General features: G+C 47.5%; 3 protein-coding genes across 19 annotated transcripts; 1 reads left to right on the top strand and 2 right to left on the bottom strand.

Annotated features, from left to right (window-relative positions):
• Positions 1 to 6,118: 6,118 nt before the first annotated feature.
• On the top strand, positions 6,119 to 67,489 carry hivep2a (HIVEP zinc finger 2a). 5 transcript variants are annotated; one of them, XM_040160974.2, is made up of 16 exons: positions 6,119 to 6,383; positions 13,022 to 13,067; positions 31,661 to 31,707; positions 50,992 to 51,066; positions 51,157 to 52,474; positions 52,697 to 54,558; positions 54,792 to 55,052; positions 55,212 to 55,380; positions 55,592 to 57,447; positions 57,565 to 57,722; positions 59,848 to 60,023; positions 60,243 to 60,344; positions 62,166 to 63,021; positions 63,193 to 63,292; positions 64,331 to 64,450; positions 64,635 to 67,489. In XM_040160974.2, exons 5-16 carry the CDS (start codon positions 51,490 to 51,492, stop codon positions 65,346 to 65,348), a joined length of 7,359 nt encoding a protein of 2,452 aa, XP_040016908.2. In that variant the 5' UTR covers positions 6,119 to 6,383; positions 13,022 to 13,067; positions 31,661 to 31,707; positions 50,992 to 51,066; positions 51,157 to 51,489; the 3' UTR covers positions 65,349 to 67,489. The 5 variants fall into 5 exon arrangements, with proteins under 5 accessions (XP_040016908.2, XP_077949520.1, XP_077949518.1 ...); XM_078093394.1 differs by lacking the exon at positions 31,661 to 31,707 and having other exon boundaries at positions 6,243 to 6,383; XM_078093392.1 differs by lacking the exons at positions 6,119 to 6,383; positions 13,022 to 13,067 and adding an exon at positions 19,937 to 20,057.
• Positions 67,490 to 74,533: 7,044 nt separating this feature from the next.
• Positions 74,534 to 78,661, bottom strand: e2f6 (E2F transcription factor 6). The gene is made up of 9 exons (XM_040161027.2): positions 78,268 to 78,661; positions 77,113 to 77,418; positions 76,677 to 76,765; positions 76,510 to 76,550; positions 76,212 to 76,398; positions 75,940 to 76,095; positions 75,397 to 75,511; positions 75,076 to 75,214; positions 74,534 to 74,989 (listed from the first exon to the last, which is right to left on the bottom strand). The coding sequence occupies exons 1-9, from the start codon at positions 78,382 to 78,384 to the stop codon at positions 74,952 to 74,954; spliced, it is 1,188 nt and encodes a 395-aa protein (XP_040016961.2). The 5' UTR covers positions 78,385 to 78,661; the 3' UTR covers positions 74,534 to 74,951.
• Positions 78,662 to 78,834: 173 nt separating this feature from the next.
• On the bottom strand, positions 78,835 to 118,991 carry myt1la (myelin transcription factor 1-like, a). Of its 13 annotated transcripts, none has more exons than XM_078093407.1 (25): positions 118,777 to 118,991; positions 109,358 to 109,445; positions 109,228 to 109,282; positions 108,953 to 108,986; positions 105,954 to 106,016; positions 100,111 to 100,583; positions 98,113 to 98,746; positions 97,074 to 97,498; positions 95,647 to 95,781; positions 94,388 to 94,478; positions 92,638 to 92,748; positions 91,595 to 91,818; positions 89,208 to 89,491; positions 88,897 to 88,914; positions 88,253 to 88,477; positions 87,279 to 87,430; positions 86,815 to 86,883; positions 85,964 to 86,026; positions 85,799 to 85,882; positions 83,881 to 84,108; positions 83,618 to 83,709; positions 83,437 to 83,540; positions 83,083 to 83,229; positions 81,955 to 82,017; positions 78,835 to 81,358 (listed from the first exon to the last, which is right to left on the bottom strand). In XM_078093407.1, exons 3-25 carry the CDS (start codon positions 109,280 to 109,282, stop codon positions 81,218 to 81,220), a joined length of 3,915 nt encoding a protein of 1,304 aa, XP_077949533.1. In that variant the 5' UTR covers positions 109,358 to 109,445; positions 118,777 to 118,991; the 3' UTR covers positions 78,835 to 81,217. The 13 variants fall into 13 exon arrangements, with proteins under 13 accessions (XP_077949533.1, XP_077949534.1, XP_077949535.1 ...); XM_078093408.1 differs by having other exon boundaries at positions 83,083 to 83,226; XM_078093409.1 differs by having other exon boundaries at positions 83,887 to 84,108.
• Between the last annotated feature and the right edge of the window lie 6,009 nt (positions 118,992 to 125,000).

The following is a 125,000-nucleotide window of genomic DNA, read 5'->3' as shown; positions in this document are numbered from 1 at the left end:
ATAAGTACTGTTCAGTTCATGTATGATCAACATTTTTTCTATTTTGTATTATTATTATTATTTCTCATATGTTGTGTGTTTGCTCAGTGCTTATAAGGTTTTAACTATTTAAAATATTGTTTTAATAATTGTTTATCTTGTAAAGCAGTGCACTGCAGGGTCTCTCAGTCCTGGTTCCGGGTCTCCCGGGCCTCCCTTTCCTCCAGCAGGTGCAGCATCGCGTCCTGCGTGTCCAGCAGCGCGGCACCAAGGATCCTTAAAGTTAACTCTCCACATCGTACTCCAGACTGACTGAGGGTCGCAGTAGATTCATAGTAACAAACTGATTTAACCTGAAAGTGACAAAGAGGGAGGACGCCAATAGACATTTTTGAAAAAGATATCCGTCAGGCGAGGAAGGAGGTGATGCTGTTGCCACGGTGGCGCTGCACCGCTTCTCGGGTCACTGTGTTGTTATGGCACTTGCGGGTTTTCACAGATGGATGGCCTCGTGCAGAGGTTGAACATTCAATTAAATGTATCCTTTTTTTTAATTCTACCCCTGACAATGTTTGGTCTGCAACACAGCAAGTGGCAAATGATTAAAAACAGTGTAGATTTTTGTCAATATTTGTAACATCTAAAAGAGACTTAATAGCTATAGTTTCACATTTCAACAATTTCTCTTCCACATTCTTCCACTTTTGAGGTTCCAACAACTAAACTGATGGATAGATAGTCAAAACGTACTCTTTAATATATGTGTGTGTTCTCCTTCTTTCTACCTGCTCTCACGGCCTTTCAACTTTAGATCTTGAGTGAAGCTTTAAAGCTGCATTCCACTCCACCGACCAGCAGGGGGCGACTCCTCTGATCCCTTAGAAGTCTATGAGAAGATCTCTATTCCCTCAGTAAACATCGCAAACATGAGTTTATGGTCTCAATCTCTAGTTCCAAGTGAATTATGGTCCATTTAAAGTCAAATAGACCACAAAGCAGGGGATGCTTTGGGGCGGGGCTTACCGTTATTGACAGGTTGCTACGTTGTTCTGTCTTTGAGGTGTCTGTGTTTTCATTGTTTATGAAAGTTAGTTATAACATTTTGGTTGTTCTCTTGTACTCAATGTAGCTCCACCCTCTCGTGGTTGCAGAAAAAACTAAATGTTGAAAAACCAAAAAGCCAAAGCTAAAAACTCGAGGCTTCCAAACCGCAGACACTCCAAAGTCTGCTTTCACTTATGTCTGAGGTCAAATGGGTGTTGTGAGCGCCAAGTCATTTATTTACCTCTGCCATCGCTTTTGACGTTCTGCCAGCCAGCAGGGCTCCGCCCAAATAACCACTGATTAGGTTTTATTGGCGAACTGATGTGGGAATTCCAGAGCGACTGGCTTTTCGTTGTTTTAATCCAGATCAATGAAGCCGGCGGAAGCTTCAAATCCATCAAATCTTCACAGAGTCAACAAGACAATTGGATGTCACAGAGATTATAGCTGGGCTTTGGAAGAGTTTTTGTGGAAAATGCTGGAATGATTGGACGGAATGTTTTGACCCTTTAGTGTGTGTGTGTGTGTGTGTGTGTGTGAAAGCTCCCCTCTGTGGAAATAAGCCTCTCGACACACACACACACACACACACACACACACACGCACACACACACAGACGCACAATTGTACACTATCCAGCTCTGTGGGTCCATGAAGAGTTGGCAGCAACTGAATCAATTTTTAAAATGTAGTTTATTTGGTATTTATTTGTTGTTTTTTAACAAACTAATTAAAAAATAATATTTCGAAAAGAAAATGAAAAGGAAAGGAAAAACATTTTTTGAAAAATAGATTTAAAAAGGAGAATCCCAGGAAATAAAAATAAAGAAAAAATATTCAAAAGATGTATGTAAAATAGAAAGTCTATATACAAATAAAGAATAATTGAAATCAAATAAATGATCAAATACAGAAAGATAATGAAATTAAATAAGGGAAGGCATGTCACATATCTTATTTTCTTCAAAATCCAAGGAAATATTTTAAAAGGTGTGTTTTGAGGGAACTAGTGGGATAATATATATATAATAATATATATTTAAAAAAAGAAAATAATTAGAAAGATAATGAAAGAAGAATGCTGTAAGAGAAAAAATGTGTCCTTTTTTGTGACGTTCTGTTATCTCATTGGTTCCCTCAGAACACAACTTTCTTTATTTTTGGCAAAATAATAAAGCTCATATTAAATATCATCAACGTGAACAGGCTGAAATTAACACACCGACTATTACCTCCGATGCCGACCAGTAGGGGGCGCTGGTCAGCCAAACAGCTGGTTGTGACATGTGTGCGCGTGCATGCACGCTGGTGTGTGTTTGGGTGTCACTCTCTCATCTATCAATCCGAACACACACCCTCTCTCTTTAAAGAATCCGTTAAAACTGTCGTCTGCCAGGTACTTTGACCTTTACCCTCCAGCTCTTATGTAACACTCGGGCTACACCTCACTGCACTGATGACAGCAGTTTGTGTGTGTGTGTGTGTGTGTGTGTGTGTGTGTGTGTGTGTGTGTGTGTGTGTGTGTGTGTGTGTGGGAGGGAGGAGGAAAGCCATGGTGACAAAGATTAATGTGTCAGTATAAAAGAACAGAATCAAAGCCCAGAAGACAGAAAGGTATCCAGTGTTAATGTGTGTGTGTTCATGTAAAAGAGTCACACTAGGACTAGGCGTGGTGGTGAGGGGAGCGGCCTCGCTGTGTGTGTGTGTGTGTGTGAGTGTGAGAGTGTGAGTAAGCATTAGTAATCAGTCAGTTGTCACAGAAGTGCTTTGTCTTGCAGAGTGTTACAGTTTGTCTCCAGGACAAGAGCCTGAGGCGACTGCCTGCGTGTGTGTGTGTGTGTGTGTGCGTGTGTTTTTATGTGCGTGTGTGTCTACCTCTCTTATTCAACTTCAAAAAGCTACTCAGCAGGTTTCTTGTCCGCGTCGTGTTTCTTTCTGTACGGTAAATGCAAACAATGGAGAGAGGATTTAGAGTTCCAGCGAAGGGCTTAAAAGTAAAGCGTGACACATGACTCACTTCCTCTGACTCGTGGCCTCAGTCGATACTCCAAACGTCATGCTAATGCGCGATAATGCTAAGCAGCTACAGGCAATTAGCATTATCTTTGCGCTTGCATTTCCTGTGACTGCAGGACCCAAGGTCAGCTTCCAATTCAGGTCGAGTCCCAAGAAGAGAATGAACTTGAATCCGTCTCAGACCCTTTTTTTGGTCTCCATTGTGACTCGGCCTCTGTGGTCTCGACAACACTGCATAACACTTTATTAAAGTCTCATTGTTTTCATGTGAACCATCCAAAGAGACATATTCACATCAATAACATGCTGGATCCTGGAGGAGAGGAGGAGGCCGAAGCAAAAGAGGGAAAATAATCGCACTTCATCAAAATGACAGCCGCTGGGCAGATTATCACAGCAATGAGTCATGTGTGCACATTTGCTGTTGAAGATGAAATCATGATTTCAGGATTGGAACAGTGACATTCGGAGGTTTTCTGCTGGTCGACGCTCACGTGCGTGCATCTGTTCGGGTTGGCGCGTTTCGGGCTCGGGGACGGCCGTCCTGCTGTACGCTGGGGGATGAAAAGCAGATGCAAATCGGCGGCATGGGAAGCCGCGTTTCGCGGGCTCTCTCCGTCGCCATGGCGCCGCGTTGCCACGGCGAGTCGCCATGGGGACTTCGCGGGGTCAGCGGTGATGAGGTCACATCCCGGTGAGCCGCTTACGCGGGAGACGGCCGACGGTAATCCACTTACCGCTGGCACAAACACACGTGCACGCAGACACGCACACACTCACACACACAACAACAGAGGAGGCACGGAGGTCAGAGCCACGGCCGCCTTCATTGGGATCTGACTGTCGTCAAAGAGCAGGAAGCTGGCAGATTAAAAGGTGGCTTCATACATGAGCAACTGACTGTTTATTTCCAGTCCACACTCATTAAATGCTGCGCTTAAATGGTGAAAATGTCCCCATCATCTCCATCATCCTAAAAGCAGCCCCCCCCCCCCCCCCCTCCGAGGACAACGGTGGCCCGGATGCCCATCGGGTACAATGGTTCCTGAAGGAGGCCGACTGCTGCACGCTTACAGACGGGCCGGCGCTCGGGTGCAGTTCATCGGCACAAAGCCAACGGAACCCGTCCAAAGGGAGAGGGGGGGGGGGGGTGGGGGAGGGGGCTTTATCAGTCCGGATTGAATGTATGAGCTGTAAATGAGCCCCTCTGTATTCCTGCGTGCGTTTCCCAGATGAAAGAACCCTGAGCGCTGCTGTCTGAATGCTGAGGACTCACCTTACATCGTATTCCTGCGCTCACTGGCAGATGCAGCCGCCGGGATGGATAAAGAAATATAAATCACCCCACGTGAACAGCTCTCCCATATCTGGCTTTAACAATTTAATACAGTAGACGTTTCGTGGTCTTTTGAGGAAGTTTACATGAATATATTAAACATACCGATAAATTAGGCATTTCAAATATTTGTACGTTTAAAAAAAAACGATTAAAATATTCCACATGAACTTCTCTTTCCAAAAGTTAGCATTCCAAACAGGCCAAGAAGGCCAATGTTGGTCTGCATAACAACATTAACGTCACACACATTGATAAGGACAGACATCCATATACTCTGTGTGATGTTTTATCTCTCCATTGAGCCCACATCTGAATGAGCAGACGTCGAGAACAATAAATGATTGTCTACGAAGTCCAGCAGGTTGTAAATGAAGAGGAATGTGTCATTGAGGCGATTAGTCAATAAAACTATGATTAGCTTTAGTAAAGAAAACTCGACGCGGCTGACTAATCTCGTTTGCTTAATATGTACAAAAACATGGACATATTCATAAACGCATGAGGGCCCGTCAGCTCATGTTTTGAATCAAACAAATAATCAGTGTAACGGCCGACGTACGGACGCGGAACAACAGACAGCAGCACCAGTACTTCCAATCACATTCTTCTCTTTTCCTCAACGCAGACCAACAGTTTAAAGGGGACATTGGGACGAGACGTGCTGAGGACAGAAGGCTGGGGGAATTACCGGGGCCGGGGGGGAGACGGGGGAGACGAGGTAGTGCAGGGTGGGCAGCAGGGAATCAGTCCAAAGGAAACGCTGGCCGGTGTGGCATGAAGGCGAGTGAGCGAGTGAGTGAGGTTTAAATACCGAAGCAGACAGGTGAGTGTGATTGATGAGTGAATGTGACCAGCAGGTGTACAGAGTGAGCCGGTGAGGTGGAGTGAGACGTACAAATGACGTGACTGAGCTGTGACATGTGAAAATATGCTTTTTGTAAAGCTTGTTATTGTAATTAGGAGTCAATTTAATAATGAATTAATTAATTGAATACAATAACAAATGGTACCAATAATGATGCGGATGTGATGATTTTTCATTTATAATACTTATTCCCACAAAAGTACATATATTTGTATGTACTTTCACTCATAACTCATAACACAACTCATTATACATATTTCTTTCACTCTTCCGACATATTGAGAGACAGAGGAACTGCATATTTATTATTGTCATGATCGTTTTGTACTGCAAACTGTCGCTGGATGCACAGACAGTCAGACAGACAGACAGACAGTCAGTCAGACAGACAGACAGACAGTCAGTCAGACAGACAGACAGACAGACAGTCAGACAGACAGTCAGACAGACAGTCAGACAGACGGGTCTCTCCAGAGGTGACCGGGGAATCCTGCTCTCTCCCTCCCGGCAGACAGAGCCTCCTCTTCGGCCACTGATCCTCCTTCCCGCCCCTCCCTCTGCCCTGGTTGCGCGCTGGGGGATCCGACGACGTCACACGAACACACGCGCACGTATACACGCACACGCACACAGACACACGCCCTCTCTCTCTCTCTCTCTCACTCTCTCTGCTGCTATTCTGGGAAGTGGCGTTTGGAATAACCCCCCGTGTGCGTACAACTGTGTGTGCGCGCGCGTGTGTCTCCTGATTTCACCCTCACAACACACGCACACACACACACACACGCACACGCACACACACGCGCACACGCTGACAACACGAGTCGGACGCGCACATTCGGTGTCTGTCTGACTGCAGCGGCGGAGCTCCCGGCAGCACAGATCCGGTCGGAAAGGATTTCTTCCATTTTTACGCGCAACTTTTTCTCCCCGTTCACCGCCGCGACTCTTCTGGATTTCCTAAACAACCCGTCCGCCGGCTGCCCCCCCCCCCCACCCCCCAAATCCCCCCCACCCTCTCCGAACGGACAACCCCGCGAGGTGTCAAGCCGGCCCGGACTCGGGTCCCCCTGTCACCGGGGGGGGGCTGCTTGTTGTCATCTTCGCACGGAGACGCGCGGACCGGAGCGCGGACGGAAGGTAGGCGAGCGGCGGCGAGAAAACGAAAGCTGGTTCGCGTGTGTCACGCCGACGTGTCCCGGTGACCGCGGCGGACATTACGGTCCGTCTCCGCGGCACTAGATCCTTTTTGTTTAGCTTATAAGGGCAAGGCCGTGCAGGGGGAATACCCCGCGCGCGCATCGCATTGCATGCAGATTACCCGGGTTGCGTAATATCCTGAGGAATTTGCAGTAGCCTGCGCGGCCGTGGCTGCAGGGGCCGGCGGGAGAGACACACGGGAGGGGGGGGGGGGGGGGGGGGGGGGGGTCCGCGGAATTTCAAAGCCGTGAAAGTGGAAGCTCGGAGGTGTGATTTAGCCCGCGGAAGGTGAATTTTTTTGTATTATTCTGCAAGCCAGCTGTGGCCCGCATCTGGAGGGGAGTGTGGGGGGGGGGGGGGGGGGGGCTCATAAAAGTTCAGGTGCAAACCTCTATAACCTCACTCTAAAAGTGAGTTGCAGCTGTGACCTCTGGTTGGTGTTTCCCAGTGTGACAAGACATCAAAACGCTCAAGCAGAAGGCTGCGGTGTGTGTGTGTGCGTGTGTCTGTGTGCGTGCGTGTGTCTGTGTGCGCGCGTGTGTCTGTGTTGTCGCAAAGGACGTCTCCTAATGTGACAAAAGAGTTTAACACGCAGAAGGGCGATACTTTATCATGTATGTTCACTGTTCGCTTCCTCTGTGTGTGTGCGTGTGTGTGTGTGTGTGTGTGAGACAGAGAGAGAGAGAGAGAGAGAGAGAGAGAGATGGTGGGTGGTGCGCTGGCTGGTTCCGGGAATGTTCCATGACGTGTTGCCGTCTAGAGAGGGGCCCCGGCCGGGGAGACTGCGACGCACGGCCCCGGCCCTGCCGCTCGTCTCTCTAACGAGCCTGTTGATAAAAACAACAACAACAACAATAACAACAACAACATTTCTCTTCAGTGCATTTCCAGCCTCTTAAGCACGTCGCATGTTTTTTTGATGCCGTGTCATAATCTTGTGCTCACAGAGATTCTCGTTCATGCGGGAAAGCCACAGTGAGGTCAAAGGTCGCTGTGGCTTGAGGAGGCTCCAGTGTGTGTGTGTGTGTGTGTGTGTGTGTGTGTGTGTGTGGGGGGGGGGGGGGTCGCTGAGGACCTCTGTGTGCTGCCCAGCTGCTGCCGACATGTCTGTTTGGGTTCTTTCATGTTTGATAAGCGGAAGGAAGCAGATATAAAGCAAACATTAACGATGAGGACTTGTGGCGATGCGCATCATAAAACTCATGGTTTGGGTCAGCACAAAAGAAAATATAACTTTATTATTATTGATGATAGCTTTTTTTGTTTGATTAGTCTTCAATGATCCTTTATGCCCTAAAAAATCTGTAAACAGAAATTAAAAACGTTATCCTTGATTCTTTTATAGTAATTTATAGCTTATTTTCCCGAAAACACAGAATTCAAAAGAAAAGGAAATTAAAGATTGTATTCTTTAATTTATTTAAAAAAATATTTGCATCATCTCCTTCAAACTGCTGGATTTATTAAAACTTTTTTACCGATTACCTGTAAACACATCATGGTAGTTATAATGACCTGAACGCTCCACTGACTTAACGCCTGTTCACTTCATATTAGCCACGAAATCCTGTTTTACAATGTTCCTGAAGTGAGCCTTCAACGGTTAGCCGTTAGCGGTGCTGCTAACATTACCAGCTCTGGCACACTGGCAATAAACATTTGTTTTTGATATGCTGTCACAAACGTAATGTTGATATGGCCCATTTATTAAAAAGATACTTCATGGCAAATGTTGCCAGGGCTGTAAATAATTAAATAAATCTCAAATACCTGGAAGTCTTCCCTAAACAGTGGGTTTAGTGATTTGTCACATCTGTGTGCGTTTATGGTCCGTTGTTGGCCGGGAAAGCGACTTTAAACACTGAAGGTCTTATTTTTAGAAACAACGTGAAGCCGTGGAAGGAAAATGTGGAGCCGAAGTAAAGAGGCTGTTTGAGGAAAAGCCACGTGCGGAAACTTTGTCCCGAATGTGCGTCGGTCACATGTCAGGACACATTCTGTGCACGGCCGCGTGCACGTAGGGGACCGGCCTACGGACCATCTGTCCCACCGCCGCTTCAGATGGCCGTCAGGGTGTGCTGCGTAGGAGCGAGAGTCCACACACTTACACACACACACACACACACACACACACACACACACACACACACACACACTTGGACAGGCGTTCTGAGAACATGCGAGAGGTGTGAGTTGATTTTCTGCACTAAATATTTAATTAATTAGCCTTTTTGTGTTTGTGATTTTGTGCGTGTGTGTGAGTAACATTAATTTAAATGTTACTGCGGTCGGGCAACAGTAGCGTGGAGGCTTGAAACGAGGACCGACAACCCTTTGATTTTTCCCATCGGGGACAGTAATCGCTGTGGCACCGCGGACGTGTGTTGAGATGAGACATCGATGGCTGAAGACGGAGCAGACGTAGAGTGTGTATCAGGAGTGGACGTAGTTAGTGTGACGTAGGCCGTCGGTTTGAATATGTGGACTGGGGAAGGACGCAGAGACGCCGAATACGTCTCTGGCGGAGACCTGTCAATCAGCGTGTAGCCCCGGTTTTGTTCACATGGCAGATCCCAGAATGCAACACACCACGTCACCCATCGGTTTGTGGACGAATGCGTTCATGTTCGGAATTTGGCGACTTTGCCGTCGACATTTACATCTACAGTTTCCATATTTAAAACAGTTAGAAACCTGTCAATCAGTGTGTAGCCCCGCCCTGAAGCATCCCCTGTTTATGGCCTACATGACTCTGAATGGACCATCATTCACTAAATGAACATCGTGCTGTGTTGAAGAAGACTTGAACTAGAGATTGAGACCATAAACTTGTGTTTACAATGTTTACTGAGGGATCCTTTGATTTCAGAAACATCCTGAAATCAAAGTATCTTGATCTTGTCCACTGACTCTTTTGTCCTTGTGATGTCCGTCCCGATGTAAAAACTGTGTCTTGCACACACACGGTGCGTCTCTCATCAAAGCTTTGAGTCGGCGGTACATCCCTCCAGTCTGGTTGGACAGAAGATGATGAACTACTGCTGCTGTGGAGTTTTAAAGTGACAGTTAATGGTTTTAAACGAAAGTGAAAGTGACGATGGTGGCCATCTTTTTATAGACACACCTGCAACGCAATCTAACGCAACACAACCTAACGCAACACAACCTAACGCAACGCAACGTAGCTGCTGCTCATTGGGGAACGGGCAATGAAATCAGAACATAAACTGATCAGATGAGCTCCTGTTTAACTCACTGAATGTAATAGTTTCCTCCGTGTGTGTGTGTGTGTGCGTGTGCATGTGTGTGATCACCTGAGAGCTGCACAGGAACCTGAGAGCGCTCTGGTGAGCGAGGTCCTGACAGCGTCGGCTGAATTATTGAGACGCACTCGCACACAAAGCTAACGCATCGCTTGGCTCCTCCCGGTCAATGGCTCCCCCGGGTCGGGTTGAACACCTGGAGGCGGGAGGGGAGGGAGGTGAAGGAGAGAGGAGATGATGAGGAGGAGAGGATGCATGAGAGGACTCAGGAGAAACGAGAGCCCAGGAGATAAGAGGGGAGGGAACAAAAAGAAATATGGACACAAAAGAGGAGGACAGAAGAGTTTAGCAAAGAAAGGAAACTATTGTAGAAGGGAGGAGACGATGACATGAGAGAAAAGAAGGAACAGAAAAAGAAAACAAGGAGCGGTGACAAAAGAAGTGGGGGAAACACAGAAGAGGATGAAGAGGAGGAGAAGATGAAGAGTGAGAGGTGCAAATGAGGGAGCGAGGAAGAGGGGAGGAAGAGAAGCGGAAGAGGGGAAGAGGACTAGAAGAAATGGAGAAGAGGAGGGAAAGGAGGAGGAAGAGGAGATGGGGTGAGCTGTGTGTGTGTGTGTGTGTGTGTGTGTGTGTGTGTGTGTGATCTCAGCTGCACTAAGAGGAATCTCCCCCTCTCAGCATCTACAACCTCTGAGACGAGGGGCTTCTTTTTTTCTGTTAAATCCTCGGCCAATCAGCGACCCCCTTGCTCCTCACCGGCCAATCGAGCGGCCTCCTTTTTGTGATGGGAGGTGTCGGGTGGCTCACATGCTGGCTCCAGAGAGTGTGCGTGTTTACTTGTTTATTTATGTGTCACACGGAACGAGGCCGCCATGGAAACCCAACCTCCCTTTGCTCCGGGGGGGGGGCTGTCAGGTGACCAGTGTGTGTGTGCGTGTGTGTGTGTGTGTGTGTGTGTGTGTGTGTCGTTGAGAGACCTCTACCCGAACCGGCCTACTTCCTCAGCGGCGTGTGATTAGTCTCCTTCATGCATTTATGCATCAGACAGTAAGAGCTACACAGTGTTTTGTCATCAGAAAAACCCGAGTGACACAACCCGCTGCAGAACACACACACACACACACACACACACAGAGGAACACGCACACAGCAGCGTACGGGCTACCCTACGGGGGGGCAGGAAATTATTTTTTACCCTCTGAATGAAGTGGCTTAGTGGGTTTATTGTTGCCGTGGTGACCGACACAAATGATAAAAACTCTATTTACATGTCGGGCAATTAAACAAAGGAGGACTGTTTGTTTTAGGTGCTTCAGGGAGATCTGAGGAGATTGAGTCATATCTTTTATAGCACATTTAATACCTGACTTGTTATCTAAATAAAGGCATTGCGTTAATTAATTACAATCCATGTCACTGCGGAGGCGGATTTATGGCGTTTTGCCGCTTGTTAGCGATGCATACATACACACGTTTAATAAAGCGCCTCAAACACAATCATTTAGTAGTTTGCTGTCATGTTTTAATAATCCGATCAATAGCCGCTGCTTACTGCTCAACTGTAGACGACATGACGTCACCTTCTACCTCTCAGTGTCAGTCGCTCGCAATCCGCCACACTGAGACAAATGGACCCTTATGAAATATACACTTATCAAATATTCACTCGTGAAATATTCACACGGAAATGAAACAGCAAGTGAAAAACATTTACTGCGACAAAAAATTGTTGGTTGAGTTTTATTCTTAGTTTCTGTCAGCGGGAAACTCTCACTTTCACTCGCAGTGACTCACGTGAAGTCGGCTGAACTCTGAAGTCGGGCCTTTTAAACGGGGGGGGGGGTATTTTGGGAAATGGATGACAGCGTACTGCCACACGTGAAAAAGGTTTTAGGCAAAGTAGTTGAAGCTGAAATCACTTTATGACTACTTACTTATTTTATTATTTATTTGTATAAATATCTAGTTTGAATCGTTTCAACAACTGATACCTAAATCTAAGGAAATCAGATGAAAGTACTTTTAACAAAAACACGCTAAAAGCACTAAAGTTCATTATTTTATGTTTTGATTACTACGACTTTATAATCACCAGCTTTGGCCATGTTCTTTTTTTCCTGACTTTTCATTAGAAAACAATTGAAAATAAGATAATGATAATTACCATTATGACACCAACAATAACTGCTAACAGTACTAATAGTGCTCAGGTTGACCCGTCTGACGGCAGCTGTCCCGCTCCCGGTCTCTTATCAGCTCAATTAAGACGCTGCTGTAGGTTTAGGAGCTATTTGCATATCCACACAAAGATGAGAGCGCTTCAAATAATATCAGGGGATGAAAAGAATCCCAATCTCAGCGGGTGAGACGGAACAGAAACTCCAACGGGCTTTGAAACAACAAAAAAACAACAAAGAAAAGACAATAGTGACAAAAGAAAACTGAAAATCAAGATGACAAACTGACGACACGCGTGATGTGGAAGTCTAAGACGGAGTGTCATCTGTTTTTATTGGTTTATTGTTGGAATCCTCAAAGAGGTTTGAAATGTCACAGTCAGACACTCAGGATCCGCCAAGAAAACAACACCGACTTCAGGGCCTTTTATATTAAAGTCCACAGGATCATCATGTCACTGCTGCAGAAATCAGTGGCTGTTTCTGTAATTTATTTTCCTGACATCAATTTTAACTGCTACAGTGGTAAATATTTCCATGCTGACCTTTTGACCTTTAAAACCCTTTCACCAACCAGTGGTGTGATGTGACGGGTCTTTGTTGCCACAAAGTTCCCACCAGGCGGCAACCTCCACTCGGCCACATGAGTTAAAGCTGCATTCTGTGTAGTGACCAGCAGGGGGCGACTCCTCTGGTCCCATAGACGTCTATGAGAAAATGACTCCACTTCTCTCGTGATTTATTCCCTCAGTAAACATTGTAAACATGAGTTTATGTTCTCAATCTCTAGTTTCAAGTCTTCTTCAACACAGCATGATGTTCATTTAGTAAATTTTGGTCCATTTAGAGTCAAACAGACCATAAAGTAGAGGATGCTTTAGGGCGGGGCTTACTGTGATTGACAGGTCTTTAACAGACTATTTTAAATATTGAAACTGTAGATGTAAATGTCGACGGCAAAGCTTCCAAACTCAAAACATGAAAGCATCCGTCCACGAACCGATGGGTGACGTGGTGTGTTGCATTCTGGGATCTGCCAGGTTATTAAAAGCACATTACTGTGCGTCCAAAAGGGGGATTTGCATCAAAAAGTATGCAGCTTCATCACCCTTCTTTCTCTTTTCTCCTCCCCCAGGGACTGTGAGCAGCTCCGTAATCTGGACCAGAGGATCTTACACCAGGTAGGATCAGTGTGTGCGTGTGTGTGTGTGAGTGTGGGTGGGGGTCATAGCTCAAAGTCAAACAGGTATAACACAGGTAGACGTTAGCATGTGTGAAATGGGGCCATGAGGCGTTGACAGTAAGTAAAAGATGATGTGAGTTTATGCAGCAAACGAATAAAGTACGTATTGCAGGTGGTATTTATGTCAGCTGTTCAAAATGATGGGAAACATGAATTTAAATAGAACTGTGTACCGATGGAAACCACCTCTGGACCGTAATGGAGGAAATGGTGGGGAAAAAGAGGGCGGTCGTGGGAATAATAACCTTCATTATGATTTAAAATGGCCGATCCTTTTGTCATGAGAGAGGGGGAAGCGAGGGGGGGTGGGGGGGGGCTCTCACAGAGAAACTGACGGTAAGACAAGGAGAGAGTTGAGCTGAATTAATTTAGCCAAAATTACTCTCGCTGTTTCCACCGGTTGCCGGGGCAACCGGCGAGCTTGGTTACTGGATGTGTGACCTCGGCTGGGAGTGTAAATGGAAAACGTAAAAAGCGAGAAAAAGAAAGCTTCACTCTCACGTTCCTGACGCCATGTAGAGTTTATATTTGAGCTCCTCCCCAAACAATGATGGAAATCTTTGTAGTTTGGAGGCTTGAGCTAACAATGAGGAGGATGTCATGAAGAATTCAAATTCAAACATGTCAAAAGTAAAACATTTAGATTTTTTTAGAATAAAGTGTTCCAATTCATTGAACCGCAGAGGTTGTGAATACCGATAGGATGTGTTATAATAGTTCCATATTTACAGCATGTGGAGCCTCCGTCATCCCACACTGGGAACTCGTGGACACAAGTAGCATAAAAGGATCCAATGTTCTGATAATATCTGTGAAATTGAAATTGAGAGTGAGCTAAGGTTGAGCGGGTTGAGCAACCACAGGGAGGTCAAAGGTCACATAGTCTCCACCAACATTTGGGATCACAGGACGAGGGGAGATTAGAGTGGGTGAAGCTGCCGATGACGCGTGTCATGGCCGCCGTGCTAACGAACAAGTCTTCTTCTTCTAAGAAGAAGAGCGCAGGATGGAGAATCTCTTTTTTTACACGTGTGCAGGCGTAAGAGTAGAAGAAGAGACGCCGTGTACGTGAACGGTGTCACTTCCTTTTCCTGTGTAACAGGCGGTATCGTATCCACGACGATAAACTATGTCATTCTGTCCTTACATCTTCCTCAGTCAATGTGTGTGTGACGTAGAAGAAGAGACCACTATCTGCAACGCCAAAGCTTTAAACTTCATATAGTGTCGTCTCTTTGCAAACAAACACACAACAGAAAACCTGCACAGGATGTGCGTCAGTGCTTGCAGACCGTGCACATGCTGTAAAATGCATGAACGGTGTGTGTTGCGTTGGGGGGCGAGGTGGGTGGAGGGGGTACGAGGATGCGGAACATTACAATCGTCAACGGCTGTTTCAATTTGAGGCAAGCTGTTCAGAGAGACGGAAAGCGCGTCGCAATGCCAACAAGTCCACGAAATAAAAAAAAAAGCGTTGTATTGATGTGTTATCACAAAGCAAAGTACTAACAACTATTATAGCGCAACAAATACACAATAACACAACGGTCCAGTGTAATTGTATTGAAACAACCAAGAAGAAGTGATGGTAATCTAGGGAGAGAAATAACCACTTCCGAAAACTGACAAATGGCTGAATTACCAATGAATGAAGTGCGAGAGAGAGAGATGGGGGACCAAATGGATGCGGGCGCCATGGTAACCACGGAGTTGGTACACGGAGAAGCACAATGAAAGACCAGTAGTGGACAGTCAGCCAATGAGAGCTTCATATGAGTTTCCTCTCACTGATTGGCTTAAGAAGACCAGGAAGTGGACTGAAACGCACTCAGTCAAACAAACACACACAAACAAACACACACACACACACTCTCTCTCATTCACGCCACTCCCACACAATAACAATAACATCAAATGGAGAAATAAAAAAAAGGCAGGTGAAGAGGAAGAATTGTGTGTTCTGTTTCCATGGCGACAACGGCTCGGTACAACGGATGCAAGCTGTGCCCTTGACAGCATCGCACAGAGTGTGAGTTTCACACACACACAGACAGACACACGCACACGCACACACACACACGCACACACACACACACACACACACACACACACACACACACACACACACACACACACACACACACAGAAGGGCAGACTGATGATCACGTGTATTGACTAACAGCTGTGTCCAAATGAAGGGCCTTTGGATGAGCATCTTCTCCCCCTTTGTGCACGCTGTTCATATGTGTGTGTGTGTCTGTTCATACATGTGTGTTTGTGTGCGCAAGCCACACATGAGATAACAGAGCGCCAGAATTTGAATAGCATTATGGGATATGAATGTTGTCAAGACAACAGCAGTTAGTTTGCTTCCCATTTCTTCCAGGTAGCCACAAGTCCAAAGGTCCCTTTGTTTGTGCATTCAAATGGCATGGAAAGCAGTGAGAGTGTGTGTGTGTTTGTCTGTGTGTGTTGGTGACTGTGGTTGTGTGTCTGAGGACGGTGCGGAGCAATAAGGAGTTTGGTTTCACTTCCGCATCGTTCCTCTTGCAAATGACAGCTCTGCTGCTTCTGCAGCCTGCACGCTTCCTGTGTGTGTGTGTGTGTGTGTGTGTGTGTGTGTGTGTGTGTGTGTGTGTGCGCGTGAGTATATGCTGCAAAAAATTGTAGCGGTGTGTGTATTTCTGCACTCATAAGTGCGTGGGTGCCTGCGGTTGCCTCCGTTTGCTAGTTAGTGCTAATCCCAAATTACAGCCGAGGCTCATGGGAATTCTGCCGTTATTAACGACACGTTGGTTTGGACACAAGTACTGGAAGCACTTATTGATTAGTACAAATAGTGACCTCTGTAGTATAATAATGGTTATAAGCCCACAGTAATACACATGAGTAACCGGAGTCGTGCTAGCAGTGAGCGGTAGCAGTGCTCTGGCTCACGGGCACCTCGGCAGTGCGGCTCCCTTCACACACACACAGGACTGACTGTCGTTGTTCTCCGTCTCCTCTTCCCTCCCTTTCAGCATCCTTTTGCTCCGCAATCGTCCCTTTCCTCTCCTCCCTCATCCTTCTCCTCCTCTGTGGTCCCATTTATTTCATTTCTCCTGTTTTACTCCCTTACTTGTTTACCTCCTCTTTGGCTTTTCCTCCTTTTGACCTTCAATCTATCCTGGCCATCTTTTTACATTTCCTTTCCTTCCCTTCCTCCGTGATTTCCAGTTTGGGCCTCATCCCTTCAGTTAACTTTTCCTCTCTCCTTTCCTTTCTCCTTCTCCTCCTTTCCTCTTAACTCTTCTCTTTCTCTCTTTACTCGATGTCTCTCATCCCTCCATCCTTTCCTCTCCCGTCTCTTATGTCCTCCTTCACCTCACCGCTTCCTCCATCACTCCTTTTCCTACATTGTCGACTTTTGTCCTTTCCGCACTTTCACCTCCCTTTGGCTCACCTCCCCTTCTATCCCACCTTTTCGCCCTTCCTTGACCTTTTTACTCACCCTTAAATCCCCCCTATTCGCTTCCTCCTTATTACCTCCTTTTTAATCATCCCTCGGTCAATCTTTGTCATCTTTCCTTCTCTTCCTCCCTATTACCTCTCCTCATTATCTCTCCTTTCTTCCTTCCTTCCTTCCTTCCTATGCTTATCTTTCTCCTCCTCCCTTTGTATTGTAGTCTCCCATTGCCTGCTTTCTCCCTACCTCCTTCTCCTCCTCCTCCCTCCCGCCCTCCTCCCCACTCCCTTCCCTTCCCTCATCACGCCCTTTCCTCTCCACCTCTCTCCCCTGCGTGCCCCCCCACCCCTCCCCCCCACGCCTTCATCTATTCATCCCTCCCTCCATCCCTCCATGATCTCCTCTGCCAGGGAGGAACAGGTGGCTCTCTTCTGCTGTGCAAGTCGGTGGCTTCCTGCCCAAAACAAAGAGAGAGAGAGGGAGGGGGGGGGGGGATCATGGCCCGTGTCAGCGCCCTGGCGCTTGGGCTCGTACCATGTGACGGGCGGAAGGGGGAGGAGCGGGAGGAAGTGGGAGAGGAGGGTGGGAGGAGGCGTCCGACTGAAGGCTGTGATTTCCTCGACTCGGCGGAGAAAGAGAGCAGCAGGTGCTCCGGGTTGAAGACCGGCACTTAGAGATAAGAGCCACCGAGGTATTTCTGTGCCCGCGGCGGCGTGACGTCACTTCCTGTCTGTGCACAGGAAGTCAACAGTCTGTGTTTTCTCACTCTGGCTCTTCAGCTCCTTTTTTTATCATCTCTGGAAGATTATGCAAATGCTCTTTTCTTTCTCTCTCCTTTTTAACGTATTTACGCTATTTGTTTCAGCTCTTCCGTGTTTATTCCTCTTTTATATGAAATACATTTGGCAGAATTCCTTCAACCTCAACGGGGACAAAAGCCGTCTTCCAAGTCATCCCTCCCAAACAACCTGCTCACGGCTCTTTTTTTATTCCCTTCCTCTAATCTTAATCTCATGCTGTACTTTCTAAGATTTACATATTATATAAAAACAGGGGATTGGGCTCGCTGCTGGATTAGCCGCGGCTACAGCGGCTAGCCGTCTCCGGAGCTAACTCCATATGCATGGCATTAAGACTGATTAGCTCCACGCTAGCTCACTCATACTCAGGGTATTAAGGCTTAAAAGCTAGCGCAGCTGGCTAGCACCTTGCGCCTCCCGTCCGTCATATGATGGAGGGGGGGGGGGGGGGGGGGGATTACGGCTGAGTGGGGGGGGGGCAGATGTGTCCGACCTGAAAACCCGCTGTATCGTTCCTCTTGACGGGTCTCTTCTCTGCAGCCACAAGTGTCTGAGTGTGGAGGAAGGTGTGCTACACGTGTAATACCTGCAGGACCATCCTTGATGTTCTTCCTGTGAAATTCTTCCTCTTTCACAGGAGTGAAGAACGTTTTCATTTCACACATTCTGCCATCTGAGAAGTTTTCTTTGGTGACAAATGTTTGCTCGTGCTTTATCCTGATAAGATAAATGTCACTTTTCTAAAATCCAGCAATCTTCTCCTCTCTTTTATTCTATATTTCACTCTCTCATCGTCCGTTTTCCTCTTCATCTTCATCTCTCCCAATGTGTCCTTTCCTCTCGTCTTTCCTCTCCTCCCCCGTATTCCTCCTCTCTCCTCCCCACTTTTCCTCCTCAAACACGTCTCTTTTCCTGCGTCTCTTTCACTCATTTTAACTCACCTCCTCCCTCCTCTGCTTGACTCCTCCTCTACTTCCCTTCCTCCTCCTTTCATCAAGCCTTCCTCCCTCCTCTCCCTTACCGCCTCTCCTGCTCCCATGAACTCCTCCCTTTTCCCTCTCTTCCCAGCATCTGTCCTCCTTTCCTTTTCTCCTTTTTTAAACTGCTCTTCCAGGTTTTCCTTTCCCCTTTTAATCTTGTCTCCTCTTTCCTCGGCTTGTTTTCCTCCTTCATCCTTTCATCTTCCTCCTTCTCCTCGTCGCCGCTTTGATCCCAATGTGCCAAAAAAAATCCCCAGCAGATCCTCCTTTTTAACTCTGTTCACTTTCAGTCCTTCAGCTGGCGAATTAGAAGACACTTTATTTAAATAAAATACACTCGCTGTTTGTTTTCAAAGTGTCTGTACCTGACGTGTGTTACCATGCTGTCACACACACACACACACGCACGCACACACACACACGGTGTCAGTGACAGGATTTGGCTGATATTAGACCTCCCTGTTAACTTAAACTACATACAGAGGATCAGACGCAGCTGTCAGCCGTGCGTGTGTGTGTGTGTGTGTGTGTGTGTGTGTGTGTGTGTGATCTCTCATCTGACTGCCTCGTGTCATCGGTACATTTCTCCTCTCCATCCTAATTCCCCCCGGAGACGTTCGACTGAGGGACAGAAATATCTATGCAAATATATTCAGATAAGTCTCGTTAAAAAAAATAAGAATGTAAATAGGAAATGGTCCTTCTCATAAACCTGGAATTTACATGAAAGTGAAGCACACGATGAAGGAAGCGTGAAGGTAATGAGGCATCTTAAGGCGTTTCATTTGAGATATTTAGGACCTTCAGGGATTTTAAACTTCTTCAAGTGGCGTGTAAACGACCTCTGGATCATTACTTCCCTTCTGGTTTGACCTTTATGAACTTTAACCTCAATGTCGACGTAAGATCCCGTTCCGGTATTTATTATTCTATTTCTTTTTTTAATAGCCCGTTGTGTCTCTCTCTTTAACCCGTGTTGCCAAAAACGTTCCTAACTTTCATTTATGAAACACACGTGAAGATGACATGCACATGCAAAGACACGTTACACGTGTGCAGTGTTCATTCATTTAACAGCACGTCACAAGTATTTTACAGATTTAGTTTGATGTTTTAACGGAGAATATTTTCCCACAGTGGCTTCACACCTTAAACAATCTGCTAAAAGTCTCATCTGGGTCCATTTAAGAGGCTTCAATTATGAATGGTACAAACAAGGTGACAAAGATGGAACAAAATAGGCATTTTGACTTGAACCAAAGACAAACGAGGCAGATGTTATGATTTTAATATGGTTCAGATGTTGTGTGTGTGTGTGTGTGTGTGTGTGTGTGTGAGTGTGTGTGTGTGTGTAATTTGTTCCCCTCATGAGTAACTGAGGAATGTGCAGGTATGTAGAACGACTAATTAATAAATAAACAGATGGATGGATTAATACCTCTGTTAATGGTGATAATAATGTTAAAAGTCATTTTAATGTATCAAATGGGGGAAAAATGGGACCTCGTTATTATTTGATCACCAGCTGATTTTCAACCGGTTTCCCGAAACCAGTAAGACGCAGAAGAAGTGACATCATGTCCAGATGTTTCCAGCAGCCACACTGGAGCTCTGAGAGCAGGAGGCCAGACATTCGTACGGAGGGATTTTATCCGCCTGCAAGGACAGAAAAAAAAGACCAGAATGCATTGCGTGCTGTGCATGTAAGTGACAGGAGCCACGCAGCTTAGCCTGAGACCGCTGAGGGGGGGCGTGGCCTCTTTTTTCCTAAAAGTCTCCTCTCCTCGACTCACCTCCTTTCTTCTCTTCACATGTCTCCTTTCCATTTACTCCTTTCTCCTCATCTTCTCTCCTCACCTCCTCTCCTCTCCTATTCGCTCCTCTCCTTATTTCCTGTTTTCCCAGATGTTTCTCAGGCCCAGTAGAAACATCCTCCTCTTCCTCTCCCTCTGTGTTTTGCCCCGTCACAGATTGGCTTCATTAGTTAACATGAAAACACACACACGCACACACACACACACACACATGCACACACACACACTGGGGCATAGAAAGGGATAGAGTCTATTACATAAGAGTCTCTATTATATAATTTGATGCATATTTGATGCTAAGTGGTGCAGTTGCAATGCAGAAAGATGTGTGTAGTTGTGTATGTGTGTGTGTGTGCAGATGAGGAAAGCCAGATTTGTGTAGTTTGGCCCCTCCTTGCCCTCGCTGTGCTGTTGCATCACAGGGGAAGCTAAAGGTGAAGGCGCAGACGGATCTAGAACAGCTTTTGTGTGTGTGTGTGTGTGTGTGTGTGTTCATAGAAGCATAGAAGAAGCCTCCAGTTGGGTTTATCTCCCAGCATGCACTGGTGCACAGCTGCCGGCCTCCCGCGGCCTCGAGCTGCGGCCGTTCTGGGCGGTTTCTCCTCGTGGGGAATGTGTGGAACCAAAAGCCTGGACGAGGCCCCCGACGGCTCATTCAGGGTTCTGAGCTCTGGGTCCCCAAAACCGAGACGATGACTCGGCGTTATTTGTTCTTCAAAGGAGACGGAGCTCGTATCGTCACAAACGGGAGCGACTGAAATAAAAAACTAATTATGATAGTTAGTTTAAAAAATAAAATTACTTACTGTTTTGGCGCCAACCAAACAAACAAAAATGTTTTTGTATGATAAATAAATTGAAATAATCCTAAATAATCGTTGCGTAACAGTTAAACTCTTCCCCGTGTTGTTGGTATCGATTAGCTCGCTCCATCCGACGTGTAACAGACACACACGGCGCGCTGCCGTCCATCAGCTGGCAGATCAATCAGAGCCTAACGAGATAAACGAGCCCACTGATTATCTAACCAACCGCTGGCTGACTGACACACACACACACACACACACACACACACACACGCGCGCACACAAGCGGCCTGGCAGCCTCTCCACTTGAGAGCTCAGTGCATCCAGCTGGAGCTTAAAACACATCTGAAACAGATGATATTAATAGTATTACTTCATGATTATTGTCATACTTATGCTGTCACACTAGGTTAATTGTTAATTGCTCAGGATAATTGTCATTATTATTAAATGCTTTGTTATTACTAACCACACTGTATGAGGTGAAATCACACCGTAAAAAGCAGAGTACCACAATAAAACCCATTGGGTCGCTTCTCCTCGGGCGGCTGTGATTGACAGCTCCGTCCTCAGACTTTGTGTGTTTTGTGTGTACTTGCACGGTGCGCCGGTGTAACCCCAAACCCTCCGTGGGGACTGCCCCCGAGTAACTTTAGACTGGTAGGGGGGCGAGCCTGAGAGGGACAAGCGGTCCTCGAGGGACGAACAGTCCCCGAGGCAGAGAGAAACCAGACGAGTGGTCGCCACCGTTAAACGCCTCCGACACACGCCGTCCCCACGTAGACCTTCCTCCCTCCTGTCCGTGAGGACCATGTCAGCCTGTGTGTGTGTGTGTGTGTGTGTGTGCACATTGTACCGACCCCCCGGGGGCGACAGGTGGTGCGAGCAACATGAAGCCCCGCAGAGTGACAAGGCCGAGGTCGTGACAGGGTGAGAAGCGAGGGGGACTCCCGAGCGTTACACGTGAGATGTTGTTCCTGGAGCATCAATCTGCTGCCATGACAACCAGCGCCCCCCACCCCCCCCCCCCCTCACTGGGGGCCCCGCATGCGAGGTCCAGGGGAGGTTCACTCGATAAGGTGTCATTCCAAAGCCACCTGCCGCCCCCCCAGAAGAGAAGAACTTTCAGTGATATTTTATCTGGTTTTATTCATTCAACGTTGATTTGATTAAAAGAAGAATATACGGAAGGAAGTGAGAAGCTGCTCCGATACGCCGCAATCAGCGACGTAACACACGGACACACGCAGTAACACAACCTTTAAACAGACACAACATACACTGAAGCACAGGTTCTGACTGTTGGAGCCTCCTCCATCCGCACGCAGATCAAAGCCCAGGAAATAAATCCCAAAGACAGAAGAACAACAAAGAAAAGGCCAAGAAGTCAAGTGTTGACAACGTGACAGATGGAGAGGGAGGGAGGGAGGGAGGGAGGGAGGGAGAGACAAATAGAAGAGATAGTTTTCACTGCTGGAATTAGGGACAGCTGGCCTGTGTGTGTGTGCGTGTGTGCGTGTGTGTGTGCGTTGGAATAGTTTGGTTGCATAACACTCAACCGGGTCCCCCTGTGGCTCAGAGGCTAATGTGGTCTCTCTTTCTCCCCCCCCGCCCCCTCCCCTTTCTCTCCCTCAATTAATTCCGTCGAAGCTTTATCGACAAGACACTTTGATAACCAGTGCATTAAAAAAAAAATAAAACATAGTGACGCACCCTGGAGAGATGATTGGAAGACGATCTATATATTTTTTATGGATTCACAGTCCATGTTGTGATGCTCATCAGAAATCGGCCACATGCACCGTGAATGTTCTAATATCCGTTTATCTGTATATTTGTTCGCAAAGTCGATGATGTTTAAAGGAGGCGGAGCCTCCGAGGCCCTGCTGTGTGGAGGGCCACGCCGGGTTTCCCATAATGCTTTGCTGCTGGGAGAGTCTGCTGTGGAAAGAACAGCCCTCGCAGCATCTCCGCTCCTCTTCCGAAGCCACTAGTTGTCTACAGCATTGTGTGCGTGTGTGTGTATTACAGCTATCTGTGTGCGGCCGTGCATTTGAATTGTTGGTCTGCTCGTGTGTGTGTGTGTGTGTGCGTGTGTGTGTGTATGTGTGTATATGTGGCCACTTGCATGCAGCCATTCTCAGTGTGGATTAACGTGTGCGAGTGCTTGTGTACCAATGAAATGCTGCCTCACACGCAGGAAGACTTGTCAGATTTGTCAATTGAGGGGTTTGGATGAAGGAGGACGGAGGACGGGGAGGAGGACACAAGACAGATGGAGAAGTGGAGAGAAAGAAGGGAGAGAAATAGGGGAGAGAAATAAGGGAGAGAAATAAGGGAGTGCTCAGGAGTTGGAAGACATTTCCAGGATGACAAATCGACTTCATAAAATACACAAAAAAGGTCCCGAAAGCGAAAGCAGAGACAAAGGGATCCAGAAATAAAACGCCTTTTGGGAGACAGAGAGCAAAGTGGCCGAGTAGACGGAGCCGCCTGAGGCGCCGCCGCCATTTTTAATCATCAAATATTAACGCAGCAAAGATGGAATACAGGAAATTAATATTTCCCATTAACAAAGAAGGAGAGCGAGTAAAGGCTTGTAAGACAAACAGCCTCCGTCCAGCCGCTCCACCTCCTCCGTCTCCTCCATCTTACCCGAACACACCACAGCTCCTCCTGCTCCTCCTCCTCCGTCTTACCCCGAACACACCACAGCTCCTCCTGCTCCACCTCCTCCGTCTTACCCTGAACACACCACAGCTCCTCCTGCTCCACCTCCTCCGTCTTACCCTGAACACACCACAGCTCCTCCTGCTCCACCTCCTCCGTCTTACCCTGAACACACCACAGCTCCTCCTGCTCCTCCTCCTCCGTCTTACCCCGAACACACCACAGCTCCTCCTGCTCCACCTCCTCCGTCTCCTCCATCTTACCCCGAACACATCCCTGCTCCACCTCCATCTTACCCCAAACACACCACAGCTCCTCCTGCTCCTCCTCCTCCGTCTTACCCCGAACACACCACAGCTCCTCCTGCTCCACCTCCTCCGTCTTACCCCGAACACACCACAGCTCCTCCTGCTCCTCCTCCTACGTCTTACCCCGAACACACCACAGCTCCTCCTGCTCCTCCTGCTCCTCCTCCTCCGTCTTACCCCGAACACACCACAGCTCCTCCTGCTCCACCTCCTCCATCTTACCCCGAACACACCACAGCTCCTCCTGCTCCACCTCCTCCGTCTCCTCCATCTTACCCCGAACACATCCCTGCTCCTCCTGCTCCACCTCCTCCGCCTCCTCCATCTTACCCGAACACACCACAGCTCATTCCAAAATGAGTTATTATGTTTTTCCAAAGCGTGTTGACGCTGAGTCTTCTGGGAGCTGTAGTTGTTGAACCGGAGCACCACTCACGGGGCCTGGGCGGGGGAGCGGGAGGGAGAGGGGGGAGGGGGGGGGGGCGGGGAGTGAGGGGGGGGGGGCAGTTGACGTCTCCCCCCCCTCCCTCCCTCCAACTGAAACAAGGCGGATTATATCTTTTCACACTGAGAGCATCCAGATACGATCAAGTATTTATGTAAGACCCTCGATTCAACATAGTTTCATAACCCGCCGCTCTGCATGTGCGTGTGTGTGCGTGCGTGTGTGTGTGTGTTTTAGTGTGTGTGCGCATGTTTGCAAGCTCAAAGTCAACTAAGAAGTGCTGAACTATAAGCGTCCTGGTGTGAGGACGTGTGCGTCCATCTGTTCATTGATGTCCAGTGGACAGAATTGCAGGTGATGTTGTGAAATGAAACACTGGAATGCACGTGTACATAATTCATAACTGTGTGGGTCTATACATAATACATAGTATATACAATGTTAAAGCAGGCGAAGTGCTGAGCTTTGCAAATATACCGCATGGCAGGACACACAAACACACACACACACACACACACACACACACACACACACTGTGACTACATATCCCCCCTGACCACTGCATCCATGAATCTGACATTCATATGAAACAATGTTTAGTATTCTCAGTGCACAACAGGTCCCTGTGTAACACACACACACACGCACACACACATGACAGGGCTAACATACACAGTACAGATTAGAGTACACATGTACAATACACACGCGGCGCTGTGTGTTACCTCTACACACGTGAAGTGCTTTAACTTTAAAAAGTTAGTGGACAAGTTGCTTGTAGTCATGACGACTGATGTCTCCTCCTTCCAGAGTCCTTGTCCCACCACATCGTCAACACACCAAACCGCAGCCCGTTGTTTTTTCATTAAGTAGAAATGTTTTGTACCTTCAAGTTATTTGGCAATTAGTAAAAAGTACACAAAGATACATGCAACAGTACAAACATGTGCGTTTCATATGCAGGTTGTGCATACACAGTGTGTTTACATACAGTGGAAGTGTGTGTGTGTGCGCGTGTGTGTTTGTTTGTGAGCACGTCCTTGAAAAAGAGCCATACATGTTGGCCTGGCGCCGTCCCCCCCGCCGCGGCCCCTCCATCTATTTCTGGCCCTGCGTCACGCCTGGGCTTCACTCCTGTGGCAAGAAGAGTGTTTCTCTAGGGCTCCCACTCTGCTACACACACACACACACACACACACACACACGCGCGGCTGTCTGGGGAATGAGCACGCTCAGATGTAAACACACAAGTGATGGACGGACTGGAGAACGGATGGATGGACGGATGGATGCTGACCAGATGGACATAATGGGAGTTCAAACTGGGAGTGCATGTGTGTGTGTCTGCGTGTGCAAGCACATGTGTGTGTGCCACTGAAAGCAAAAGGAAGGGAGAGAGAGAGAGAGAGAGAGAGAGAGGGAGAGAGAGAGAGAGAGAGAGAGAGGTGTTTCTGTTACCGTGGCGATGGAAGGAGTGTGTGAACACAGAGGAATGCTTTCGGTGGAAGAGAGGGAGAGCCGGCCAGGTTGGTTTACTGTCTGTCTGACTCTCTGACTGTCTGTCTCTCTGTCCTGTCTCTCTGTTCTGTCTTTCTACTTTTCTCTCCTGTTTATGGAGTCTTTCTTTTATTTTTACTATATGTGACTTTTGTTTTTTACTCTGTTACGGGGTTCTTCTTGTGTGCGCGTTTGTGTGCGTCTGTCTATGTGTGTGTGTGTGTGTGTGTGTGTGCGTGCGTGCGTTTGTGTTTGATACGTCCAAGCAGGGGGGATGTCCTCGTCTACCGTTGTCGTAGCGACGCAGCAGCTGTGAATGACAACGTGTTGAGTCGTGTGTGTGACAAGATGTGACATCAGGTCCTCCTGCCTGTCTGTCCTTCTGTCCACCTGTGTGCCTGTCTGTCCTTCTGTCTACCTGTCTGTCTGTCTCTCCTTCTGTCTACCTGTCCGTCTGTCTGTCTGTCTATCTTTTAAAACCTTCATCACCCTCTGTTCTCTCCCAGGGCTCTGATGCTAATGGACACACACACACACACTGTCTCACACAGTGGTGTCAGTTCCGTCCATTAACCAAGGGTTGCCACCTACACACACACACACACACACACACACACACACACACACACACAAACACACGCACACAAACAAACGCACACACACTCACTCGTAGCCTTGAGAACGGAGGATTGTGAGAAAATTGGATGAACTGTGTGTGTGTTTGTGTGTGTGTTTGTGTTTCATGTCTCCCTCTCAGCTGGGACCTTCTTTGTATTACGTGCTACACACAGCAGTACATACACACACACACACCCACACACACAGGGGGAAGACGTGTGATATCAGCGACCTTGAGAGCGAGTCCTCGTCATCTTCTCGGCCTTCTGTTTATTTTATTGGACCTTTCTACTTCTTCTGTTTCCTCGTATCCTTTCTTCCTCTCCTCTTCCTTTCATCTTGTCCCCTCATCTAATCTCTGCCTGTCCCTGTGACCTTTGGGGGTGTTTTTATTTAAAATGTTGCTTGATTACTTGATTTTTTAAATTTAATTTAATTGATTTATATTTCATGCCATCAAAACATGTTTATAGTTTAATACAACTACATATTTAATAGTTTACCAAGAGACAGCGAAAGAGATGAACGTCTGATAAAAAACTAGCAGACCAGCAGAAGGACAACGAAGGTACACACACAGGTACAAAGGTACACAGCAACATGACATGAGGGACAGATAGAGACAGGGACAGTAAAACAGACAGACAGGCAGACAGAGACAGACAGATAGACGCTCCTGTCCTCCGGGGAGACGCGTAGGAAGTCCATGCTGCTCGGCCAAGTGTGTTAAACCAATTTTCCATTCACAAATTCTCAGACAGTGAAGTGTGCTTCTTCTGCCCTGGTATGTGCACGTGTGTGTTTGCTGTGCACGTGTGTGTGTGTGCATGAGGCGGAGTAGGTCTGTGTGTGTGTCAAACACGTCCCGATAACACTGGTGTTTGTTTTTGTTGTTTTAGGGGGCGGGACCTCGAAGGTGAGGACTTTGCTCCCCTGGAGAAGCGCTAGATTAGCAGCTAACGGCTAATCCCAAACCCATCCACTGACTCATGGCGCTAACCGCCCCCCCCCGTACACTCTGCGGTTTTATTTTAGCAGCGTGTATTTGCGTGCGGTATGAAAATGATCCTGCAGAGACATTCGATCCCTCACAGGAAACACTTTTATTTTTTCTGAATGCCATGTTCTTGATGCTCGTCTGGCAGCAGTTTCTCAGCAAAATGTCTCTCATGCTGCTGCAGGAGGAAGCACGTTTAAATACCGGAGACGTGGTGATTGGTTGATAATATCATGATATGTATGTGGATAGATGGATAGTTAGTTCGGTGGGTAGGTATATAGATGGATGGATGGAAGGATGGATAGATAGATGGATGGATAGATAGATGGATGGATGGATGGATGGATGGATGAATGGATAGATGGATGGATGGATGGATAGATACTCATGAACAGATCTTGGTATTCCTTCATCTATTTGGGTCTGACCTATATTTTTGTGTCGTAGCTCAACCTCAAAACTTGTGTTACCAAACACAAGCTGGCATCGTCTTAGTATCACACACACACACACACACACACACACACACTCAGGACAGGTGGCTGCATCACCTTGGCGTCCAGTGTTACGACTCCACATTCATCTCTCTCTCTGCAGGTATAAGACCCTCAAACCTTCTGTGCTGCAAACACTGCCAGGACCCCACACACACACACACACACACACACATACACAGCAGGTAGTGGCAGTATATCATAGCCTCTGGTTGGACTGGCGAGGAGAGCTTCACGATGGGAGGGTGTAGGGGGGGGGGGGGGGGGCAGATGGTTAGGAGGTGGATGCAGGAACGGAGGGATGTGATGGGATGAGGGGGGGATGTGATGTGTAGAAGGGGCGATGGCGCTTCAGGAGGGTGGGGGAGTGATGAAGGGGGGTGTAGGAGGAGTCATAGTGGCATGAAAGGTCAAAATAACTCACTTAAAACTCGTCTCCAGGTTTGAATAACGTTGCAGTATTCCACCAGCTCGGTGGGATGATGCTGAGGGAATAAAGGAGCGATAGAACAGATTTTCCTCCTCCTGCTGTTCAGATCCTTCCCTGCCTGTCCTCTCCATGCCCCGTCATCCAGCTTCCCTTAATACACCGTCCTCCTCCAACACTCCCCCCCCACAGGTTTCTCTCCGCCAACTTTTCTCTGCCTGGTGTAAAATGTAGTGTTTTTGAGTGTGTGTGTGTGTGAGTGAGTATGTGTGGGTGAGTGTGTGTGTGTGTGTGTGTGGGTGAGTGTGTGTGTGTGTGTGTGTGTGGGTGTGTGTGTGTGTGTGTGTGGGTGAGGTTGGAATGTGGAGGCTCGTAAGTCACCTCTGATTTTTCCACTCCCGCTGGGTCACATCCCATTATCAGTTTTATACGAAAGTAGGAAATTCCTCTGTGGTCTGTGTGTGTGTGTGTGTGTGTGTGTGTGTGCATGTGTGTGTAAGTGCGTGTGTGTCTTGGGGGCCGGGGTGGTGAGGAGGGGGGGGTTCTGGTTCCATAACGAGTTGAGCATTTTCCTTCCCTTTTCCCTCTCTGCAGTGCAGCACATCTTGACATACATGACACACGCATGTTGAAGGTTCCCTGCTCCTATTAGGGATTCATCTGTAGCTTGTTTCATGCTGTGTTGGTTGACGGCTGGTTGGCGGCTGGTTGACGGTTGGTTTGGTCTTGGCGTCTTCGTATTTGTTGGTGAGGTCATTTTCTTTGTCCTCTTTAGGAAAAGTGTGCAGTTAATAAGCGTCACGCGTTCTCAGGAGCAGAGAACATGCTCAAATAATACAAAACAAAATGATTGTATTTGTAGTTCACTAAAAGAACCCTCTCACTAACAATAATAACCTGCTTGAAATGCATGCCATCCTTTACGCACACGCTCGCTGTAGCGTACTATTGTTGTTCTGCAGCGAATGTCTGATGTTTAGAGACGCAGGAAACAAACCACAGCCGTCTGTGGTCGCAGGAGACGCGTCCACAGGAGGACAGAAGAGGGGAAAACAAAAGACAGAAAAGGGAAGAGATGAGAATAGAATCCAGAACGACGCTTCACTTCAGTCGGGGATGTTCAACTCGTCTCTGTCCGTCCTCTGTCCTCAGGCTCAAGACTCAGAACATCTGGATCTACAGGTTGTTGTTTTTTATTTCCATTGATTTCAGTTGTTGTCTGCGAGCCTTTATCGGCTAACAGACTCCAACATTCTGCTCCTGGATCAGAACTCAGATCCAGACCGGGTCCGGTGGGTCCTGCTGGCGGCCTCCCAGCTGCAGACGTCTCCTCCAGATGTTGTGCACTTGTGACCTTGTTGCATATCGGCCCGTCTCTCCCTCTGCTAAACTGACATTGTTGTCTTTCCACACTTCATTTAAGAGTCGATGTAGATGTGATCCTGTATATGTAATCCTGTAGATGTGATCCATGTAGATGTGATCCATGTAGATGTAATCCTGTAGATGTGATCCATGTAGATGTGATCCATGTAGATGTGATCCTGTAGATGTGATCCATGTAGATGTGATCCTGTAGTGTGATCCTGTAGATGTGATCCTGTAGATGTGATCCATGTAGATGTGAGCATGTAGTGTGATACTGTAGATGTGATCCATGTAGATGTGATCCTGTAGTGTGATCCTGTAGATGTGATCCATGTAGATGTGATCCTGTAGTGTGATCCTGTAGATGTGATACTGTAGATGTGATCCATGTAGATGTGATCCTGTAGTGTGATCCTGTAGATGTGATCCATGTAGATGTGATCCTGTAGTGTGATCCTGTAGATGTGATCCATGTAGGTGTGATCCTGTAGTGTGATCCTGTAGATGTGATCCTGTAGATGTGATCCAGTTTGTGGGAAAGCAATAGTTAATTTCCCTTTAGAGCCTGTGGCGTCACATGACTTACATCATAGGTCTGTTCACCTTCACACTAATGAGCTCTGATTAAATGCATGAAATCTCGTCCTTCCATCCAATCATCACGTTTGTGCTCACCTGATAGTGATGCTTGGTTGAACCAACATGACACACTTACAGTCACCTTCATATGTGTGTATAAGGGGATTATGGGTAAAAGTGTAGAATAAAAGAGATCATGTTGTTAAGATATAAAAGAGAAGAATGAACACAGAGAAAAGCTCCATTCAGACGGATGGAAACACTGGACTCGCCGACTGTATGTGTGTGTGTGTGTGTGCGCGTGTTTGTGTGCGTGTGTGAGTGTGTGTGTGACAGACATGAAACAGAAAAACAGTGTCACAGTTTTCCCTGCCTTCCTCCTGGCAGACTGCAGCGAGAGGACGACTCGGAAAAATCTGATCTCAAAACAGCCGTCCCTGTGTGTGTGTGTGTGTGTGTTTGTGTGTGTGCGTGCGTGTGTGTGTGTGTGCGTGCGTGTGTGTGTGTGCGTGTGTCCACTTCTGTCATTGTGCGTTCTGTTGTTTTCCATCCATTACATTGACGGCATGTTTGTGTGTCTTTTATCCTTTTCCGTCTGTGTGTGTAGTTGTGTGTGTGGTTGTGTGATTGTGTTTCCGTTTTTGCCACAAATCAGATCAACTGAAGGAACTTTTCCTGCTTCTCTCTGTTTCTCCCCCTTTTTCTCCCCTGCTTAACCTTCCTCCCTTTTCCACACTTTTTACTTACTCACGCTTGTTTTTTCTCTCTTAGTCCCCCCCCCCTCTCCCACTCTCCCCCTCTCCCCCTCATCTTTTTGGTGTGTCTGTGTGTGATAGTAAAAAGGGAGGGAGGGGGTTTTCTGCTTCACAACCTCGGTGACCACTTCCTCGTCCACATCCTGTTTATTTCCTGTTTGCGATAGAGACCGGACTCCCTCAGAAATAAACACAAAAAAGAACCCACACGACAACACAAGAAACTCCTAATTACATCTTCAAACACACGCACACACACACACACACACACACACACACACACACACACACACACACACACACAATAGAACCACTAGAATATTCTCAAATACAAAGGAAAACAAAAATAAAAAAGGTTATGATCATTCGTTGGTGAGAAAAACGGTATATCCGGAATCAGGAACATTTATTGCCAACATGTGTCAGACATACGAGGAATTTGACGTGGTGCAAAACATCGGACAGTAATGAGACAAATGACACACTGATCTGAGGTGTGAGTGACAGTTTATCTTCTTGTTCCAGGATGTCCACGTGAGGACGCTCTCTGAGGGGATCCCCGCCGGCAACAGGTGAGCTCACACCCGACACAAGGGCTCCTCAGGGGGCCTTTGGGGGCCCAGAAGGTTAGCTCTGATTGTAGTCTGATTGTACTCTGGTTGTACTCTTGATTGTACTCTGGTTGTATTCTGGTTGTACTCTGATTGTACTCTGGTTGTAGTCTGGTTGTAGTCTGATTGTACTCTAGTTGTACTCTGATTGTACTCTGGTTGTATTCTGGTTGTGGTCTGATTGTACTCTGGTTGTAGTCTGGTTGTACTCTGGTTGTATTCTGGTTATACTCTGATTGTACTCTGGTTATAGTCTGGTTGTACTCTGGTTGTAGTCTGGTTGTAATCTGGTTCTACTCTGGTTGTAGTCTAGTTGTACTGGTTCTGATGGTATTTGGGAGATTTTATGGAATTCCCCCTGATGGTTTCTGTGCTGCTTGCTGAGCGGTCCAGTTAGAATAGGACCGAGCAGCAGAGGACACAATGTCAATGTGACCACCACCAGAATGTAACTAGAAGTCGGCCGCAGACCAAACACACACACACACATTCCGGCAGGCTTAATTACCATAAGTCGAAGTGGCCGGCATGATTTTGGTTTCACACAGACACGGTGGCTGGTGGACCAAAAGCATGTTGCAAAGCCACGGAAGTATATGTTACCCTATCACACACACACACACACACACACACACACACACACACACACACACACACACACACACACACACACACACACACACACACTTTAATACATGTATCACTCCTGCACTACAGAGGCAGAACGAGGTACTACTGGTATCACGAAAGGAAGAATGACACAAAATATTTCAATGTGAAAGATGTGTTCTTCAGGAAAAGTCAGATTGAGGCTTCGATGATGGCCATCTCACACACACACACACACACACACGGACACACACACACACACGGACACACATTCAGGCTCCTCAGCAGCCTGCTGTGTGCCAAGGTTATGAAATAGTTTGCGTTTGCGCGCCTTTCAACACAATTCTTTGTGCTTCCATTCAAGCCGGGACACGACTCAGGGAGAGTTAAAAATAGACCCTCGCTGACCTCTTCCTCACTGTTCCTCACTCTTCCCCTCTCTCTATCTCTCTCACCCCCCTTCCTTTCTCTCTTTCAATCCGATATTGTTGCAGCTGTCTTGCTCCACTTGGGTGATGCTCGTGCTCTCACCCAGGCAAAGAGGGGTCGGGGGGTCGAGGACTTCTACACTCACTTGCTCCACACAATACATCCTCACAATTCACCAAACAGGCAGAACAAACATAATCTCAAAGCATAATCCAGGGGTGTAAACGGGCTTTATTGACAGCGAGGATACGGTTGCCCCTGACTACCTCTGGAGGACTTTTGGATGCCTCGACGTGCGCCGAGCGGGCAGGTGGCAGACAGCTGGAAGAAAACCATCTGGAAAATACTGGAAAATATGAAACTCTTAATAACAGCGGTTGTTGTGGGCGAAGGAAGAGGCGAGCGAAGCCGAGACGGCCCCACAAAGTTCCGTATAAACGCTATTTGGCTGAGCGTCGGTTGCAGCGCTTCTTAAACTGCTCTTTCTAACGTTTCGTAATGACGCAGAGGAGCCGGTCTGACTCGTTTCTGCTCTTTAATGAAACTATTTCCCCACAAGTCGAATCAGCAGCACCCTTCAAACGTTTTGCTGAGCGCGCAGGAAGCCCGGAGTGAATTATGAACGAGGGTCGGCCTCGTTCGTACACGATTAACCTCTGTCGAGAGGACACGGCGGCGCGCTGGAGCGCACGTCTGGACCCGGCCGACGGCCAATCAGACGTTCCGTACCCGGCCGACTTCCTGGCCCTGAGGCGAGGACCCAGAGGTCCGGCTGGTTGGTGGCGCGTTGTGATGAACTGCTGCTGCTCTTTTCTTCCGTTATTCCATTTCGTACGTCAGCGACCACGTGGCGCCGGAGCGGAACAGACTCGAACACGTCTTAGCTGTGGTTTCTTTGTCTGGTTTCTCTTTGTGTTTGTAGAAAGGAATGAATAAACAAACAAACGTTTCGACGTCTCCTGACGTTGATTTTGAGAATCTTTCATGAACATGAATATGTTCATCTCTCTGCCACGTTCTGAATGTACTTACTAATACTTTTAAACTGTAGCTGTTGTTGTTGTGTTTGCTCCAATGCCAATACGTTGTTCAATCAATTTCATTTAGCCAGAAGCCACGAGTGCATTATTTACGAGGGTCAGCGGTACTCGATTGACCTCAATAACTCACTGCGGTAAAAGGGAAACCGTGTAAGAGGTCTGACTGGTTAAAGGCAGCGCCGACACCATCGGTGACCCAACTGGCCAATCAGACGTCCGGCAACGGGCCGACTATCCGAGCGAGTTTCTTTTCTCGTTTCAGAGTTCTCCAGGAGGAGGCATCAGACATTTCAGGTCAGAACTTCCCCAGATCAAACGTATTTACGGCGATGAACCGCAGACACCCCAATAAATGAGCACTGATTCGCTGATTCATTACTTCAAAGAACCACCTGTTAAACCACGAGATCTCACGCAGATCATCGGGTAACCTCCTACTGCACACGGGCCGGTTCTCACTGCCTACCTGGAAGAGGAGCATCGGCACGGGACGCTCGCCAGGACGCTTTCTCACACACAATTTTAGTTGATGACATTGCTCACCAGCCCCCCATCACCTTATCCCAAATGTCGTGTAACGTCACTCCATAATAAATCCACAACAAAGGCGCCATGCATTCGCCCTTTTGTTGGGAGACCTTCTTGGCTTCATTGATGAAGAAGATGAACCGCTGACCCAGAATCAGGTGAACGGGTCCCACAAAGAGGTCCACCTGAATGTCAGCGTGGGTTCTGCATCACTGGTTAATAACAGTCGTAGATGTCGACCACCAGTGTCCCCTCAGCTACCTGTTCCCTCAGGTAACAAACCAATTCAAACATCCTTCATGGAACCACAGTCAATACAATCCTAAACAATCTGAAACCTATGTGCGTGTGTTTGTGTGTGTGTGTGTGTGTGTGTGTTCATGTATTTCCCATCAGTCCTGGTCATCCTTACCAAGCCCTTTCCCAGAATGCACCACTTGACTCACTTAAAGAAACAAACACGAGTCAGCAGCAGACAAAAGAAGCCGGTTGGTTGTTGACAGGTGAACGCTCAGTTCTCTGCTCGGTCACGCCTGTCCAGGTATTCAGTACCTGCGGAACTGGGCGGACCGGTTGATGATGTACAAACGCTATATGTTTACCGGAGAAACCACATCGGGGAAATCCTCTGTGCCGTTACCGTGCCGTTACCGTGACGACCGCTCCTCCGCTGACGTCACGTCCGATTTTACAAGAAACAATGGCGACGATACGACAGTGTTCATAGTTTGATGGTTATTGTACTAAAACGATGATCTAATTTCTGATATATATGTGTATAAGTATTTATTATAAAGATAGTCTAAAACCATGGAAATTATAATAATTTGTGATGTAAAATAAGCAAAGCTACAAAAAAAGAATACAAACAACATACAGTTCATTTTTATTCCAGGACGTTGATCAAAGCGTAAATGTTCGCTTTGGTTTCACTGCAGAGTTCACTCGTCTGCTTTTTCTTCATTGTGCAATCTTTTTACACAAAGTGTGTGTGTGTGTGTATTGCTTAATGGACCCACACACACACACACACACCCACGTTGGCGCTGTCCCCGGGGCATGACGATAGGTGTCTACATCGCCATGGAGACCGCCGTTCACGCTTCAGCTTCACTGAAAGCGGAGGAGCGAAAGGCACCATGCTGTGTGTCACCTAACCCCCCCCCTCCACAACACACACAGACACACACGCGCTGCACAAACACACGTTGACGAGCAGCACAAACCAACACCGCTCACGGGTCTGCAGCTTCTCCTGAAGGTGTTTCTTCTTTCCTGTGTTCCCGTTGTTTGATGACGCCGTGATGAAGAGATGATCACGTTGCCGCGTTGATCAGCACGAGACTTCTCTGAGCCAACCGAGAGAAAAAGGGTTAATTCCTCTGGAGTCATTCTTGTCTTCAGACTCTTATCACAACAGTCTGAGGACAGCGATTCTTCTCCAGCGGCCGTCTGCAGAGTTCTCCCTCGATACTCGTCCCAGACACAAAAACACGTTGAGGTAGAATACATTTATTATTTGAAATGTATTATTTATGAGGTGTATTGTACAAAATAAAATGCTTATATTTCTTTGTATTATTGATGATGTAAGATTGAGGTTGCATGTAAGGTATGCACGGGAAGATGGGGAGATGAGCTCGGCCGTGTTTTCTGCATCGTTTACAGACTTAAAGTCCTATCGAGGCGTAGAGCGAAACACCCAGAATGCCGCTGAGGCGACAGAGACGAGGCCAAGTGAATTATCTGTGAGGTTACATCAGCTGGAGGAGAGAGGAAGAGTGTGGTCAAGAGGTCATCATCAGACTCCAACACTCATCCCTCTGTGTGTGTCTGTGTGTCACAGCATGTGTTTCCCATCTGGTTCCACCCAGTCCCTCAGCACTGACTTCATACCGACCTATTTCCCTCATCCGTCTTTCTTTTATTCGTTTCTTTATGGCTTCTTTCTTTCTTTGGTCTCACTCTTCCAACTCCTCGTTTACTTCTTCCTTCCTTCCTACCTTCCTTTGCTTTCATCAGTGTAATACTTTGACCTCTGATGTCGTCGCCACAAACATCTCGCCCCCCCGTCTCTCTCATGTCACTCGCTGAAGATAACCATTCATGTGTAATAAGGAGAAAATCCATGAGATCATTTCATCTGTTTCGTCCCTCGAGATTCCTTGAATCCCGGAGTCAATTTACATCTACAGCGATCCGCCTCCATCTTCCTTCCTCTTTCTTTCCTTGTTTTCTTGCTGTAGAGTTCTTGAGACTGGTGAGCAGGGTTGGAAACCAGATGAATGACCTCAGTCTGTTGGCAGCGACCATCCAGACCCGAAGAAAGCTCTGCTCCAAGTTATTGAGTTTTATAAAACTTCCCGATGAGAAAATGCACCAACCAGCGTTGCATCAAGGAAAATGTTAGTTAAATAGTTCTGGCAGTCGTGTTGTTTGGATTTTACTCCCTGAGATCTGCAGGAAGCGTCCCAAAAGAAACAAAAAACAAGCCCAGTGGTGAGATGAGTCAGACGGATTAGAACAAACATCGTTTTTATTTGTCAGAAAGGTCCTAGGAGACTAATGTGTGTGTGTGTGTGTGTTTGTGTGTGTATGACCCCATTGATCACTATGTGATCACATTGGATCAATATTGTGGACTCGCTTTGATTAATGGAGATTAAAGACGCTCAGCATTTGTTTACTGGACTCGGTCCATGTGGCTCTAAAGGCTTCAACGGGTTTGTGATACTTCAGCTAGTACTCTTGCATGTACTACTCTGTGTACTGTGTGTAGAATGTGGTCCGCGTCGTTTCACTTTCACTTAAAACAACAACCGTCGCTGTTATCGTTTGTCAATACAGACCGATTGAATTAGCCAGTAAACAACTAAATACAAGCTGATAAAAACGCATGAAAAACGTTAGCGAGGGACGGTCGCCACGGCAACCGCACCAGCTTCCACTCCGCAGCCCGGACGGCGGATGAGGTTTGAAACTGAAATGTGTGGCACGCTGAGTCGCATCATCCGTTACTCTGTCAGTGAAAACACACGTAAACTGTCTGGAGTCACATGTTCTCGCGTCTACGTGTTCTCGCGTCTGCGTGTTCTCACGGCTACATGTTCACATGTTGCGCCTGCTGGAGGCTTTAACGTTCTTCTTTCTTAGTCTCCCTTTTACTCTTTTGTAAATATTGGCTTCTCATAATAGAAAACTATCGCTGGCCAACCAGCACACAAGATGCACCAGACTTCCTTGAAGGAATGAAGTTCACAGCTACAGAACATTAGCAGCCAGGGGACACCTCCGAGATGCAAACAGACACACGAGGATTTCTTTCTGTTTGCAGGAGGCGAAGGCCCTCCCACGCATGCTTTAGCACGTATTAGAAGCAAAGTATGACGCCCTTTTATTACGATACGATTGTCCCTGTGCAGAAGTTGTTCATACTCCCGACGTGCCTTGTTTGAATCGCCCGTTCTCAACGTCGTACTTATATATGTTACGTTAAACTGGAACTAGTTACGTCTACTTAGTCCTAATGTGTACTTACGTATGTTGGTAAGTTTATTTTGAAAAGACATTGTGTGCATGTTACAAGAGGTGACTGCACATTTCCTGTGCACACTGAAGTTTACTTTGAAATGAGTTTTGTTGGTGTTCATGCGTGAAGAAGCGTCTTCCTTCCTTTAGAGACACGGCGCCCCGCCGACGGGCGACGTCCGCTCCTCCGCAGCGAGGGAGGAGACGGGCGTGTTTTGACCCTTCGGGCTTTCCGTATCCTCGTAACTTGCGAAGTCGGAAGTGGGCGCGTACGAGGAGCACTTGAAGGCAGCATCGGTCTTCTCCTGCACTCCCTCACTGTCTGCTGTCTCCCTCAGCGCCGCCGTTCCATCTCTCAGCTTCCTGCCCTATAAATATTTGAGCAGCCCCATTAGGGAGTGAGGTCATCTCAACACGCGCTCACCGAGGTGACGTTAAGGCGTAGTAGGGCCTAATAGTCCTGTCGGATCGCTGGGCCCCGGAGCTAACGGGCTAATTAAGAGCGAAACAGGTTTAACGAGTTTAGACTGTTCATTAACGCAGAAAGCTGATTAATTAGCAGTCGAGGACGGAGGGTTCGTTAACCAGTGGCGTGATTAATTAAGACCACAGAAAGTGTAACTTTAAATGGGGAAAAAGGTGAGGATTGATTGCTAAAAAAAAGGGGAAGGAAGGAAGGAGCAGAAAGGAGGGAGCGAGTGTAAAGGAAAGGAGGAACAAAGATGGACACACACGGCCCACAAACACACAAAAACGAAAGAAAAATGAGAATCAGTGACCTCCAAAGCTGCTTTTCCTGCTTCTATTTAACGCAGCTGTGAAAGCTGCTTTCTAAGTTCTAGAATGAGAATTACATTCATCAAACATCAAGTAAGACTTTGTCTGTTACGTTTCCAGGAAAAAGTATTTTCTTTATTCATCTGTTCTTGTGGTATCACGGACAGATGTTTCCCATCACCGTCCAATGTCAGTTATTCTGATTTAAATCTGTAGCAAACTTACTTTGTACAAAGCGAAACCTTCATGTTTTCACTCAATAAAACCAAAGTGCTTTGGTTGCACTTTAAGTCTACGACTTGTTTAAAACGAGGAACAATGGGGAAACCAGGCGAGTGTAAACCAGGTGTGCACGAATCAAACGCACCTTTTTACTAAAGAAAAGTGGCCGTTGGGTCGCGTTGGTGGTGAGGAAAAGATGAAAGAGGAGAGGAGACAAGGGAGCATGTGAGGGGAGGAAGGTGAGAGCGGGGAGAGGAGTGACGGCTGTGGAGGAGGAGCAGGTGCACCAGACAGCGTCTTCATCTGTCGCCAAGTTCCCTCACTGTGTGTGTCGGTGTGTGTGTCGGTGTGTGTTGTGTACTAGACAAAGCTACTTGCTTAAGTTTAGGAAGTTGTGTAGCATCCATCAGAGTCTCCTGGGTAGAAGTCTGCTGTTTTCTGTGACCCACCGGTTGAGCTAAACGAGAACTTTATTCTGAAAGGAGATTAGGACAGGAAGCCTCTGACGGCATTTAAAGAGACAGGCGCCCTTTTCTTCTGTCTGGCTGATGTCAGGCAACATGTCAGCTCTTTAAACATGTACTTCCTTTACTTTATACATTTCTTTACATATTGCTGTCATGCTGCTGCAACCACAGGGTTTCTCTGTTGGTGCATTCCAAAGCCATCAATGTGACCACAAACAGACAGAAACCTCTGTTAAGGTCCGGTTATGGAAATGATGATAACCACGGTGATGAGCCGTGTTTACTGTGTAAACACACCGGGGCTCCATGTAACTGTGCTTGAACCGGTCTGCAGAACCTGCGACGAGCTGTGGGGAAACACATGTTTGTTTCCTGTTTCCTGAAGGCTGGCGTGCACACGACCTCTGCAGACGACCTCTCCCCACCCCCCCCCCCCCGTAACTTTCCTTTCATCTCGTTCACCCTCCGCCTGCTCTCTTCATTTCATTTATTGATTGAGAAACAATCAGTGCGATGTGGATGAGATAACCACTTACAACAATAATCAGAGCAGACCTCGTGGTGTTGACAGTAAACATCCATCTGGTTTCCACGGCGACGGGTTGTCAAAGGGGGGGTTAGCTGTCATGTACCGCTGGCGTGTTGTATCCTGTCAGAAACACACACACACGAACACAATGTTGTCACCCACGCGTGATGCGCTTGCTGGATGAGACTTGTTCTGCTGTCCTTGTGAGGACGGGTCCTCGCGGACACCAAACACGACACGGCGTCCAGAAATCATGAGCCAAGACCTTTGAATCAACCATTATGATACAGAAAGACAAACGTCTTGGTTGATTTGAGGTGTGGATTGTTTTTATGTGGAAGATTCAAGGCAGCGGCAGCAGCGGAGTAATGGATTCATAAGTGGACATTCTGAGGGTGAAGGACAAGAAGCGATGGTTTCTGTGAACAAACACTGCTTGTGAGGTTCACGAGCTTAAACCTCCACGGATTAAAATGATCTAATGATCAGTGATGCACAGCTCAGGTGTCTGCGTGCTTTTGACTTTATTCTACACGTCTGTTTAAAAGAACATTTGCAGCACTGAGAAAGGAAAAGAGATGCAAATCAGTTGCAAAAACTGCAGCAGGAAATGGAACAGGAAGCTTTTTTTACACATGCAGGTGTACAGTATGAGTTACAGTAACACACACAATAACACACACACACACACACACACAGGCAGCGACCTGACCGTGTTTTCTTGTGTATTTGTGGTAACATTTAGGAAGAAGAAGAAGAAGAATTCCAACACAAACGGAGTGGAAATAGCTGTTTGTTGTTGGTCTCGTTTTCTCAGTGAGCCATCTGCGCTGCTGAGAGTTCAGATTCTATAAGATGTCAGTCACACACACACACACACACACACACACACACACAGTCAGACCGCACACCTCCTACCTACCTGCTGCTCTGCGGATGTGAGAGGACAGAGATTAGCTGTGTGTGTGTGTGTGTGGGTGGACAGTCAGCACAGTGTGTGTGTGTGTGTGTGTGTGTGTGTGTTTGTTGGGGACTGTAGTCATTCAACCAGCCGCCCCCATCGTGTCAGGAATAAACACGCACACACTATTTGCTGCTCATAAATAAGCAACGCGTCGATGGCCGGTCTCTTAATCTTCTGCAAACATCCAGTCGGGGGAACGTTTGGATGCTGGGAGACGCCGCCGTCCCTCCCGGAAGGAGAGAGAAGCTTCCAGATCCGTTTCAGGTCGGCTCAGCGTGCACGAGGCTCAGGGAGCTTACTAGATAACTGGACACGCAGCGCTCACCTGGAGCGCAGTGAAAGCTTCTGAGTCTTACTTCTTCTGTAGGAACGCAAACATATGTTCCTATTGATGCCACTGCACAACACAACCAAACTAATATGAGCATCTCCTGTTATTACAAGGCAAAGTTTGGGGATAATTATCTGCCCTACATGGGAGGAGTTCTATTATCGGGTTGTTGCAGAGCTCCGCTGGCGAATTCCTGACGCAACGGCGTGAAAAAAAATCCCCTGAGGACGACGAGGCTGCTCGTCCTTCTCTTCTCCACGGAGGGAGAGGAGAACAAAAAGAAACGCGGGAGTGAAGAGCAGCAAAAGAGAAGGAGGGCACAAAGAGATGAGGAAACAAGGCCGCGAGAGGAGGGGAGGAAACGAGGAGGAGAGAGGAGGGAGAAGAAAAGAGGAGATGCAAGTGGGGGAAGAGGGACGCAGATGTGAGGAAACTGCTTACATAAGTGAGAGCATCATGCACACACACACACACACACACACACACACACACACACACACACACACACACACACACACACACACTCTCTCTGATACACCAGGAATAGTCATGAGCCCTGAACTCCACTGAAACCTTCTCTGGAGCCGCTGTGCGCTGGAGGCTCCCACTCGAGTGTTCATTCAGAGACTCTCCAAAGGCCCGCTGCATGAAACCGCTGCCACTGTGTGCACAAGGCCAACTCAAGAAGAAGAAGGAGGAGGAGGAGGAGGAGAAGGAGCAGGAGGAGCGGGAGGAGGACTGGCACAAGGGCCGCAGCTGAAGGCCTCAAGGCTGAAGATCCACCAAAGAAGAGGATGAGATCAGGAGTAATGAGGAGCTTGAGGAGGTGAATCACTGTGACACGCTGGCCATCGCAATGTGTGTGACATCACACAACTTACTTATAATATAAGTTATGTATATTCTAGTTACTTATGTAATAAAATATAAGTAGCTGGGTGAGGAGAACCTTTAAAGTCCTCAGCGTGTCCCTTCCTCTGTCCATCTTGACTCCTTGTGTATTTCTGCAAACTGTGGTGGAAAATGTAATGAAGCTACACACACACACACACACACACACACACACACACACACACACACACACAGGGCTAACTCAGTAATAGTTTCAAGGCTGGCCCAACAGCCCTGTGGAAAATATGACTGCCTTCCCTTCTCTTTTCCACTGGCAATTTACACCAACAGGACGCCTGTTTTCCCTTCCTCACCCCCCCATTCACCCCCTCCCCTCTTTCACCCCCCACACCCCCCCTGCTTTCCCCCTGTCTTTTTGCCTTCTCCCCGTTAAATGGAAACATGCTGGTCAAACAGCCAGTTGTGGAGGAAAGGAGGCGCTGTAGGTTGAGTGTATACGCTGTGTGTGTGTGTGTGTGTGTGTGTGTGCCAGGAGACACAACATGGAACATGGGATTCCTACCAGCCTGAATAGCTGCTGTGTCACGTCGTGTTTCTAACCACGTTGTGGATGCGTTACGTTTGCAAATAAATACGAAGCATTTTGTTGAAACAATGCAATTTAAATTCGAAGTCGCTGTGAAGTAAATTCATTTCCTCAGGTAAACGCAGCAACACCTTTACACGAGTGCTCTCGTGCTGATACGCTTCCTTCAGAGGTTTCACAATAAAAGCGTTGCAGGGAGGAGTGCAGGACAACGTGTCGACTCGCTAATGAACAGCAAACAGAAGGAACACAAAAATCATCAAAGGAATCTCTTAATAAAGTCCCCACTGATCTTTTTTCGGGGCCCTTCGTGAAGGCTGACACCACATGTACACACATGTGTTAACACACAGAGCAAAGGGTGCCCCCCCCCGCCCTCTGTGGACTGGATACACTTTATGATGTAGGAGACAGAGACCCTCGTCCTCTTATCGTCTCCATGCGAGACCCTGCAGGCTTTTCAGTTCACCCAAAAGTTTTTTTTCGAGACCAATTAAACCGCACTCGCGTCTTTTTAAAATCCATATCTGTTGGTTTAGATGAGTTGCCGCGGTGGTGGGAGTCAGCTTCTCCGCGAGAAGCCTCCCACGGATCCCCTACGGCGGCCCGCAGGGGGCACATTTGCATCTGTGGGTGAAAACGCGAAGCTGTGGGAGAGCGCAGCGCTCGCACCGCTGGATTTCACCTCACGAGAAGTATTATGGCGACTTGTGCACGTTCCCACGGGCCAATGCGAGCGCTTCCTGCCCAAAATCTGCAGCTCTTTTACGCTCATAAATATTCATGTTTTTCACAGTCTGTATGTTGAATTATTCACATGTTTACAGGATTTAATGAATAAAAGCGGACGGTGTCTTTTAAATGAGAAGAATGAAGCGTTTCTGATGAAATATTTGATTTGACGGAGCTTGTGGCTTTAATGGTTCCATTTTATTGACCTGGGTCCTGATTCGTATGTTTTTTCTTCTTGTTGCAGGTCATTGAGTTTTTAGCATTGTGCCTCAGGTTAAAACGTGAAATAGGGAAGCGTTCAGTTCTGGAGTGTTTCCGATGTGGAACGGAGGCTTTTATAACACTAATTCAGCAGCGGCAGAGCCGTCACCTCTCCACAGCAAGAACTTCCTACTCCTCCCACACACACACACACACACACACACACACACACGTCTCAGCAAAGCTGCCTGTGCTGCCACCTCACACACACACACACTTGTTTTTCTGACAGAAATATCAAGTAGCATTATTGACTTCCTATCTGCTGTAAATCAGTGTCTACTAAATGTCCGCTTCTGTGTGTGCGTGTGCATATGTGCATGCGTGTGCGTGCGCACATCACAGTTCAGATCAAGTTCACTTCATTCATCCGTCTCGCTCTCTCTTAGATTTCACTTCACCCGTTTCTGCAGAGCCTCTTCTTTCCGTCTCTTTGTGCCTCCTGGTTCTCGTCACTAAACATGGCCGCTCCAACGTGAACAGTCGGCCATTTAAGTCTTTGGATGTTGACAAACTTCGCTTTTACACTCAGACACTGAGACGAGATCCATGAGATGAATTTGTATTTCTGCGTCTGTAGCAAACCGTGATTCCACTTAGAGGAGCTCTGGCCTCAAAGGTTCCCGTGGTGACGCCACAAGCTAACAGCTATTAGCATTAGCCGGCCAAGTAGCTGGCGTAGCTAGCTGGTGTATTGTAGGCCATATTGTGTTGCCATCGTTTCCTAGTAGCTGTGACAGTTTATTCACACTGCAGTCCAATCATTCAGATTAAGATTCAGATTAGATTTCTTTTACCATTTTGATGCATTTTAGTCCCAAATCTGAACGTTGGTCCTCCTTCTTTCCCCGGCGTTCCTCCTTCAAAGCACAGAAAAACAGAGCAAATCGCATGCGGCTTCAGTCGGAGACGGCGGGTAACTGAGGAGAGACTCCTCCGTCCTCCGTCCACCCACACAAACCCCACAGGGGACGCGTTCCAGGCGGCGTCTCCGCTGGAGGACGTCAAGGAGCTCTCTGGAAGTGGAGGAAGCAGAAATAGGAGACGAGGAGGCGAGTTGGTGTACACCTGGAAATCAGCCAGCATCCATGTGATCGACTCGAGTAATGGTTCTAGAGGTCAAAGGTCAAGTTCTTCCCACAGTTGTACATATCTTGACGCTTTGAAGGAATTTATTCAAACTTGGTGGAAACGTCTATTTTCCCCTCAAGGATGAACCTTTTAGCATTCGTGGTCAAAGGTCAAAGTTCAATATAACTGTAACCTCATGTTGATCCCGTTCTCCAGACGCTGGCATCTCTGGAACGTCTCCAGGAAATTGCCTCAACTTTGAGTGGTTTGTTTGGTTTCGGTAGTCGAATGTCAAACCTGCGGGAGAGAAAGTCTCCATGTCCGTTCCAAACGTCCACCTGGACGAGAGGATTACCTGTTGATGGTGTGGTGGACAGAGGACACATTGACCTCACGTTTGTGCCGTTCTCCTGAAGCCGACGTCTCAGTAACTTTGGCACAAACGTCCACTCTGACTCCAGGAAGCTGCGTCGTGGTTCTGCTGGTCAGAAGCTGCCGTGACGTACGGACGTAAACTGGAACACGAGCTCCAGCCGCACGTGCTCCTCCTCTGCACATCTTCCCTTCCTATGAACTGGCGTCCTGCTGTGCAGCTTCCTGGTTAAACCGCAGCCTCCCGCTGTCGGCTCTCACCGCAGCAGCTCCAGCTCAAGTGCCTTGCTCAAGGGGCCGCTGCAGAAGGAAGGCACTTCCTCACAGATGTGAGCCTTTTGCAAACAGCTTGCTTCACACGTGGCTTTTACCTCGTGCACAGAGTGCTGCTGAACTCGTGTGTTTTTATTCATGAAACCTCAGCCGAAACATTTTATATCCACGAGCTCTTGAATGTTTTAAACTCACCTCTGCAGCGACACACGCCATGAAACTGAGGACTTTATTTGGGGAGAAGTCGATATTGCCCCATTCTCCATGGACACTATAATCCACTTCATTTAAAAGTTTGATGCTGCTCAACAAATATATATATATATATATATATATATATATATATATATATTTATGTATATAACTCAGGCATAAATAAATGATGAGGTGAGAACTGGCCTCTGCATCGCCGCCCACATCACACATTCAAATAGATCATCAGCGATTACACACATCCTCATGCAGCGGCTGGCAGATCATATCTTCCACTACAGAATCCATTACGCTCAGTTATCCTCGTACTTTTGTGCCTTTCGCTCCACCAACTGGTGTCCGTTTCCTCTCGTTACGTGAACAAAGGAAACAAACTACCGCGTTGGCTTCAGTGAAGACCGTAACATGTTTAGTCGAGGGAACTAAAGATGGTGAAATATTCAGTTAGAGAAGATTGTCTCCTTGGTTACTGACTCTCCTCAGGCCGGACTATTGTTCCAGCAACTCCCGTCTCCCTGTGTGTGTGTGTGTGTGTGTGTGTGTGTGTTTTCGGTCCAGTTTGGGCCAAACAGAGCAGAGCCAAATACAAACACAGAGCCAGCTGCCCTCCATCGCCCCGACTGCTCTTTCTCCCCCCCTCCCTTGTCTCCCCCCCTCTCTCTCTTGTGGTTAATCACTGAGTGGAAACCATTAGTAACATGTTTAAATAATTCACGCAGCGTCTGACCACCCAAAGTACCCGCACACTTCTCCTGCCTCTCAGAAATACGAGCCGGGCCTTTAGTGCGTCTGGTCCGTGCGTACATGTATTCCGTGATCGGGACAGTAACCCGATATCAGCTGGCACGTCCCATTTCGGTCCTCAAGGCCTCTCCCGGGTCCCTTACCTACATCTGCACTGTCTAGGTTCCTTTGTTATGTCCTTGCTCTCTAGCTTGCATCCTCGTATAATTTCTTTGGTCATTATTTCCTCTTCGCTGAAACGTTTAGGTCCCTTTGTTGTGTCCTGGTTTCCTCATTTGTTTCCTTATCTCAGCGCTGTTTAGGACACCTCAGGGTGACATCGTCCCCCCGTTTGTATTCTTCCTTTATCCTCACTTATGTTGTGCCCTTGCTCTTTCATCTGTATTCCTCCTACTTCCTGTTGCCTTTTCAGCGTATTCGTCTCTCACTCTTGTCTTCTTGTCCTCCCTCTAATGTGTCCTTGTTGTGTCCTTCATTTCTATCCTATTTTCTCCTTCTTGGGTCATTTTCCCCTTTGATTTGTCTGTCCTTTGTGCTCTGTTCTTGTCGTCTCTCTCCTTTACTTTGTTATTATGATCGTCGGTCGTCTGTGTGTACTTCTCCTTCTCCTTCGTCCTAATTTCCATTTCCTCTCCTTTAATCGTTTCCTCTCTTGTGTTGTTATTTCTCGGCCTGTGACTTAGTTTAGCTTTTATCCCTGATGCTGTTTCCACCGCGGAGGGAATAAGTGTGCAGGGAATCCCCTCAGTGTCCTTTCCTTCATCCGTTCCCTTGTTTCCTTGTTTGTCTTTGTTCTGCTTATGGTTTTATGATCAGAATTACGTTGCGCTGAATATGCAAAGAGGGTGAAAGAGAGAACACACACACACACACAAGAGACACTTTCTGTCTGCTTTTGTCTCTCAGGAATTCCGACCATTCTGCCGTTGGTATGCGGCACCCAGGAGGGCCAACTTAAGAATAACCCGCCACCACATAAACACACACAGACACACACACAGTCACACAAGAAGTCAAGCTCTGCCTCGTCTGGGCCTTTCATTGACAGTAAATGAGATGAACCAGACACTAAGGATTCATAGTGTGTGTATCTGTGTGTGTCTGCGTGTGTCTCCTAGAGGTATGAACGCCTCACAACCCCAATCTGGAACACACAAACACACGCCACGATAATGATACAAGCAGGGAGGAGATTTGCTCAAATGTTGATCTATTATCTTGTCGTTTTGGCAACATAATAACACTCAACTGTCATTCCAATGAGAGAGAGACAGAGAGAGAGAGAGAGAGAGAGAGAGAGATGGAGAGAGAGACAGAGAGAGAGAGAGACAGAGAGAGAGAGAGAGAGAGACAGAGAGATGGAGAGCCCTCGGCCAGATAAGGATTGAACAGCCTCCCACACACTTCATAGGGCACAGACGCACACACACACACACACACACACACTGCCTTCTGTTCGTACTGGTAAATGCCCACACAGTACTAATTTCTCCAGGGTTTGGGTACACTTGTGTGTGTGTGTGTCTTTCCTGCATGCGCCTCGGTCCTCCTGCATCTCGCGTATCGTTCCTCTTGGAGCTCAGCAGGGGTCTTCTGGGTCGCAGAGACCCGGTCGAGGTGCGAGGCCACTCCGAACCGACCCAGAACAACTCCAGAGAAGAAGAATCCAGAAAATCCTTCCGTCCTTTCATTGGTTTCTCAGTAGTTCTAGGATCACACTCACAACTCACAACTCAAGGGTTAAGGGCATGAACTCTGTTAGTCGTATCTTCATCCCGTTCTCACTGTGTTTTCACTTCAGGAAAATAGATTTTTATATTTCGGTTGTGTGTGGTTGCTAATATCCAAGATGGCGACGGCCAGTAACCAAGATGTGGATTAAGAAAACGCCAAAGTCACGCTTCAGTGCCCCAGTGGCATCAATTGATCATTTTCCGCCGTGTGCACAGAAACATGTGCAGGAGGGAAGTGTGTTTGCGTGACACGTGTCTCCAGCAGTGGACGTCTTCGTCCAGACACTCGTTCAGTTGGCGTTCACTCCCCCCGATGGGACGTGTGGTTATGTGTGGTGTGCTCGTGATTGGATAACAGAGGTCTCATGTTGGCATCATTCAAATTGCCCACACATGAACCTTACATCGGGTTTGTTACTCTGAAAAAAGGATGTGATGGTTATAAAACAGCAGCTAGATCTATTTCCATGTGTAAGGAAGTCGATCTGATCTCTGCCCCCCTCCCTCGTGTTAAGTAACTCCTGATATTTAAAGCACTGATAAATCTCCGTGTGTGTGTACGTGTGTGCTATTTCTACCTCGGAGTGAAGCCTCTGAATGCGCCTCGTTCTCATCTACCTACAACTTGTGTGTCTCGTCCTGCCCTTTGCCAGCCGACACACCTACATGCACACAAATGGCACGCACGCTTCCCACGCACACACACACACATCCACACCAGCAGCTACTGTATGTCTCTCCTACGCACAGGAACTGGGGCAGGTTGTGCCAGTGCACGTATGAATAAAGCTTTATGTAAGCCATTCACTACACGTTCCCACACACTCTGCAGACCGCCACCATTCAGCACTTTCATTACAAAACCAGTTAGCGCTACATAAGGTGAAGCCGGCGTTCCACCAGTGATCATCTGCAGGCTTTCGGGTCAAACTCACTGCTGGGTTCTTCTCTGTGTGTGTGAGACGGTAGAGATGCAACCAAGTGGCGGACAGAGTTACAGTAAGTGTTCGAATTTTAAGGATTCCAGGCGCAAGGATTCTGTGATCTGGGGGCTAAATGTGGCTAATGTTTGAATGACAATGACATCCTTCCCGGGTGAGTCTTGATCTCAGGGATTGTATATTTAGCTCTTCAGAGTGAGAAAGATCTATTTCAAAAAGGCCAGCAGCATGAATCCTTTTTGGGACATTGGGTGAATTCTTCTGCAGCAGAACAATGGGATGTTTACTAAAAGAAATCCAGTCAATGAGAGTTGGAGGTGCTTTGAAAATAGCTGCGCCTCGTTGAATAAAAGCCACGTCTGCTCGGCTGTCAGAGGAAACCCAGAAACATTCTTCTCGTGTAACTCTCGCTCTTTGGGTTTGTGTTCCACATGTTTCTTCCAGTTGTGGGTGTCAGATGACAGGAGGCCTGGAATAAAGCCACTCGAGTCAGAATCACCATGAAGGACGGAACAAGACCGTCTCCGCTAAAAATAAATGAGTGGTTCTGTGTCCTCGCGCTGCCACTGCACACCTGCCTGTGCTCCAAGCCGGCTGCAGCCGGGCCTCATTTTCTACCTCAGATTCTGCATTAGAAATGGAACCGAGCGGACCGGATGTTGGTTAAGCGCTGTGCTCTCCAGCAGGTGTTTCCTAAATTCCTTGTGAAAGTCGCCTTAACTCCTCCCCTTTTTGGTCCATCCCCAGCTACCTCGCGTGTCTCTGTGCACGAGGCGCCGGGGACACGTGACCCGCGTGATGCTGCATCGCCGATAAGGTGAAACTCACTTCATCCCGAAGTCGTCGCCGTAGTAACGGCTGCGGTGCTGTCAGCTGACCCTCACACTCACCAGTCCGTGTGTTTCCTTTGGGTTTAGGCCACATTGTTGTACTCTTAACGCCATGGAAAACATAAAGTAACATGACCACGGTCTGAGATAATGTTTCTGCTGTTTTTGTGTGTGTGTGTGTGTGTAGCGGGGGGGCGTGTGTGAAAAACACAAGGTAGCCCAAAGTTAACATTCCTGCTCCTCAGAATACAGCATGTTTTCCTCAATTGCTATTTATAGATCTCACGTTGAGCCCCAAGACACTCACGTCATTGTGGCCTGCTTACTGGCACTGAGGCTGTGTGTGTGTCTGTGTGTGTGTGTGTGTGTGTGTGCGTGTGTGTGTGTGTGTGTGTGTGCGTGTGTGTGTCGCAATCAGAATGGGTCGGAGGTTTTTAAAAACCCTGAGATGAGGAAATACAAAGCAAGAATGCAACTTCAGCATGCGCTTGTGTGTGTGTGTGTGTGTGTGTGTGCGCGCGTGTGTGTGTCTCTGCTCTGCAGCTCTCTGCAGTCAGGTGTTGGTGTGGTTGAAAAACGTTAAACAACGGAAATACACACATCTACACTGCGTCTACTGCAGTGTTTGCAGCCCCTGAGAGTTGTGTGTCTGCATGTGTGTGCGTCGTTCTGTTGTTGTGCGTGTTCTCTCCTTTGCTCTCCCCACTGATTACACAGCGGGTCGGATCCAGCTATGACACAGAGAGGAAGGCTAGGTGCTAGCGCTGATGGCTGCTCCTTGGCCTTTGTGGACGCCCCCACACACGTTATGACACTCCGACGTCACTTCCACAGCGCTATTTATAAGCCTTTGTGTCTTTTTAGGAACAGCGTGGGCTTGCATTGCATCGGTGACTCACTGAGGGGACGGAGGAGGGAGGGAGGGAGGGAGGGACCAAGGGAGGGTGGGTGGAAAGGCAAAAAGCAAAGATTGAAGAAACTAACTGAATAAACAAAGACATTTATTTGTGCTTCAGGCGTGAACTTAAAAACGTAATGAGCGCTTTCCGTCCAACACCTTCACTGTGCTTTGTTGTACCTGTTGTTTATGGTAAGAGGTAGACGTCGGGCTCTGGGGTCACTTCATCATCGGGGCCATCATTGAGTTTCATGGATAATATTTGATATTTGATAGAAATAGAAGTAATTGGCTTTTTCTCTTGTTTTTCTGCAGGTCTTTGTGTGTGAAAACTGGATGACTTTTGAAGCTGAAGAAAGAGGATCTACCGAGCACTTTCCCCAAAGAAAAGTCAGTATTGACCGATATCATTCTGTATAATGCGTTAACATTTATTTGCCGTTAACTCAAACACGTTTCTTCTTTTTGTGTCCTCTCCAGATCGCTCGAGGATTCTTATCTTTAGATGAATCGGGCAGAAACAGATCGCACGGCAACATTAGTGTTTACAAAATGGTAAAAGGAGGGAAACATTTCTGATGTTATCCACTACCGCTCTTCTTTCATTTCCACTTCCTGATCCCAGCCGGGTTTTACAATCAGCCTATTTTGGCCATGGACGGATTCTTCCTGTTCCTGTGAAGTTCTCGGCAGCCTTCAGAGGTTCAGCTATCATGACGTGTAGTTGTGGGACCTTGTAACCCTCCAGAACCCACCTTCCCAAGTCTCCCCCCCCCCCCACCCTCCCTCTTTAAGCGGAAGAGTGTCACGAAGATGGAGGCTCGTGAGTCTGCTGCCGCTGGGCGGAGATGCTCAAACAAGGAGGCGGTGAAGGAGAAGGCGTCCCTGCAGAGGAAGTGGGCGTCCGAGCCGTCTGCCACCACCAAACGAAGCACTTTTGCTGACCCGGCCGCAAAGCAACGGGAGAGTTTGCCCTGCGGTGCCACGGGGGGGTCGGCCCCCCAGCAGAAGTATGCAATTACAGGGAATTCGGGGAAGCCGCTATCGGGACTTTCTGCAGTCGGCGCCGTTGGAGGCCCTCCATCTCAAGACCCGCAGGGCCCCTTTGCTCAGGGGTACCCAAGGGGATACTCCTACCAGCTGGGACAGCCGTACCCTCAGCACCCCCAAGCGGAGCGCTTCCTCTCAGGGGCCAAACCCCAGCCGGGCCTGGAGCCTCACGCCTGGCCATTTGCTGGCCAGTTGCCCTCGGATGACCTGTACTCTGTGGGACACCCGGGACACGCTCATCCTCATGGGGCCGGGAGGTTCCCCCGCCAGAAATCTCCCAGTTTACCCAGCTCCTTCGGACAGTATTCTCAGTCAGGTCCTGAGCCCCCAGAGGAGAGCTACGGCAAAAAAGAGCAGAAGCCGAAGAAGCCCGGCAAGTACATCTGTCACTACTGCGGTCGCGCCTGCGCCAAGCCCAGCGTCTTGAAGAAGCACATCCGCTCACACACCGGAGAGAGGCCGTATCCTTGCGTGCCCTGCGGCTTCTCCTTCAAAACCAAGAGCAACCTCTACAAGCATCGCAAGTCCCATGCTCACGCCATCAAGGCCGGACTCGTACCTTTTTCCGAGCTGGCTGCGTCCCGCGGGGGGGACATGGACCAGGCGTCCCCGGCGGGCGAGGCCGAGATCCACTCGGATGGAGAGCAGAGTACGGATACAGACGAGGAAGGTCCGGAGGGCTCCACCATGCTGACGGACAAAGACAGCCCCATACCGCAGATCCCCTTCGAGGCCAACAAGAACAGAGGTCAATTTCCCATCTTGGAAATGATTAAATAAAAGTTAACGTTAAGGGTTTTATTCAATCAATTGCTTTGTATGGAGTTGTTAATCGTATTAATTAAGACTTAAACGATATTATTATGTTTTAAATTCACTGTACACTCCCTAACATATTCATTCACTGCCTATATGTATTGCATTGTATGTATTTTCTATATCATACCCCTCTCTCTCCCCCACTGTGCAGGTGGTGTGGAACCAGCATATGCAGACTCAGCTGAAGAGCTCCCGCTGGGGGCTATTAAAGTGCCTATCCTTATTGTCCCCAAGCCTGGGGGAGTCCCCTCCACGGGGATGGAGTGCCCGTCCTCTCACTACATGTTGGCATCGCACGCTGGAAGAGCACATTCCCTGGATGACTCTCCCTCCATCAAACAACGTTCGGCCCTGAGGCCTAATGAGAAAAAAGGTCAGGAGTCTGAATGTGCCACGTCGCAGTCCCTGAACCTCCTCAGTCCTCACAGCAAAGGCAGCACGGACTCTGGCTACTTTTCACGCTCTGAGAGTGCAGAGCAGCAAATCAGCTCTCCGAATACTGATGTCAAGACGTACGAAGAGATCATGTTTGGTCGGACTTGGTACTACCGACCCAACTCCAGATCCAGACAGTCCATCACGGTGGGCATGGCGGGTGCAGACCCCAGCTTAGCGGGTTTGAAGCAACCGGGTGGGATTCTGGACATGGGGAAGATAGCTGAGGATCATATATGTTTCAGGGGTGATGTAGGAGTCTCTGGAGATCCCAAGCAGTATCCAACGGGACCCTGTCAAAGCAGTACAGGGCTTCTGGAGCCTCCATCCGATTCCGCAACGCTTATTAGGAGTAACTCCATGCCAAACTCCTCCCCGCCCAACCTCAGCGTGCCCCCTGCCATCCGAGGGAGCCACTCCTTCGATGAGATGATGACGTCGGATGATGTGTTTTACCCACCGGGGCGTAGACTCAGAAGGCAAGCTGCATTTGAACATTCAGCCAATGAGGCCCATGTAGGAGAGGCCGAGGGCTATGGACACATGCCCAAGAGTTTAGCTTCGTCTCTGGGTATGAAGATTGGTGAGCGCAACCCAGGAGTCCCGGAGCACGTGGCCTACAGCCCGTATGGTACTAAAGTTAGCATGTCAGAAATAGCAACAAGAAAAAGGAGGAAAGAGAAGAGTGTTGGGGATGATGAGGACAGCCCTGGGCATTGTGACAGTAGCTGCAGTGGTTCAGTTGACATGATAGGTGACTATGAGTTCAAACAAGGAAGTCTTGATGGGTCAAGAGCCACCCCAACAGGAAAAGGCTCTCTCCAGAGCGCTCACAGCCAGTCTGACAGCTTTGATACCTGTGCCAGCATGTGCTCTGAGGACATTGCATTTTTACCTGACTCTGAGGTCAGGAAAGCATCTGGGAATGTCATATCAGTCATTCAGCACACCAACTCCCTCAGCCGGCCAAGTTCCTTTGAGAAGTCAGAGTCTTTTGAGCAGCCAGGGTATCCGCCTTCAGATAGAGCTCTGTCCAGCCAGTACTCTGAACAGTCCGACACAGATATCTTTGAAGATGCGCTGAGTCCTGAATCCGCCCTCCTGAGAACGGAGAGCATGGAGCAGCAGGTGCAAAGCGACAGCGACCTGGCCTCCCTCTCGTCTTCTTCAGCAGCGGCGTCACCTGGCCAGCCTTATCACATCCCACACAAGCTGGTGCGACAACCCAACATCCAGGTTCCTGAGATCAGGGTGACGGAGGAGCCCGACAAGCCTGAAAAAGATACAGAGGCTCCTATAACCAAGGAACCGGAGAAGCAGCTCCAACATGTGGAGGAGTTCCAGCTGCCACAGAGGAGTGACACACTCGCCCAGATGCCATCGGAAAAGCTCCCGCCCAAGAAGAAGAGGCTCCGCCTGGCGGATATGGAGCATTCATCAGGAGAATCGAGCTTTGAGTCCACCTGTACCAGCTTGTCTCGAAGCCCCAGTCAGGAGAGCAACCTGTCCCACTCTTCTTCCTTCTCAATGTCCTTTGACAGAGAAGAAGGCCTCAAGTCCGTCTCGCCCACCAAACAGGTACTCAAATTTTTTATATTTAGTACTTTCAAGAATCCTGGCTCCCCCTCCAGAAGATTTATCAGAGATTCCATAACATGCACTGCTTGCATTGGTCCTACAATAGTTATGGTACATTATCCTTACTTTATAAGTCTTGTGTATGTTATGTTGTTGCTATGTTGTCTCACAAAACCTACAATAAACAGCTTGTTCCCAATAATTGACCAACTGTCCATGTGATTGTGAACCAGGATGACTCGTCAGCGTCTGGCGGTGGACCAAAGCAGTCGGAGTTCCTGACGGTACCTGGCACTGGGCATTCCAGCCACCATCAGCAGAGAGAGATGAGGAGGTCTTCATCGGAGCAGGCGCCATGCACGCTGCCCACAGAGATGCCTGAAATGCGCAGTAAATCCTTTGACTATGGAAGCTTGTCCTCCTCCAGACAGGGAGAGATTTACTCCAGTGCCTCTGGAATGAAAGATCGCCGGCGGGGATTTCTTGTCCGACAGGTATCAGAAAAACTACTTGTACTTATTATGGTAACTCTTTAAAAAAAGGACTGGAAGTTAGTAGATGATGGGAGCAGGCGTTTCGTCACACATCACATTGTGACGAGACCTACACTTTAATTTCATAACTAACCAGCTATACTTTTGGATATTTTACAGGCTTCACTGAGTGTGTATCCAGAGGCAATCATCCAGGAACCGGGGAATGCTGAGATGTCAATCAAACAGGAAGTCCTGGATCATGGAGCATGGCCTGGCCCAACAGGATCCCCCCACAGCAGCAGCGATGTGCCTGGTAGAACCAAGAGAGTTGGCAGTAGCACTGGAGGTAAGTTTAGCATGACAGCACTAAACTATTGGATAGCTATTTTTTAAACTTCGCCAAAGCTTTTATTCATTGCAGTATCAGAATAATATGTGTTGAGGTCTTTCTCTTCTCTCTTAATTTAGACTGTATTCTCTCCTCATGGGATTTTTTTTGTGGAAAAGAATTTAATGTCATAATACGATACATTCTTATGTTTTATGCACATTTGCAGGATCCCACCACCAGCACGCTCAGCATCACATCCAGCACAGTATTAGTGAGGACAGCCTGCAGGACGAGCCTCTCTATAGGTCCCATCAGCATCGCTTGCAGACCCAGGGCTCTTCGTCTGAGGGTGAATATCAAGGTCATGAGGTCATGAATAAGGAAGCAATCCAGCAGTACCCGAGTGGCCCTCCCTTCCTTACCTACCAGCAACCCAGTTTGTTCTGGAGTCAGGAGATCGGTCGGACTACCAGACAGCAGCTGACCCTCCAGGCCCAGCAGCAGCTTCAGAAGCTCCACATCCGATCACCGGGCTCCCTGCCTGGACACCCCCTCCACAAACATCAGCCGCTTCACTCCCTGCAGCCACACGATGGAAAGTCAGAAAAGCCGAGCTCTCAAATGTACGCCGCCTCTTTCTCATCTCGCAACTCTCCCCTGTCCCAGCAACAGCAGCAGAACTTTGCTTCGCTCTCCTCCGCGCACCCCTTGCCCAGCTCCAGCACTGCCGCCGGGCTTCTACAGCAGGTCCAACCAGTCTTTGCCACCCAGAACCTGGGCACTCGGTCTTCACTGCCTGGTATGCTGGTTCCTGTGCGCCTCCAAACCCACGTGCCATCCTACGGTAGTGTCATGTACACCAGTGTTAGCCAGCTGACGGCCACCCACGGAGGCGGAGCACAAGGCGGAGCCTCGGCAAGGCCGGGCGGAGCTGACAGCGGCAACGTGTCTCCTTCGGTCGTTGCTGTTGGTGTCAACAAACCACCCGGAGGAATCGGAGGGGGCATAAGTGGGGCGGGTTTCAACTTGTCGCACTTCCTCGGACACACTGACGGCGCGGCGCTGCGCCACCCATCCTGGAACGTCGCAGACTCGCTGCCGGAGCACCGCCTGAACACAGGGATCCCGTTGTCAATCACCTCTGGCACCATATCCACCACCGACGCCTCCGGGGCCGGCGCCGGAGGCAGCAAGCGCATGCTCTCCCCCACCAGCTCTCTGGAGCTCTTCGTCGAGACGAAGCAGCAGAAGAGAGTGAAGGAGGAGAGGATGTACGGACAGATCGTCAAGGAGATGAGCGCGGTGGAGCTGAGTGGAACCGAGAGCGGCAACGAGCCCCTGACGGTGCCGGGCGCAGGTCGGCGAGCGCGTCTGAAGAGCGAGGGCTCCATGGATGACTCTGAAAGGATGTCCTCTTCTCCTCCGCTCAGCGACTTCCCCGCCGCCGCCAAGATCGCCGTCCCCGTCCGTTCCTCCGCCCCCCACCTTCCCGACGTTCCCCGGGCCGAGAGCTTCACTCCTCCTCTCCAGATCGTCACGGACCGCTCCCCAGGTTCAGCTGGTCGGGACTCCCCGGAGGAGCTGAACGTGGACGACTCCGTCCCGGAGCCCAGCGCCAGCCCCCAGTCGATGGTGTCCTCCGACGACGCAGAGGACACCGACAACCCGGACGAGCCTTCGCCCGGTAAGATGCCAGTCAGCATGCTGGTGCAGCTAGCAGCCCACCGGAGCACGGTTCTGCCTGGACCCGGGGGTCAGACCCTGCTGCTCACGGATGTGGCTGACGCACAGCAGTTTCTCCGGTTCCCGAGCCTGCGCGCCACCAGCAGGGTGAGCTGGTGTTTCCTGAACTACACCAAACCCAACAGCACGCAAACGGCGTCGCACAGCTCCGTCTACAACTCGTGGTGCGTGAGCTCATACGACCCAAACCCTCTGAATCTCAGCACCAAGGCCGCGCTGGCCCTGCTGAGGTCCAAACAGAGGAGAGACACCGATTCAATCTACTCGACCGCCGCCATGTCGCCACCCAGCTCCGGGAAGCTGGTGTCATCCGTGGCCTGGAAGCTGAGGTTTGATCAGGTAACGAAATTAACAACCAAAGTAACATGAAAGTGTGGAAATACAGAGAAATATGAGCGCGGGAGGTGCGGACGGCTCATTCACGCCACTGCTCTCCTCTCTTTGCTTCTGCTGCAGCTGAAACCAGAGCTGATGCCAGTTGATGCCGGTAATCTGGTGAGGAAGATGAAGGGCGTGGTGACGTGGGACCGGTCGAAGGAGGAGCAGGAGGAGAAGGAGGTCTCGGTCAAACAGGCCGCCACCGAACCGACTCGGATTAAGATCTTCGAAGGCGGGTACGTCCCGAAAGTACACACACCCGTCCAACGGAGCGTCTTATATCAAAAGTATTGGGGAAAATGCCATGAATAGCACACATGTTAGCTAGTTTTTCTTATGGTATTTTTGCCTGCGTGGAATCTGAAGCCGAGCCTTCAGACTTCAGACCTGCAGTTTGCCTTTTCCCTGGTCAGCAGATCCCATCGCGCGTTTTATTGGAGCGTTTGTTTCATCCTTCCTCTGAGACCTGCCGACAGCAGATTGAAAGTCTATTACTGAAAGTCTATATCGCGTCGATTCATTCCTCCGTGGCTGGGAATACTGCTAGAATTGAAATTGTCTGCTAAATAATTCAAACCCCAATAAGACTTTGAAGGTCAATAATCAAAGAGAGAATGTACAAAGACAGCCTTACATAAAAGTATTCAAATGAATAAATCCTCACGAATAGGTTCATATTTGGTGTGATTATATCAATGCAACATCTTCATAATTACATAGAAATATTTTCATTCCAGTCACTTGTTTATTTGCGTAATAACTATATCTGGTGCACAGAGAGAACTTTTGTTGAGGAATATTTTTGGATTTGATTTGGATCTTCGCTTTCTCTCATGGTCTAAAAGACGGAGATCTGATTCCGCTGAGCGGCTTTGCTGAGAGTTGCTTTCCAGAAGGTAAAATAAGGATTAACTCTAAAACAGGATTACAACCAGAATCAGGGCTGAAGGATTCATTGGATTCATTTATATGTATTATGCTTTGTTGTGTTTCTCTTATAGAAAGGTAGTTTTTACTACTTTCCAAGGTGATTCATTAAATACTAAACCAGAACAAAGGCCCTATGTGTGGTGTACCACATCTATTTCAGGACCCTCACTATTTCTTACTTATATAAATGACTTTCCATTAGTTTGTAGATTTTTTTCCCCATAATGTCAAGCAAACAAGCCGATGATACCGACATCATAACAAGCAAACTAAATGACACATTCTGATAATACAAATGAGGAAATGTTGACCTCCGCTGTCACTGTCATCTAACCAAGATACGACTTTCCCACATCAAACACTGCATTTCACGATGAAAGCTTTTGATTGATTGCAAAGAAACCAAGAAGATCCTTTAATATTAATTATGATGCTATTAAAGTCACGTAAAGCTTCTTTTTCACATGCAAACCAGAGGAATTTGTCCCGTATTAAAGTAAGAGTGAGTTCAGGCTACAAACTCTGTAGTTCAAGACATTCCTGCAGTAGCATAATGTTTTATACACAGCAGAGCCAATAAAACCAAGGATTCTGAACAAACAGAGATGCAAATGCCCTCAGATGCACAAACACACGCACACACACACACAGACACACACGCGTGCACACACACACACATACACATTCCTCTTTGTGTGGCATTAATGTTTCATTCGTTTTCAAAGACGATCTGCTTCATAACGGAATAAAACAAACTGTTATGTTTCATTTTCATGAGCATCTCTGTGAACCTCTCGAGGGATTTCCCGCCCTGCGGTGACACATGATGTTTGACCTCCTGTGACCCCTTCCCTCGGCCCCCTGTGACCTTTCCTTTCCTTTTTGGCCGTCGCTCCACCGGCGGTCAGTGGCGATTTCTCTCCTCGCTGCCAAGTGTCCGCCGCTTCCCTCAGAGACTCTTTGAGGGCAGAAAAACACGTCTGGCAGCGACGGGTTTATTGTAGAAGGATAAGTGGCGCTGGAGGGAGGACTGCGGTTGTCTGTTTTTAGAAAAAAGGAGCAGCGTAAAGACTCTGAAACCAAAAGCCAAGAGGTGGAGCGCCTCATTGTTTCACCGTTTTAGCGTCTGATCCCTCGGAACAAAGCAGCCGTTGCTGCAGTGAAGCGTCAGACCGGGTCCACTAAACAGGGACCCAAAACGTGGGTTCAATTCAAGAGTACGGTTTTGCAGTGAATAACATCTCGATTGGTCGAGTTTTAAAATCCCATTTAAAAGGAATGTGATAATCTTACTTTTTGCATTTTTAATGTTCTACTTTTTGCTTTTGATCCCTAATCGCAAAGGAAACATTCCACTGTCAAACGCTTTATTTCTCTTTTGCATAAAGACAAAAGCACCTTCATCATCCTGGTTCTCGCGCTCTCTTCCAGGTACAAATCCAACGAGGACTACGTGTACGTGCGCGGCCGCGGGCGAGGTAAATACATCTGCGAGGAGTGCGGCATCCGCTGCAAGAAGCCCAGCATGCTGAAGAAGCACATCCGCACGCACACCGACGTGCGGCCCTACGTCTGCAAGTTCTGCAACTTCGCCTTCAAGACCAAAGGTCATTTCCTCACCGCATGATTCAATAGGAGGTTTACTTTTTTAATTAAAAATACCCTTATGGACAAGCGTAACTTGATGTTTACAGCTTCTGTGAGCAGGAAAGTCGCTACGTACAAATGTTGTATCATCCCGGCCGCTTTTCTTTGCTCTTGTAGCCAAACAAGCTGTGGTCTCCAGGTCGTTAAATGGTGTGTGTGTGTGTGTGTGGCTTTTGCAGGAAACCTGACCAAGCACATGAAATCAAAGGCTCACATGAAGAAGTGTCTGGAGCTCGGCGTCTCCATGTCTTCTGTTGAGGACACTGAGGCGGACGAAGGAGGTAGGAAACGCACAAAAACACACGTGTCCAAAATGTCCTCACACAGGTCTAAAAGTCCCCTGCACACGCACACACACACACACACGCACACGCACACAGAGGCGCATCGATCAGCTGACGTGATCAGTGAATCATCGTCACTGAGGAAGAAGTTGTGCGCTTAAGGGGATGAAGCTGCTTTGCCCTGAAACACAAGAATGAATCGTCATCGGCGTGTCGCCAGGCGGCGGAAACAAGTCAAACCGGTTTTATATTTGTGTATTTGTTCGCAATTAATAAAACCTCCAGCTGTTTGTGTGACAGTAATACAGCTTTATTGTCATCATTAATTAGATAAGCTCTTAATTAGCTAGTTTAAAATCTAAATGTACGACTTACTGTTAATTAATTGACGTTCACCTCCACCAAGAATGTTTTTTATGATTTAAAGTAACATATAAATGTTGTATTCTCACAGTGTTAATTTAATCATTTCCGTTATAATCTGATAATTATAAAGCTGTATCTAAACACTTTATCAGAGTAAGATTTTCCTCACAACTATGATAAATGAACCTTTAAAAGATTTTTTATTTCACCTTCAAAGGAACTTATTCCAAATCTCTTTTGCATATTCAGCTCCTTTGGAAGCTGAATATCCGCACAGAGGGTAAAATAAATGTCTGTGGGTTTAAGGAGGTTGTTTTTTATTTAGATATTATTATATTAAATATAAATAACTGCTTGAGATCTATTGGACTTTGCTGTTGAGCAAAGATCCGTCTAATTAATGACCTCAAATGAAAACATGATATCTTCCACTGCAGGAACGTAGTGTCATTTATGAAGAGTTTCAAAATAAAAGTCATGTTTTTGTGGTTGTGGTTAAAAACTCACAAATTACCGTAACTGCAAATGGTTCAGACCACGAAATTAAACTTCAATCGACCCTGTTTGTGTGTGCGTGTGTGTGTGTGTGTGTGTGTGTGTGTGTGTGTGTGTGTGTGTGTGTGTGTGTGTGTGTGTGTGTGTGTGTGTGCGTGTGTGTGTTGGCTCTGCATTTCATGTATCTGGAAACAAACCCACACATTCTCACACATTCAGCGTTTTTGGGGAAAAGACGGATCTCCAGGAAGTCAGTCAGTACTTACTGATGTTACATGTGTGTTTGTGTGTTTGTTGTTGCGTATGATGTGATTTCTGCTCGTAGCAGTCGGGTAAATTCAATTTAATAACTCTGAGCGGTTTGTGCTTCTCAGCGCTGGCGGAATCCAGCAGAAGCAAATCAAATAGATGGAAATAAGAGTAATGAAGGTCATGAAGCTTTTTGGATATTTCTACAACTTGTGGCTCTTTGAAACCGGGGAACTTTGTGCGAATCTTCGTCAACTTTAACACAAAGAGTCACGGCAGTAAAGCAACTTTTTTATTCCCGTAATTCGCCTTTCCGTCAGTTATCATGCAATCCCGTTGGTTTTATGAGAAGGTCGGACCCACAGTGATGGTTGTTCACCGGCCAACAGTAACCTTCAGCTCCCGTAGAGCTCGCCAACATCTGGCTGCAGTCCGTCCCGCAGAGAAGCAAAGCGCCAGATGTTTTGCTGGTTTGAGCTGCTGGGAATGAGGTTTCTGTGGTGTTTCACATCAAAACTCTTTCCGCTGCCACAAGTTAATACAAAGTCTCTTCCTGCTTTGCTCCTTCTTCCACTTCCTGTCTGTTCATCTATCCTGCATCCTTGTCTCCTCCTCCTTCTTCTTATTCCTCGTCTTCAACCTCTTCTTCTGTGTTGTTCCTCCTCTTCCTCCTCCTCCCTTCACGCCCTCACTTTCTCTCCTGTCTAGATGGCGGAGACGAAGGTCAGAGGTCAGAGAAGATGTCCAGAGGCGCCATGGCGGATCACCAGTTCTCAGACGCCGACGACTCGGACGGCGGTGAGGACGACGGCGACGAGGAGGACGAGGACGAGGAGGACGACTACGACGGCGACTCCACCCCGAAGACCCGCTCGCGCTCCACCAGCCCGCAGCCCTACGGCCCGCCCTCCATGTCCGTCACCGCCGTGGCCTCCTCCTACCCGGGGCCCCACCTCCCCCACCGCGGCGCGTCCGACCTCCTGGGCCACGCCGACCGGCCCCCGCTCTTCAGCTACTTCACCACCGTGCCGAGCATCCGGATCACGCCGCAGGCGCCGCCGCCCGGCGACCACGGCCAGACGGAGTACCAGCGAGGCCCGTCGAGGGCGGCGGGCGGCGGCCTGCTGGCCCCGCCCTCCTCCTCGTCCTCTATGGACGACGACCTCGCCGTCCCGTCCCCGGGCCTCTCCTCCCCGTCCTCCCGCCTGTCCTCGCCCGGGCCGGACTACCCCGGCTGCCCGTCCCCGAGCTCCCCGTCCTCGTCGCCTTCGGCCCGCCGATACCTCTCGCCGCGCCGCGACCTCTCGCCCCGCGCCAGACGCCTCTCGCCCCGGGGCGACCTCTCTCCCCTCCGCCACATCTCGCCCAAGAGGGACCTGGGGGGATACAGGCGAGACCTCTCCCCCAGGAGGGGATACCTCTCGCTGCTCTCCCCCCTCCCTCGGCCCACGTCTCCATCGGGAAGAGACTACAAGCGCGACCTCTCACCCCGAGGCCGCCACAGGGCGATGATCCGGCCGGTTTCTCCTCGCCGGGGGCTCCATCAGCACCTCCACCACCAAAGGTGAGTCCGGGGAGATTTTCCTGACGGAGGAATCACGACGGAATCAGTTGGTTAAAATCTAAACTTCACCACTAGATGCCACCAGACCGTCCACGCTGCTCCTTTAAATTAAAGATTTAATTGGAGGGTCTAAACTTAACGCGATATTTCTACTTCCTGTGTGACCACCAGCCAGCAGAGTGGATCGCGGGGCCTCAGGACGGGTCACCAGGGCGGCGTTCCGGGTCAGGCCGAGCTGGGACGCCGCAGGACCAGCGCAGAGATGGAGACGGTAAGAGTCCCAAACACTCTACGAGACACGCTGTGCAGGTTGATGACATTAAAGCTTCCATTCAAAAGTTAGAGAGAACCTTTAGAAACATGTACAGGAAGTGGACGTAGTCGTGGTGACGTCACATTGTGTTTGTGGACGTACATTTGACTAAATGAACATCATGCTGTACTTGAAACTTGAATCTAGATTGAGACCATGAACTCATGTTTACAATGTTTACTGAGGGAATAAATAGAGAGAGAAGAAGAGTCATTTTCTCATAGACGTCTATGGGAGCAGAGGCGTCGCCCCCTGCTGGTCGCTACACAGAATGCAGCTTTAACTCGTGAAGCTTCGGTTTCTCAGAAGCGGAGGGAGCTTCTCACAGTTTCCACTTGTGTGACGTTCAGGTGCTTGAGTGGGATTCAGTGAACTTTTGACCCCTCTGTGGTTCAACCTGGAGCACAAGTGAGGGGGAAAGGACAGAGAGAAGAGAAGAAGAAAATAACCCAACGGAGGGAGAAGTGGAGGAAAGCGCTTGGCAGCGGGAGCAGAGACATTCAGAGAGGATGAGGGAATGTAGAGCGCGTCCAACAGACGCAGCGCGTTGCGATGATGGAAGACGGGCGGCGGCGTTCTGCCGGTAATGGGATCCTGGCCGGCGTTGCTGTGGTTAATAACACGGCTGTTTTTCTTCTTAAGAGCCCCACTTCAAACTCTGGCTTCTGCTGCTGGTCCCACTTCAACGACGCGTGAAGCGGCGAGCGAGAGCGGCTGCGCTTTGATAAGCGGCCGGCCTCCGAGTGATGGATTTGTGTTTTAACGAGCGTCGTACAGGCGCAGTTTGGAACAACCAGGCGTCGCAGTTTGACCACTTCTCACCGACGCTTATTCAATTATTCTGGGACTAAATGTTATGTTTCCCATTGCGATGCCTCAGATGTGTGATTAATGTAACTAATGTGTGTGTGTGAACTTTACATTTTAATGAACAACGGGGAAGAAAAAAGGTCTCACTGGCTCATGATTGATGTTCGTCTCCTCTCATGCCTCCAGGAACATTGTCTGGTCTCGCCGTCGCCAGGGGAACGGGACCAGGGTGGTAACCGCGGTAACGAGTCCAGTCCACTCCACCAGGTCCTGTTCAGTCATCTTCCTCTTCACTCCCAACTACAGGTACTTTTTCAATTTGGTTATTGAACTCAGTCCTACATTGTATGTGTATTGTTTAAATTGTACCACATTTTTTTTATTACAAAATTTTCTTTTTTCTCTTTTAATTAAATTTTCCTTTTATTTATTATTTTCTTTTGAATTTGTTTTGCTCAATGGCTCAATGAAACAATCATTTCCATTTCAGGTGCGTTCGCCGTTCCCAATGATCCCCATCGGAGGGATCCAGATGGTGCACTCCGTCACCTCCTCCATCACCTCCTCCGGCCCCTTCCCTGCGGGCCAGCAGGCGGCGCCGCAGAGCGCGTCCCGGCTCCTGCTGCAGACGAGCACATCGGACGACTCCAGCACCAACGAGGCCGCCTCCCCTCATCTCACCTCCTTCACCGAGAGGGGAGCCAGAGGAGGAGGAGGAGGCGAGAGGCCGAGGGAGCCGACCTCTCCTCGCCCCTCATCCCGGGACGGGGCGGCAGGAGGAGGAAGAGGAGGAGTGAGGCAGGAGCAGGAGGAGATCATCCACACCTGCACCAAGGCCATCGCCTCGCTCTGCATCGACTCGGAGGAGCTCGCCGAGCGAGGAGGAGGAGGAGGAGGAGGAGGAGGAGGAACTTCCTCTCCCTCAGCGGCGTCCCACGACCCCCAGCCCCCGCGGCGCTGGCCGTCCGCGTCCATGTCGCCCCCCTCTCCTCACCCGTCGCCGTCTCCCCCGCGGGCTCCCGGGGTTCAGCACTTTAGCGGCCTGGAGGTCAGGCCTCACCCCTCCTCCCCTCACCCTCCCTCCCCGTCTCCCTGCTCCTCCTCCCCGTCGGAAAGCCTCCAGCATCCGGCGGCGGCCAGACCGCCGAAGCCAGAGAGGGAGGGGGGGGCAGAAAGCACAAAGAGGAGCCGGGACGTGTCGTAGGGAGGAAGAGGAGCGATGGGTCTTTGGATGAGAAGAAGGGATGAAGTGCAGCGGAGAAACGCGACTTTTGCACACCTGGACACACACGCTGAGTTTACACAACTCTCAACACAAACACACTCAGAGACAAACAGACCTGCAATGTTTGTGTGCAGCACGCCTGCTCCTCTATTTAAGGACTCCGAGACTCTGGGTCCGTTTCCACGGTGACGCCGACGCGTCTCGACCTGGAAGGAGGCGGAACGTCAGCGAGCGTCTGACAGCTCCGTGTGTGCCTTTTATCTCTAAACAAAGCAGGAAGGTAAATGTAAATACAATACTATCACGTATCAGCTTTGTATTAACTGCCCCCCCCCCCGTGTTTCCTTTCTTTTTGGACACCTTAAAGTCTCAACAAGCGATGTGAAGTTATGAATATTACGATTACGTACGGTTGCACTAAAACATATTTTTATATGAGTGACATTTTAAAAATGGCTTTTTTTGTGTACAGCAGCAATTCTATAATACTATTTATTATTGTTACCATGTTTCATAAATTGTACATTTTTTCTTAAATGTTGTGGATGCCTTTTTCTATGTAAAGCATGAGGGGGGGGGGGTGCGAGGATATGTACACTGTAATATGGCTTTATATGTTAGACCTATTTATACGTCTGAGTGAGCCCCTTCTATCGGAGGTCTATACACATAGAAGTAAGATTTACCAGAATATTTACCCAGCATATGAATACTTACATTATATAGAATATCTGTCTCAATATCTATCTGCACTTAATATGTAGGAGGACGTTCACATTGAGGTGACGCTAGATTGCTTGTACATTTTTCTCTGCTGCTCTGTCCCGGGTTCTGGTTATATATATATATATATATATATATATATACATATATATATATATATATGTATATATATATATATATACATATATACATATACATATACATATATATATATGTATATATATATATATATATATATATATATATACATGTATATATACACGTATATATATATATATATATATATGTTCAACTCACTTTTCCGTGGTATTATTTCCCGTCTGAAGCACGGACTCGCTCTCAGCGCGTCGCCGGACGTTCTGCTCCATCCTTGTTGCTTTTGAGCCACACACAAACACAGACATACACACACAGACACACACAGACACACACACACAGTCGTCCCTAACAGGAATATCGAGATCCCGTTTATTTGGGGCGTCTTTGCTTGTGAACAACATTCCAGTGTAAATATATTCAGGAGACACATTTCTTTTGGCACATTATAAACCCAGCGGAACTCTTATTTATTGGCTTCATTTGTTGGGGGGGGACGCGATGACGAACGTGCACCAAACTCTCTGACTAATGCACCTTATATTTCCTTGTATTCTCCTCTGCTGTGGGACGTCCCGGCACTCTGATCCGCGGTTTCTGCTTTTGCAGCAAACGTTTAGGGGGAGAAACGCTTTGAGCTCTGAACCCCAAAACTGCCCTAAAACAACAACGGTCATCGTACGTTTAACGCTCGAGGCATTGAGGCTTTTCTTCTGCACTGCTTATTTTTATTTTTATTTTTTCCCTCCTCCTCCTCCTCCTCTGCTGCACTTATTTAGCAATATTTAGCCTAAACAGGAGGTGTGTGCTTGTTGCAACAACTAGCGTTCTCATCCTGAACCGAAAAAGCTGAAAAGGAGGAGCAGGCGGAGCAGGTGGAGCAGGTGGAGGTCGAGGTGACAGGTTTGGGCGGAGTCGGGCAGGCTGCAATGTGAGTGTGTGTCTCTGTAGTGTGTATCGTGCATTGGAACCAGTATATCCTCTTCTTATGACTTTTTTCTATTGGGATCGTCCCTGGCTGTTATTCACACGTATCATGAGGACGACGATGTCTTTAAAATGTCCCTCTGCCTCTTTCAAAGATATCAAAGCACAAGTCATCCTATAGAAATGACAACGATACACGAAGAAAAAGGACAAAAAAAAGGTAACCGTGCATTTAAAGGGTAACTTTTGTGATGGTGTTCAGTGGAATTGGTTCATATGACATGTATCATATAACATGTATGACCTCGCAAAAAGGAATCGCAGTAGAAGTGGAAAAATGGATTGTTGTTTTCAAATAAATATGAATAGAATCATTTCTTTGTCTGCGCTCATTATTAAATATTATGTGTAAAACATATGTCCCTTTCAATATCACGTGATTATTTATCTTACAATACTGTTCACTTTTACCCACAAATAGCAATAACGGACACAATAACGGCGCCACAGTAAAGTAGAAAGTAAAAGGACTAGAAGCAGTAATGACGGCTGTGATGCACCAGAACTCTCGTCAGAAACAGTCCAAAATAGTTAAGCTTTATTTATACATCTCTGTATTATTTGTACTAAATAACATGAGCAGTAGTTCTATTAGTGTTGCATTCCTTGAATGTGAGAAGTAAAGAAGCAGGTGAGGAGGCGCGTCCACTTCTCGCATCAGCACCACGGACTTTATTCTGAAGGGCCCAAAAATACACCCCATTGGTATTTTCTGCACATCAAATCCTAAAAGCATTTGGCAAGTCTTTCAAACGTCCTCATATTCTCACATTCTGTCTCATGCCCCCCCCCCCCCCCCCCCAGCTGTCAATCAAACATGTCCAGACTGACAGCTTAGTTGTCATTTTGTTCATTACTTCAAACATCTTCTGTCTTAATCTTATCAAATCTGTCATAGAATAAAAAACAGTGGCTGCGTTGTAAATCCTCTCGCTGACCTTTAGATGAGAGCAGCACACACTTTGGGCCCCGGGAGGGGGGGTGGGGGGGCCTCCGTGGATCCATCCGGTGCGTCCCGGCGAGTGAGACGGGGGGGACGGGGACGGGGGGGACGGGGAGGGCTCCCGTCCTCGTGCTGACAGTTTGAATTCAAACACTAAAAGCTGTTTGAAGGAGGTCAGCTGACAGAACGCCGTCCCCGTCATCACGCATGTCCCACATACGTCTACCTGTCTCATCGCTCGGGCTGTTTTGTCTTTTGTTGACGCAACTGGGTTGGTGTCGACTTACATGTCTTCCGTCCCGTCTGTCCTCGCGTCTTTGGCCTTTGAGGGAAGATGATCAAGCGAGTTATTCTGGTCCTGATTAGTTTGATCGCTGCTTTGTGAGGTGTGAGCTTCATATGGAGCCGTCCCCCGGGACTCGTTTCTGTGTGTGCATGTGTGTGTGTGTGTGTGCATGTGTGTGTGCGTGAGTGTGTGCGTCTCGCTGGCTTTGTGTCTCTATCTGACGGTGTGTCGGATGCATGTGCATAAAATTGTTGAATTATCCAGACAAATTGTACCTGAATGTTTTGCACAAACAAGGTTCTAAACTGGTGAGTTAATCAATGAGTGTTAGTGTTTTATTCTTAACTCTTAAGGCGTCATGAAGGTTTTGACCCAATTTTTCGCTGTTACAAAAAAACAAAATATTCCCAAAAAAATGAAATCCCAATTTCATCTTTTTCTCTAAAATAATGCTGAAGTGTTTTTTAATTCCATTGTTTTTCAAAAGGAGGCTAAATATTTGGGTGGTGTAAGAAGTCTCCTCTCGGCCACTAAAGGACATTTTACTGTGCAAAATGAAAACTATTAACTAATAAACCACCATTTTGTTGCATGCCATCGGGTGTAGTCATCTATCAACTTTATAGAAATGATCATGTGTCGGTTGATGAGTGATGTCACACTCTTTGTTTAATTGCTTTGACTTATTTATGCATTTTTTGAAACTCGCATTATGGCCACCGCGCCGCCGGGACCCTGAGCCAGAGAAGTGCACCCTGGGAAAAGCCCTCATTTCTGGTTGTGTGTCACCCAAATCAGCTTGTTGTACCTAGTGGTGAGGCTGTGTGCGTGTGCATGTGTGTGTGTGTGTGTTAAAGGGAATACCGCGTTTAGCTGTAATTAAGTGCAAAGATGTTTCTGCTGCTGCCGGTCATCTAGAAAACTCAAACAGGAAGTTCAGAATTCACCTATGAGATTTTAGCCAACGCATTCTTCTTGATTTGAGTTCATCATTTTAAAGTAAAACTTCCTCTTGAGGCGATTAATGTCCTGAACTGCTGTTCTGGGTTCTAGGTGGCCTGACTCCTCAAATAAACAAACTCCAAACTAACTGTGGTTCATTCTGCGTTTGGTCTCACAGGCATTCAGATTATTACTCACAGAGTTGAGTCAGCTGCTCTCTCTGGACACACGCAACACATGAAAGGTCTCTGCGATGTGGCTGAGCTGAAGCTCTTTGATCGTTGCCTGGAGGGAAAGAGCAGCCACACACGGAGCGCCGGGGAACCACGGACCTGATTCCAGAAGAGCAACTCCACTCCAGAGAATCACAGCTGCTGCGTGTGTTTCAATGGAAACGGACTCTCTGAAGCGTATTGTTCGTCCTACTTAGCAACCGTAACCGTGGAGCGCGGAGGAGAGACTCGACAAAAGGTCAAACTGGCCTGAAAGTGGTTTAAGTCTGAAACAAGCTCGAGTCCACTTCCTGCTGCACAGAAAATTCTCTGTCCCGATAAAAATGTCTGAACAGGAATGCACAGCCATGGGAGGTCCGTGTGTGTGTGTGTGTGTGTGTGTGTGTGTGTGTGTGTGTGTGTGTGTGTCACCAAGGCATCTGTTCATTGGAACAAACAAGTTTCCATTTTTAGCTGTTAGGAAAAAAAGAGTAGAATTAGCAGAAACATCTATCCGTGTGTGTGTGTGTGTGTGTGTGTGTGTGTGTGTGTGTGTGTGTGTGTGTGTGTGCGTGTGTCTGTGTGTGTTTGTGCAGGTGTGTGTGTGTGACAGCTCACTTAGTGTAGTTTCGGTTGGGATGGAGATGCCAGCGACACTAAAATGGATTATTTTTAGTCTTTAAAGAGGAGAAGAGGTGAAATGAACCGAGACGAACGAGACTAAATTGTCTCTGAATTAACCGAAGTGCGGAGAAGAGAAAGCAGAGGTCAGAGGTCAAGATGAGAGACAAGAAAGGAATCAACACTCTGAAATCTTCAAAAAGGAAAGAGGAGGTGAAGGGAGGGCAGGAGATGGAGGAGAACATTGAACATACTCGTGGTTTGTAGAGAGGAATGTATATTTATATATTCATGTAAATATACATAAAGGAAACGGTGAAGGACAAGAGAGACATTTAAAGAAAAGACAATAGGAGATATTCTTTATCACAAACTAATATATAATATATAAAACAAAACAGGAGCAGGAGACGAGATGAAGGAAGATAAGAAGGAGAAAAGAGGGAGGACATAGGACAAGACGAGGAGGAGACAAAGGGAGGAGAGGAAACGATAAAGTAAATTAACAAAGAGGAAAAGAATAGAAGAGGATAAGAGACCAGAAATGAGATAAGATGAAGAAAGGTTAGCAGACAAGGAGTGGAAACAGAAGACAATTGAGGACAGGTTGGAGGACAATGAAGATGCTTCTTTTTAAATGAACAAGATAATGAAGACCAGAAACATCCCAAAACGAAAGAAGAAGAGTGGAGACGGGAAAGGATCAGGAGAGAGAGGCGGAGGTGAGGCAAGAGAAGACGTCCATCAAAGAGGCAAAGGAGGACGGATGGACGGATGGACGGATGGAAACCCTTCTTCTCACGAATGACACACGGGTAGGAAAAGGAGAGGAGAATTGTTCTTGCGGTCCACTGGTCTACAGACCGGGAAGAAGAGCAGCCGGTGGGACGCGGTTACACACCGCCACCTGTCGGCAGGTGGAGGTACTGCACCCACGATGGAGGAGAAATGGAAAATGTTGTTTTCCTGCAGTTTCCTGCAGGAAAACAACAGGGAGACCCGTTCATTCAAAAAAAAATCATCAAAATCATTCAAATAAAGGTCGTAATTAATCTCTGAATGTACTAAACGTAAAGGTTCGATCAACACAAGTCAGCTTGTATCCAAGTGCTTTTGTTCCCTCAGACTGTTTGTGGTTTAGTGGCTTCAACCGACGGAGCTGTTGTATCAAACGTTGATCCAAGGAAGAAGATGACCAAAGCTTCATCGGCCTCTGCTCCCGGTGAGCGTCGCGTCCCAGCCGGTGTCTCTCTGCTGATGGTGCAGACCTCCTGTGGGACGGCTTGGCTGTGAACACACTTCTCGCTGACTACGCAGCTCGTTTTTTTCTAACCAGTGTCGCTGAAAATAATCTGCTGAGATCTTCTCCACCGACAGTTTGGATGAAACGCAGCGTGTGAATGTGTGAACCTTTTGGAAACGCGTTTTTGGGGTCAGATGTTGGAGGTCGGAGCCACTAGTTTGCAGCATTTGCAACGTTTCCTCTTTGTGAATAATTCACTAAAATACAGTGATGACACAGTCAGTCGTCCAACAGCAGCAATGATCCTAAATGGACCCAACAGCATCCCCACTGCCCGTTTTGTCCCCTTCATCAGGAAGCTTTCCTCTCCACCTGGGCGTCCCCGGCGACCACGTTGGCGGCGTCCCAATCGTCCAGACGGTTCATCACAGCCGAGGTGGACGCTGCCAGTCCAACGGGACGGCCAGAAGACACGCTGTCTTCTCTCTGCAGAGAACACAGAGGTCCGGTGCTATTCATAGCCGCGGCAGCATATGGCCGCTGCGCGTTTGCTTCTAGAGGAAGGTGGAAAGTTCACAACGTGGTTGTTTTGAGCTGTTCTTTGTGCGCTTTGCTTTGTGTGTACTTACAGGCGGCGTCGTGGTGAAGACCACCTGAACTGAGAGGACGAGAGCAGGACGAGACGATTCCATCGGCGTGTGACACGCTGATGAATGGTGGTCACTATCAAATGCATCCAAAATACCCACATTCCCTTATAGAGCCCATCTTCAGCTCTTCATCGCTCTCCTTGGTCACATTGTGTGTGTGTGTGTGTGTGTGAGTCCAAGTCCTCCATCGTCCTCTTTGTCCTCCATCGTCCTCTTCGTCCTCCTTCAGTGGGCGTCCTGGATGTGTTCGCTCGTGATTTATTAGGCGACGATAAACACGCAGAGCTGGTGTTTCTTCTAATGCCACGGACATTTTACCCACAATGCCTTGCTGGCTGTGAACTCCTGGGTGTGGAGAATATTTTAAATTACACACACACACGAATACACACACACAGACTATAAAGCAGTAACCTGTTTATGATCCAACACGCCAACATGCCCTTTCTCAAAGACGTGGATTGATGGCCTTCCTGCGTGTGTGTACGTGTGTGTGTGTGTATGCGTGTGTGTGTCTATGTGTGTGTGTGTGTGTGTGTGTGTGTGTGCGTGTGTATGTATGTGTGTGTGTGCGTGTGTGTGTGTGTGTGTGCGTGCGTGTGTGTGTGTGTGTGCGCGTGTGTGTGTGTATGCGTGTGCTTGTGTGTGTATGTGTGTGTGTGTATGCACGCGTGTGTGTGTGTTTGCACGTGCGTGTGTGTGTGTGTGTGTAGGTTGGGGGGGTGTCAGGGAAGATTTATTGTACTCTGCAATATTAAGAGAAGAATGAACATCATCAATAACCACCAGCACACAAAGTGCACATAGTTGTGTGTTCATACTGTACATCACACACACACACACACACACACACACACACACACACACACACACACACACACACACACTTGTGAGCCATAAGCCAGGGCTCATGGAGAGTCTGTGACAGGAGTGATAACTCTGCCCTGTGTGTGTGTGTGTGTGTGTGTGTGTGTGTGTGTGTGTGTGTGTGTGTGTGTGTGTGTGTGCGCGCGTGTGTGCGTTAAATTGAAAGGGGCGTATTGAATCGTTTTTGGGGACCCCCCCACACGGACTGACTTTGTTTATGTAAATATTAAAAACTCGTCAAGGTGCCACGGGGAGGAGGAGTCACGGAGAGGAGGGGCCACGGGAGGAGGAGCCACGGGGAGGAGGGGCCACGGGAGGAGGAGGGGGAGGGGCCTTGACCAAGTTGATCCCTCAGAAACATAAACCCGTCCATCTTTGAAGAGTTGCAGAGGATCCTTTTCGTAGTTGTTGCAGGGATTCTGATAGTAAAACAATCAATAATGAATGAACTAATTACTCATTTCTATTTAAAACATGGATGGTTGATTCTCTTTTGGTGAATTTAAATCCTTTGATCAGGGAGGAAAAAGTGGAGAATTCTAATAAAAGTGAAGCTGCGACTGGAGGCAGGAAGGTGGCATTTATAAACTGTGTGACGCACAACGCCGACTCCTGTGTGTGTGTTTTATTTATAGTTGCGATTGGCCTCATCAGCTCAGGACAACACAGTGCTGTTTCAGAGTCACGCTGTGATGCAACATGTCAACCATCAGCATGCGTCATGGCCGAGACCCAACTGCACACGAGCTGTCAAACCGTGTGTGTGTGTGTGTGTGTGTTTGGCTGTTAATTCGCATTGTGAACAAAGCTCATCTAATATCAGTTGCAAACCAATTGTGTAATTGTGTTTTATTTTGTATCCATTCATTCCATTAATTGTATTTAACTTGTATATAAATGTATTTATCCATGAAATAGTTACTAGCAGGTAAAATGGTGAATGTAGAATATTTCCCCTCTAAAGCTTCGGAGCATTAGAAACCTTCCAGCAGTAAGAGAAGCGAACCAGCTGCCAGAACATCTGTCTCCTCGTTCATGCAGATCTCTTCTTCTCTCTCGGCTGATGCCAGAAGCCAAATGGCTCGTCTCCGTTTTCTCTGCATCAAAGTGTCGCTGCAGGAACTCCTCCGAATGCCAAACCGCCCAAGAAGAGAGAGGCCGGTGAAACTGCCACAAGGAGCCGATCCCAAAGGTCTTCTTCTGCTCTGCTGCAATTATGACTTGACAAAACGCCCCAGAGGAGCTTGAGGGAAGTTGTTTAACCCGGTTGGTAAGAACTTTGTTGGTTTTAACGGAGCTTCCTGGAAATGGGCTCAGAGGGAAAAGCGTCCAACGGGACTTTGGTCCTTCTGTCACAGACGAAGGTTGGACCTTAAACAGGAGGCTGCATGGACTCCCGTGTCTTCACGGACATCCTCCTGGTCTCCCTTCTCTTCCTGACGGAGTAAACTCCTTCAACACAAACACATTATTCCATGTCAATCCCTTTATGAATCACTTTGTTCGATTTTGGTCACTGTTAACACCTTGAGCAGAGGAAAGGTCAAAGGTTAAGATGCAACCTTGAAGGCTTAGAAATAAGCTACGTTCACAGTTTCTCACAAGTTGCATTTTATTTAATGATTACAGCATCTTTCAGGTATTTTCTCCTTTAGAAAGAAACAAAGTCAAATATTGTACAGCAAAGAAAGATATAAAACATACAGAGGCACACATGAGGTCATTCTCTCCTCTCATACAAAAATAAAACTACCAAAACGCCCCCAAAGTCTTCCTCCTCGTCTTCGTTGATTCTCTTCTGAACTTCTCCGGTTCAGTAAAACGAAAACAGCGGTGCAAATTAAATGTTGAATATCCTCGTTGATCCGATGTTCTCAGCTGAACATTTCACCACATGGGAGCTCGGTTCGGGTCCAGAACTCCTCCTGGTGCCCGGAGACGATGCCTTTAGGCTCCTGTGGGTTTATTCAGCCTCGGTGGACAGCCGGCGCCTCCTGGTGGCGGTCTGGTGGCTATGCGCTGTGCACTGCGCTTAGCGGACTGCCGGACGCTGCAAGAACACAACGTTAGACACTGGAGCCGAGGGGGGCTGTGTGAGTGTGTGTCTGTGGGGGGGGGGGGGGGGGGGGGGGTCACCTGGGAGCAGCGGCGCTGTCTTGATGCGGCTCTCCTCCAGCGTTAAGAAGCAGCGGCTCTCTGCCGAAGACGTGTCGATGTCACAGGTCAGAACTGTGATGGGACCCCGCCCCCCTTTCAGGTGGACCTGGATGTTATCCTGCATGACACACACACACACACACAAACACACACACAATATTTCAAGGTATTTCCAGCAAAAGAAACCTCTATTAAATGTGTGATCAAAAGAATGGAATCAAACCAAGCAAATCTTTATCATTCCCTTGTGTGTGTGTGTGTGTGTGTGTGTGTGTGTGTGTGTGTGTGCGCTAGTCTCACCTCTTTGGGCGGAGGAACCTCCAGCTTGGTTTCCTCCGGCGCTTTGACCACGAGCACCGTCTGCTCCCGGAAGGCGGCGAGGCGGCCGACGTCCTCGTAGGTCACGTAGGCCGCCGTGCAGGAGGAGGACGTTAAAGAAAACCTGCTGTGAGAGTTGTATTCAAAAGGGCTTCTGGGCTCAAGTAGTCGATGACATCATTGTTCCTCTTCTTCGGTCTTGGAGCGCATTGTGACATCATTAAAACACACCGACATTGCTGGACATGAGGAAGAGGATGGATCTTTCCTATTTATACTGCCAATAACTGTTTAGGCCACATGGGGGCAGCAACACATCGACATATTATCGGCTTCTACGCTTTCTAGCTGATATGTTTCCTGATATACATCCAGCAGCAGATGATTCATTGGAGGTGAACATGAACCTGCTGACCCAACGTTCTCTTTCTTCTTGGCCTCCGGCAGCTACATATCCGTCTACACGGGTGGAAATGGATCCCGAAGGAAGCCCGCTCCCCTGAACCCGTCCGGGTGAAAGGATATTCGGCGTTTTGCTCGTCGTCGGTCATGTCGAAGAGCTGCTGGGCGCAGCTCTTGATGAGCGTGTCCAGCGTGTCTTCCACCAGCTTCAGGTTGTCCAGCTCTCGCTGGAACTTCTGCTGGTGGATCTTCAGGAAGCTGGAGATCTGACAGCTGCCTCTGCAACGAGTCACAGGCCACCAGCTGTTTACACTCAATGCTTCGGTATCGTGTCTACTGTACAATATGCAGAGGATAACTAATGTATCGTAACAGACATTCTCATAATCACTCACATCCACTTGAACTTGTTGGCAGACTTCTTCTTGATGAGGCTGATTCCCTCCAGCACGTTGGTGATGTCATAGACTCGGCGCCGGCGGGTCTGCAGCACGGCGGTGACGTGCCGGAGGTCCACGGAGCCGTCCGGAGACGCCAGCAGCAGCTCCAGGAAACGCTGCGTCAGCATCCACAGCGACACATCTGGATCGCCACGAGAAAAACACAGTTACAGCTGGAAGACGAGCTCACACAGAGAAGAAATAAAAGAGAATAAACGTAGAAAGGAAGAGATTAAAGGACAGCAGCACGCACCAATCCTCTTGCTTTGGATCTTCTTCTCAAAAACATTTACGCTGGAAGAAAAAAGACATTACAAAACTATATGTGATCGCAGCCTTTTAAACGGATACAATTAGAAGATATCGAATTGATTCCATAATAAAAGCTAATAAGCGAGTGTGAAATGGGAGGTTCTTTACCCGGCTGTAGCTGCTCCTGAGGTCGGCTTGTCGGCTGGATTCTGACACTCAGGAGGTGAAACCGAAGGTCGAAGCGTCTCCGGTTGCCACTAAAGAAAGTGGGAAGTCTAATTATTTACCAAAATGAAAAGGACCAAATTCTGAATTGTAAAATAAAAATGGTCACAGGCCTATTTGATGAAGCCACACATTAAGGTAGTCATTAAGTAATGAGAACAAGACGTTTGGTGGCATTTTAACTTCCTCTTTGGAGTTGTTGAAGCTTATCGTTGTTGGATATTTGGATAAATCCAAAGAAAAGTACTTTTTACTCAACTCCACACTTAATTAAATAAAGTAGTTCAGAGCGCACGCTTGAATGATACGTGTGAATCATAATCATTTTCTTTAATAAGCCCAATAAACCACGCCTGTGATTAAATTAACTTCCCCATACCTGCAGTGGAGGCTCCGCTATAACAGGAGCAGCAACTCCACCTTCATCACAGTCATCATCATCATCATCGGCGTCGTCATAGCCGCCGCCGGGGGCCCACCGATCCTCCTCCTCGTCCTCCGACGACTGGGGCCCCCAGGGGCTGATCAGGCCCATGGGCCCGTCCAGGCAGGGGGGCATGATGGGGATGGCGTCGCTGTTGATGCCGGCGGACGAGATGTCCTCCGGCAGGAAGTGGTCCTCGCAGATCCAGTGCTGCTCGGTCGAGTCCTGCTTGTCCGTCTCCCTCAGAGCCGCCAGCCACACCTGAACACAACACGAGGTCATCGGGTGAAGACCAGAGAGTTTCTAACAGACCGCAAGCGATGAGGGATGAGGTATGAAGCTTCAGAGTCCAACGAGGAGAAGATGTGTGTATTTTATTTTCCTGCTGCTGTTCAATAAAAGTTCAATACTAAAGATGGGATGTCATTTTGGGACACTGACGTGAGGACAGTGGTGTGGAACGTCCTGGCTGAATGTGCCGTCAAAGGATGGAGAGCTGCGAGTTCAACATGTTCCTCCTCCAAGATGATCACATGTGTAGTGTTGTGTTTAAAATACACGCTTTAAGTGATTACTCATTACTCGTAACAATTAGTCTATTGACACACACACACTAATAATGACTCATTCATTCTCATTTACTATGAGAATCCCTTTTGAATCTAATATAAATGCATATAGAAATATTGTAGATATTAAATAAAGTGTTGTATCTAAAGCTAAATAGGTCAACAAATCCAATCGACATGTAACACCTGGTCCCTTGTCTAATTTAAACGTGTGTTTACATCTGTGTTAAACGTTAAACACCACCTGACATTATCTTCCCCTTTAACTCCTATTGATTGACCCCTGAACACTAGCTCGTGTAACGTGTAGCGGCCTGTGACGTCACACCGGTAACGTTTATCGGCCTGTGACGTCACACTAGCGATGTGTTTGGTGGTTGACTCACAGGTAAGTTTACCTCTAGCTAGCCAATACAGTGTGTTAGCATTAAGCTAACGTTAGCCAGAAGAAAGATGGGTGAATAAGAAGAATGGGCGTCTTTCACTCAAGTGACGTGACGTCGCGTTGAACAACGTCTCGTATCTTTGGTTAAAGTCGCACCTTGACCCTCGCGGTGTCTCCCGGGAAGGAGAAGAACCGTTTCTGTGTCCGGTTGGAGATCCCCCGGTTGACGGAGGTCACGCGGCTCTGACACCCGGAGACGACACACTTCACCATGGTAACGCCGACGGTTACTCCGCCACCTGAACCGAGCCGAGCCAATCCGTGCTAACGGTGCATCCCTCCGCCCACCACTCCCGTGAACAACCGCCAACAAAGCAAGCCGCCACGACGCGACGTCCCGGTTTGTTTACGTCGTGTTTCGCTGTTGTTTTACACAACCGGAAAGGGATTGTCTGTGACCCGGAAGTAAAACACAGGAGGGAAATATAGCAGAGCGCGTCAATTCAGCGCCCTCTACTGTCGGGGAAGCGTTATTACACCTGTTAATGATATCAATATTAACTGTTTCCTTTTATTTATCTCGATCAGGTTTTAGTTGACTTTCAAACTATTTGAAATAATAACAGCTGCCTCAAAGGAATTCAAATAGACAAGAATGTGATGAATTTAAAGCATGCAATCCTAAATACCAGCTTCCGATTCAGAAGAAAGAAGGGGTCGTAATCAGTGTCGCAACACAAGATTTATTCAGAGCAAGAGATGCCAACACCAGCATGATAAAAATTGTACAAACTTCACAAGTCAACTTAAAATATCACGTTGCGTATCTCGTGACCTTAAACATACAGGTAAAATATCAACAAAAACCCATGCCATGTGATCAGAAAACTGCTGTTGAAAGGTAGCGAGTAGCACAGAAAAAAAGGGGTAAAAAGAGAGGAAATGAATGTTGTATAAAAACCCCTCATCAATGCACCGCTGAAAACAAACAAACATTTTCATAAACGTATGACTTCACAAATATTCATATGGGTTTCTTTTTGCATTCTAGCATGTCACATGTTAGTGTTGAAATTCTCTATGTAAATAGTTACAGTTTAGCTTTTACATCTGATATTACATCATCTAGTCTATTGACTGTCTTTAAGTGGCAGAATTGTGCTTTAACTCCCATTTCCTTTGTTATCAGTTAGAATAACTGACTCAATAAAAATACAAGCTGTCAGTCTATCTAATGCAGTAGTTTACTGGCAGGAAGCTGCAGACACGAAGCTTTGGACGGAGATGTGAAGAATGAGTCCAAAGAAGAGGCATCTTTGAAGGAAAACTCCCCCCGCTGAATGTTTCCAACTGTTCAAACTGGACTGAGCAGAGAAATGTTCCAGAAACAGTCACCACTTACATGCTAGGAAGTTAAAGATTGAGAACTCTTGATTTTTCCCCTTAAATGTCTTTTTAGAATTACAAAAATACTTCAGACACACTACAAAGTGAGAGAACGTGTGTGACTCCTGATTCACAGTCTGGGGCTGTGTCTTCAATTCCAGGATCAAATAAATGAAGAAAGGGATCAAATGTTTTCACAGTCATTTAGAATACATGTGTACATATATATATATTACCCAATTCATACACTATTGCCCCCGAATTAAAAGAATAATCTCTAGTCTCCACCCATCGTTAACGACAAATTTTAGTCTGATTGGTTGCATCTCCTTGCAATGCACCTTGGGAGTTGCTGTTTTCCTGTTATAATGGAGGCTTCGGTGGGGCAGAACTGAGGGGGCCGCGCGGGGGAGTCTTCCTTCAAACAGTGAAAAGGTCTCCGTCTCCACAAACTCGCTGTACACGCTTCGTTTAGCACGTGATAATACTTTGACATACTCCCATAAAGTGCATGCATGATCGACGGCGTTCCACCAGCACTGCGAACCACTCGCTCAGTTCAGTGCCTCACCTTTTTAACTCCTCTTTTTTTTTTTAGACCAACAATCAACGACCGTTAAAGAAAAAAGTGCTGCTTGGTCACCGTGGCGCCCGCGTCCCGCCGGGGCGCGTGATTGGAAAGACGTTTTTCTACAGAACGAGTGCAATATACAATGACGGATGGGGGACGTTTGACCCTGTAAGTTCCAGCGGAGCCATCGGCCTTTTCAGAAAGAAAGAAAGAAAGAAAGAAATCGCATCTACGAAGCCTTTCGCCCCCCAGGTGCGTCTCAACGGGAAAAACATCAAAACATGGAAACCAAGGTGTCCAACATGACGCAACCGAAGGCCTTTCACTCCTAGAACGTGATTGTAGTAAAAGGTTTGTACAAAACGCAATACATTTATATTTAGTAAAAAGATCTATCCGCTCTCTGCTAGTTTTATTCATAAGAAATTGCATATACCCAAACGTTGTTTTTCTCCACGTAGATTGCATCCCATATCCAAACAAAAGGATTTAAGATTATCATACCAATATTGCTGACACGTTGTCCTAATAGCTACGCTTCAAGGTCGATGATTAAAAGAAACGGGGAATGGCAGATTGTCTCCCACGTTTTTTTCTGTGGCCGTTCGTCTTTTTTCGCACCAACGAAGAAGAGTGACAGGAACAGGACAGGGAGGAACAAACGACGGGACGTTTTGTTTCCGTGTGGTGACGTTTGAGAGTCCGCTTCCAAGATGAACCAATGACTTAATGAAACCGCCTGCGTCTCTGCAGCTGGTGAGAAAAGCTTTGTTGAATGATCGCTCTTCCGGTCTCCCCCCCCCACAGCTCCAAGTTTAATCCCAGTTTAATCAGGTAATGATTCAAGCTCACAATAAATAAATACATACATATACACTGGAATGTGCATCAGCAGCTATAAACAGTACATCACATTATTTTAGGTCATATGAAAATGTACAAAACGTGAATGTTCGTTTAAAACGTCGGTAATTGTTTTTGAAAGCAAGGCAACGACAATGAAAATAATTTAAAAAAGAGATACCAATGGAGTCGAGAGCATAACAGCAGAAGAATTAAAAGAACGACGGCCGATCGCAGCAGCAAAAAACAACCCGTTCTTCCCTTTTGACCTTTTTTTTTCCCCGTTGTTTTTGCTCTGCATCGGTTCTAAACCTGGATCCCCTGAACGGCCTGTTTGATGTTCTCCAGCAGCGCCTTGTTCTCCGGGCTCTGGTACTGGTCCTGGTGGGTGTACATGTCGGTCAGCGTACTCACATACGTGTCAAAGTTCTGTTCATTCATCGGCTCCTGAGAGAGGAAAGACACCCACGAGACAGACGGGTTAGACTTTGACTTCCTCCACAGTCACCATGTTTTCTCTCTGGGAGCATTGTGGAAGGAAGGGGGGAGGAGGGGGGCGCAGCCAGGGAGGAAGGGCACCCCAGCAGGGAGACATATTCCTTATTTAAAAACGATTATTATCCGTACTTCAGCCTGGGAAGCTCGACGCCGCTCCAAACCATGCAAACGTAGGAATGATCAGCTGGAGGATGGATGGACGCTTAATGTTTAGCACATGGAGACAAAAGTAGGATGTTGGAAGCAAAGGGGGGGGGGGGGGGGTTCACGGTCAGAGGGGGGGGGGGGGGGTCACAACTAGGTAGAGTTCAGTGAGTTATAATAAAGACGGCTTTGGTTTCACAGGTCGTTATCATTGGTTGAGTTTGTGTGGAGTTTGTTGAAGGTCCTGATTCCTGTTTTTGGTCCATAAGAGCTTTGTTGGTCATTGTTAAAACAGGAAGTGGAGAGCAGGGATCTACCTTTAGGAAGGTGGGGGGGGGGAGGGGTGTGATGACGGTGCAGAAGAGAAGGATAATTGGATAAAGGAGAAATGGGTGTCTTACTCTGGGAGGCATCTGTACACAGCAGCTATGCTTTACTGGGGCCTCTTTCTGTGCTGCAGGTTTCTACAGGAGAGGGTGTACAGAGAAGTCTATTAGGGCTCCTGAGGCTACACAGCACACACACACACACACACACACACACACACACACGCACACGCCACGTCCGCCTCAGCAGGCCGCTCCGTTCACACTGCAGAGCAAATCCTCACAGAAGGTTTTATTCTGATGAATCAGAATAAACGAGAGTAAACAAACAAAAAGGGACGCGACATCTTTTTGTGATATTTTACACTCGATATTAGTAATTTACTATTATTACTACTAATATTGGGTGTAAATGACATCCTACACACATGAACATTTGCTGCAGTGTGACGGGAGCCTTTACGAGAGAGAGCTTATCCAATTAGCCGAGTCTTCTCTCTACAGCGAGACAACATGGCGCTCAGAGCGAGCAGGAGGCGGAGCCTCTCGTTTGTGTGAAGAAGAAGAAGAAGAGGAAGAAGAAGAAGAAGCACAGCATGGACTGCTGGGGAAAAATATGGTGATAAACTGAAAGAAGCAGATGAGTAAAGAAAAAAAAACTCTTTTTACTTTCCCACAGACAGTTGAGTATTTATAATAAATAAAGCGGGAAACACATTTAGCACATTAAATATGAAACAGCTGATCTGAACTCCCTCGGACAAATTGGCAAAGTGAAATGAATTTTTCATTTCAAGTTATAAATTCGGTAAAGATCGTATTAGTATTCATTAAAAAAGAATTCTGTCGAGATACAAAAATCATCTCAATGATTCGGATTAGAAGTGGATCTTATTTCACTGGCAGTTTATCCACTAATGGAACAAAATGTCGCTCTGGTGAATCAGCACTTCTCTGTACGTTTGAATTAACGGCGCCTTCAACCGATCGTGTTATTATTTACGACTAGTTAATCGCCCAATTAAACTTAAAACGGCCTCTATTTAGATTTCAGTTCTTTCTCTTGTGGGTTTCTTTGTATTCGTTTACCTGCCAGTTTGAACCTTGAGGTCATGTGACTGGATGTCCTTCTATCTTAAGCTAGCGGCCGTGGGGGGCCATGCGGGGGGCCATGTTGGGGGGGCGCGCTGGGGGGTCGCTCACCATGTGTGGAAGCTGGATGTTGGCCAAGCTGTTGATGAGCGACTGGCTGAGGTTCGCCAGCTCGTGCAGCAGCGAGTCGTTCTGCTGCTCGATCACCTTGTTCTCCTCCTCGATGGACTTCAGGTTGGTCTCCATGGTGGTGATCTGCTGGGACCAGGGAAGCCATTAGAGGCATCTGAGGCCTTTCTATCGGGGGTCTTTTAAATCCCTTTTCCTGATCACTTCCTCTATCTACACTATACTATGACAACAATATGCTCCCCATAGACTTTAATGTGCAAGTCGACCTGGAGCGCAACAACCCTCATAAGTTGTACTTAAAGTATCTGTACTTGGTGTTAGAAGCCGCCTTACTTGTGTCCTCAGTTTGATCATGTCGGACTCCACTTGAGTGTTGGACTCGTTCAGATCTTTGATTTCCTCGTCCAGCTGTTTGATTTCTTCATCGTTTTCGATGCCTGAAAGAACATTTGATTAAGTTCGGGGCAGCTTTTCTTTTCTTCTTCTGTGGTTCGGGGTCAGGGGTTCGTCTGACCTTTGCTCGCCCTCTGCTTGATTGTCAGCATTTCCACGCCGCTCATCCTGGCCTTCTTCATGGCCGAGGTGGCCCGGGGACACCCGGAGAGGCTGGAATCAAACACACGCATTGACGAAAGCTTGCCCGCGATCGTAATAATCATCAATCTGCTGATAGCTGCTTCTTTTTATTTCACGCAAACAAACAAAAGGGAAATCGTTGCACATTATGAGTGTACATGTACGTGCAGATACGGTTGAAACAGAATGACACAGAGCCACGCCCACCTCCGGTGGGTCAGGAAGCTCCCGCTGACGTGTCCCGAGCCGTCGCAGCCCGGCGTCGGGCAGCTCATTCCGTCCGTCTTGCCGGACTTCCAGACGAACTGCGAGCCGTTGACGTAGTTGTCCTTCTGCCGCTTCGCCGCCAGGGGGCAGCCCGACGCGCTGCGGTGGGAGGCGTACTTCCCCGTCACGTGACCCTGTCCGTCACAGCCCGGCACCGGACACCTGGGGAAACGGGGCGGGGGGGGGGGGGGGGGGACCACTGATATTGCTGATTGGACTGTAAACAATCGAAATGAATTATCGAGTAAATCGCCCTCAGACATCGAGATGACTAATTATCATTCCATTTGATTTCTGCAGGTCGTAAACCGTTAAGATTTCTAGACTTATGCCGAAGAATATCAGTCAAACTTAAAGTCCTGTCATTTTTTTCTTCATTCAATTGAATTCTGGCTCTTTTTCCCAGACAGCAACCTCCAGTTCTGCTGACTGATCCAGAGCGCAATGTGCTGAAGCTGCATTCTGTGTAGTGACCAGCAGGGGGCGACTCCTCCGGTCCCATAGACGTCTATGAGAAAATGACTCTACTTCACTCAGTAAACATTGTAAACATGAGTTTATGGTCTCAGTCTCCAGTTTCAAGTCTTCTTCAATACAGCATGATGTTCAATTAGTGAATTATGGTCCATGTGGAGTCAAACAAACCATAAAGCAGGGGATGCTTTAGGGCGGGGCTACACGCTGATTGACAGGTCTCTACCAGAGACGTAAACTGTATCTCTGCGTCACGCTTGTTCGGTCCAGATATGGTCACTTCCTGTTCACCAGTTGAAAAAAACCCAACATGGCGGCAGCCAAATTCCCAAATCCAATCCACCCAACCGTCAGTCCCCAAACCAATGAGTGACATCACGATGACTACGTCAGCTTCTTATGAAAATCAATGCATATAAAAAAAACTTTAAAAACAATTTAATATGTCAGATTTGATTTTTGACCTCTTTATTTTACCCATTCAGGGCATAAGGAGCCCCTCCGGGTTTCGGGCACTTGAGGGACAAAGCGCTGCGAGTCGTCGTCGTCGTTGTTGAGCCACGCTGACGCCTCTCGCTCTGCTGATGACCCCCCCCCGTCCTAAAAGCCGTTGGCTTTGACATTTGCGCTTATTAGGATGAGCCGAGCGTCCCCAGCCGGCCTCGGCTCTGCTCTCTAATTGGGATTCCTTAACGAGGGCGGCGGAGGTGACGGCAGCAGCTGTGGACCCACACCAGCTGAACTCATCATGCTCAAGGTCGCCTTTAAGGGAAAGGTCACGCTAACCTTTGGTGCTCCGGAGGGGGGGTGTAGGACTGACCACCGCTCTTCTCTCAAATATAAAGTTGGAAAGGTCAGCGCATTTGAATAGACAGTCAAACAGACCATGAAGATTGCGGTGCTTTAGGGCGGGGCTACGCGCTGATTGACAGGTCTGCTTTATATGTATATATGCAACATGCAGAAAGGATTCAGTCCCGTGTTCACTTTGTCATTAAGAGGCTTTAGCTTGAAGCTCAACCAATCACTCTGTGCAGAGCGGAAACATGTGTTAATGAGAGATCGTTTTCCTCTTCCTCTTCTTACCTTTCACAATAAAAGCAGGAAACACTTGCAGTATTAGTTTTGGTTATAGATGTTTTTTATTCTTTTTATTTACTGTTTGGTAAAATATCTGTTAATACTAACTTCTTAAATGTCTCCTCATTCGTCCTGGCGTTGGACTGACATGTTGCAGGTGGAGCTGAACACTGACTGGATGAGATGGAGATCTGTGGTCCATGAGGTGGAGGTGAGGACGTAGTTCAGTAAAAACCTCTAATTAGAGGGTGAGACTGGTCATAATCCCGCTCATTTCAGAGCCGTACAGAGGCCTTACTTGATTGGCTCCTGGTCGTCCTTGTCCTCTTTGCTGTGGAGGATCTTGATGCCGCTCTTCTTGGCTCGGGGACAGCCGGACAGACTGCGGGACAGAAGTCACACTGTGAAGGGACGGCCTGTCTTCGTCGTGTTGTTTGTTAGGTAGTATGTGGAGGCACCGTACCTCCTGTGGGAGGCGTAGTTTCCCGTGATGTGTCCAGATCCGTCGCAGCCGGGGGTCGGACACCTGGGGCACAAACACAAGGGAGTCAAACATCGACTCGGCCCCCCCCCCCCACACGGATGTGACCCCCGTTAAGAAGAAGACGTCGGGGGCGTTGGGGCGTCTCTCATTGGTTTGTGGCCGCTTTGAATCCTCCGAGTTTGTCAGTTTTCGTCATCGTTCAACCAATGGACGGAAGTTACAACATTTGGACAGAGGAGGAGGTGGGGACGTCTCTGGTAGAGACCTGTCAATCAGTGTGTAGCCCCGCCCTAAAGCATCCCTTGCTTTGTGGTCTGTTTGACTCCAAATGGACCATCGTTTACTAAATGAACATCATGCTGTGTTGAAGAAGACTTGAAACTAGAGATTGAGACCATGAACTCATGTTTACAATGTTTACCGAGGGAATAGATCAAGAAAGAAGTAGAGTCATTTTTTCTTAGACGTCTATGGGACCAGAGGAGTCGCCCCCTGCTGGTCACTACATAGAATGCAGCTTTAACTCATCAGCTTCACTCAACAGAAGCAGAGTTTGCTGCCTGCGTTAAACACAAAACAAGGTAAACAAAAGAGCACACAAAGGGTTCAAGATGGAATGTAAAAACATGCACAAAACTATTAATGATATTACTTCACCATCATCTCTCATCTCGGTAGCCTGGAGGAGGTTCAAACCAGGAAGTGAGAGGGATGAAATGAGAGCTGCACATGTCACGATGTTGACGTGAAGTGTTCCATTGATATTCAACCCTCCCGTTGAGGGTCCAGGCTTCAGGGTTCTGGTCTCTAGGGGGCACAGCGGGACTCACCTGAGGTCCTGAGAGTTGGTCGTCATGATCCCGCGGATGTTCTTGTCGGCCAGCTGGCAGCTGGACAGCCTGCCGGAGGGGAAGAGACGGAACGGAACTCAACCATCCAACTCTCAACCTCGGGTTCAGAAGTTGAACCTTTTTCGACAATAAGGTTCATTTTCAGCACTTGTTCCCACGAGGGAGCAAAAAGAAACCCGGCTTTATCCGATGTTCACATTTCTGCTGTGGAAATGTATGAAAATGAACACATATTTCTTTTTGAAATGCTCAGAAAATGCTGTGCCCAAATATAATATATGATATGTTTAAAAACTGTGTTGGACAATTAATAATGTCGTCATATAAGTGATAATTTATTATTCTTCCTCTTAAAGGAACATCTGGTGTTCCGTACAGGTGTGCGAGTGCAGGTGTGCGAGTGCAGGTGTGTGAGTGCAGGTGTGCGGCGCGCTGAGCCTCACGTGAGGAGCTCCTTCTTGCCCTCCTTGCAGGCCGGGTACTTGTGGTGCTTGGGGCTGTGCACGGGGGCCTCGGCCGGGTAGCGCTGCTCCTCCAGCAGCTCCTGGAAGGGGTCCAGCTGGTCGGCCTGGTGCAGGGACGAGAAGTACGCAGACTACGACGCGTCACCGCGGGAACCCAGCGTGCATGTCAACGTGCACGCTTTTTCTCACCATTGATTTGTTTTAGTTTAGGAACCTTCATCTAAACTAAACTATCGGACGCGGAGCTGGCGTTATTTAACGCTGTAGGAGCGACGCGCTCACAAAGGACGTCCTCGTTGTTGGAGGAGCAGCTTCTCTGTAAACGGCTCACAAAGCGTAATCATCTGCTAATCTGTGTGAACAACAAGTCTGGCTTCCTTAAATCTCTCAATTTCACGCTTCAAATGACCTCCTTGCTTTGCGTACATGCTGCCTAAATATTACATTCTGTGGTTAAAGCCTTTAATCGAGCTTGAGTGGCGTTTAGAGCTTCAATTTGGTCTGAAAATAATTACATTTTTAAATTTAAATTCCACTTATTCAACGAGCAGCCTGACGTTAATCTTGAAAGGAGAAGTTTGGGGTTTAGAGTTGAGGGACTCTTCTCTCACATCTTTGAGGTTTGAGCTGATTATAAAGAAAATAAAGAATCCATGAAGGTGCGTAAACAAGTCGGATCATCTACAAACTGAAAAGGGCTTTTTATAGCTTTACTGACAAACATTCACACGCTGCCTCACAGAATCAATGCATATGTAATCCAAATAATCATAAAGTATAAAGACTTTAAACTCCACATGAGAAGTCATCGATGATTTATTTTGTCACGTGACTTTGATACTCGAGTATCGTCTCTCCTGAAGCTTTTTTAACCAATAACGCAACATTTCACTAGGCTTTCACTACCTTACACATATCTAACTATTCCACCATCATATATTTGCTCCCCTTACCTCCTTGTGCTCCTCCTCGCCCCCCAGGCGTTTGATCTTGGTGTAGTCCACAGGCAGGTCCCAGCAGTCGGCCTCGCTCAGCTGGTAGCAGCGGCTGCTGAGCAGCGCCTGGCGCTGGGGGGACATCGGCTGCAGGGGGGTCAGCACCGTCCCGCTGCCCTCCGGCCCGCCGGGCTGGCCCCCCACGTCCAGCGGCCCCCCGTCCTCCAGGTCGCCCACGGGGCTCTGAGGAGGGGGGGGGGGGGGGGGGCATTTGAAAGTGGTCACAAATCACAGATGAAATGTGAAAATGGATCCGATTGAACCTCCACCTAAAACTCCACCCTTTGGAGGAGGGGGGGGGGGGTTCTCCTCCGCTTTACTCTCCACCAGTGCCTCCCCCCTCTGAGAAGGTTTATCAACTGATGCTTCAGCAACAGATGTATGTCTTTTCTCTCAAATATCAATACAAGCTTCTTCCTCATAATGTGAGAATATTCATCTCAGGGTCAATTTGAGTTGTGCTGCTCTCAGATCCAGATTCAGATCCAGATCCAGATTAAGATTCAAATTTAGATTTAGATTTAGATTCAAATCCAGATTAACCCCCGTTAAAGGCACGCTGCCCCCCCTCTTTCAGTCGGTAATAATAACTTTGTACTCACCAAGTGGACTGCTGAGATCTGGAAACATGGAGAAAAAAACAGTTTATCCAGATGATCTAGTTAGCGTGTTGGTGATTGTCTCTCAGCTAGAACAGCTGCAGGTACCGGAGGTCAAAGGTCAAGTGATGGCTCAAACGGACACATCACAACGCAGCCTCATCTGTGGTTCACACACTTCAACATCGACTTTGGTGGGTACAATGCTGATATTTGTATGTAACATGTGTCATCACTGTTGGCCAGAACAACAGGATGTGTTAAATGTGTGTGTGTGTGTGTGTGTGTGTGTGTGTGTGTGTGTGTGTGTCTACCTGAGTCAGCAGGTCTTGGGGTTTCCCCCCCAGCGCGTGGGGGAGCTCCCTGCACCGCGTCGACAGGTTGAGGATGGCCGTGGCCGCCATGTGGGCCGCCTCCATGTCGTGGGTGTAGTCGAAGCTGCTCTTACTGCAGGTGCTGCTGGCGCTGCTTCCTCCTCCTCCTCCTCCACCTCCTCCTCCAGCGCCGCCTCCTCCACAGCTCAGGCTGCTGCTGCTGCTGGGGGCGTAGCTGCTGGTCGTACTGCTGGCCGGGCTCGACGTCTTACAGTAGCGCTTAGCTGCAGGGAGGCGCACACACACACACACGCACACACAGAAATGTGCACACACACAGACACATGCACACACACACACACACACACAGACACACACACAGAAATGTGCACACACACAGACACATGCACACACACACACACAGACACACGCACACAGTCACACACACAGAAATGTGCACACACACACACACACACCGACACATAGACACACACACACAGACGCACACACACAGACGCACACACAGACACGCAGAGGGTTGATTTGTTAGATTGCCGCTGGCGTTCATCCAAACTGCAGCAGATGGATCAGAAATCGTCCAAAACGAGGAGTTTCATTTATAAATAAGAAATAAAAATAGATGAAGGGAAACAGAGACGGTGATATTTATGTTGTGATGTTCATCAGGAACCAAATAAACAGTCATCAAGTTTTATTATCCTTACCGGACACATTTACACACACACACCTGTGTTCCTCTATTATGAAATTATTATTATATATGTTATATGTTTATATGACATCATGGTTCGTAAAATCAACGTATTGTGTCTGAAAGAGTTGTTTCTAGAGTTCAGGTTATAGCATCATTATATCCAACTAATTATCAGTTATCAATATACAAACATATTATCAGCGATCCTCTTTAACTTTATATTTCATATTTGGTGCATGTAAGCGTATTCATTCTGCAAAGTGAACAACAATCATAAAACTTACTTTTGAGTTGCAGATTGGCACAAAATGTAAAAAAGGAGCAGGTCTAACTTTGTCTGTTTAACCGAACTGCAGAAATACATGAGCACCAAATGTGGATTCATCCGCTGCAGCAAATAGTTCCCCACAAACCTCCACTTCCTCCCAACCCACAAACTACAAGGACCACTTTTGAAGGGAAATTCTTGACTGTTTATTGACACTACGTGAAGTATATTTAAGTCTCAACTAAAAGAAAATAAACGTAGAAGAACACAATAAAACACAAGGAGGAAGGAATAGTCAGCTGTGGGGCAGGGTGAAGGTCATGGAGGAAAGGATGCTGGAGAGGAGGGAGGAAAGGATGCTGGAGAGGAGGGAGGGAAGGATGCTGGAGAGGAGGGAGGAAAGGATGCTGGAGAGGAGGGAGGGAAGGATGCTGGAGAGGAGGGAGGAAAGGATGCTGGAGAGGAGGGAGGGAAGGATGCTGGAGAGGAGGGAGGAAAGGATGCTGGAGAGGAGGGAGGGAAGGATGCTGGAGAGGAGGGAGGGAAGGATGCTGGAGAGGAGGCAGGGAAGGATGCTGGAGAGGAGGCAGGGAAGGATGCTGGAGAGGAGGCAGGGAAGGATGCTGGATAGGAGGGAGGAAAGGATGCTGGAGAGGAGGGGTGATATCAGGGGGGAGACACCTCGTCTAAAAAACCTCCCTCTCTTTCCTGCGTCTCGCTAATGGCTCCCAGCCAAGAAACTCGCCTCCATTATCTCCGTCCCGCTTCACAATCCCTCCATCTGCACCTCCTCCCTCCATCTGCACCTCCTCCCTCCACATCACCTCCGTCCAAAAAGCCTCTTGGCTCGGCATTTCCATAACTCGCCTCTCTTCTTTTTATCTCCCCTCCATGTGGAGAGGCGGAAAACACCGTCGTTTTTTCAGCGCTCTAACAAAGAGAATGCACTGACTATACAGAGCATGTGTGAGTGTGTGTCTGTCTGTGTGTGTCTGTCTGTGTGTATCAAGCTTTTGTTGTCAAGTACAAAATGTTCTCCCTGCAACGGGAAAAGAGAAAAGGAATCCTCCATAGTGGGAATCACTGCAGGTTTGCTTCCCTTACAGGACTGAGTGCAAATCTGTTTCTTTCTCCTCATTTCTCCTCGAGAGTGTACGAAACTGGGAACGCTGATTAAAATAAGATGTATTTATGTGTTTGCAGGAGGTGGATCATTTGGCATGTGAGTAAAGACTGAACCACACCTGCTTCCTCTCATCACCACTCGTCATTCTTCCCCTAGCTGATTTACATTCCACCATTGTGCTGCGGAAGCGGCGCCGGCGCGCCGTGACGTAAAAGAGACGAACCCACCACACTTCCTCCTCTCCTTTTTCCGTAAACAAAGGAGACGGCGTAACTCACCGTCGTATCCTTTGGGGGAGGTGTCCCGGCCGTGGGGGAGCTTGGTGGCGAGGCCTCGCTTCCCGTAGCCGCCGCCGTGCTGCCCGTCGTAGCCGCCGTAGTCGTAGCTGGTCTTGGAGTATTTCTCCAGCTCTTTGGCCAGGTTGGAGCGCGGCGTGCTGGTGGGGACGTTGTTCTTGTAGCCGTACTGAGGGATCTCCAGCTGCTTGACGAAGCACATCGGCCTGAAGAGGGGGGCGAGGGGGGGGGGGGTTACACTCTACCATTTGGCTTCTCTTTCATTTAAGCAATGAGCGTGAATATAATCAACGTTTCCCAAAAGCAAAGACAGATTAGACGCTGTGTTCATTATGTCTGCATCTTCACCAGTGGGCTTCCCCAATTAAAATGTATTGTTTTGCATGAGAAAGCAAACTGCTTCAGGAGGGAGACGTTAGCACGCTGTTCCTTTCTCTTTGTTTAAAATGTCTGCTTTGTATGACATTAATACAAATAGGTGACCCTTTGGCATCCTTGAGTTGTGATGTGAGAAGAGGGTTTCTTTCACGCATGCGACGATATTTCCCAAAGCTGTTTATTTTTCTTTGTTTCTGTTCAGTTAAATAAAGTTTGAATGATCTGCAGCAGCTTCCCACTGCGACAATTCCATCATTTGGTGTCCTTACTAACACTGTTGAGTACGGTTACTGGTTTAGGCTTAATGGTTTCTGCTTAATGCACCATCCATCATCTAAGAGACGCACAGAAAGGTCTTCTTAAGACGTTCACCAAAACATTGTTGGTTTGTGTTTTACTTTTTAAGAGGCTTTTTTTGGACACAGAGTTAAATTCTTTGCACGATACGGCCTCCCTGATCTAAAACTAGATGGTGAATGTAATTGTACAGCAAATAATAATATAATAATAAAAGTGAACCAAAACCCAAACAGCAAAGAACCAGATACAGTCGGCTTTGCGTCGGCAGGATAACTTTTGGATTTGACGCACGTCGCTGTCACTAAAACACGTCGCCTTATCGTCGCTCTGACTCGAGTGGGCCGTACCTGAGCACGCGGTCTGACGTCTGATTGGTCTTACTGCCGCTCTCAGTCGGGATGCTTTTCTCGTGGACCTTCGACATCTTGTCTGCTGCAGCGATGGGGCAGCCGGACAGACTGGAGGACGGAAGGAGGGAGGGAGGGAGGGAGGGAGGGAGACAGCACACGGCCTGATTACATACACTGTACGGTCCACACAGACACACACAGCATCTGGCTGAAGAGAGGTTCAGAATGAATTGTGAGTTGAGGTTGACTTTGTGATGACTGCGCTGCTGGTTTACTGGCTGGTTTGTGACTCAACTCACTGACGGACTGGTTTACTGACTGACTGGTTTAGAGACTGAGGGTTTCTGACTTTGATGAATTGACTATTGACCAGTTCACCTCGGACTCACTGGATTCACTGACTGGTTCCAATGACTTACTGGTGTGGTGACTCTCTACTAACTATGCGACAGCTTGGTGACTGGTTACCGACTGATCAGAAGTCCTGCATCCCTTCATCCCAAATAAAAGGAAGTAAAGATAGAAGCAGTCAGCTCGCGCGCAGCTGTCGCTTTAGCTCCTAAACGCATTTTGACCTCCAAACAAACCCGTTTCTTCCCAAACGAAGTCTCTGACGAGCCTCTAAGGTCTTTTTTTTTCTGCCGTGAGTTTTGGACTAAAAGAGAAACGGCTTGTATTTAAAACTAAAACTTCTCCCTCCGTCTGTCACTCCGGGCGATTCCCAATCACTTGATACACGAGAGGAATGAAAGCTCACTCACGCACGCACACACACACACACACACACACACTTTAAGGTTGATAGGAGCGTGTGAGCATTGTGTGACAGACCAGCACGGCAGATGCTGCTGCTATGAAGGCGTTTCCATGGCAACTGCCAGACATGAAAGCTGTGTGAGCCGCTAGCTAACGGTGGCTACGCTAACTAGCTAGCGCTTTGTTTCCTTTCCCAGCGGAGCTGTGCTACATAACACACCCCGCGGCCACGTCTGAGCCAGTGTGTGTGTGTGCGTGTGTGTGTGTGTGTGTGTGTGTGTGTGTGTGTGCGCGTGAGCTTCTCTGTCTGCACGTGTGCGGCTGTCTGTGAGATCCTTTGTGTGTGTGTGTGTGTGTGTGTGTGTGTGTGTGTGCAAGTCTGTCTGCGTGTGAGTGTGTGCAAGTGTGTGTGCATAAATCTGTGTCTGTGGTTTCAGGCTCTATGTATGTGTGAGGAGAAGAGTGTGAATCCTAATCACTTTACATAATTCAAAGTGTGTGTGTGTGTGTGTGTGTGTGTGCGCGTGTGTGATGGTCTGCCTGATGTGACGCACCTTAAGCTCAAACATTTAAATTAAAGCCCCCTTCTTTTCCACCACATCCTGAGCCTGGGAATTTTGCAGCCACAGAGATCATTTCATGCGAGAGGAAATGTGGTAATTCCCTGGTATCAGGAGACCAAACGCTCTCTTAGGGACAAAAACAGCAACACTGGAGGGGTAAAAGAAGATCTTGTGTTTCAGGGTTGTGTGTAAAACGAGAGCGGCTCGTAACATCCGACCTGACCTGAAAAAATAAAACCCTGCGTCATTCGCAGCCTTAAAGCCTTATTCCACTTTCTGGATTAAAGTAAACAGGAAGTGTGTGTCTACCAATCAGAAAAGCGCGCACACTTCAAGCCTTTCGCGCGGTAAACGTTCCACATTCACGTGTCGGCCATGTTTGTTTCTTGGGCCCTGCGGCCCGCGGGCCGACGGCCGCTGTCACTCACCTGCGGTGCGAGTTCCGGTTGCTATTGACATGACCCCGTCCAGAGCAGCCGGGAGTGGGGCACTTTAAAACATTCTCATACATGGCAAGGACTTTGACAGACAGGAGAAGGTGAGAAAGACAGCGAGGGTTAGGAGCAGACAGGAGAGTTACTGCGGCGGCTCGGCATGCAGGCGGGCGGCGTGACGATGGCCGACGCCGGCGGGAGAGGACATGCGACCTCCGCCAGGTACACCAGTGCAGCGCAAGCACCGGGGGGGGGGGGGCGGAGGTCTTTTCCCGCTGGCGATTATTATCATTGTGGTTTTAATATTGAGCTTCTGAGAAATCTAGCTTGTATTATTTGGGCTCAGAGATATTATATATGATAGTTACTACAGATAAATGAGACAAGAGGCGAAAATACAGCCCAAAATACCAAAAAACTAAAAGGTATTTAAATATCCTTTTGTTGTGTTCCTCACGTTTCACCTGATCTAACGACACATTTAGTGAGCGGGATTAAAGCAGCTTCGGAGGTTTTCTCATGCATTTGTTATTTAGCAGCTGGTGCATCAAACTGATTTCTTCATGCACGTCATGAACGGAAACCAGACATCAGGCGGGTGTGATGAGGAGGGAGGAAAGGAAAGTGAAAACTTAAAGAGCATTTTGTCACACGATTGCAAATTATATTCTGATTCATAACAAACTTCTAAATCCTGCGCTCAGCTTTCAGCAAGTCAAACAGAAAGTATTTATCAAAAAAACACAGATGTGGAGTCATGCATGTCCAATGTTTCGCCGCTACACAATCCATCCAACATGTCGTTTGATGCAATAATGTCAGACTCTCCATTGTGTCCAGAAGATACAAAGTCAGGAGGTGAAGGTTTGGATGATAAATGTGTCGCAGACGTGACGCTGCTCGTACGGGAATCAGTTCAGTTTTAGAACAGAAGACACAACAGATCAGTTTTAATCGATGATGGTTTTAGCTTTCAGCAACATTTCTCAGAGGCAAAACAATGTGGTTGTGTTCAAATGAAACGTCAATAAGCTCAATAATAAGTGAACAGCCTGATTGAGCCTTCATTGAACATTATGGGATGGCATTTTGATTATTTAGTTTGGGAGGAGCCTAACAGACCAAAGGAATGCACATATGGTCTTTATGATGGCTTTAAAAGGTCGGAGGTCACTTGTTTCCGTTGGACTAAAGACGCTCATCGTGGTCTCTGTTTGAAGCTGTGTGTGAGACCTCCGGGCAGAGGGACCTACTCTCAGGAGGGACCCGGTCTTTGTGGGGACACCCGGACAGGCTGCGGTGGTGCGGGTAGAGACCCGTCACGTGGCCGGTGCCGTCGCAGCCCGGCGTCGGACACTTGCTCTCCTTCTTGTCCCCTCGGGAAGAGTCTGGAGAGGACAGAGAGACGTGAGATGAGTCCGCAGGCTGGAAGACACTCTGCCTGTGAAGCCCGGGGGACAGATGTGCCTCCTCGTAGTTTCACACTTTTACCTTCTGTTGTTGTGATGGTGAGACTCGGATTTACACTTTTCACCAGTCGTAAATGTATCTTTTTCTTTTTCTCTGTCTTTACATCATTAGGACATGAGGTACCATATGATGTAGTGCCCTTATCTTCACCACAACACTGGTATTTATTATCATTTTGTTTTGTATTGTTTTATCGTTGTGGTGATGAAGTTGCGTCCATGTAATTCCACTGCGCCTCCCCTAGAGGGCGCGCCCCCCAGATTGGGAACCACTGCAAAAGTCAGCGGAACAGATTCACGGTGCAGATTTGGGTCGATTGGGCCGGCGAATTGGCACCGGAGAGGAGCGTGACGTCCCCGATGGGAGTGTTGATCGTAATGGAAGTTTTGGACTAAAGAAGAACTTCCTCTGTGGTACCGAAGCGTTTGGAGCCGATGCGAGGCTGATAACCGCACAGCGGCGACTGCAACGCCGCCGGGAGGGAGGCGCATTTGAGTGGATTTAGAGAAATAGGCCGAAGAGAGCGTCACACGGATGGATTTGCTCTCCTAACGGGCCACGCAGATTGCCATTACTCATGCCTGACAAGCCGGCCGTCTGATGTTCCCACAACGGCCTATTTTAACAACATAAGCTGCTGTCAGAGGAAAACTGAGCATCTGCGGGGGAAAAAAGAAAACTGTGTTGCTGTTGAAAACCAGGCCCATTATCTCATCGGAGCCCATGTTCAAAATTTCGGAATTAACACAACAGGTTTTAAGGGTCAGGAATGGTCCAATCGGGGGCAGATGGGGGCATTAAAGTTACAGTTGTGTGTTTTTTTGAGGGTTACAATAAGACGAGATAAACGTCCTCCTCGCTGACTTGAAGTCAGATCTTTGGAGGAAAAAAGCAGATTCAGGTCACATTGGCAAATTGGCAGAATTTGGAGAGGGAACATGATGGGACGATGACTTTGGACACGGTACAGAAACAAAGTCTTGTGATGCTGCGGAGTTACACTCACCGACTGACTGGCTGAACTAAATCTGCCTCTGGAAGCCCTGATAAAAATAGTCCTGGCGTGGAAGAAAAAAGGCTTTTCTTTCTCTGATGTAAAACATCTGAGGTGGGACCAACTGGGTGACGACGCGACGGAGGAAAAACTCCCCAGCAACAAACCTGTGCACAGACATGGAAACGTGGCATAGCGAGATGTTCCCTTCGTTACCTTTCGGGTAGAACGCCCTCTTCAACCCGTCGTGGTGCATCCTGGACTTGCGCTCCTCTCCGGCGCAGCTCAGCCGCGAGCTGTGCTCGCCGTGGCCTCGGTGGTGGTGGTGGTGGTGGTGGTCCCGACGGGGCAGCGAGTGCTCCGAGGCGATGCGGTCCCTCATGACCTTCGCCCTCTCCGACTCCAGGGCGATGGCCTTCTCCAGCAGCGACAGGTTTCCCTTGGCCATGTCGAAGGTCTCGTCCGAGCGGTCGGAGGCCACCGACGTGGTGTCCTCGTCGCCCTCCTGGCTGCAGCTGGTCGGATACCCTCTGGACCCCGGACTCAGCTGCTCCTCCAGCTTCATCAGGTTCACCATGTCGGAGTAGCTGCGCTCCAGGGACCGGTGCTCCTCCTGGGCGCTCTGCTGGCAGCTGTCGTACCTGAGCCGACGGTGGGACCAGAAATGGCCGCCAGTGAGTGACGGATCACTGGAATGCCGGGACGCCTCAGGCACACTGTTTGGATCTAGAAGTTCGACCATCTGGTGCGGAGTCTGGAATGACTGCCAATGTCAATACGCAATGAAGCTCGTAATCCTTAACTTCTTTTGTTCCTTTAAAACAATAAACCCTTGGGCCAGGTCTGACGCTTCAGAGAGTATATTTTGATAAGTCCCGTCATAGACTTCTATCTACGGCCAGTGGCGAGGATGTAGCTTTAAGAGCAGGAGCCCGTTTAAGGTCGATGGAGGGCTTCGTCTCCATGAGATCTGATGTTTGTATGAGGGCTCCCAATGATACAACAACTAACAACCTGTTGTTTTCCGCCGTTCTGCACGTTTCCCTTTCATCTCACACAGCACCTTTGCCTCACTTCAAAGCCGACCCATGGAGCCACAGAGAAGTCGCCGGTAATTACGCTAATGTGGGTCATAAGCATAAATAAGGCTTTAATCTACCTGCAGAGCCTTTCATAGGACACAAAAGTAGGCGGAAATACGAGTAGGTGGAACAAGCAACAACACGATCAAAAGGCTCTTTCGGAGATGACGAACCTGTTCAGGTGATGCACCACCTGGTGGTCCGCCGGCAACTGGAGCTGGTGGTGCAGCGCGTGGAGGGCCGGGCGGTCGCACGCCTGCGTCTCGCTCAGCTTCCGGGCCAGATCGAAGCACTGGTTCCTCAGACACTCCAGGCTGCTGAGGCACACCTCCTCCTCGCTCTCGTCCGCCTGAACCCTCACCCCGACGCCGGGCCTCCCGTTGGCGTGGTGGCCCGCGTCGCCCAGCATGCCGCCGTCCGGGTAGCCGTCCTCGGGCAGCATGGCGCCGTGTCCCTGCGCCAGCAGCTTGAGGGAGTCCACCGTCTCCCGGACCACGTCGCTGTCCAAGTCCACGCTCAGCTCGCCCTTGCGGCCGCCGCGGCCGCCGGCGTCGTACTCCTCGTCGTCCTCGTCCTCCCCGCCGCTGTTGGAGGAGTTGCTGTTCATCTCGGACTCGGTCAGGGCCTGGTAGGCGGCGTCTTCCGCGATCTTCCCCAGGTTGAGCAGCGACTTGGCGACCAGCTCGTCGTAGTTCTCGTAATCCTCCCCGGGGGCGTTGCCGCCGCCGATGGTGCAGCTGTGGTTGTTGTTGTCGTCCTTCTGAATGAGAAGCAGCTTTGATTGTCCCGCGGGTTTGTAGTGGTTCTCTGCCGTCGGGGGAAAGAGAGAAAGAAACCTCTCAGACATCCAGATACAAGAACGTCTCACAGCCCGGTATTCTGCGCCACAAACTACATAAACAAGGTAATTGGTCAAAAACAAAAGAGGAAATTGATTAATTTGGTAGATATTATAACCATCTGTTCATTTACAGAATAATAATCCTGCAGATGAAAAGGAAAGGAAGCTTTTTACAGCCTATAATAAACTCAGTGGTGCTGATGAGCCCCGTTTCTTCTCATATTCTCCTGAATACATTAGCAGCATCCCTCCCAATTATGATCCACTATTTACTCACATAAAACACACAACCCAGAGCCGCTCTCCCCGCTAAGCCTCGCTGTGGATTTTGGGGACAGAGACGCGAGTGAGAGCAGAGAAATTGAAAAGGGAGGCGGGTGAGGTGCTCCGATTCGGGGAGCCATAAATATTCTCAGGAGGAGAAGCCGAGGCGAGCGCATGTGACACGAGGAGGGGGGGAGTTAATAACTCAGCACAGCTCCTCTCCCGATTATTCGTGAAGCGCTGTCAGAAGCGATTGAGGACAGGAGGGGGGGGGGGACGTGTCGGGAGAGAGAGAGAGCATCTGGTCTACCGCAGACTCGTCTCAGCAGCTCTCATCACTTCCTCTTCTCCCACTGCAGGTTCAGAGGACGATGCAGGACGGGACATCGGTCCCAGAGAAGCCCCGTCCATCTGGTTCTGGGACTCTGCAGACCCAGAGGACGCTGTCCCAAGAGGACTGATCAATGGGCCCATCCACTGCATCCGAGCCCTCTTTGTGTTATAAAGAGACTGACGCACAGTCACGTAGATGATTTAACTGTCCACCATGAATAAGTCTCCTACTTGACTTTCTATGGGTCATGATCATTAAAAAAACAAATGTGAACCTAAAAGATTAACATTGAAAAATACAACAATGTGTTCAAAATAAAAAATAAGTTTTGGGTTGAATATAGTTTTGACTCAGTTCTAAAATAAAAACACAAATGACACCTCCCTGTAAGTCACATTATCTGCAGTTATATTATCTTATTTCTTCTGTTTTTAAATATGGAAGAATGGAAAAAATGAGTCATAATTTGGTTTTCATATTTTTAGATCCTATTTATTGTTTTAAATATTTTAGTTGCTTTTTTAAAAACATATATAATTTTACTGTTCTCATGCAGATTTTAATTTGTCTTGTTGGACTTCGTGTCAAAGGACACGAGGACAGCCGGTCTTCCAGCAGTAATTTATCATTATTAATTATTGTGACTCAGTTCAGTTTTACTATGAACAGTTAGTTCGGATCAAAACACTTTTCAAATGCGTTTGGGAACAAAGAAAGAATCAGGAAACTCACCATGCTGACGACGTGGCTCCTCCTCATCCTCCTCCTCATCTTCCTCTCCCTCATCCTCCTCATCATCACCATCCTCCACTTCTTCCTCCTCCTCGTACATCCCCTCCTCCTCTTCCTCCTCCTCCTCTTCTTCCTCCGCCCGCTCTCCTCCCATTGTCGCACCCGCTCTCCCCACCTCTACCTCCTCCTCTTCATCCTCCTCCTCTTCCTCCTGCTCCTCGTTGTCCTCCGAGAACTCGTCCTCCACGTCTTCATCTCCTTCTCTCTCCGCCTCCTCTTCCTCCTCGTCCTCCTCCACTACCTCACCCTGCTCCTTCCCTTCCGCGAGGGCTCGGTTCTGGTACCGGGCGTAGGCGCCGGCGTCCTCCTCCCCCCCGTTGCAGGGCGTGAGGAAGGGCCTCCTCTTGGCAGCCGGCTCCAGCGGTTGTTTCTCCAGAGCTTTCCTCTTCTTGGCCAGCGGGCAGCCGTAGACGCTGCAGAGAGACGAGAGGTCACAAAACACCATCAGTAACCGTCTCTGCTCCTCCTGCTCTCCGACAGGAGATGATTCTCAGGTCAGAGGGGCCACAGTCGGCTCACGTCGGACCCCCCAGAGCCACCACGCGGACCAGGTCATCCGCTCCATTTCATGGAATCGCAACAGAACACAAATGCACAAGTGTCTAAAAACTTGAACGGACGATGACCTCGAGGCTTCAGAGCGCCAGTCGGCAAAGTAACGGGTGACGTCGCTATGGCAACGGCCACTTCCTGTGTGCGGTGCGTGGGTTTTAAGGAGTTTTAACGAGTGAAGTAGTTGTGTAGGAACTTTTGCACCGTGATGCAGTGATCAAGACACGTTCAGAAGTTAAAAACATAACAATTGTATTACTTTTATGTTACTATTATGTTTATGTTATGTTGAGTTTCCGCCACCCACACGGGGGCCTTGAAGGACGCAACTGGTGTTTTGATACATGAGGGAGCGGATCGAGGTTGTCACAAACTTGAATGGATCGAATGTGGTGTATTGTGACAACATGAGGGTCATGGGCAGAGACTCACTCGCATGTCGACCGCGTGTTAAAACCCTGCGGTGGATTTCTGAGCAGAATCATTCCAAAAAACCCAGAGCCTATTCAACCTGAGCCTCAATTACGCAAATCCCATAATAGTCATTAACTGTTGGGAAAATTCTGCTTTAATTGCTCTAAAACAGCGAGCACAATTATACACGGCTTTAATGTGGATTTTAGGAAATCAATTAGTCTATTTCCATATGAAAGGGCTTATTTTGTGTTTGGAGGAGGTGCCGTGCTTCTCTTGAGTTTGTTTTCTCCTGTAACCAAATAAAAAGAAAAAAATATATTTGATAAGCAGTCCACTATTATTACAGGACCTGTAGTGCAACATATAGATGAGTGCAGGTTCTTTGCTTCAGGAGAATATGACCCAAGGGGCTGTAAACGACGGAGGGCCTCGGATCGAGCCCTGTGGAACACCAGAGACCCTCAGATACCAGAGACACAACGTCCGGCTTCAGCAGACAAAAGCAGGCGGGTTCCTTTAAAAGGAAGGAGGTTTTTTAGGACTATTTCCTCTTATATCCATCTTTGTATTGCTTGAAATGATTGTGTTTCATAAACATAATTCATAAATATTCATTCATTCATTCATAAACATTTTGAATTTTAAGATGTGTTAAGTTTTACTCCCTCAATAGGCCCGTCAGTAACTATGAATTAAAACAGAAGTAGAACCTTATATGAGTCGCTTCAGGAAAGGACAGATGCTCAATTTCCTGTAGTTCAATTAATTACATTCATGTGATCGCTATTTGGTGCAGACATTTGTTTGAGTTTAGAGAAGGAACTGCATCATTCCCCATATAACACAACATTGTATATTCCTGTGAGATAATGCACATCTCCTGAAATAAACTCTCCATCTTTTACCTTATAGTGCATATGTGCATGTGTGTGTGTGTGTGTGTCCATGTGTGTGTGTGTGTGTGTGTGTCCATGTGTGTGTGTGTGTGTGTGTGACCTCAGCCACCTTGCTGCCTCCCGCCAATTAAAATTCTGGTGGTAATTAAAGCAGATCAGGAACGAGGGAATGCTGCAGACAAGGGCGAGAGACTATGCATGGTAATTATGTGGAGGGACAGAGAGCGAGGGGGGGGGGGGGGGGGGCGTCACACATCACACTTTCTCTTCTCACCAAACCGATCCGCTGCCGCCTGCTTATTACACGGAGCGTGTATCGATCGATCACTCATTTTGATCCTGATCGCGATCAACTCAAATATGAACCAGCTGTTTCTGCAGACATCTTGTGCATCATTTGAAGACACCATCATTCTCTGTGAATGATGAGAGAAACACAGCTCCTGAAGAAAAATGATGCATTATGTTTGGCGAATAAGTTCCATTTATAGAGTTTCTTTGACACCTAGTTGAGGCTAAAAGGGCTTTTTTTAGCCCAATTTAACCTACGACACCTGGACCTCCACCACGGTCTCTACAAGGACACCTGTCGTCCATGTCTGTGCCTATGAGGACACCTGCAGTCCATTATTCGCCCTACAGGGCTAACTATAGACACATGAAGTCTGTTATAGTCGGTTCAAGGTCACCTGGAGTCTATTAGTGTCTCCACGATCACCCCTGGAGTCTATTGTCTTTGTGTGGACACCTGGATGTCATTAATGTCTCTACTTGGACGCTTCAAGCTCGATATTGTCTCCTGTACCACCATCTCACCAATGCTGCTGTCGCTGATGAAGCATCAGTGCTGTTGCTATGGTTACCTGCTGTTTAATATACCTTGAGCACTCATTTAGACCAGAACCACGCTGGAGGCCAACACCTGTCAGCCAATCAGAGACAAGTATTTTCTGCTACCGTCTAATTGTGGTTGATTTAACTTGTCCATTTCTAACTATTCACATCTTCATCAATAAAAAGGGACATTTAAATTATTACTATTATTTAATTTTCCCCCGCAAAAAAAAACGTGGCGTCAATGAGCAGAGTGAGGCGACAGAAATATCAGCGGCAGTCTGATAATTAAATCTAGGTATGTGTGGTTAGGTAGAATCATTGCCCCCGGCAACGCCGCGTGCTAACAGCCATCACCGCGGCAACGCTTTGGCACCAGCAGAGGATGGGGCTGGGGGGCATATATACTGTGTAAGAGATTGGGTGGTGGCGGTGAGACGAATAGGGGAAGGGGGGGAGGGGGCAATGTGGGCGACACAATGTTCACATCCTATACTAGCGGTTGCCATGGGAGACAGGCTGCATCCCTCCTGGTCCTCATACTGCAGCATCCGCACAGTGCTGTCGCCATGGTGACATCCTCCAGAGAGAGAGAAAGCCAGCGAGAGGGGGGGCGGGAGTGGGAGGGGTGGGGGGTGAAAGAGGGAGAGAGAGACAAAGAAAGGTAGGGGAGGGAGAAAGAAACCGAAGGGGGGGAGACAATGACTTTGATTCCCCCCCCCAGCTCATTCAGTACAATGCACAGCACAACCCGTGTCTCTGCTTCCCAGCGGGGGGATGTGGAGAAATGTTGTGATTGGCTCCCACCAGACGGTGGCGGTGGTGTCAGGAATGAGGTCAGGTTAACGCGCATAATGTGCAGCTTTATTTTTCCTCCTGTCAGCAAATTCCACGAGCAGATCCGACAGGGATTCAAACTTCACGTGTAGGTGATCGGCGTGCTGGGTTCTGTTTCCACACGAACTGGTTAAACCAGCCAGGAGTATCGTCCTAACGACGAGGAGCTCGCACTGATCAATATCTGTGTTGCCTTTTCGCTTTAGTTGGTTTGTTGGTTCGTGGGGAAGGATTTCGGTCAAATCTACCGGCTTGGTGTTCATTAAACCTGGTGGACGGATGGAACACGGGCCGAGGAGTCCGGGCTCCGAGTCACTGGACCACTCAACAATTATTTTATCTTACTTGGTAAGGTGCTATCTTTCATATGGGCTTGTTCTCCTCAGCTTTAAGGAGCATGGTTCTGTTCCCACACTGTTTCCGTTCTGTTTGATGAGGGACATTTCAGGCTTTTCAAGCCTCCAAAGACCAGACGGTTCAAGAGTAGCTGGTGAAGAAACATTGAGAGGTGGTGGAGACCAAAACCAGAGCAAAATTAAGAGTTACTATCGGACTCCAGAAACCTTTCAGATACATTTGGTTATGTAGTAAATTACATTTGGTTATGGAAATACTGCAAAAATCGGTGGACAGACATCTCTCTTTTTATGGTTTAAACTGAGGAGATTTGTTCCCTAAAGCTAATTAAGTCTACGGTGAAAATGCACACGTGTCGCTACACTTTTGTAGTAAATGTGTTAATTTACTCCCATCCTCTTGGATTTGTCCCGCGCTGCTCACGCTGAGGTGAAAACAGATACCTCGTCATCCGACGCTTTATTTGACATAAGCGCGTCTTCCCCAGCGAGGTGAGTCAATAATGTCTGGAGGGAACTTCCCACCTGCTATAGAAGCTGAAGGGAATGACAGATGTGCTCTCTTTGTAAATCCACACGTTGTGTGTTGTGAGCCCATGTGATCAGCTGATCAGCCCCCCCCCCCAGGGAGGAGGACATCACACTTCTCTTTCCTCGGTGTGGCTCGATGTGTCTCTTCCTCCGTGTCTCTCCTTGCCTGTAGGAGAGGCGATGAAAAGAAGACGCCGAGAGAAAGAACTTTTTGATGCTGCGGCTCTTCAAGCCATCGTTGATGAAAAGTCCTCAAAGCAGTTTGGGGAACAAGAAAAAGAAAAAAACATGGAGATTTGAACGTCTACTAGTTGGCGACAACTGGGCGACTCCGTCTGCTGATCAAGACCACGAGATGATCAAAACACAATCCAGCAGCAGATGTGTTATTTTGGTGAATATCAGAGCTCTTATTTTCCCTTTCAGAGCCATCAGTGTGCTCTGCCAGCGATTCGCCATCCTGCCCTTCTCATTATCTCTGTTACCTTGGGCATCAAACCACTGCTGTCCTGAGCCCAGCCCCCCCACACATACACACACACACACACACGCTGCCTCCACGCCGAAAAACAACCACGCAGAGATGCTCCCAAATACCCTCAAACACCCCGACCAGGGCTTTGATTCCACAACGGACGTTTCAATCCGATCGTTGCATCTAAAATCTGACGACCCAAATAAAGAATCGCTTCCACGGCCTCGTTCGGCCCTCAGAGAGACGCTCGCTGTGAGCGGTGACCTCTGACCTCTGTGGTCTGTGATGTATATTTCACCTCCTTCTTCAAAGGGTTCGACCCAGATTTGTGCAGGAAAACGCAGGTTTTGTAAAATGAGATGAAGTGGACACTGCGAGTCCTCTGCTAAGACAAATGAGATGAAACGTTCAGAGCTGCAGAATAACCACGTCTTCCGCTGGCGTCTGTGATTCACCATCCGGCACAGCTGCAGGCCGGCAATCGGACGCACGTGTGCGTGTGTGTGTCTGCGTGTTTATATGTGTGTGTGTGTGTGTGTGTGTGTGTGTGTGTGTGTGTGTGTGTGTGTGTGCGATGATTGTCTACAATCTTCTTACATTTAGATGTGTAGTATTCATTTCGTTAAAAAGCTCAATTCCAAAGAGACATGGTCTTGCTGTCCTGCAGGGTCAGCCCCCCCCCCCCCCCCCCCCCACAGCTTTATATATAGATTATTCTATATCATAATATTAAATAAGTAATATTAGAAGAAAATTTAGGGAAAATGTCATTGATATCAGGTGACAAAATATGGCCTCCCCTTCCATCCGGAGTTCCTTCGCCCCCCCCCCAGACATCGACGCCCAGGCGATGACGTCATCACACAACACGTAGAGGGCTCGTACCTGCGGTGCCTGGCGTACTTCCCGCTGACGTGGCCGCCGCCATCGCAGCCCGGAGTGGGACAGCTGGGGAGGAAACACGAGGAAGAGGTGAGTGACGGGAAAGAGCCGCAGTGATGCATCGAGGGCGGAGATGTTCCCGCTCTCTCCTGACCTCCACTAACGACAGTGTTTAATATCTTTGACCAGGAGACATCTGCTCCCACGTGTCCCCCGGTGCTGCGTGCTGTTGTCTCGAGTCGACTCGTGCTGAGAACCTGCAGCAGGTCGAAGCCTTTTCTTTGTGTTTTGTCTTTTTTCTTTTTTGCGTCGTGGCAGCAGATTTTCTTCCGGAGCTCTGAGTCACTGCTGCAGCCTTCAGGCCCTCAAGACACGCACGCCACACCGCGACCTCTGACCCCCCGCCCCCCCCAGGAACACACAGCCTCCGCCCGACATCACCTGATCGACCGACTTAAACGGTGGAGAGAGGGAGAGGAGGAGGATGAAGGGGAGGAGGAAGAGGAAGAAGATGAGGAAGAGAGGGAGAGGAGGTAGAAGAAACAAAGGAAAAGAAATGGTGCAGGAAGAGAATGAAGGGGGGGCGGAAGAGGAAGAAGAGGAGAAAAAACTGATTAAGAGAAAAAGGAGGAAGAGGAGAGGGTAGAAAAACATAATGAGGAGAGTGAGGAGGAAGAACACTTGGGGAAGGAGTTTAATTATGCTCAGAAGGAGAGAGAAAGGGGGGAGAAACGATGAGGAGAGGATGGAATAACAAGATGAGAAGAAGGAAGAGGAAGAGGAAGAAGAATGGGAGGAAGACGAGGCGGTTTGCTCAAGGTGAGGCAGCTCATCAATCAGTGTGGGAGCAGAGACTGATCGTGTGTCGTATTGATCGCAGCTGTGTGTGTGTGTGTGTGTGTGTGTGTGTGTGTGTGTGTGTGTGTGTGTGTGTACGTGTGTGTGTGTGTGTGTGTGTGTGTGTGTGTGTGTGTGTGTGTTGTGTGTGTGGTAAAAGTCAAACAGGTTTTCCATCATGCTTAAAATTCCCGCAATGCATCAGTGCAGCTTTAACCTTAACAAGCTGTTGCTGTAATTCTCATATTTGTTTCCTCTGTGAAAAGAGAAACTTGTTTCCAAAGCAACTGAATATTTATTCAGTAAGTTTCTTCACTCAGATCCGCATCACTTATCGACATTTTAAGAGGAAGCAGAGGCCGTTCCACAAGAGGAGAGCACGCTACAAAGGTAAAATATTTAGTTTTAGTCACATTTAAGCCATTCTATTCGTCATAGTTTTGTTGAGAAAAGTTCAACTTACATTTTAGTCAATTTTTTTTAAGATGTTTTTTTCTTTTATTTATCCTGAGAGCGTGTCAAATGTCATTTTCCTTCAGATTAGATGGAATGTTTCACTTATTGTAATTCAGGCAATAGAAATGTGTTATTCATTTCTGATGAGAAATACAGAAAAAAATATAATAAGCGGCAAACTAGTAAAACTAGGAAGGTTCAAAATGAATAAAGTGGGGACTAAAACCCCCCAAAGGCAGATATTAAATCTAATCTAAAATATCTCTGAGACAAACTCAGTGTGTACGTTTGGTAGGATGTCGGCATAAAGCAGTTATATATTCATGTATTACTACGTGTTAAGCAGTCCAACCTGTGGACTTCTTTAAAGAAGCCAAACAGCAGCAGAACTCCTTCGAACTCTGATTAAAACAACCGACCCTCATTTACATTTACTACATCTCAACGGCACTTCTGCAAATTCCACAGCTGTTTGTTTGAAGAAGAACTTGTTGTTGTGACCTTCATGGATTCATCGCACAAACTCTGCATTACTTTTGGCAGCAGAGCGTTGGCGGCTCTCTGCTCGTTGGTTTTTAATCATTATGTTCTGGGCAGGTTTTTACTCCCCATCAACTCTTTGTAGCATGCTCGAGGCTCGGGCTCCAGTCGGGGACGGGGAACCAGAACCAGAACCCCCCCCCCCCCTCTCTCTCTCTCTCTTCACCCCCCACCAGCGATCAAGTGCACAGACAAACTGTAAGTTACATTTCAGAGCTCTGATCCCCCCCCCCCCCCCCCCGGGCTGACAGGTGTGACGAGTTTATTTAGCAATTAAGACAAAGTCACGGAAGACTTTTAAAACCACGGCCAGCGTCGCATCGCAGTGACAAATGAATTCATACGTTCATCCCCGTGGATTACTCACATTACTCACATTAGTCACATTAGTCAGCGGCTGCGACGGGAAAACTCATTTATGAAAAACGTTTAATGACGTGTGACTCATAGTATTTACTGTGTGAGTCCTTTCTGCACATCTGTCCACATCTGGCCCCTAACTTGAGCTAAATGACAGTGTCCCTCTGCCCACAGGAGGGACATGTTGTTTACAGCAAGGCGCCGACCCGGTCCGACCGGAATCTGCTGCACACACCGATATTTGTCGGTTTTACTAAATGAGATTAAGTGAAGCAGAAACACACACCAGAGGTACTGGTGCTATTCAGCATCTGCAGACCAGCAGCCGGAGAATCCTAACGAACAAGCATCGTTAACATACTAACGTCCCCGTGACACGGGCGGCGTTACGCCATCACCGTGCGGCGTAGAGAGCCGTCGCGTAAATGTGCACGTTTGATCCGGCGGCGTTATTATTGGTGGTTATGCTTTGGCTTCTGGGCTGTTTCCTCTCCTCGTAGTTATTGATGCTGAGTCTGACTCAACAGCTGGATCTGATATCAGTGACGAATTGCGTGTATATATTTATGTTCAGTGCAGCTTCCGATCCTGTTTAAGTTTTTAAGACATTTTAGCAGGTTGCTGGTGTCTTGATTTATTTTTATTATTATTATCTGTTATATTTTGTTTTTCAAAGTGAGGAAGTCTAGCCGGGTCTCGGGCTGAACACAAGAACACCTCCTTCACTCGTCCCGGGTCGCTGCATCAAAAAGGCACATTTGTGTCCCAGGACGGGACCACCAACCACAGCGGCTCGGCGGTTCTCCTACCTGAACAACTCCTGAGTCGCTGCTTCCACGGCGGCTTCAGACGGAGCACAAAGAAAAGATTCACATTATCACTTCAACAACAACTCTTAACAAGGAGAATGATGGTGTTTGAGTCCACAGGCATCGTTCTCGTGGGTTCCACCATCCTACAAGTGGAGGTTTTCTGAAACGGGTTTGTCGAGGTTGTGGCTTCTAAAGAACATTGAAGTTAACTTTGTGGTGGATGGTAATTCCACTCACGAGTCCCACAGATTAACAGGTTAACAGCCTCGTACCTCGGACTCCTTTGGATCGTGTGCGATGGCGTTTTCTAGCCGCATTCACCTCCATCTGAAGAGGAAAACTGAAGAGTCAAACTGCTGTGTGTTTGTTTTGTTCCCCGCACGATTAAAGCCAGTTGTTTACCTGGTCAGAGCTCAGTGTGGCACCGTCCCGTAGCTGAAGAGTCTTTGCACCGAGCGCAGTTTCAGAGGACTTCTTCCATAGTCATGATCTGAAAGATGAACACAGCGGCTTTGAACTCGGGTCTGCAGGCTTCCTGTGGGCCGATTCCCTCTGACACACCTATGAATTATAATGATTTTCAAAGAAGAACTTCAGCGCTGGAACGACGCCTCGTAAACGCGGTGTGCACCTTTCTAGTGTGTTGTAGAATGCCGCGTGCTGTTCATTCGGGTTTCACCGAGTGAAAAGAACTCGCTGACCCACGTGACACCAGAACATTTCATTCACTCGGTCGATTAGGTGTTTCTTTGGAGAGGTTTTACAGACTTGTTGCTAAAATCATTTCAGCGACCTGCAGCATAGAGAACTAATGACCCATAATGAGACCAACAACAGGGATAAAAGAAGACCTTTTCTGCATTCATTTGACGAGTTTCGTGAAAGGACGAGACCACTTTTTGTTACACCAGAGGAGAAAAGAGAAGATTTTGCAACAAGACCTCCCAGTCACCACGGAATCAAATGTCAGCAGCAGCACACCATCCAGGCAGTTTAGTTTAGACTTTAAAAGTTCACATGAATATCACGGCCTCGTGGACCGTAATGTAAAGTAAAAGCAAAGTGGAGGAATTGACTTCATTTAAACTGGCGGCGACTTCTGGTTCTGAAGATTGAAGTCAAAGCAGCTTCACGTGTTAAAGCTGCGTTCTCTCTATTGACCACCAGGGTCAGACCCAAGATTGTATATTTTATATATGTTTATTCTCTCAGTAAACATTGTTTATGCTGTTAATCTCTAATGTTCTTCACAGCGTGGTGTAAATTTAGTACATTATGGCATCAAATAGACTATATAACAGGGCGGGGCTACTTTGGGACATGGTGTCTGCCATGGCGATGTTTATTCTGGAAAAACTCTTATGTTCTTGACTCTTTTTAACAAAACACTATTTATTTCTTTGATTTCACTCTTTTAATCGCACTTGAAGCTGTTTTACTTTACATGGTAACGCTTAATGCTTCGCTCCTGCTGGTTATGGGAAGCACTTATAACTGGCCTTGGCTAAGAAACATCTAGTCACGGAGCAGCAACTAATTCTGCTTTAATTCTGGGTGAATTTGTGACTGTGTCGTTTTTGTCCCGACTGCAGTGGAGAAACACTTTGAATTGATTATTCAGCCTTCTTCTCCAAAGCAACGGGTGAGGTTCAGGGTCGACAAAACTGATTTCTAGGAAACAACGAATTGAAATATTGTTAAATAATCCAGGGTGAGTCGTACCTTTCTAAACCGTATGGAAACTGAAATGCAAAAGAAAATGGTGATGGCTGAAATCACTCAGGATTTTATACTCCGACTTGTTTTAATTATCCCCATTAAGCCCACTGCAAAGGCCAAATATCGCAGACTCCATTCAAACCAAAGTACTGCTTTTTTTTCCCTCCAAACTCCCAAATCATGAACAAATCTCATGAGATTCTTGCTGGTTTTGCCGCAAACGGCAACATAAAAGACGAGGATGAAACAACAGTTTGGTGATGAAGACGTGAGCACAGCCGCCTCTTTCTCCTCAGCTGCAGTGCTGCTCGGGAGGGCGGGGGCGGGGGGGAGTGGTGGGGGGGGGTTCGCAGCGTTAATATAAATGTAAATTCTGGACAGCCTCGCCTGAACCCTCAGCCTACTCCCATTATGTTGCTACAGCGCACCGAGGCCGAGTGCATCTGAGGCCTCTACTCTACTGAGCGCGCTCCAACGCAAACTTACATCAAACAAAGCCCCCCCCCCGCCGCCAAGAGCTCAGCCAGAGGAAGAAAAACCCAAATCCCCCCACCTCCCTGGAAACTATACCACTGAGTGGGCTGCACACTTGTGTGTGTGTGTGTGTGTGTGTGTGTGTGTGCCGCGGATGTGCATGTATAAACGTGCATGTGTGCACATGATGTACTAACTTCACTAGTGTGCATATGTGATCACCATTGTGTGTCCATAGGCTGTGTCCTTGTTCTGCCTCTTCACGTGTGTGTGCAATCTTATCCATCCATCATTGTGAGGACCAATGTCTCGGTGCGAACCTTCACTGTGAGGACATGTTGGATTGTCAGGACATTTGTGGGTGATGAGGACTTACTTATAAAGTGAGGGTGTTTTTGGAGGGTTTTTGTGGGAATCTGGGAGGATAGCAGCCGTTTACATAGTCACGTTGTTTTGGATTGTGAGGACATTTATGGAAAATTAAAACTTATGTGCGTGAGGACATTTTCAGAGAGTCGGAATCTTTTGTAGAGTGAGGACAAGTAATATTTTTGCGAGAAAGCGTGACATTTTGCAAATACATTTCGTCTATCTTTGGAAAGTCTGCACATATTTGACAAATGAGATTTTGCCGCAAATTCATATATATATATAATGTCCAAGAGAGTCCTAACAAGCATATAACTACTATCACTGTCTGTGTGGGTGCAGACAGCTACGTATAATAATATACAATAATAATATGCTTGTTATTTTTAAGAAGTTATTTAATGTATTTTTTTATGGTAGACTAACCTGAATTATTGAAGCAAAAAATTAAAGAACAAGCTTGAGTAGTCAGCGTGTGTGTCTCGCCTAATGTGTGTGTGCGTGTGTGTGCGTGTCACAGTGTGTCCTACACGGCTGGATCGGCGCCGTGTGAAGAGGAGCTTCCTGCTGTTTAGTATTCAGTCCAACACTCTGCCTGTCTGGTACAATATGATGCAGAGCTCCCATACTGAGGCTCACACACTCGCTCACACACACACCAGCACACGCACACACACACACCAGCACACGCACACACACACACACACACACACACACAGACCCACACGTAGACTACCAGAACAGCTCAGAGCCTCACCTTCCCTGCCATAGATGTATAGTACACTCTGTACCTATGTGCGAGAGTGCTGCACAGCCTGGTGGCTGCAGCGCCCCCTGTAGGTCAAAGTCAAAACTTCACACTGACAATTCTCTCTTATTGCTCTAACTAATCGTTTACTAACCACGTGATGCGCTTGAGGGTAAATAACTATTATATTAAGACATCTCAGAGTTACAGGAGGGAGATACGTTAGCTGCTTCCAATGGTTACCTGCATATAAATATAACTTCAGTGCTGTTTGAGGAGTGGCGTCCGGATCATTGTTGGCCAGAACTACTGTATGAATGTTACCAGACACTCAGCCAATCGGAAACGTGTATTTATTAGCTACCTGAAGCTGGACTTTGCGCATGTTTCACTCTTAAAGGATGAAATTCTATAGATTGAAATACAATGACTAATTCCATGACTTTTTTTTGGGGACATTCTGATAATACACCCACAAATATGTATCATCTGATTAAATACAAAGAAAATCCTCCTTAGTAGGCTGGAAACGTGATGTTATAGATACAGAGCATGGGGTTTTTTCAAGAGCTGCTTACAGATTTTTGAATTTATCAATTAAAATGTAAATTACTTCATAGTGCAGAGATTGCTTTCAGTTATCTTTGGGAGCAGCTTATGCATCTGTTTATGTCCGTAGAGAAAATACATCTTGCAGTCTAATAAATGTTGGTTAACTGATGCAAAAAAAATTGTTGTATGACAATACATAAATTTGTAGGTCTGTAAATCAAAACCCACTAGTGTTAATGTGCAGGTTTGTCGTGACATCATTAAAATATACTTATTTGTCACATGTCACTTAAAATGCTCCAGATTCCGGCCCGCAGAGCCGGCAACACATATTCAAACACACACAGGCAAATGTTTGTGGCTCCAAACACACACAAACACACACTCAGCCAGGTGAGGTGTGTTGTTTGCAGCGGAGCTCGACAGCAGCTCTGTGTTTTATTGCTGCGGAGCACTTTTATCAAACCCAACAAACAGAAACACACCTGGTGTGTGATGTGACGCTGCAGAGCGCAAACAATACAAACTGAACAGAGCGAGAGAGAGAGAGAGAGAGAGAGAGAGAGAGAGAGAGAGGTGAGACAGAGCACAGCTGTCTGTCTGTCTGTCTGTCTGTCTGCTCATCTGTCTGTACTTCGAGGGAGACGTTGGGTTTCATCCAGGACTAAACTTGAATCTCACAGTTTTTAATCATTAGATGCATGTTCTGTATTTTCAAAAAAAAACTTCTACCGTCACATGAGGCGAACAGATTGAGCTCACTACACGCATATTTTGGAGTCCCTTTCCAAAATAAACTAACACGGTTAAAGCAAAGTTTCCGCATGGCACACGCATTGTGTTGGGTCAATGGTGGCACATGCAGTAGAGCGGGTGAGCAAGTGCACAGGTGACATTAAAACTGAGGTAACATAAGTCGACACAAGCAGGGACCAACATTCACAATTTCCTTATTAACGAGTTCTGCGGGGTTGTGACGTACAAATGTTCCGCGGTGCGGTTTGTAAAGTCGGCGGTGTAAAAACACACACAGGAAGCAGCAGCCGCAGCAGCTAAGCCTGGTGTGAAGCCCCCCTCGCTCCCTCCTGAGCACAGCCCCACTCCTGGTTACCATGGAGACTGGACCGATCGGGTGATTAGCCGCATCAATTAACCTCTGACCAATCACGGAGAGAGCCGAGCAGCAGCAGCTGACTGCGATCTGCAGATACGACCACAGCTGAATTCAGACTGCCTGCTAAATAACAATGAAAGCTGATGGGAATTCTGCATTAGCATAGTAAATTACATTCCTGCACTGGTTGTTGCTAAAGCCAACCCAATTTATTTATTGTTATGCTTTCAAAGCCCTGTGGTCAATGTTTTCACGGTGAGATTAATCTTATAAATGAAAAAAAAAAAACTAATCCACGTTTTTGCGATTTTTGGGCCAAAAAAAAATGTTTTTGCTGTTTTTCTAAAAAACATATAACTCGTATTTCCTCTTATTTCTGGGGTCTTTTTTTTAGATTTCCTTGACGGATACATTTGCGTACTCCACACATGAACTTGAAACAGCCCCTACAGGGTTTTCTGGCCGGTTCATGTTCACCGTCTCGCCACGCAAGTTCTTTTAATGATGGAATGTGAGAGCAAAGGGGGGGTCTGATCCCCCCGATGACCAGGTCTGTGTTGTCATGTCAGCACTATTTAAGTGAATTTACTTTCTTCATGTCGGAGGACATTGGCCATGTTGGAGAAAATCTTTTCATTGAGTATTGGCACATGGTCACAATATTTAAGGTCTGACGGGTGAGTTTGTGATTAAACGGTTTAACCAAAACTAGCCTTGTCTTTTTGGTAACATAGTCAGGATAATTACTTTCTGTCATCATGTTGTTGTTTTTTTATGAAACTGCTTGCTAAGGTTCTGATCTGATGGAGCACTTTATAACAATGGTGTTTCATAGAGGATTTGGCATTTTGGGCTTTGATTTTGATTTGGCGCGGCTCCTCCCGTGTCTGCAGGAGCGCCCCTCAGTACTCGCGCTGAAATCAATTAGCAGTTTGTTCTCTTCATGGAGACATTTGCAGGGAACCTGCAGCTACGTGACCTTACAGCAGATTAGTGTGCTGCCAGGGATTATGGGTAATTTCTCTTCTTAAAATCAAACTGTACTTTTACCGATTAGGTAGATCAGGTGGTTTTTGTTCAGCTAACGTTAGCTCTTGCTCGTTCGTTGCCAAGCAACAATTTCCAAAGAAGGAGCAGCAGACAGCAGTAAACGCTCGGTTGGATCGGGGAAGCAAAATGGAACTAGAGTGGAGAAAAGATATTCATGCATTTAGTTTCAAATTAGTATAGTTTGAAATGTCTGGCGCTACTTATTGACCCGCCTGCCCCCCGTCGGTCACCTCTGTTGACCAAGCAGAGCAAACATAGGGGGGGGGGGCTGTGTGATTGGCAGGTGGAGGGGTGGATGTGGTGAGTGAGTGAGGTTTTAATGATCTGTAACAGGCAGACGAGGCGGCTCGTCGGTGGACACACAGATCCTCGATCGTTACTCCTCACAGATTACTGTGCTGTGGACAGAAGATAACTTCTTCCCTTTCATTACGGTAACCAGACCAGGACAAGCTCCTCTTTCATTGTCCAGACGGAGAGACTATTTAACCGAGTATGCCGAGGTCAAAAGTCTAAAGGAGCGAAGTAGAAAGGTTTCGCGTTAATCACTTCTATAAACTAAACCGCCATTCACATGAAGAGCTCCACACACGCGCTTCACGGAGAACAGGATCTGCCCACCATGATTCATTCAAAGTGTGTGCATGTGGGGTTTTTTACACTGTGAGTCATTAGGAGCTCCAGAATAGAAAGTGGACGATGCCTTCTACTGTGTGTGTGTGTGTGTGTGTGTGTGTGTGTTTGTTCACTGCCAGCCCCCATTGAACAGAATGAGTTAATCAGATTGATGAGCGTCTTGGCAGCAGCTCAGATTTAATAAACCACAGACAGACAGACAGACAGTTCAGCAACAACTTTTATGAGCCGATGTCTGCTCAAATCACGCTTGCAGAAACGCAACGCTACAAAGCTACGCTACAAAACTACGCTACAAAGAAACGCTATGAAGCTACAATACAAGCAACGCTACAAAGCTACGCTACAAAGCAACGCTACAAAGCAACGCTATGAAGCTCTGCTGCAAAGCTTCGTTACAAATTAGAAACAAGGTCGCCACAACGTAGCACAACAACCCTTGTGTGGAATTATAAATGGATAAACTGTTTTTGCTCATTGAGGTGAAGCACCACAGGCTCTGGCCCCACGGCAGATTGAGACATTTACTGTGTTATTAACACGACGTTCACGCTCTGCAAAAAGATTACGTGTCTCCACAATAATATAAAGGCTACATGTAAATATTTAGAATATTCCATGTTGCAGTTGCAAAAACGTATATTCTTCACTGTATTTCTTCACTGTTTCTTTGGACCATCAAACAGAGTTGGTCTCTCTTTTTTCATGGGGGGGTCTCCGACAGCAGGAGCAGATTTGCCGCCGTCCTGATGAAGCAGCTGAGCATCTGCCTGGTTGAGCGGCATCTTCAAAGACACCTTAACAGCGATGTAGTTTTAGCAATTTGTAACACGCAGAATGCAAATGGTGCCGGCGTCACGTTTCACACGGGTCTCACGCTGGTGCAACAAGTCTGTGCTCTTTTGTTTTTAATGAGCTGCCGCTGCTCAGAAGTCGGTGGAAAATAACAGATTGGAACGACAGCTCCGGGTTCACGTCAGAACCCAGCGACTCGTCCCGGAGAGCCGGTTCTGGTCTGCGGCTGAGATGTGAATGGACCCCCGGGTGGGAATGAAGAACGATTATTGAGACACGGGTGGAACTGCAACCATCTCTTTTTTTTAGTTTATTCATTATTCCGCTCTGCAGCTCCGGCTTCCCTCCGTCTGCAGAGAGCGGACATAAAGGAGTTCTTTTCTTTTTTAACTCGCGTTCCCTTTTCAGCAGAGTTCACCATCTCGACGGTTACAAAGCAAAACGGACGTCTCGTCTACGAGCCAAACCAACCCACTGCAGGTCGAAGGTCAGAGGTCATTTGAGCGTGTGTTCAAATGATCCCACCGTGATGACCCTTTATTGCTGATTTGGACATTTCAGGTGGCCACACGTTCTAAACAAAGGTGCACCTGGAACACAAAATGTCTTAAACTAAGGAGCTAAATGACCAGAAGAGACTTGAAATGAACACTTGAAATGTGTGATCTATGAATGCATGTTCTTCCTGTTTCGTCCTCATTGCAGGTAATAATTATTCTGTTATTCTAAGAAAATAACTGACACGCTTATTGACAGAGAATGGAGAATTCTCAAATCCTCGGATTGACGCTCCAAAAACAACAATATTACAGAAAATTGCTAAAGCTGCAGTTATTAATATCTTTGTCCAATACAAACACATAGTGCAGCTTTGAGACAGAACAATATTGATTCTGTTTGATGATATTCTGTATGCACACTAGTTAAAGTCAGGATTATAAAAAGAATGTTCATCCTTTAGGTTGTTCAAAGCGTCTCCTTGTTCTGCTGTTGCTCGGATTGAAACAAAAGCTCTAAAATGAATAAATATAAAGTTAATTCTACACTTTATTTCTGCTGTCTGGGAATGTTTTCTTGTGCTGTCGAACAATTAAACATTCCCAGTGTGGTTTGTGAAATAAATCCCCTTTTCATTCACCTCAAGTCAGAGAGCCAAGAATAAAGTTCTAATCATTCACGCAGGAGCGCATCAGGAGGACGAGCGACTAAACGCTGGAACTTTCTTCTTCATTGGTGTTTTGAGCTGTCAATTTATTTTACATTTATCTCTATATTTAAGAACTTTTTTTAAATCAAGCACCTGAAGTCTGACGCTCTGAATAAAGAGCAGGAATTCATTCCGTTGATTTAATACATGCTGTTAATATGTATGTATATGTATAATATTTCATGAAATATTATAGAATCCTTTCTTTGTTTTTTTATGTTGTTGCTGATTTATTTTTGATTTTTTTATTCCTTTTTTTTCTTTTAATCATAATTGTTGGTATCCTGTTTTTGTAGGTACCCCAGAAAAGCTGTTTCCGACCGCTAGTAAAACAAATTATTGTTTACTAGTCGTACTCCACGGCGTGGTAATTTACCAACACAAGTCTTCTCTTCTAAAGATTCAAACTAATTAATTAGATACTTCACCGAATGTTATGACTATCATTTATGTTCCTTAGACACAGACGCCCCTTGTATATAATAAATGTTTGAACAGAGGACGCAAACTTAATGAAAAGGAGCCACTGCAGAGTCACTAACGAGTCACTTTACTCACAGGGGGAGCTAAAGGAATATATATATATATATATATATATATATATATATATATATATATATATATATATAATATGGCTGCACCACACTGAACAAGCAGCACCCTGTGGGAGCCTTACGGACACATCGCAGGATATCATAAGATGTTATGGAGCTCCTCAGAGTAACAACATATCATTTGTTGATAACGGAACATGAGCACAAACGCAATCACAAGGTGTCATAAGGTCACGACACAGCGAGCAGCGGCTCACTGTAGGAATGTGGTACTATGAATATTAAAGTGAGTACAAGACAAAGACAGCTGGATGAAAACAGGAGACGACGAATATAAAAACACCTCACAACGTGAGAGGAACGTAACAGACGCATTCATCACACAACGTCCCTGAACGCACCAACGCGCGGTTACATGTAACGACACACGGACTGTCAACACAGCTGAGCTGGAAACAGAAGCACGACTGACACGCAATGAACGTGACAGCGGTGACCGGACGGAAGAATGCGCAGCAGAAAGGCGCAAAACAGCGCGACGCGCACAGAAGCAGCTCGGAGACACTACGTGACAGGTGACACACAGAAAGGAGAAGCACGTACTGGGATGGCGAAGATGGAGAGTCCGCCGCCTCTGTCTCTTCTTCCTCCTCTCCTCTTCCTCTCTGCCGGAAAGTCTGCAGCCTCCTTCCCTCTCTCTCTCCCTCTCCCCCCCCCCCCCTCCCTCCCTCCCTCCCTCTCTCTCTCTCTCCCTCCCTCTCTCTCTTTTGTCGCCGTGCCTCCACTGGATGGAGGCGGTGGGAGGAGGAAGAGGAGGAGGCAGGGGGAGGGCAGACAGACAGGAGGGAGAGGAGGAGGATGATGGTGGGATGATGAGATGGTGGAGGGAGAATCAGACACTGCAGCAGTAGAAGCGGGAGAACACGGCGGGTTAACCCCCCCACCCTCCCTCTCTCTCTCCTTACTTCCTCCTCTTCCTTCTCCCTCTTTTATTTATTATTTTATTATTTCTCAGGTTCGCGCACGCAAATTCCGGCGACGCGCCCGACGGAGAGCCAGCTGCAGGGTGCGCGCATGCACGCTCTCAGGGAAATGCATTCATTCTGTGTGTGTGTGTGTGTGTGTGTGTGTGTGTGTGTGTGTGTGTGTGTGTGTGTGTGTGTGTGTGTGTGTGTGTGTGTGTGTGTGTGTGTGTGTGTGTCGGGCCCTGCAGTCAGTCTCTGGGTGTTTTGATTTTCCACCCTGCCGACCAGATCTCTCACACACACACACACACACATACACACACACATACACACACAGACAAAAGTCTCTATAGGCATTGAAATGCATCAGTGTGTCATTTCCTTTGTTCGGCTGCGTGTAACAAAGCAGTCAGACTCTAATTTAGACTGTAACTTTATTATTATTATCATTACTCGTGTGTTAGGAGTCCCATAACTTCATTTTTCATACTTTGTTAAGAAATCCCCTCATGTGTGTGTCAGCGTCTGCAGCAAACTCCAAAATCCCAGATTAAAGAAATGACCTGAAAACATATTTTAGAGTTCCTCTCCACAACATCAGCTGTTAAATCATCTCACAGAGGAACGGATTATTAGTCCGTTTTACTCCGTGCAGCAGAGCAGTGTGCAGCAGAGGCATTTTATTTTGACAGGTCATGTGATGAAGCCATGAGGCAGGTGTTATGCTCTGACTCATGTCTGTTTAGTCATGCAAAGAGGAAGTCAGGGGATGTTAATGGAGACGTTTTCGACCAGTCAGTGACCTCCAGGTTCTGCAGAGGAAAGCCGATGGTGAAGTGTGAAAAGCTGCATTCTCTCTCCTGACCAGCAGGGGGCGACTCCTCTGGTCCCATAGAAGTCTATGAGAAAATTATACTTCTCTCTATTTATTCCCTCTGTAAACATTGTAAACATGAGTTTATGGTCTCAATCTCTAGTTTCATGTTCATGTTCATTCAGAAAATGACGGTCTAATTATATCTTACCACGACCCCCTGTCTCTCCATTTGTAAGTCGGGACGATTTTGAACAATGAATACTGGGCGTTAATACTTAGTCTCTTCTTAAAAAAGTGACTTTTTTGCATTAGTTGCTGGTATATGAGGGTGCAGAAGTGGCAACACACCCAAAATGAAGAGGAAAATGATGGCTGCACAGCAAAGATTGAGTTTTCTTACACCTGAATGATTGACAGGTTCATCATAAAGAACCATAGCGGGAACATTACATATCCTTTCCCACCATTTTCCTTCCATCTTCGTTCGTTTCCTTCACCCACTCCTTCCTCCTCCCTCCTCTTTTTCCCTGTTTCACCTCTTTTCCGTCATATTTTAACCCTCCATCCATCTTTTGCCTTCTTCATTCTAAAGTCCTCCACCTTCCTCCTGCCCTTTACCTCGTCATCCTCCCCTCATCCTTCCATCCCTCCTGTTTCCCTCTTCTTCCACACCTCTCGTCTCTTCTTCTATCTGTCTCTCTCAGGGCCGACCGGCGTGAACCGAGGACACAGAGACACCAAGGACACAGAGGGAGCGAGAGGTAGAGCGAGCTTGGTTTAAACAGGCTGACCTACTTAGGGTCACGCTTCAATAAAACATAGAGACTGAGAAAAGAACCATAGGTCTCTCTCTCTCTCTCTCTCTCAGAGTTCAGTCTCCCACACAAATCCCACAAATCCATTTTTCGCTCAGTCAGTTTGAGCAACAAGTAAAAACAGTTTGACTGATTAAAGTCGTGGATAAGTGAGTAAATGTCTTCACATGTCTTGTGCTTTTTTCAATTTTGCTTTATTGTATGACAAAGAAAAAGTATCTAAAAAAAAAGTTGCAAAGCAAAGATGGCCGTGAGGAAGAAACCTACAGATTTAAAGCAGACCGTCGTTGCCTGGTGTTGAGTACAAACCAGGGATATGAACGTCTCACCTGGCACCTGGCAGTGAGGACACTGTGCATTTATTTATAGACCTCATTTATGTCCTCGTGTCTTTTCGAGCACTTCCACTTGCATTCAAGAAATACCTCCGTAGAAACAAATATGAATTATTATTTTCGACCTCGTACTGGTGCAGCTTTTGGCCTCCATTGTCCTACAGTGTAAGTGTACAGTGTAATTGGAGTTTATAAAAGTCTGAATAAAAGCAGCTTGTTATCCCAACACGGGGACACTTGTTCATGAAGCTCAATAAGGGCAGGCCCTCCTCTTCCCTCTCACCCTCCAGTTCCCTTTAACACTAAATACTAAAATGTAAGGGCCGTTTATTGGCCCTTAAACTTGACTTGTTTCCGTTCATTTGTCGCACGCTTTGAGCGACAGGAAGTCCGACAGCTCCCGTCATTCTTCTCCGCAGTAGCAGCTTCTTCTGGAGGTTGACTCTTGAATCTTGGATTGAAAACGACGGCCTCGCTCTCTGCAGAGATGAACCGCCGCTTTTGTTCATCTGTACAGCAGATTTTTAAACGAGTAAAAGAAAAACATGACACAAAGACCTGAATGGAATTTTATTAAAAACTTCTCTCCTCTCTGGGAACTGTGCACCGAGTCATGTGATAGGAAGCAAATGCAAGAGCAGAGAAAGTGGGCTGAGAGGTGCTGTTGGTCCTTAAACAAAACTATCCTCTAGGATCCTCTAGAAAAATGGAAATGTACACATCATTTCGAGAGGACTTGTGTTTGAAACTCTCCCAGTTGATGAAGACTTCAGTTGACTTTTTGTCTCGATAGATCCGTTAAAATCAGAATGGCGAAATGTAAGAAGCTGCAGTTCCCAGAATGTCCACTTGAGGCGCTGAAGCACCTCAGCGGCCGTGGACTTCTGTGTTGAGAATGTCCATCCAGAGAGCAGAAATCAACATGTTTGCAGCCACTATCTTTTAGAGTCAAACTTTTCGATTTTCGATTTTTCGACACACTCCACACACACAAATCCGCCTACTAACCTGAGCTGGTTAGTCAGATTTCAGTCGTTCCTACCGGATTGGATCTGAACCAACAGACACGCGATGTCGACTCTGGATGAGACGCCCCCCCCCCTCTCTCTATAGGTCTGCAGTGTGTAGGTGTGCAGCAGTGTGTAATAGGTTTTTCAGTGCAGCTCTGCAGCCCGGAGCCTCCACCGGGCTCAGTGGGAGAAAGTCAATTACAGCGGGGCTGAGCCTGGCCTGCAGGGGGGCGTATGGAAGGGAGATAAGACGCGTAAAGATGGCTGCCGTCGAGCGCCTTCCTCTCGGCTGCATGCATGGGCGGCGAGCTGCTGCACTTTGCCCTCCTGCAACCCTCCAGACGCAGAGCCAGGAATGCTGCAGCGGAGAAACAGAAGCACAGGAGATAATGTCACATTTAGTTTATTCCGATATGCAACTTTTTTATTGATTCTTTTCTCTTTTTTTATTGAAATGCTCAGTAACTTTCTCAGGTTGTTGGAGAATTCTCTAAAATATATAGTGTTGTCAATTGTTTGTATTCATCAAGATATCATGGTACTAATCAGGTCGACGAGCTTCGTGTGTTAAAGCTGCATTCTTTCTAGTGTGTTATGATCAGTTAGAACATGTTCCCACTTTCTATCGACAAGTGATTGGAAGTAAAAGAACAGTTCTATTGAAACAGGAAGCTGAGCGTGTGTGTGTGTGTGTGTGTTGTAAATCCTCGGCTTAGACGGCAGGCAAGCGACAGCGAACCAGATGCTTTGTTGTTGTTATTGTTGTTGTCTAAACACATACAGACACACACAGACACACAAATTGAAAGACACGTAGAGATTGGACAAGCTTTCAGCTGGTCTGTTTGTGTGGTCTCGCTGCAAAAAAAGCAGTGGAAGCAACTTTAGCCTGGCGTGTGTGTGTGAGTGTGTTTGTGTGTGTAGGCCTGTGCGTGTGTGTGATCTCTATTTTTCTACTATATTCTACTATATATACTTCTATATTTATGAGGACTGAGTTGGGGTTTACACCTTCAACCTACCTCCTAACTGATGGGTCCAATATTCTCTATCTTGTACCTCTGTTTTTGGTCTCCACCAGTGAGCAACACATCTCGGTGGGGCTTATAACAAAGCTGATGTTTTATATAATAAATATGTCTGTTAAGTAACTCCAGCTACAGATTCAGCCCAGCTAAAAACAAGCCAAGATTTGGTTTCGCCGAATGAGTGAGTTTGAGTTCTCTCTGTAAACAGTGTAGCAGTGTTTATACCTCAGGCTTTTATTGTGAAAGGTAAGAAAAGAATCAGTTCTGCGCTGCAAGGTTGGAAGGATCAATAAAGTTTCAGTTATCCTCAACTTGATCGGGTTATGCCTTTGTTCTCACTACAGAAGCTCAATAATAAATTGACTACATTGGTGGGAAAAACACCTTAAATTCTGTGTGAAAACAGTTATGACAAAAAGTCATAACTGATGTGAATTAATTGTGAAAGAAAGAACAGGCAGCCGGTGTGGAGAGGCCTGCGCGCTACGTCAGGTGGCGCTCAGAAGGGAAGCAGAAGATCGAAGCCGAGGAGCTGCGATTCAGGAGACAACCTGTGTCTCACTATAAGTGAGGACATGTTGCCCCCCTCCGTTACTCCAAAGGGCCGTTTGAGGGGTTAAAGCTATTGTTAGGTTTCATTAAATATGTTTAAGAGGCTAGACAACGAATTGTGTCAGATGAGGGTCCTCACAAGGACAGAAATACAATAATGTGTGTGTGTGTGTTTCTGAAAGCCTAAAGCTCCTGGCTGCACAGGATTAGCAGTCTTGCGTTTCAAACACAGAGCGAATATCAGCCTCATTCTCTCTCTCTCTCTCTCTGCAGAAGCTAATAAGCTCCACTGGTTTCCCTCCTGCAGAGAGCTGATTACAGCGCTATACCTCATATACCGCCGTTCACCTCCCAGTACACCAATATCCTCCCCAATAAACTACAATACACTGGACCCTCCATGTACCCGATGCACTATTAACGCACGGCTCGGCCCGGGTGGGTTGGCTTTTGCAATTTAAAGTATCACATAATAGCTGTATGTGTCCTGACATATATTCCCTCTCACACTTTTAGTACGTAAAAGGCACCAATGAACGTATCTTATAGTATCGTGTGTGTCCTCTTCCTCTGAGCTGCAGAGCTCCATTAAAACACATCGACGAGACTCAATGTCGCACTGAGTGACATGTTCCTTCGTTACCGTGGCAACGTATCCTCATAAAGCAGTTCACATCACATCTTACCAAAAAGTTACTCCGGCTTTACCTTTACCCCACCAGAAATACTTTGTGTTGAGTACAATACCGTGAAGTGTTTAGTTAGGTTGAAAGATAGTGAAATACTTTGTTAGGGTTCGGAAAAGATGGAAGACTATTTAACTTGATTCAATCCCCAAAATACTCACATATGAGAATTAATCCGTCGGGGGAAAAATGGTCCCCACAAAAATCATTTTTACTTCTGTTTTATGGAAAACCTTTTATTCTCCACAGGTTTCTTTCTTCAGACATAAGCAAAGAGCGACAGGAGGGGTACAGAAATATACACCGGCCTTATCCTTCTGGAATCACCTATATTTATCTTTTTCCAGGCAGATAATTAGCAGGAGTGTGACGTTGCTATAGCACCACCAGAACCGGGCTGCACATCAAGTAGGTAACTTCAGTTTGCATGGCAACACTAAATCAAGTTATTCTCACTTTTCACGCTAGTTTATTTCACTCGTGATATTATTCTTTGTTCACTGACCTTTTTCTTATTCACTTGAAATTAATATTTTTTGAGTGTGCGCGCGTGTGTGTGTGTGTGTGCATGTGTGTGTGTGTTTGAGTGTGTGTGTGTGTGTGCATGTGTGTGTGTGTG

This window comes from Gasterosteus aculeatus, chromosome 18 (assembly GCF_964276395.1).
Source record: "Gasterosteus aculeatus chromosome 18, fGasAcu3.hap1.1, whole genome shotgun sequence".
Taxonomy (NCBI): Eukaryota; Metazoa; Chordata; class Actinopteri; order Perciformes; family Gasterosteidae; genus Gasterosteus; species Gasterosteus aculeatus.
Note: the sequence above shows the minus strand (reverse complement) of the source record. Positions and strands in the feature narration are given on the sequence as shown.

Coding starts and splice junctions, on each gene's coding strand:
- hivep2a (XM_040160974.2), top strand. CDS start 51,490: ATGGAGGCTCGTGAGTCTGCTGCCGCTGGGCGGAGATGCTCAAACAAG. Junction 60,345..62,165: donor CACTGAGGCGGACGAAGGAG/GTAGGAAACGCA, acceptor TCTCCTGTCTAG/ATGGCGGAGACGAAGGTCAG. Junction 63,022..63,192: donor CAGCACCTCCACCACCAAAG/GTGAGTCCGGGG, acceptor TGTGACCACCAG/CCAGCAGAGTGGATCGCGGG.
- e2f6 (XM_040161027.2), bottom strand. CDS start 78,384: ATGGTGAAGTGTGTCGTCTCCGGGTGTCAGAGCCGCGTGACCTCCGTC. Junction 77,419..78,267: donor GAGACACCGCGAGGGTCAAG/GTGCGACTTTAA, acceptor TGTTGTGTTCAG/GTGTGGCTGGCGGCTCTGAG. Junction 76,399..76,509: donor GATCCAAAGCAAGAGGATTG/GTGCGTGCTGCT, acceptor GTGGCGATCCAG/ATGTGTCGCTGTGGATGCTG.
- myt1la (XM_078093407.1), bottom strand. CDS start 109,282: ATGGAGGTGAATGCGGCTAGAAAACGCCATCGCACACGATCCAAAGGA. Junction 91,819..92,637: donor ACGTCAGACCGCGTGCTCAG/GTACGGCCCACT, acceptor CCCCCTCTTCAG/GCCGATGTGCTTCGTCAAGC. Junction 87,431..88,252: donor GCGAGGAGGAGCACAAGGAG/GTAAGGGGAGCA, acceptor GACGCGTCGTAG/TCTGCGTACTTCTCGTCCCT.